Source organism: Liolophura sinensis, chromosome 3 (assembly GCF_032854445.1).
Source record: "Liolophura sinensis isolate JHLJ2023 chromosome 3, CUHK_Ljap_v2, whole genome shotgun sequence".
NCBI lineage: Eukaryota > Metazoa > Mollusca > Polyplacophora > Chitonida > Chitonidae > Liolophura > Liolophura sinensis.
In genome coordinates, this window is record NC_088297.1 from 4,139,820 (window position 1) to 4,283,998 (window position 144,179).

General features: G+C 40.4%; 5 protein-coding genes across 6 annotated transcripts; 1 reads left to right on the top strand and 4 right to left on the bottom strand.

Annotated features, from left to right (window-relative positions):
* Positions 1-11,156: 11,156 nt before the first annotated feature.
* On the bottom strand, positions 11,157-15,354 carry LOC135464120 (uncharacterized). 2 transcript variants are annotated; one of them, XM_064741612.1, is made up of 3 exons: positions 15,219-15,354; positions 13,385-13,523; positions 11,157-12,717 (listed from the first exon to the last, which is right to left on the bottom strand). In XM_064741612.1, the coding sequence occupies exon 3, from the start codon at positions 12,662-12,664 to the stop codon at positions 11,864-11,866; it is 801 nt and encodes a 266-aa protein (XP_064597682.1). In that variant the 5' UTR covers positions 12,665-12,717; positions 13,385-13,523; positions 15,219-15,354; the 3' UTR covers positions 11,157-11,863. The 2 variants fall into 2 exon arrangements, with proteins under 2 accessions (XP_064597682.1, XP_064597683.1); XM_064741613.1 differs by lacking the exon at positions 15,219-15,354 and having other exon boundaries at positions 13,362-13,417.
* A 350-nt stretch (positions 15,355-15,704) lies between these two features.
* Positions 15,705-66,526, top strand: LOC135463999 (gamma-tubulin complex component 5-like). The gene is given in 23 exon segments (XM_064741472.1): positions 15,705-15,773; positions 17,684-17,790; positions 17,993-18,101; positions 27,010-27,106; positions 28,226-28,305; positions 30,463-30,746; positions 31,473-31,562; positions 33,886-33,979; positions 35,580-35,808; positions 36,533-36,735; positions 38,394-38,509; positions 39,423-39,784; positions 40,272-40,521; positions 43,505-43,667; positions 45,918-45,980; positions 46,801-46,892; positions 52,785-52,872; positions 53,771-53,891; positions 54,679-54,890; positions 55,844-55,931; positions 55,934-56,057; positions 63,429-63,529; positions 66,288-66,526. Coding segments are annotated over 23 exon segments (3,189 nt in total). The 3' UTR covers positions 66,335-66,526.
* A 9,076-nt stretch (positions 66,527-75,602) lies between these two features.
* LOC135463753 (uncharacterized) lies at positions 75,603-102,236 on the bottom strand. The gene is made up of 12 exons (XM_064741175.1): positions 102,099-102,236; positions 90,271-91,855; positions 88,658-88,819; positions 88,070-88,246; positions 86,647-86,748; positions 86,173-86,283; positions 84,676-84,857; positions 84,080-84,225; positions 82,794-82,836; positions 80,543-80,729; positions 78,033-78,168; positions 75,603-77,167 (listed from the first exon to the last, which is right to left on the bottom strand). The coding sequence occupies exons 2-12, from the start codon at positions 91,769-91,771 to the stop codon at positions 77,107-77,109; spliced, it is 2,808 nt and encodes a 935-aa protein (XP_064597245.1). The 5' UTR covers positions 91,772-91,855; positions 102,099-102,236; the 3' UTR covers positions 75,603-77,106.
* LOC135464001 (octapeptide-repeat protein T2-like) lies at positions 97,499-98,179 on the bottom strand. The gene has a single exon (XM_064741473.1). It carries the CDS (start codon positions 98,177-98,179, stop codon positions 97,499-97,501), a length of 681 nt encoding a protein of 226 aa, XP_064597543.1.
* A 14,324-nt stretch (positions 102,237-116,560) lies between the features above and the next one.
* Positions 116,561-133,465, bottom strand: LOC135464002 (glutathione hydrolase 1 proenzyme-like). Its single transcript, XM_064741474.1, has 16 exons — positions 133,320-133,465; positions 131,597-131,690; positions 130,849-130,954; positions 129,883-130,034; positions 129,052-129,181; positions 128,394-128,461; positions 125,276-125,365; positions 124,092-124,281; positions 122,583-122,714; positions 122,268-122,399; positions 121,262-121,350; positions 120,173-120,328; positions 119,105-119,225; positions 118,586-118,712; positions 117,988-118,098; positions 116,561-117,207 (listed from the first exon to the last, which is right to left on the bottom strand). The coding sequence occupies exons 1-16, from the start codon at positions 133,396-133,398 to the stop codon at positions 117,035-117,037; spliced, it is 1,950 nt and encodes a 649-aa protein (XP_064597544.1). The 5' UTR covers positions 133,399-133,465; the 3' UTR covers positions 116,561-117,034.
* Between the last annotated feature and the right edge of the window lie 10,714 nt (positions 133,466-144,179).

Consider the following 144,179-nt stretch of genomic DNA (forward strand, 5'->3'; position numbering starts at 1 on the left):
GAGGTCGTATTAGACAAGAGGTCAAACTCGTGTGTATAGTCGCTTGTCTCTCGTACAAACAAGACCCAAGTCAGCGAAATTGACCTCGTCACGTCTCACTTCGCAGCCGACGTCTTTACGACAGTTCCGCATGCACTTTGAAAAAAAAAAATAATAGCAGCTTACGAGAATGCTTTAACTGAGCACTCGGCTTTCAGGAGAAGTTCATTTATTTTAAACAGTGGGTAAGATATTTGTGTTATATAGCCGTGTATGTGAACTGCTATATAACTTAGCCTCGAGGCGAGTGGGTTACATTTGCCAAAGCTAAAAGCTAGACGTGTCAAACGCCTGTCTTTGTACAAATCTGGATTCAGTTGAAACTTTATTACAACCAGAAGGGTTCTTTTAAAAACAGACAGCGTTACATTTGTTGAGCTCAGCCGTACTTCTGCAAGCACGTGTATGTATTTATTTATAATGTTTACCCTACATCATGGACTGTGGTTAATTTTAAGGGTCGTGGAAACCGGGGTATCCCGATGAAAACACCGTCATTTCCCAAGTCAATAACAAACCTCCAGACTTCAAACCGCTATTGAACCAACCAGAGCTGGATTTGAACACGCGACCTTCACTGGTCAAGTTAGGGCGGGGAAATACAGTTTTTCAGTAAGTCAATTAGTCAGTAAGTCAGCCGTTAATTTACCCGCTAAAATGATTTGCCAGTAAAATAACTAACCGGTGGAGAGGTCACAGCCGTTGGTAGGAAGAACAGAGGCCTGTGTTTGTTTAATTTCCCTGACTATGTTTACCCTCTAGGCTCGTCCTGCATTAATCAGAGATTAGTCAACAGCTAAGGATGGCTTCGATCAGGATCGCGTTATAAATCCACATATGGTTTCAGTTTCCCTTTGAAACAAGTGTTTGTACACGTGCATGGTTGGGAAAACTTAACTTCGTAAATCTGTGACGTGAGATAATTACAGCCTTCCGTTTCGTAGTGCATTCGGTCTAGTCCGAATCCATTATTTAGAGAGAATGTGAGACGTCAGTTCAGTAGGCTTGCACCATTTTAATTTTCAATTACTTTTCATTAAGATTTGCCTTGCTTTCATTATTCTAGAGGCCATATAATGTTAGCTGCATGGTGTAGGTGTAATACAAAAAAATCGCTTCAAATATGACGTATGATATGTCATACGTGGAAATGTTCACCAGTATATTGCCAAACGTCATTGGTTTACTCCGTGCTCCTGTAAGGGGAATATACTTATTCCCCTGTAACCACGATCACCATAATTGTAACCACGATCACCATCATATCAGTGAAACATTCTGGGCGGCATGGCATTAAACAACAATCAAACATAAATAAATAAATAAATAAATAAATAAATAAATAAATAAATAAATAAATAAATAAATAAATAAATGAATAAATAAATAAATAAATAAATAAATTAGCGAAACATTCTGGACGGCATGGCATTAAACAACAATCAAACATAAATAAATAAATAAATAAATGAATAAATAAATAAACAAATAAATAAATAAATGAATAAATAATGTAGTGGCGTGTCTTTCAGTTACAAAAAATACAGTGAAAATTTTTTAAATCCCAAAACTTTATGTTAAAGGCGGTTAGCCGTTGGGCTTTTTCTGTATGTAGGAGTCGACCAGTATACCCCAAATCCCATGTAAGTAAAACATGCACCGTGGATTAACTGGCAGCCACTAAACTGTGATATATCTATTTATTGGACTGAAGATTGACTCTTTTCGCTTTCTCTGACAGGGGTCAGATACATGATGAATCGGTTTGCGAACGCCCGCGTTGCTGTAAACTATACCTATACTGCACGCCTGGGTGAAGGTTTATACCGAGAGGTTAATACAAGCGAATATAAGCCCCTGTCCCCTCCGCCACACAAAGCACTCGTCTCAGTTCCAGCTCATTTCGATTTCTCTCGCCAAATGAGTTGGAAATTTTATATCCACCAGCGTGTCAAAGGCTAGAGGGAATTGATTGTATCCGTGTCACGCATATCCGGAATTCCGGTTTATATGACAGCTATAGTACATAGAATTGAAACGTATACAGACTACCAAAGACTTTAAAAATGGTACACTGCTGCTGCATTGCTTGGCGCTCAGCAATGAGAGGATAGAGCAAAGAAACAGGACTGATTGGCCCGGTTTCAGTATAATGTAACCTGGTCGGCTGTCATGTCTGGTGTTTTTCGCATGATACTTTCAGTGGCGGCAGCACTTTAGCGGCGCGATCTCGCCCTGCCACAAGAAGACACTCTACATGGGCACACACCTAAGGGTTCCTCGTCGTCGTATGATTGAAAAATTGTGAAGTACGACGTTAAACCCCAAGTATCTACAGACATTCAGTTGTTGACAAATTTCATTGTTATGTAATTATTGTTTTTCAAACGGGAAGTGTACTAAAAAAAATTACGTGTTATGTAGTAACAGGGGCTTTCGTGGCCAAACTGTTTAACGAACCCTGCTCAAAGTTCATTTTTAATCTGCAGTGACCGTACGGATTTACATCCAGCTACACGGACAAGATCGACAATCATGTGTTATTACACTCATGAAAACCACGTTTTATTCTATTCAAGTCTGCAATTTTCCTCACCATTTAGGTCATGGATTCGAATCCTGCTGAGTCTATCAATCAATTAATCAATTAGATCTCAATCGGTAACGAACACACTTAGCTATCTAGTCGATATAGTTAATCTGCGCAGTATAGCGGATCGAGGGTAGATCCATGTAGATAAATATAACATACGTGGAAGACGTCTGACCATCATACAACTTAGGCCATTGTTCAGGGCTCGTATTAATCAAGCGTCTTAATTCTTAAGTCGGATGCTGTAAAGGATTAATTAATTTGATTTTATTTATTTATTTGATTTGTGTTTTACGCCGTACTCAAGAATATTTCACTTATACGACGGCGGTCAGCATTATGGTAAGAGGAAACCGGACAGAGCCCGGGGGAAACCTCCGACCTTCCCACTTACGCCCGGGGAGGAAGCCCTGTAAGTGATTAAAAAGCCAAACTAAGAACAGGAAAGAACTCAAATTGCGACTGGCACATTATTCTGCTGTTAAGAATCAGCGCAGACATATTAAACTTTCTGGGGTGAAGCATTATAATTGTAAGTGAGTGCGTGCTTGGGGTTTAACGTCGTACTCAACAATTTTTCAGTCATATGACGACGAAGGAATCCTTAGGGTGCATGTACGTGTAATGTGCCTCCTTGTAGCAGGACGGATTTCCACCGCTCTTTTATCTAGTGCTGCTTCACTGAGACGACTTACCAAAGGCAAGTAAGCTGCCCCGCCCCAGCCATTATACTGATACGGGTCAACCAGTCGTTGCACTATCCCCTTCATGCTGAACGCCAAGCGAGGAAGTTACAACTTCCTCTTTTAAAGTCTTAGGTGTGACTCGATCAAGGATTGATCCTGGATTTACCGGTCCCGAAGCGGACATTATAATTGTAGCTGTGTTCGAAGTTTTGACACACCGAGAAACAAACAAATGCCTGATGATATTATGTGAGCCATGTGATCTCTTTGTATTCGGTAATATGACTTAAGTAAAGTTGAAATCCACTACGTATAAGTACGCATTGACCCATGTGCGTTTCATTGTTCAAAAAATCTTACTGAAGGACTGGGTTTTCCATCGGGAACTGCCCCGTTTCCGGTTCGAAACAAATTTTAGGCGCGACACAAACTCGACAAGTTCTTGGATAAGCATATCGTATGTATTTATTTACTTATTTGATTACTTTTTAACACCAATTTCAGATGTAGTTGTCAATGCATATATAGAACTGGTCTGAATTGCTTGTTCTCGAATTTCCACGAAGAATGAAGTGGAACAGTTTATTTTGTATAATTACCCAGCTTTTTGTACACCGTTACCCTAATTCATCTTGAACTTGGGTCAGATATTAGTAGTGTTGAAAGAAGAATATTACATTTCTTTTACCAGCCTTTTGGAAAAGTAAAGATATGATTATGTTGTCCATTATGTGGCCTAACCACGTGAGAAAAAAGAAACCCAACATTCCTGCTAAAATTACATACATACTGGTTAAAATGAACAGACCAGGTGTCCCAAAATTTAGAAGGAATAGGCAATGTTCCGGTTCGAATAAAGTTTCTTTGTGAGCTAATATGAGCATGTATGAGCACGAACAGGCGAATCTTACATCAAACATCTGTTTGCGGGGTTACCCATGTGCTTCCACGGGCGACCAATCACTTGATCAGACAGTTTTGAATTCCAAATCCCTCAGGACCCCGCAACACCACGTGTAGCCAGAAAGAATAATACCCATCTGCGTGAGAACGTTGAGAAAACGCGGTCAGTGTTTATACGATCCGCATGGATGTTTCATGGACAATCAAATGGATGCCAGGAGTTGGAAACAAATACTCTATACATGGTGTCATTACAAATAGGCCTAATCTATAAGCTTATACACGTGTAAAGCTTTGAAAGCCTGGGACCTCACGGCTGTGTCCAACTCTGGACAGCATAAGGCTATAATTTAAGCGATCTAGTTGCAAACATGTAAATCTGATTCGGGCGGGGCAGCAATGAGCCCGAGGATAGTTTCCTTTTGTCTCTGCCCATGGTACTTCGCTTAAGAATAACTCTTCATGGTAGCTGTGCAGAAGATTCTGAGATAAAAAGAAAAGAGAAAGAGCGTGAAATTGCTTAGAAGAAAGCTAGCATGTCTGTGAAATATCTGTTGAAGGTATAAGCACATGGTCGGATACAGTGTACAACTATCAACGATAGCTGTGGATGCAAGCGTTGTTGTTGTTTGAAGAAATGGCGCGAAAGTAGGCTTCTTTAGATTCGACGAAACATAAGAAAGCATTTCGTATTGTAACTCGCGTTGCCGCGCCTCGTTAACGTTGCAACAGCATAGGAAACATGCGAAACAAGGCAAATTTTACGGACCCAGGGCCACATTCACGACTGATTTATTGATTTACTGATTGATTCCTTTCATCGCCATAGGCCTATACTCAAGACGAATACTCTTCTGAGAAGGCGGGAAGGAAACCGTTATGGCCGCCAGGGAAAAACCATCTATATTTGGGAAGTGGCCTAACTGATGAACTTTCGCGAGATCCCCCTGCAGACAATGACATCCTGTGTATTTACGGAAAAGAGTTTCACGCGAATCACCCCAAACGCAACGTGGTTTCACTGTTTAGGACTATAATCACGCACAGAATCGCGAGGCTATCTCTTACTTTCAAACTAATAACAGGAAACCCATGACTATCCACACGTTGCCGGCATTACCTTCCCACGTACGACCGGAGAGGAAGCCAGTATGAGCTGGACTGAACTCACAGCGACCGCAGCGGTGCAACATAAATACTGTACTAGACTATTATTTATTCCATTGGTGTTTTACGCTGTATTTAAGAATATTTGAATTATATGACGGTGGCCAGTATTATGATGGAAGGAAACGGGGCAGATCCCGGGGGAAACCCACGACCATGTCCTAGACTATAAAAGAATGCTATAAATATAGTGTCCGTCACGAAACTATCCTTTTGAATTAAAATTCCTTATAGGGCCGACATAGTTTCACCAAGACACGTTGCAAACTTAAGTTTCAGTTTCACGCTGTTTCTTCAATTTCCTACCAAACTATAAATTTTTTGTACAATTTGGGACAGTTTTCTGGACGCTGAATGAAACTCGTCGTCATAAATTGAAACTCGTTACATTACATCACAATGGCGAGTTACCTATCAACGTTGCAGGTCATCGAGTCTATTTTTGACAAAAAGGGCTATTTTGTTCCGTTGTGGACTTTCACAAAGTTAGAGTGTATTACTCTGACCGTCACGTTTTTAATTGGTAGGTAAGTTATTTCACTTATAAAACGGCCGTCCCATAATTCTGCCCTTCGTCTTATATGTTAAATATTATTGAAAACGGCGTAAAATATCAATCAATCAAATAAATAAACGGCCGTCTGATTTATGGGTATTGGATAGGAAACTTGCAGCTCACGGTATAAACGCGAGTTTTATGTCTTTGCATATTCTTGTTAGAGTTATCCCCCCCTTGCAAGTCAGCTCGATAACCTGTACCACTGCATGGAGAAAACATAATTTGATGTTTTTATCTAACTAATGTTTTAAACCTGGATTTTCATAGTATTTATAGTTTTCAAATATACATAAATATTATCATAATTAAGATTAAACGCATGTGTATGGAATTGAACAAACAAATTTACATTCAAATAATTTTTTAGACATGCATCACATCCTTATTTAGAACATTATCATGCAACAACGATAAATACCAAAATTGTGGTCCCACCATAACAAAAAAAATCGAAAATAAGATTAAAACCCATATTTGCAAATAAGCTCAGGCTCTTTCATCTGAATTTGCTTCATCATTTTTATGTTTTCCTCTCCTTTCACGGATTCATTATACACGGGGTCAATGCCTCATACACTGACAAATTTATCGTCCAGGTAAATATACAATCAGCATGATCCCTACATCATTTATTTCTTTATTTATTTATTTGACTGGTGTTTTATGCCGCACTCAAGAATATTTCACTTATACGACGATAGTGGGAAGAAGCCAGGCGGAAATTCACGACCATCTGCAAGTTGGTGCCAGACCTTCCCACGTACAGCCATATGACTTGCTAGTAAAGTCCAAACACAATTAACACAGTAACCAGTAAATAAACACACTACATTTCTTTAACATCACACACATTTAATTTCTGCCATTACATGTCATTTTGTGTGAAAATCGAATAACAAAACAGTAATTCATTGGGAGAGGGGTAGGGGTGGGGGATGGGAGGTGGTGTGGGGCAGTTCATCATCATCGTCAATAAAAGAATAAATTTATCTCTAAATTCCTTTTCCTCACCTAATCAAAAATCAAATTCATCCACTATCTCCATACCTGGCACATCATTTCACATTTGTTATAGAAGCTCACATACAATATTAACAATGTCGCAGCACCTTTCTTTAACGGAATAAAATTTATCCATATTTACTCTCATGTTCAAAAAAACTTTCATTTAAAACCTGCAAGTACTAACATCGTAAACAGTTAGTTCACGAACAGTAAAGTCTGAAATTTCTTAAGAAACCTTTACGTTTGTCTTAGACCGTGCTATCACACTACGCATGGTTCCACTCATAAGCTCCAAGCTTTTCAAGACCCATTTCAAGAATTTTACAGCAATAGTGTTGCTTGAAACCTCTAAGATTTTCATAAAAAACTTCCATAACATTGTGTATAATTCTATCAGAAGCATGATATTTGAAACCTCTAAGATTTTCAAGAACAATTCAATGATGTCTGCAATTCTACCAAAAGCACGGTGCAATTCTACCAGAAGCACGGCGCAATTCTACCAGAGGCATGTTATTTGAAACCTTCAAAATTTTCAAGAACAATTCAATGACATGTGCAATTCTACCTGAAGCATGGTGCAATTCTACCTGAAGCATGGTGCAATTCTACCTGAAGCATGGTGCAATTCTACCAGAAGCACGGTGCAATTACACCAGAAGCATGTTTTATAAGACTTACTAGAGCTTTAAGAACCGTGGCATGGTGTTGTGTATGGCTTTACAAGAACAAAATTATTATTTGAAACCTCCGAGATACCACTGTGTACAATTCCACCAGATCCCTGTCATTTGAAACCCCACAAGACCTTTAGAAACCATGCCATAACACTGTGTACAATTCCACCATAGCCCTGTCATTTGAAACCCCACAAGACTTTTAGAAACCATGCCATAACACTGTGTGTACAATTCCACCAGAACTCATTTGAAACCCCCATGAGTTGAAATTCTCTAAAATAGAGTCATGATGAGGGTTGTGCTAACCTTGGCTTGGGAAAGTGTTGTTAAATTCAATACCAAATATTTCAGAGCCCACTGTTGAAACTCTAGAACCTCCCAAATTTTACCCCTCCCCCCACCAGATTTAAATTCAGTATTTAAAGAATGGGGGGAGGGGGATAAAAACATCAATTTCATTTCCAACATGTAACATAATGTCAAAAGACCTATTTTTACTTACATGTATGTTTAAACTGTGGCATGAAAACTTCAAATTTCCAATGGTACAATTCAAATTTTCATGACACATTTATTTCAACTGGACAACCTATTCTCACAACTCCAGTGTCAAAATCATGAGTACCTTCTACCTATTTATAGACATTTGTCTATGCCAGTACATGTGTATTCATGGAAAGTTGTCTATACCAGTATTTATATATTGACAAAAGTTCATATTCACTGCACTTGTCTTGATCGACATCTAAAAACAAGGCAATAAATTAACAATTTTACATATTCGAAATTAATTGTATGCATCCAGCTGATTTATCATCACATGATATGTTCTACTGTAGAACTTCATTCTTCCTGGGGGTCTTACTATATACAAGGCCATACTAAAACAATTCTTTGTTGTGTATAACCTGAAAACTATGAAAATAAAACACAGAAAAAAAAAGGCGGTATGGTAGTAATGCATTCTTTCCTTTTTACATTCCAGACATCGTTAAAGACAGTGATTGTAAAAAAAATTGCCTTTTTTCAAAATTTCAATAAAAACTTTGGAATCAGTCGGGTTAAGCCTTTCTCTCTGTAAAGACAGATTCAGATGTCACAGTTCTGGCTTTGTCTGCAAGGCTAATTCACAAGTATACACCTTAGCTAAACAACACGTTCGGTGTTGATATGTAAACAAAGAAAAAATGCTTGTATTTGTCATAGATTTCTCTCCTGCACATTTGTATAAACCAAATGGAACAGACTTACATAAGAATTAGTTCATATTCCATGTACTGCTACATCATTATTTTGGGGGTAATGCACAAAACTAAAGACTGGCTTCAAAACTTCAAAATGTGGTATTTAAGTCTTGACACAGTTTTGAACAACCAGACCCCAAAGTGCTAAACGAATTCACAAACTTTCTCTTCAGTCAAAACTTTGGCAAGCTCTAAATTCCTAAATCATGAAATAGTCTTGATTTATACCTAAAAAATCTAACAGCACTGAATCATATTTGATCTACCTGTACTTCATTTTCTTCCTTGATTCAGTTTAGATTTTTGAACTGTTTTGAACAATGATTTACTGTCAGCATAACTTTTATACTCAACAAGAATCAGTGATGAAACAATTTTGTCCCTTTCATCACTTTTTCAAACTTAAACCCAAATCGGAGAAATAAAATGTTTCAGACAGAAGTCATATTTCTGAAGGCAGAGCTACACAGAGGTCCATGTTTGTGTGACAGCTGTACACCTTGCTTAACTACAAATGTCAAAAAATCCTCTTACAAAACTAGGATATATGTGTACATTTTCATTCTACTAAGAAGACATCTAAAAATCAAAGGCGGTATCACTTAACAGACCACTTAAAACTAGGCCTTAATACACTTTTATTTATTTTCTTAGATTTGTGTGAAAAGAGTTAAAGGCATTCACACATTTCAAATTCTAAGGTGGGCTTATGGACCGTACTATCAGAGGTTAGGAACTCTGACGTCAAAGGAAGTTTATCCAACTCTAATCACAACAATGAATGATGGAATAGCTTTTTCTTACCTATGAGTGAAAGATTACTGAAATAATGTTCCAAAATTCCTTCACCTTTTTTCAAAAAGGTGACATGAGGTCAGAGTTCCTTGATACCGTCAATATGGCTCATGAAGCCCACCATAGTTTTCAAATATCTGACTGCCTTTTAACACTCTTAAAAAAGATCTGGAAACAGTAGTTTTAGGCCTATTTTCCAGTTGTCTGTATTATGAATCCTACTTCATATTTTAGCTTCTTTTTACTTTAAGTTGACGGATAACAAAGACCAACAGAGTATATACTAACAGGTTACCCTACTTAATACATGTTCAAAAGGTCAGACGCAAAATTGCATTTTTATCATAGATAGGAGTTGTTCAAAGCAACAAAATCTAAAAACAGCGTAACAAAATGGACAGACAAGGGCCTATTTGATGTATATATCTATATATATATATATATATATAATGCCAATAAAACAGAAAGTGAAAGCAAAAGACAAACGGCGTTGAATGGACGTTGGAGCAGCACCTGAGGTCTACGTAACAAAAGAACAAGGCGACTTCAATATGGCACCAGAGATCAATGAAAAGAAAAATACATTCATGCGAAGTGCCTTTTAAACCAGCATACATGCAATATGGAAATCTATAGCCAGTACTACCACTTGATGCTCTGCATATGCTAATTACAGGTACCTGCAAAACTCGAGAAGTGTCACAAGAAGTGTACAGGAAACCCGGTCCAATCCTTGCTGACAACAACTGGCCCCAGGATCATAATGCTGTCTAAGACTTGGGGTCAGACCTAGTCTTGATTTCTAAACGGTTTATTGTGCCAAAATTTTTATCCTAGTACGTAACATGTAGATCTGTCTTGGACTTTCATGAAAATCTTTAAAAAATAATGATAAGCTGTCAATATAAGTTTTGCATTAATTAATTTGTGGCCTGAACGCCTGTGACAACCGCCTTCTTTGAAATGCTGCTGCGTCATGGAGTTTTGTGATGCGACTTGTGAAGCCGATATGTTCCGAAGTGTGTGTCTCTGATTTTAGTAGTAGGAAAATCCAAACTATAATAGAATTATACTTATTGTGAAGCTCTGAAACTGACCAATCCAATCAATGTAGTCTTGTCTCCAATATTAAATTAAAAAAAAAAGTGCTTAAATTGCACTGCACTTTGCTCTTTCACATGCGAATAGGTTGAGGAAGTAGGGTAACTTTAAAGGCAGCTTTATGACCTATCCTGGGGACAGTTGTCAATTACAATCAATTTAATCTATGACAGCTTGGTGGTACAAGGTCAAGGTCATATATAGGTATGGATTTGAAGATTTTGATGTACTGTATACATCAGATCAAGGTCAAGTACATTGGGATACCTTTGCAGGCGCCCATATTACAGCGTACTCTAGTTCAAAAAAGGCCAAATTGCCTGGGGAACATTGCCTGACAAATGTAACTTGAATTTGTGAAAAAAAATTCCTTATATTCAAAGATTCATACGTAATTTTGATACTATAACTTGATACATACGGCACTGATTTCAGCTTTCTTAAGATCTGAGAGTATTTTAATTTAATAGCCCAAGTTAGCCTTCTACAGTGGTGCCCTCATTAGAAAGTTGTATGGGGATGTGAGAGTGGTGGCAGGTCAATAATGCATATTCAGTGAAATAAACCCTGAACATCAACAATAAATGTTCAGGTATTTATTTCTTTTTCTGACTGTGTGGGCGTCTTTTTTGGTTTCGACCAGGCAATGAAATTTGGTATCATTACAGGCGATTTTTTCCCACCAGACAAGTCTAAACCTAACCTGTTGCTGCTTGATAGTGGCTGTTGTAAAGTCCGCGGGCACAACATAGCACCCTCTGTGGCGTGTCCAGCTAATGCCATGCAACATCTAGTCTAATCTACGAGTTTGTGTTCACACTGAACATCGTGAAAACAATGTCATACCGTGAAAGCAAATAAACATGACCAAATATCAGTCACATCTAAAATTTCATATTAAGTACATTAATTTTCATTTAATTTAGTTCAGATTTAAATTTACCATGGATGTTTTGTCTCCCATTCATACTCTGCTTAGTAGAGGTATTAAAACAATGACGCACAAATTAACTTATACAAATATCCAAATTACCAGAGCACTGAAACCACGAATCGTAAATACAACATATTCTAAACCAACGCCTTCTCAACTACTCTTTCATTTGTAAATCTTTTAAGTCTTGGGACATCTGGTCTATTTCCTGCCGCTGTGAAACAAAGTTCTGGTCCTGAGAAAATTCGGTGATTTTCAATTTGGCTAGGTCAAGGTCGTCCAAAGATTTGGATCGATGGATGACCAGACTGGATATCTTGACTGGGGACGAGTTATTGGACTTAGAGGGGGTGACAGTCTTTGGCGAAGACGGAGCTTCGATCTTGACTTCTCCTGAGTCCGGCGGCCTATGGTCTCGTGGCGAGATGGGCGGCTGAATCTCGGGGAGGGGCAGGGAGTGATGTAACCTCCATGGCACCTCATACGGCTTACGGAAACGTCTCTGCCTTCCTAGTTTGATCCTCGCGAGACGATGCATTCGCACCTCAGACTCTAAGGAGTCCGGGTCCTGTCTGTAACTACCCCCTAGAGCGCACGGCATATACCCACTGCTGCATGCACCCCTGTAGGCTGATGTGCCTTTGGGGGAGGAGCTACTAGGCATGACCCTTTCCTTACAGGGTGTCACCAGCTCGGACATAAATCCTGTCACAAAAGTTGGATTAATCTGAATAATGTCATAGCCATTTGACGACGATCCGGATGACTCTGCGACGTCTTTTCTGGAAACAGCACTGGGGCCGCTTTCACTCTTTGACCGGTTTCTTTCGGCGAGAAACTGTCTGCGGCTCTCTGTTGAGGTACTGAGCATGTCCAATTCGTGAAGCGCGGCGTCCAGGTCCATGTCTTTAGCGCTGGAAGGTCGGGCGCAGCAGTAACACGAGGACTCCTGGTTCATGATTGGCTGGAATTGGCACCAATTCACTGTCACAATGCCCAGGCGTTACACAACTGGAGAATGAAAAATTTAAAAAGTCATAACAGTTTGGAAAACTTTGTCAACACGGTGGGTTGCTAAGGACAATCTAATTTCCCCATCCATAAAAGTGCCCACCAATAATAAGCGAAACCCCAATTACACCCCAAGCCTGGAAATAAGCAGTAGGACATAGACAATCTACTTCACCAAACAGTATTTTGACATGGGCTAAGTTTTTGGTACAGGACAAAAATCACATGTGAACAACATTGTAAGTTTTTCATAATGTGGTCTACTTCACCAAACAGTATTTTGACATGGGCTAAGTTTTTGGTACAGGACAAAAATCACATGTGAACAACATTGTAAGTTTTTCATACTGTGAATAGCTAAAAGATTTACTAAATGCTATGTCCCTGTAACACCTGAAAATTATTTTTAGGTTTAGCATAAGTACATAAAGCCCAAGCTACTCTACTTATTCAACCTTTACAACCGCCTTTGTGACAAGTATCTTGAAACGTTTCAAGTAAACATTGGGGTGTAGAGAAATAATTTGCTGGGTTTTATGAAGCGTGCATCTTTAGTGACAAACGAATCATTTTTAGCATCATTTTCATAATAATTGTACGCATAAATTTCACTGAAGAAAGTGATTTCAAGGTCAAAAACTTACAGATTTAACAGTACCTGTCTTACCATGATGAGGAAGACTGGAGTCTGAGCTCTCATAAACCTGAGTGTTTCCAGTGTGAGGAGAGTGACAGCTGCCAACTGCTGCAATCTTCACTCATTGCTACTGTTTACAGACTGACAATTAGCAGCGTGCCACGTCATTCTGAAAAATACGACGTATACAGTTAGTCTTTCTCTTCATGTATCTCACAATGTGTATGCACAGATTACCTAAAGCTATCTGTTGTCATCCATCAACACCACCACTGTGGGATCAAACTGGCAGTTTTAAGGACAGATGTTCTCAGTTTTTTCAGATGTTCTGTATGAAAAGCAAATTTTTCAATCAATTTACTTATTTATTTATTTATTTGATTAGTGTTTTACACTGAACACCGATATTCTCAAGAATATTTTGTTTACACGGCAGAGGCTAGCAGTACTCAGGTGGAAGGAAACTGGGCAAAGCTAGTAGCAGGGTGAGGTAACTCGCATATTTAAGCAACAGGAGAGTGTTGCGAGAGTTACTGCGGGAAACAAAAGCGAATGTGCCGGATTGACACTAAGTAACATTTACAGCATCTTTACATGGGCATTAAAACTTCCCTAGAATAAATCAATGTCAACCAAGTGTTCCCCATAACCAAAAATGATCCATGACAAGCGCACAAATTCACAAAAAAAAGTACTTTTCAGACACTACTTCCACCGTGACCCTTAGCCATCTTTCACGTCTCTGATCGCTTGCAAAAACATACGAGACTGGCCTAAATGCTGTCAGCTCATGACCTGTGCCAGCCTCAATCTGATGGGAGACAAAACTTGCAGAGTGTTACAACAATAATTGCTATAGTGATTATCTCCCTTGAAACACCTAATTTTTTTTTTGTGCTCACACTCACCAAGTGAGTTGCATGCAAGACTATCAGAACAAGATGGCGGCCACAGTGGTGTTTTTTTCTGAAAAATATACTTGCTTTGTGAATAAGCCGACATTTCAGGAGTCCCGTGAGTTCACACAGATATGGACTAGACAGGGTGCAAACTAACTCAGCTAAAAGGTGAGATTTTACGGAACTTGCTAGACTGAATATACATCTTTCATAGTCGGTACTTGAAAAGATCTGTAGGCCCAATGGCCCACTAGCAGCTACCGTAAAATCATGCCTTTTAGCCATGACAGTTCACGAGAGCCCCCACCCTAGTCTCAAACAAACCTGTGTGAACTCGCCAGACTCCTGCAATGCCAATTGGTACAGTTGTAATGGGTCATGGTTCCGCAAGACTCAGAACAGGTTAGCTGATTATGGGGACCACTCGGTTGACATCGATTTACACTAGGGAAGTTTTAATTCACGTTTGAATATGCAGTAAATTTTTCTTACCGACCCTCTTGTGTTGCTCGATCTGAGAGTTACCCCATCAACTACAAGAACAGCCTGTCATCAAATTGACACAACTTTACCTTGTGTCTGCAGCCTCAGCTTTACAAATCCCATCAAATAAAACAACTAGAGGACAAAACAACAGCTGAAGATATAACTCTACCAACAACAACATACCAAGTCACTGATATCACCATATCACCACTTTCACAAGTTCTATTTTTCTTCTTCCTCTCAAGATTAGTTAGAAAAAATAAATGAAATGATGCTCTACATCTTGCCAAGGTGATTATTCGTATCTTATTCTGACGGGAACGTACACGATAAAGACTGACTTAATACGATTTATAAACAAACAAATCCCGCCAACCAACAGGTCGTAGTCGTGAAAATGTGGCACAGGCCGTGAGTGTTGTCTTCATGTTTTGAAAACCAAAACAAACATGCCGGTAAAAAAATATATCCATTCTTACAAACAAAACTTGACGCAATCGTCCTGATTTCGAATCTGGTGACATCAAAGCATCGTTTGAACAACGATATGACGGCTGGCACTTACTAAATTTTCTCCTTTTCCCTTTCTTTTTCCTGTCACCCTGTCAAATTTCTGATTCATTTCACAATGAAAATTAAACAGAACGCGCAAGTTCTTGTGAGATTTCACGTTACTTCCGGTTCTAGCACCTCTGTATGTACTCCACGGCAGTGTTTATGCTCGCTTTAACGCGGCTGTCATTAGGAGAAATTCATGGACAGATATCTTGTACAAAGCTTAGGAGACGAGGCCCAAAATGATATCAGAGAAAATAAAATTCTATTTCCCAATTTTGAATACTTCATACGTAAGAACTGCGTTTTATTTCTTTAGTGATAAGGCTAGAACACGTGTCTAGCGACGGCAGGGATTTAAAGCGGTCATTGTATTCGGAGCGTGCGCTGTGGGGAGTATGAGCGCGGCCATGGCGCGCAGGAGAAGCGAGTTTGAACCAGACCTGAAGAAATTAATCTCTAAGCTCTCTGGATTCGACGTAAGACTCTATATAACCTCTTCCACGAAAGAATGAATCATTTGTGCTTGAAATTTTGCTCTGAAGAGAGCAGTCCAGTGTGCCGTTTCACCTGACGACGAGGAAAAGTTTCACTTTGGGAGTGACAACAAACGTCAATGTTGTTGTTGTACAAGCGAACAACTTGGAGACACCTTGACGAAGTTGAAAATAAAATTAATACTGACACATCACATGCAGAGTTCATGCCCTCCGCGTTCTTTGCATTATGTGCGTTATAACCTGATCACTATTAATATTTTTGGTTGTTATAAGGACTAGGCAGCTGTACGCTGTAGGGTGAGGTCTATTCATTGAAGAATCTGTAGTTGTAGGGAAACAGCCCCAAATGTGTCGGATTGACGATACATCTACTACACGTGTGCATAGCCATTAAATCTTCCCTATAGCATAAATTGATATCAATTGCATATTCCTACAAATAAACTAACCTGTTCTTAGGTCGGCCTAATAAAAAATAGTCCACGGCAATAACACAAAGTTACAGAAAACTTAAAAAGGACATTTTCGGGGTCAGTAACTCACAAACTGCTCTGGCATAGGCTTGGAAAATGTGATTATTTTTCATGAACATGATTACCATGGACCTTTTGGTGCGGCGAGTCTCATAACAGGTTATCTAATTGAAGAGACGAAATGTTGTCGTTGATCGTTGATGTTGATTTATGCAGGGGATGATTTAATGTGCGTGTGAACAGTGGTTAATGGTCCTTACCGTCCATCCGACACATCTGGGGCTGTTTCTCTCCTCGGCTGTGTTGCTTGATGATAATTACCCCACAAAAGAATCTCCTTGTCATAATGAATATCTGAGTGGGTCAGCAACCAACAAAAGCATCCATCTAGTCTTTACAACACCCATATTTTTGGTCCAAAAGCCTGGCTTTTGCAATAATTTAAATCTTAGTGAAATTGCTTCAGTGGATCATGCCATGCTTGCAGTTGTTACCCAGTTCCAAGTTGTCTCTCCCTCCTTCTAGTCTGCAACCCTTAGGTCTATTAGGTAATTGCTTAGCAAGTGTATAAGTGCGATCAAACACCTCAAGCTCAGGTAATAACACCCACATAACTGAGCATGATACAGAAAGTCTGTGTTTGAGGTGGATGCCAAAAAAAAAAAACAGCTTTTGTATAGAACACAAGTGATGCCCTCCTTCACCCAAAAAGGTTGTCTTGGCATCTTATTTTCAAGCTAGATCCTAGACAGTACTACATTTTTCTGTTTGTGTTAATTTTATTTTTATTACTCTGGTATTTATAGTATAAAAACAGGTGGATTTGGTCAACAGAAGAGGAATATTTAGGTCAGTCAGCAGCTTACCATAGTAGTCTGTCTCTTTTACCACTTTGATATGCTATTGCTAAACTGAAGCTTACGGTAAATTACCAACATTTTCGCCCCTGATTAATCTACATATTTTACTTGATTTTGAGAGTTTGATTGATCTTAGAAAGGTGTATTAAAGTTTGTTTACAAGATAGGATTATGTCTTACTGGGAAAGTGTAGGTTTCAACATCAAAAGTGATATTTATGACATTTATTTGCCTTTGGAAATGTATTTTTTGGGGGGAAAATTTAGGCCATTCATCGTAATTATTTTTACATATTGTCTATCGGAGGCATGGATGACACCCCAATGATACTTTAAAATGGCCACAAAGTTTGTTTTTACTTCTCCACTCCAGTTATCTAGGCTATAACAGAGCCCAGGGGAAACCCACAACCATCTGCAGGTTGCTGCAGACCTTCCCACATTCATCCAAAGAGGAAGCCAGTGTGAGCTGGACTTGAACTCACAGCAAACGCATTAGAGGATCCTGGGTCATTGCGCCACTCTGAAAAAAGTTTATAATATTGTTGTATTTTCAGGAGTCAGATGAAAACTTCCACCTCTGTCTACATTTTGCACGCTCTAATATCAGCTACCACAGGTTCCTGGATGTGGACAGCCATAGACTCACTCGTGAACTGGAAGGGTAAGTGCGACAGGAACCTCAATTTTTAATTCATTGCATTTTCTTGAGCGTCTAACTGTGGTTGGTGTATCCTTGGGTGCATATGGTGGTTTAAAGTGATTGATAGCACTTAAAACATTTTACAGCATTACATGTACATCTATGAGCCTTGGAAGTAGAAAGTTAGACAACTGGCATTTTTTTACTCTATTTTTGTTGTCAGATTGGTGACAAAGTTCCAGGTCAACTGCCAGTATGACAAAGCTGAACTGTTAAAGTCACTGATTGCAGAATTCCTAGAGAATCCAATTAGCAAGGAGAATGCTGCAAAGGTTAGTTTGGCAAAATTGGATGTGATATTATTCATTTTGACTGGTGTTTTACACCTTGCTTAAAAATATTTCACTTATACGACAAGAAAAATTATGGTGTGAGAAAACTGAGTAGAGACCGGCAGCCTCCTGTACTTGTGTCTCTGATGACATGAGGATGTACTTTGTGATCTCGGTCAGATTGCCAGTACTCCATCCTCCTGTACTTGTGTCTCTGATAACATGAGGATGTACTTTGTGATCTCAGTCAGATTGCCACTACTCCATCCTCCTGTACTTGTGTCTGTGGTAACATGAGGATGTACTTTGTGATCTCAGTCAGATTGCCAGTACTCCACCCTCCTGTACTTCTGTCTCTGATAACATGAGGATGTACTTTGTGATCTCAGTCAGATTGCCAGTACTCCATCCTCCTGTACTTGTGTCTGTGGTAACATGAGGATGTACTTTGTGATCTCAGTCAGATTGCCACTACTCCACCCTCCTGTACTTGTGTCTCTGATAACATGAGGATGTACTTTGTGATCTCAGTCAGATTGCCAGTACTCCACGCTCCTGTACTTGTGTCTCTGATAACATGAGGATGTACTTTGTGATCTCAGTCAGATTGCCACTACTCCACGCTCCTGTACTTGTGTCTCTGATAACATGAGGATGTACTTTGTGATCTCAGTCAGATTGCCAGTACTCCATCCTCCTGTACTTGTGTCTGTGGTAACATGAGGATGTACTTTGTGATCTCAGTCAGATTGCCACTACTCCACCCTCCTGTACTTGTGTCTCTGATAACATGAGGATGTACTTTGTGATCTCAGTCAGATTGCCAGTACTCCATCCTCCTGTACTTGTGTCTCTGATAACATGAGGATGTACTTTGTGATCTCAGTCAGATTGCCACTACTCCACACTCCTGTACTTGTGTCTCTGATAACATGAGGATGTACTTTGTGATCTCAGTCAGATTGCCAGTACTCCATCCTCCTGTACTTGTGTCTCTGATAACATGAGGATGTACTTTGTGATCTCAGTCAGATTGCCACTACTCCACACTCCTGTACTTGTGTCTCTGATAACATGAGGATGTACTTTGTGATCTCAGTCAGATTGCCACTACTCCAACCTCCTGTACTTGTGTCTCTGATAACATGAGGATGTACTTTGTGATCTCGGTCAGATTGCCACTACTCCATCCTACTGTACTTGTGTCTGTGGTAACATGAGGATGTACTTTGTGATCTCAGTCAGATTGCCAGTACTCCACGCTCCTGTACTTGTGTCTCTGATAACATGAGGATGTACTTTGTGATCTCAGTCAGATTGCCACTACTCCATCCTACTGTACTTGTGTCTGTGGTAACATGAGGATGTACTTTGTGATCTCAGTCAGATTGCCACTACTCCACCCTCCTGTACTTGTGTCTCTGATAACATGAGGATTGACTTTGTGATCTCAGTCAGATTGCCACTACTCCACGCTCCTGTACTTGTGTCTCTGATAACATGAGGATGTACTTTGTGATCTCAGTCAGATTGCCACTACTCCACTCTCCTGTACTTGTGTCTCTGATAACATGAGGATGTACTTTGTGATCTCAGTCAGATTGCCAGTACTCCACACTCCTGTACTTGTGTCTCTGATAACATGAGGATGTACTTTGTGATCTCAGTCAGATTGCCACTACTCCATCCTACTGTACTTGTGTCTGTGGTAACATGAGGATGTACTTTGTGATCTCAGTCAGATTGCCACTACTCCACCCTCCTGTACTTGTGTCTCTGATAACATGAGGATTGACTTTGTGATCTCAGTCAGATTGCCACTACTCCACGCTCCTGTACTTGTGTCTCTGATAACATGAGGATGTACTTTGTGATCTCAGTCAGATTGCCAGTACTCTATCCTCCTGTACTTGTGTCTGTGGTAACATGAGGATGTACTTTGTGATCTCAGTCAGATTGCCAGTACTCTATCCTCCTGTACTTGTGTCTGTGGTAACATGAGGATGTACTTTGTGATCTCAGTCAGATTGCCAGTACTCCACCCTCCTGTACTTGTGTCTCTGATAACATGAGGATGTACTTTGTGATCTCAGTCAGATTGCCACTACTCCACCCTCCTGTACTTGTGTCTCTGATAACATGAGGATGTACTTTGTGATCTCAGTCAGATTGCCAGTACTCCATCCTCCTGTACTTGTGTCTGTGGTAACATGAGGATGTACTTTGTGATCTCAGTCAGATTGCCAGTACTCCATCCTCCTGTACTTGTGTCTGTGGTAACATGAGGATGTACTTTGTGATCTCAGTCAGATTGCCACTACTCCACCCTCCTGTACTTGTGTCTCTGATAACATGAGGATGTACTTTGTGATCTCAGTCAGATTGCCAGTACTCCACCCTCCTGTACTTGTGTCTCTGATAACATGAGGATGTACTTTGTGATCTCAGTCAGATTGCCAGTACTCCATCCTCCTGTACTTGTGTCTGTGGTAACATGAGGATGTACTTTGTGATCTCAGTCAGATTGCCAGTACTCCATCCTCCTGTACTTGTGTCTGTGGTAACATGAGGATGTACTTTGTGATCTCAGTCAGATTGCCACTACTCCACCCTCCTGTACTTGTGTCTCTGATAACATGAGGATGTACTTTGTGATCTCAGTCAGATTGCCAGTACTCCACGCTCCTGTACTTCTGTCTCTGATAACATGAGAATGTACTTTATGATCTCAGTCAGATTGCCAGTACTCCATCCTCCTGTACTTGTGTCTGTGGTAACATGAGGATGTACTTTGTGATCTCAGTCAGATTACCAGTACTCCACCCTCCTGTACTTGTGTCTCTGATAACATGAGAATGTACTTTGTGATCTCAGTCAGATTGCCACTACTCCACACTCCTGTACTTGTGTCTCTGATAACATGAGGATGTACTTTGTGATCTCAGTCAGATTGCCACTACTCCATCCTCCTGTACTTGTGTCTCTGATAACATGAGGATTGACTTTGTGATCTCAGTCAGATTGCCAGTACTCCACGCTCCTGTACTTCTGTCTCTGATAACATGAGAATGTACTTTATGATCTCAGTCAGATTGCCAGTACTCCATCCTCCTGTACTTGTGTCTGTGGTAACATGAGGATGTACTTTGTGATCTCAGTCAGATTACCAGTACTCCACCCTCCTGTACTTGTGTCTCTGATAACATGAGAATGTACTTTGTGATCTCAGTCAGATTGCCAGTGCTCCACACTCCTGTACTTGTGTCTCTGATAACATGAGGATGTACTTTGTGATCTCAGTCAGATTGCCACTACTCCATCCTACTGTACTTGTGTCTCTGATAACTTGAGGATTGACTTTGTGATCTCAGTCAGATTGCCAGTACTCCACGCTCCTGTACTTGTGTCTCTGATAACATGAGGATGTACTTTGTGATCTCAGTCAGATTGCCCCTACTCCACACTCCTGTACTTGTGTCTCTGATAACATGAGGATGTACTTTGTGATCTCAGTCAGATTGCCAGTACTCCATCCTCCTGTACTTGTGTCTGTGGTAACATGAGGATGTACTTTGTGATCTCAGTCAGATTGCCAGTACTCCACCCTCCTGTACTTGTGTCTCTGATAACATGAGGATGTACTTTGTGATCTCAGTCAGATTGCCAGTACTCCATCCTCCTGTACTTGTGTCTCTGATAACATGAGGATGTACTTTGTGATCTCAGTCAGATTGCCACTACTCCACCCTCCTGTACTTGTGTCTCTGATAACATGAGGATGTACTTTGTGATCTCAGTCAGATTGCCAGTACTCCATCCTCCTGTACTTGTGTCTGTGGTAACATGAGGATGTACTTTGTGATCTCAGTCAGATTGCCACTACTCCACCCTCCTGTACTTGTGTCTCTGATAACATGAGGATGTACTTTGTGATCTCAGTCAGATTGCCACTACTCCACCCTCCTGTACTTGTGTCTCTGATAACATGAGGATGTACTTTGTGATCTCAGTCAGATTGCCAGTACTCCATCCTCCTGTACTTGTGTCTGTGGTAACATGAGGATGTACTTTGTGATCTCAGTCAGATTGCCACTACTCCACGCTCCTGTACTTGTGTCTCTGATAACATGAGGATGTACTTTGTGATCTCAGTCAGATTACCACTACTCCACACTCCTGTACTTGTGTCTCTGTTAACATGAGGATTGACTTTGTGATCTCAGTCAGATTGCCACTACTCCACCCTCCTGTACTTGTGTCTCTGATAACATGAGGATGTACTTTGTGATCTCAGTCAGATTGCCACTACTCCGTCCTCCTGTAGTTGTGTCTCAGATAACATGAGGATGTACTTTGTGATCTCAGTCAGATTACCACTACTCCATCCTCCTGTACTTGTGTCTGTGGTAACATGAGAATGTACTTTGTGATCTCAGTCAGATTACCACTACTCCATCCTCCTGTACTTGTGTCTCTGTTAACATGAGGATTGACTTTGTGATCTCAGTCAGATTGCCAGTACTCCACGCTCCTGTACTTGTGTCTCTGATAACATGAGGATGTACTTTGTGATCTCAGTCAGATTGCCACTACTCCGTCCTCCTGTACTTGTGTCTCTGATAACATGAGGATGTACTTTGTGATCTCAGTCAGATTGCCACTACTCCACACTCCTGTACTTGAGTCTTTGATAACATGAGGATGTACTTTGTGATCTCAGTCAGATTGCCCCTACTCCACCTTCCTGTACTTGTGTCTCTGATAACATGAGGATGTACTTTGTGATCTCAGTCAGATTGCCAGTACTCCATCCTCCTGTACTTGTGTCTGTGGTAACATGAGGATGTACTTTGTGATCTCAGTCAGATTGCCACTACTCCACCCTCCTGTACTTGTGTCTCTGATAACATGAGGATGTACTTTGTGATCTCAGTCAGATTGCCACTACTCCACCCTCCTGTACTTGTGTCTCTGATAACATGAGGATGTACTTTGTGATCTCAGTCAGATTGCCAGTACTCCATCCTCCTGTACTTGTGTCTGTGGTAACATGAGGATGTACTTTGTGATCTCAGTCAGATTGCCACTACTCCACGCTCCTGTACTTGTGTCTCTGATAACATGAGGATGTACTTTGTGATCTCAGTCAGATTACCACTACTCCACACTCCTGTACTTGTGTCTCTGTTAACATGAGGATTGACTTTGTGATCTCAGTCAGATTGCCACTACTCCACCCTCCTGTACTTGTGTCTCTGATAACATGAGGATGTACTTTGTGATCTCAGTCAGATTGCCACTACTCCGTCCTCCTGTAGTTGTGTCTCAGATAACATGAGGATGTACTTTGTGATCTCAGTCAGATTACCACTACTCCATCCTCCTGTACTTGTGTCTGTGGTAACATGAGAATGTACTTTGTGATCTCAGTCAGATTACCACTACTCCATCCTCCTGTACTTGTGTCTCTGTTAACATGAGGATTGACTTTGTGATCTCAGTCAGATTGCCAGTACTCCACGCTCCTGTACTTGTGTCTCTGATAACATGAGGATGTACTTTGTGATCTCAGTCAGATTGCCACTACTCCGTCCTCCTGTACTTGTGTCTCTGATAACATGAGGATGTACTTTGTGATCTCAGTCAGATTGCCACTACTCCACACTCCTGTACTTGAGTCTTTGATAACATGAGGATGTACTTTGTGATCTCAGTCAGATTGCCCCTACTCCACCTTCCTGTACTTGTGTCTCTGATAACATGAGGATGTACTTTGTGATCTCAGTCAGATTGCCACTACTCCACACTCCTGTACTTGTGTCTCTGATAACATGAGGATGTACTTTGTGATCTCAGTCAGATTGCCCTACTCCACCTTCCTGTACTTGTGTCTCTGATAACATGAGGATGTACTTTGTGATCTCAGTCAGATTGCCACTACTCCATCCTCCTGTACTTGTGTCTCTGATAACCTGAGGATTGACTTTGTGATCTCAGTCAGATTGCCACTACTCCATCCTCCTGTACTTGTGTCTCTGATAACATGAGGATTGACTTTGTGATCTCAGTCAGATTGCCACTACTCCATCCTCCTGTACTTGTGTCTCTGTTAACATGAGGATTGACTTTGTGATCTCAGTCAGATTGCCAGTACTCCACCCTCCTGTACTTGTGTCTCTGATAACATGAGGATGTACTTTGTGATCTCAGTCAGATTGCCACTACTCCATCCTCCTGTACTTGTGTCTCTGATAACATGAGGATGTACTTTGTGATTTCAGTCAGATTGCGACTACTCCGTCCTCCTGTACTTGTGTCTCTGATAACATGAGGATGTACTTTGTGATCTCAGTCAGATTGCCCCTACTCCACCTTCCTGTACTTGTGTCTCTGATAACATGAGGATGTACTTTGTAATCTCAGTCAGATTGCCACTACTCCACTCTCCTGTACTTGTGTCTCTGATAACATGAGGATGTACTTTGTGATCTCAGTCAGAATGCCACTACTCCACCTTCCTGTACTTGTGTCTCTGATAACATGAGGATGTACTTTGTGATCTCAGTCAGATTGCCAGTACTCCACCTTCCTGTACTTGTGTCTCTGATAACATGAAGATGTACTTTGTGATCTCAGTCAGATTGCCCCTACTCCACCCTCCTGTACTTGTGTCTCTGATAACATGATGATGTGCTTTGTGATCTCAGTCAGATTGCCACTACTCCACCCTCCTGTACTTGTGTCTCTGATAACATGAGGATGTACTTTGTGATCTCAGTCAGATTGCCAGTACTCCACCCTCCTGTACTTGTGTCTCTGATAACATGAGGATGTACTTTGTGATCTCAGTCAGATTGCCACTACTCCACACTCCTGTACTTGTGTCTCTGATAACATGAGGATGTACTTTGTGATCTCAGTCAGATTGCCCCTACTCCACCTTCCTGTACTTGTGTCTCTGATAACATGAGGATGTACTTTGTGATCTCAGTCAGATTGCCACTACTCCACACTCCTGTACTTGTGTCTCTGATAACATGAGGATGTACTTTGTGATCTCAGTCAGATTGCCCCTACTCCACCTTCCTGTACTTGTGTCTCTGATAACATGAGGATGTACTTTGTGATCTCAGTCAGATTGCCACTACTCCATCCTCCTGTACTTGTGTCTCTGATAACCTGAGGATTGACTTTGTGATCTCAGTCAGATTGCCACTACTCCATCCTCCTGTACTTGTGTCTCTGATAACATGAGGATTGACTTTGTGATCTCAGTCAGATTGCCAGTACTCCACGCTCCTGTACTTGTGTCTCTGATAACATGAGGATGTACTTTGTGATCTCAGTCAGATTGCCACTACTCCGTCCTCCTGTACTTGTGTCTCTGATAACATGAGGATGTACTTTGTGATCTCAGTCAGATTGCCCCTACTCCATCCTCCTGTACTTGTGTCTCTGATAACATGAGGATTGACTTTGTAATCTCAGTCAGATTGCCAGTACTCCATCCTCCTGTACTTGTGTCTCTGATAACATGAGGATGTACTTTGTGATCTCAGTCAGATTGCCACTACTCCACCCTCCTGTACTTGTGTCTCTGATAACATGAGGATGTACTTTGTGATCTCAGTCAGATTGCGACTACTCCGTCCTCCTGTACTTGTGTCTCTGATAACATGAGGATGTACTTTGTGATCTCAGTCAGATTGCCCCTACTCCACCTTCCTGTACTTGTGTCTCTGATAACATGAGGATGTACTTTGTGATCTCAGTCAGATTGCGACTACTCCATCCTCCTGTACTTGTGTCTCTGATAACATGAGGATGTACTTTGTGATCTCAGTCAGATTGCCCCTACTCCACCTTCCTGTACTTGTGTCTCTGATAACATGAGGATGTACTTTGTGATCTCAGTCAGATTGCCACTACTCCACCCTCCTGTACTTGTGTCTCTGATAACATGAGGATTGACTTTGTGATTTCAGTCAGATTGCCACTACTCCACCCTCCTGTACTTGTGTCTCTGGTAACATGAGGATGTACTTTGTGATCTCAGTCAGATTGCCACTACTCCACCCTCCTGTACTTGTGTCTCTGATAACATGAGGATGTACTTTGTGATCTCAGTCAGATTGCCACTACTCCGTCCTCCTGTACTTGTGTCTCTGATAACATGAGGATGTACTTTGTGATCTCAGTCAGATTGCCACTACTCCGTCCTCCTGTACTTGTGTCTCTGATAACATGAGGATGTACTTTGTGATCTCAGTCAGATTGCCACTACTCCGTCCTCCTGTACTTGTGTCTCTGATAACATGAGGATGTACTTTGTGATCTCAGTCAGATTGCCACTACTCCACCCTCCTGTACTTGTGTCTCTGATAACATGAGGATTGACTTTGTGATTTCAGTCAGATTGCCACTACTCCATCCTCCTGTACTTGTGTCTCTGATAACATGAGGATGTACTTTGTGATCTCAGTCAGATTGCCACTACTCCACCGTCCTGTACTTGTGTCTCTGATAACATGAGGATGTACTTTGTGATCTCAGTCAGATTGCCACTACTCCGTCCTCCTGTACTTGTGTCTCTGATAACATGAGAATGTACTTTGTGATCTCAGTCAGATTGCCACTACTCCATCCTCCTGTACTTGTGTCTCTGATAACATGAGGATGTACTTTGTGATCTCAGTCAGATTGCCACTACTCCACCCTCCTGTACTTGTGTCTCTGATAACATGAGGATTGACTTTGTGATTTCAGTCAGATTGCCACTACTCCATCCTCCTGTACTTGTGTGTCTGATAACATGAGGATGTACTTTGTGATCTCAGTCAGATTGCCACTACTCCACCCTCCTGTACTTGTGTCTCTGATAACATGAGGATTGACTTTGTGATTTCAGTCAGATTGCCACTACTCCATCCTCCAGCTTCTGCTGAACTTGTCTGACTCACCCACAAATGCTGATTACATCAAGCCTGACCCTCAACCAGAGAAAGGTGACTCAGTTATTTATGTTTGCATTAATGTGTAATAATAATCATATAAACAAATGTTTTATATATTTGTTTTGCAACAAAGCAGAAGTTTGTTTTGTAAAAGCATGCTGTTTCAAATGCACGTAAACGTTATAAAATCACACTTTTGATGTCAACTCTTGACTTTTCCTGATCAGAAATATATCCAGCTTCCCAAATAAAGATCTTTATAACGGTCATGAAATTCATGATTAAATGAATCAAGCAAAATGTAGCATTTGAAAAACTAAGACCTGTGTAAAATATATAGAGGATATTGCTCAATGAAGATTGAATGTGAGAAATATTTTTTGAATGGGACTCACGTCCTATTTGACTCGCGTCATATTTTTACGAGGAAAATATTTATCACATTCAACCTTCACTGTGCAGTATTCTATTTATTGCGTATAGTTTGTGTATCTGAACAAGTTTAAGCAATGGCTTTAGCTTTAGACCTTCACAGACTTGTGTATATAGCATGACGCTGCACATGATGTCTTGTGTGACGTGGTGTCTTGTTGCGTGACGTGGTGTCTTGTTGCGTGACCTGGTGTCTTGATGCGTGACCTGGTGTCTTGTTGCGATCTCAGTTGACTGAAATTGTATTATGACGTCATTCTGCTAAGCTCGGATTGGAACATCATGAAACAAAATGTTTCTTTTTGACGTCATGGTCTTGGGGTGTATAGTAACAAAGTGATATCTGACTCCAGCCAGTGAGATATCACTTTTATCAGTGAAAGAAATGCTGATGTTACACCTTTATATGAATAATAGAGTAGTTGATTTAACACTGTACTCAGAGGAACCCAGAGTGTCCTTGATCAATCAATCAATCAGTAATCAATCATGGGGTGGTTTTATGTTTTTAAGCATGGCTTGAAACGGCTTTGGCCTTTCTATCAAACATGTAATCTTGGGTATTAAGTTAAATGGAAGTCAATCAGTCAGTCATGTTATGATTTTTCGATCTTTGAATATGGTATTAAACATCAGTCAATCAATTAGTCAATCATTCAGGTGACATGTTTGTACCCTTGAGTAGACACCAGGCAGTCAGTGTGATCATGTGACCGTCATGTGATGGTTTTGTTACAGAAGCGGAGGAGGTGTTTGACTGGAGGGGCTATCTCCTGGAGGGTGAGGAGACAACCCAGGAGCTTTACCCAGAATCATCCGTGAGTTTGAGAACTTCCAACATTCAAGCACAACACTACCTTAATTATTCTAATTTTTGGGACACCTGGTCTGCTCTTTCCTCTCAAAATACATGTAATTTTAGCAGGAATACTTAGTTTCTTTGTTTTTTTTGCACATGGTAATCCCTTTAATGAACGACATATTCATATCTTTACGTTTCCAAAAAAAAAACTGGGAGAGAAATGTAATTCTATGCTTTCAGCCCTACTGAATTAGGGTATCACTGTCCCACTCAAGTCACATATAGCTTTACCCAGAGTCATCAGTGAGTTTGATGATCTCCAGCCTTCAAACACACCAGCATCATTGTCCCACTCAAGTCACATATAGCTTTACCCAGAGTCATCAGTGAGTTTGATGATCTCCAGCCTTCAAACACACCAGCATCATTGTCCCACTCAAGTCACATATAGCTTTACCCAGAGTCATCAGGGAGTTTGAGGATCTCCACGAGCCTTCAAACACAACACCATCACTGCCCCACTCATGTCACAGATAGCTTTACCAAGAGTCATCAGTGAGTTTGAGGATCTCCACCAGCCTTCAAACACAACACCTTCACTGCCCCACTCAAGTCACAGATAGCTTTACCCAGAGTCATCAGTGAGTGTGAGGATCTCCTCCAGTCTTCAAACACAACACCTTCACTGTCCCACTCAAGTCACAGATAGCTTTACCCAGAGTCATCAGTGAGTTTGAGACTCTCCTCCAGCCCTCAAACACAACACCTTCACTGTCCCACTCTATCACAGATAGCTTTACCCAGAGTCATCAGTGAGTTTGAGAATCTCCACCAGCCTTCAAACACACCACTTTCACTTTCCCACTCAAGTCACATAGTCATTAGGGAGTTTGAGGATCTCCACCAGTCTTAAAACACAACACCATCACTGCCCCACACAAGTCACAGCTATCTTTACCCAGAGTCATTGGTGAGTTTGAGGATCTCTTCCAGCCTTCAAACACAACACCATCACTGTACCACTCAAGTCACATATAGCTTTACCCAGAGTCATCAGTGAGTTTGAGGATCTCCTGCAGCCTTCAGACACAACACCATCACTGTCCCACTGAAGTCACATATAGCTTTACCCAGAGTCATCAGTGAGTTTGAGGCTCTCCCCCAGCTTTCAAACACAACACCATCACTGCCCTACTCAAGTCACATATAGCTTTACCCAGAGTCATCAGTGAGTTTGAGGCTCTCCACCAGCCTTCAAACACAACACCATCATTGTCCCACACAAGTCACAGCTATCTTTACCCAGAGTCATCAGTGAGTTTGAGGCTCTCCTCCAGCCTTCAAACACACCACCATCATTGTCCCACTCAAGTCACATATAGCTTTACCCAGAGTCATCAGTGAGTTTGAGGCTCTCCTGCAGCCTTCAAACACACCACCATCACTGTCCCACTCAAGTCACATATAGCTTTACCCAGAGTCATCAGTGAGTTTGAGGCTCTCCTCCAGCTTTCAAACACACCACCATCACTGTCCCACTCAAGTCACATATAGCTTTACCCAGAGTCATCAGTGAGTTTGAGGCTCTCCTCCAGCCTTCAAACACACCACCATCACTGTCCCACTCAAGTCACATATAGCTTTACCCAGAGTCATCAGTGAGTTTGAGGCTCTCCTCCAGCCTTCAAACACACCACCATCATTGTCCCACTCAAGTCACATATAACTTTAGCCAGAGTCATTAGTGAGTTTGAGGCTCTCCTCCAGCCTTCAAACACACCACCATCACTGTCCCACACAAATCGCATATATTTTCTGGTGTCAGCACTGGTTTATTCTAGAAAAGTCATCTTTATTTTTGTTTGATGAACTACACTACACCGAGTTTCTGAACTTTAACAGTTACATTTATTAGAGTTTCAAGTTCAGCTGTAATGTATCTATTTGCCAGAGTTGTGTGGTTCACCACTTGTGCTAGGAGTGATTTTGTGAGCTTGTTGCCCTGAACAGCATTTCTGAATTTGAATTTTGTTGTTTGGTTATTTAAGAGTCAAGATGAAGTTAAAGCTATACAAGACCTTATCCATACAGATTGATGTCAGTATTGTGGTATTGACCACTAATTTTTTGGAGCATTGTTTGAATCTCTTTCTGCTAACTTGTGATTGGCCAGGACTCATATGGTGATGATGATGACGAGGAAGAGGACTTCGATTCAGCCAATCAGAGCACAGGAAAGGTTGTCAGGTTTGATGGGGAGGAGGAACCTCAGAAGGAAGCTGACGATGACATACAGGGAGATAACTCTGAGTCTGACCTTACTCCCCCTAAGCTGAAGAGTGTGCTTGACAAGGGAGACAACTGGCTGGAAGGGAATGTAATGGTGCAATACTGGCAGGGCATGGTGGAGACTGGAGCCTGGGCAGATGGACACTGTTCTAATCTCTACACTGATTGGTATGTCTGCACACAATTGTTTTGGGTTCTGAACCTCAGGGCCAGTTTCTCAAAACATATGTAATGTGGCATTCTTGTACATGTAACTACCATCTTAAAAAAACATCTTAAAGGTGAATTACCAAGCTCTTAATTTTTTCAAAACTTGTTTTCGACAGTGTTCTCCTGTTATTGCGTATTGTAGCATTATCCAATGTAGCATTGTATGGAAAATGTCCATTGCTTTTCTCTCTCTTTTTCAAATGTCAATGATGTCATTGGCGGTCTGCTGTATGAAGCAGGTTCTCTTTGACGTCACGACGTTCCGAAATCTAAGGAGAGCAAGACATTGCGTTTTGAGTAGAGTACATACCGTCGAAACTTGCGCGGTTTATTTCTGTTAAAAATTAGCTACAAATTACAGACATGAGTATAAAACAATAGGAATATCTGACATGACCATTAATACCATGAACTGTGGAACATGGTTCGTTTTCATATCAAAAACCTTTGCAAGTCACCTTTAACTTTCTTCCCACTCTGACAAACGTACCTTTGTGAGCCCAGTGCTTGGTTTCAGGTGAGATTGAGGTATCGCTGGGCTTGTTCTGTTTTTGATGGCCGCCTTGGTGAGATTTTCCACACATTTGTGGTTGTAGGAATTTCCATACCCCAAGACCTGTATAAATATTTTTCTTTTTGAACTATAAGCCACAAATTTAAAAAAAAAAACACTTTGTTTGACAGGGATTGTTACCAGTTGAGGACAAACCCGCTGTACTCCATGCAGTATGACGTGAAAATCACAGAGTATCAGATGATGAGGGAGTTAATCTGGTGAGCATGTAAGACCACATCAATTTAAACTTAACCGTTTTAACAGGTAGGATGGTAAGGACTCGTACACGTCGTATTTATGAACCGATATTTGCTTTGCAAAATTAAACTTAAAACTCAGTTTTGTGGTTGAAAACTGAATATTTTTGGTAAAAAACTATTATAAGTTTTTTTAACAGAATTATAACTATTCTCAATTTGGGTGCTAAACCGAAATCTTCAAAAAGTGTAGCACATTATTTTCTCTCTTTGCCTTTCACAAAATCAATTTATTTCAAAGAGCAGTACGTGAATCATAGCTGTCACTCTTCTGTCGTTATTGTTTTGAAAATAGGAAGTCCTGCATTTTGCCTTATTTTGAGGAAACAGATGGCAGTAACTTTTGGCAAAGGTGTCCTTGACTTGGGTAAATCAGACGTTGAAGTAAACTAAGTATTCACCATAGTCATCTTAACAACTTAGTAGGAAATGGTGACAAAAGAAAGTTAATGTTCAACACACTTGGCCCGATTGACATGTAGGTTGTTAAAACAGAGGTGGTAACAAAGGTCCAGTTATTGGTCTGTGCTCAACAAGGGAGGTAACTCACGTTAGATTTTTACTCAAAGTTGATGTGGGGTATATTTAAATAAATGGAGACATAACTACAGAACAGTTTCATTTAATTAATCCTTTCACTCAAAGCCACTTGTAAATGTAATGTATGTGGGACTTTTTTGGGGGGGGATTCAAGGTCTACTGTTAGGTTCTTGTTTATTCTTGCCCAATCTGTAAATGTAATTTGCATGCCATCAGTTTTTATTAGAAAAAGTTGAATTTCTGTTCTCCTTAAGATCATGACAGTTAACTAGCGAAACTGTGAGGTGGATATTTACAGAAATTCATAAATAATTACAAAATACAACATAGAATTTGCCTTGGTTTGGAAAAAAAATAAAAAAAGTTTGGCTGAATTCAGATTCCTCATTGGTCGGTAAAAGTTTTAAAACTCAATTTAGCCCTGCCCTAAGAGTAATACAGAAAATTCATCTATTTTGAGGGAAACGTGGACTGTTTTACATGTAGTAATTTTTCCCTTTTAAGATTTATGTGATCCAAAAGCCTTGAAAAACCAGAAAAGCATAAAACATCAAAATCAGATAAAATAAAAGTGCAGGTTCACAATTTTATGTTTTGCACTTTTTGAGATATTTAGCGTCAGGTGACCTATAAAACACGAAATAAGATTGGTGTCACCCGATGGTGGAGAAAACAGAAAAATGATGCAAACTTAATATTGAAGACTGTGAAGAATATAAACCTCAGATGTTTTTGGAAAGATACACTGGATATTTATTTATTTATTTATTTGATTGGTGTTTTACGTCGTACTCAAGAATATTTCACTTATACGGCGACGGCCATCGGTATGGTGAGAATAAAACGGGCAGTGCCGGGAGAAACTCACATCACCATCGGCAGGTTTCACTGGATGTTTAATAAAGAGATAGCCAGTCAGGTGTTCCCACATTATAAACCTGCCTGTCACAAAATATTTTCGAATGGCCTTTTCTCCATAGTAAAATAGTATAGTATTTAAAAGTGAAATTTACATGGTACATTTATTCATGTGTAACCAAGTCTGCAGTATTTAACCCAGGAAGCACTATCTTCACTGTCAGCCAATCAGCGTTGATTCCGTGTCCGTGTACAGGTGAACATCCCCTCATTTATGTCTTATACCTGTAGATACAGGCACCTGATTGGTGGAAGACAAGCTGTCTTCGAGTGAGTGAGTGAGTGCTTGGGGTTTAACGTCGTACTCAACTATTTTTCAGTCATATGACGACGAAGGAATCATTAGGGTGCATGTACGTGTAATGTGCCTCCTTGTTGCAGGACGGATTTCCACCGCTCTTTTATTTAGTGCTGCTTCACTGAGACGACTTACCGAAGGCAAGTAAGCCGCCCCGCCCGAGCCATTATACTGATACGGGTGAACCAGTCGTTGCACTATCCCCTTCAACTTCCTCTTTTAAAGTCTTAGGTGTGACTCGATCAAGGATTGATCCTGGATCTACCGGTCCTGAAGCGGACGCTCTACCAACTGTGCTATCCGGGCCGGTAGCTGTCTTCGACGAACAGGTATTAAATTATGCAACTGTGGACACAGGTGTCACTTCCTGACTGCTTATTGTCACCCGAGGAACTGAGAGCTGGGGAATGTACTCGCGCCTCATGTTTTTCTAAGGATTGAAAGACGGCCATCTTAACCGCTGTGCACTGTCGAGCTGAGAAAAACTGATCAGACAATTGAGGTGATTGTTATCGTTGTTGTTGGCAGGTTGTTATCTGGAGTTAGGGAGCTCTTCATCTGCCACTATCAGGATGGACGCTTCTTTCTCAGGCATGACCTCGCTATGTCACATCTTACAAAGGTTAGAAGACATTCACATCATTATTTATTTGTTCATTTATTTACTTACTTCATAGTTTAATCATTTAATTCATAGTTCAGTAATTAATGTATTTAGAACACGTAATTTAATGATTTTTTTGGGATATTTCAGTTATTTATTTACTTCATAGCTTTATCATTTATTTCATAGATCAGTGATGTGTTTAGTAGTTTAATCCTTTACTTAATGGTTTTTATTTCATTTGTTGATTTATTTATTTACTTCACAGTTTAATCATATATTTGATAGTTTAGTAGTATTTAATATTTCAGTCATATTAGTTTAGTAATTTGTTTAGTAGTTATTTTAAGTTGTTTGTGTTTGAACTTTATAACAAAGAATTCTTCACTTTACGTGATGACAGCAAATTTAATGGGAAGATTAAGTAGAAACCCTTGTCAGGTGTCTTGCACAAACCAGCATCGTGTTTGATGAAAGAGATACTAGTAATTGGCATTTGGTGAGAATGGCCTATATCGTTATAGTTTTTTTTATTATAGATACAGACACAAATTTAATATGCAAGATTGCCAAAATTAAAGATTATAAAAGTTGTTTTGGTTTTTGAGTTTTAACTAAAGTTGAGGTTTTTTTAACATGTTTGAAACATTGTTTTAAACATGTTTGTCTTCCTTGTTTTGATTTTGATGTTCATTATATCGAAAGCTGTCCTGGTTTACACGTCTTCACTCTGATATGGCCGAAATATTGCCAATGTGGTATTAAGCCATAATCAGTCATTCAATCATTTGGTGAGAACAAATCAATACATTTTATTATTTACATATACCAGTATGTAAAATGTCCAGATTGTAAAAATGCACTTTCAAAAGGATATAAAGGCCGTAAAGTGATAATTTTGGAGCCAACACTTAAAGGAGAAGGAAATTTTAATATCATTCAAATACCATTGAAAAGAGTACACATTTTCTCGCAGGTGCATGCCATACAAAACTTCTAATATGTGCTTCAAGTTGATAAAGTATAAATAAAGTCAGCACCATAATCTGCTGTGGGCGACTCCATTTTGCCTTAGAACTAGTTCTGAAGTTTTTATGTGTTTTGAGGAGAATTGCCGTCGGAAACTGCCGAAGTGCCCTTCGTACATTTCCGATAAACTTTTCTTCCCAGAAGGTAGCGAACATTGCAGTTCGTTTTCTGCTTGACGATCGGGAAACCGGAATGGGTTCCGAGTTTACACGAACCAGCCGGCAGTTTTAACAACTCTCTTTGGCTCAGAGGCAGCACACCCCCAGCATAAATTACAGGGTGTTAAAGATGGAGGATGCGATGGACTCCGCAATTTATACCAGCTTTGCCCTTTTCAGGCTTTACGTGTATGGCGAGGAAAAATCGCAAAATTATGCAGCAGGCACCACCAGATAGAAAAAAAAACGTGCTTTTTTCAGCCTGTAGTGTCATGTTTAAGTTCTCTTCTGCTTTAAGTTTTTGTAAAAAGGAATCAGATGTGGCCTTGTAAATGTTGTTAAAACAATGAGAAATGTGTGGTTTGAAAACTGTCAAATTTCAGGTGAAATAAACTGAGTAAAAAAATTCATTTTTTTCTGTGCGTTTTCAGGAGAGTTTGATGGAGAGACTAGATGTCTATTTCAAACACGGCTCTCAAGTACACCAGCTACAAGATTTCATCACCCGTATAACCAACAGCAAGTCCTGTTACAACATCAACAGTGCGTCACATGACCAGGTGTCCTTGACCTTCCAGGCGTTTGCTCAGTGCTTAGCTCAGTTCTTGCAGACATTTAGAAAGTTCCTCAGCCAGTTGGAATTGAGCGTTACGAAACAAGGTGTGATAAAACTCCTTCCCACGTTTGAGGCCATGGTATACTTCATGTTAGAGACGCTGGAAACAGCTAAAAGGCAAAACTGAGTTAGTGTGATGTCAGCAGAAATGGCTGCTTTTCTCAGGTTATAGAAATAATTTGTACCTGATTGGTTAAAATTGATATGTGTGCAATTAGGCATACTCTGAACTGCTATATGCTACACAACATCCCCAAAATATAAAGGTTGTCTTTTTTGACTTTGGGACTTGTTGATGCATGCGTAGATTTGGTCTGGGGTTGTCTTTCCTTTAATAGCAGCCCCAGTGGCTCATTTGGTAGAGTGTCTGCTTCGGGGGGGTGGGGGTGGGGTTGGGGTTGGGTTTCGGGGGGGGGGGGGGTAGATCCAGGGTCATTCCTGCATCGGGTCTCACTTGAGACCTTAAAACAGGAAGTTGTAGCTTCCTCGGTTGGCGTTCAGCATTAAGGGCAGTGCAGCGACTGGTTGAACAATATCAGTATAATGGTGTGGCTTACTAGCTTTAGGTAAGTCGTCTCCATAAAGCACTAGATAAAAGAGTGGTGCTTAAACCAAGGAGGCACATTACATGCACTGTAAGTGCGACAGTAAACCCCAAGTAATCACTCTCTGACTCTTTTCTACAAAAAAACAAAAGTATTGCTAACCCCCCAAACGTGCCCCAAAAACCACTTTATCTGTAATTGTTGAATTGTGTGTCTGTTCCAGAAGAAATCTTCTCTCTTCAAACCCTGAGCCTCATCCTTCAGCCATGGTTCATCAAACTAGGTGTGGTCTACGATGTGTTTTACCACGGGACAGAAGAGGGCAGAGCCAAGGGAGATAACACTTTTCTCGCTGCCAAGTTGTTGTCACGACTCTACAACACCGTTCTAAAATATGATGGCTTCAGCGAAGAATCCACTGATCTGGTAAATGACTGGAGAGAAACTTTGTGACAGACCTATAGCTGTATACTGCCCTAATTCCTCAACCTTTTCCCATATAAAAGAGCAACTTCCGTTGCAGTTTATGCACATTTTTAATTTGATTTTGGAGACAAAACTACATTGGTTGGATGGGCCAGTTTCAGGACTTCACAAAAAGTATAATATATCAGTCTACATAGAATAATGCCTTCAAAAAATACCTGAATAAACACCTTGCAAACATGTAAAAAGGTTGAAGAGGTATTTGACTTCTACACAAGTCTTGTGAGACCCACATGCTGGGCTAACAGATGTGTCCAGGGAAAGCCTGTCACTTTACTCTGGATTTTTGAGTTTGAAACAAGTAGAGCTGCCAGTTATGAACTAATGTTGGAGGGTAAATCATGCCTTCCTTCTGTATGTATCTGCTGAGTGCCCAGTGGATTCATGTTTGAAAGCATTGACAGACAGGTGTTTGAATGCATTGATAGACAGGTGTTTGAATGCATTGAGAGACAAGTGTTTGAATGCATTGACAGACGGGTGTTTGAATGCATTGAGAGACAAGTGTTTGAATGCATTGATAGATGGGTATTTGAATGCATTGGACAGACAGGTGTTGGAATGCATTGACAGACAGGTGTTTGAATGCATTTACAGACAGGTGTCTGAATGCATTGATAGATGGGTGTTTGAATGCATTGATAGATGGGTGTTTGAATGCAGTGACAGACAGGTGTTTGAATGCATTGAGAGACAAGTGTTTGAATGCATTGACAGACGGATGTCTGAATGCATTGACAGACGGGTGTCTGAATGCATTGACAGACAGGTGTTTGAATGCATTGATAGACAGGTGTTTGAATGCATTGAGAGACAAGTGTTTGAATGCATTGACAGACGGGTGTCTGAATGCATTGATAGACGGGTGTTTGAATGCATTGACAGACAGGTGTTTGAATGCATTGACAGACAGGTGTTTGAATGCATTGACAGACAGGCGTTAAATAGTAATCCAACATTGTAACTGCCATCCACTGAAATCCAATATGGGAAGACTTCCTGAAGTCTGTTACCTCTAGTCCATAAGTCCTTTGGCTCTTGTAATGTCAGTTACTACTAACTGAAATAAGAAATCTTGATTGAAATGTATTTATTTATTTATTTTACTTACTTGATTGGTGTTTTCATCATTCACACGGCTGTTTCACTTGAGCAACATGTGAAATAACCCCAGCCAATCATAATGTATGGATTCCAGTGCTTGCAGTTTGTTGTCAGCCATTAGTGGTCTGATATATTTATTTATTTGATTGGTGTTTTGGGATCTTACTCAAGAATATTTCTCTTATTTGACGATTGGTAGCATTGTGGTGGGAGGAAACTGGGCAGAGCCCGGGGCAAACCCAAGACCATCCCGCAGGTTGCTGACAGACCTTTCCATGTATGGCTGGAGAGGAAGCCAGCATGAGTTGGATTTGAACTCACAGCAGCCATATTGGAGGGAGGTTCATGGGTCAGTGTGCTAACCCTCTCAGCCACTGAGGCCCGAAGTGGTCTGATGTGTGATCAGTGTGTAGCACTGAAATCTTAAGCTTTCAGAGTAAGTGTTCAACTTCATGTATCAGTAAGAAGACATTTTCATTTGTTTTGGTTGCTAGGCGATGTTGTTGTTAACGATGTTGATACAGACCAGTCGGCCCTACTTAGACATCATAGATGAGTGGATCACAAAGGGCACTCTGACAGACCCCAGGAAAGAATTCCTCGTTCAAAGGTTTGGGTAATTTAGTGCAGAGTAATGTTTTTTGTTTGTTGATTAATGTTGGGGAACTTCTGACTCTTGGCCATTTGCCGAGAAAAAGGAAATACTTTCTCCACATGTTGGAGGTGTTGGATGAAGGATGAAGGATGAAATTCACCAAATGAAGCAACATTCCAGTACGCTTCATTTAATGGTTGAAAACTCCCAAGACTATCACATTCGGGGGAATTTTGAGCACAGGGCTCCTGCATTTAAGCATTTTAAGGGAAAAAAAGACTTTTTGCAAGCAATGGCATTCGGGGGCAGCTGTCAGTGGCTTTGTGGTGCCAGGAGTAACATCGGACTCAAGGGAGGTAATTCACGGTATCCGTAGCAGTTACTACTCACGTTGTTCACATTGTTATCATCGAACGTCACTTTATTATGAGCGATAATAAATATAAGGGAAAGACCCTTGGTGATGATGAATTAGATGATTATTTAGCGAGAAGCGTTCGACTGTATGCAGTGGTGAAAGGCATTGAAAATCGAAGTGGTCACCAAGTCCGATGCATCATCTCCTCTGCCTGGATTACCATCACAGCGATTCAGCTCCTCTCGGGGAACACTTAAAGCCTGATGTACATGTTTAGACAGAACGTGTCTGGTTGAGGACTTAAGCATAATACTTTCATCACAAGTTAATTTATAATCTGTCTGAAGGTCCTTGAATGTCAGAAGTTCCCCCTAACTACAACAGATTACCCAGACAGCAGGGCTTTCCTATTTTCCTACTTTTGAGTTTGGCTGCATCAAATTCGCTCACATAGGAACCAGATATAGAAAGCAGATATAGACAACGATTTTGAAGTTACAAGTAATCTTTACTTACGTTGCAGAGACGAAAATGTGGAATTACCATTATATGTTTTCTCTTGTTCAACAGAAATGAATCTGTGAAGTCTTTAGATGAAAACTTTTGGGAAACAGCCTTCTCCCTGCGCTGCCCATCCACAGATCACTCTTCAGAGGTTACCTCCCCTGGCAAGGAGCATGCTGGGGTTACCTCCCCTGGCAAGGAACATGTCAGTGTTGCCTCCCCTGGCAAGGAACAGGTCAGGGTTACTTCGCCTGGCAAGGAACACCCCAGTGTGGAGGAAGACAAGGAACTAGGGAAGCAGGGGTCGTACTGGGCACCCAGGTTTCTCCTGCCTGTGATGAGAGAGGTGGTGTTAGCGGGCAAGTCCATGGAGCTCCTGCAGACCCTGGGAAGATTGGGAAAGGTGTTAAGGGAACATGATAACACAGGTACGGGGCAAATGTTGTGTCCAGATCACACAGATCATGCAGATCAAGAATTAGAGAACGTTGGTTTAAAAAAGTAAAAAAAGAGTTCAGACTTGAGTCAAGTCATAGGAACAGCAAAGCATACAAACAGGACACACAATTGTGATTTTTTTTTTCACTGAAATGCCATGTCCAGAAGCATACCAGAGTTTCTGTATTCTGTTGGTTAGCGTGCTGATGCAGCACAGTGACCCAGGAGTTTCCAGCCCAGCTCATGTTTTCACCAGTCGTATATTGGAATGCCCTCATCAACCTGCAGATGGTTGTGGGTTTCCCATGGACTCTGGCCTCTTTCCTCCCATCATAACGCCCTCGTATAAGTGAAATATTATTGAATATTTCATCATTTAACTCCAGACAAATAGATCAACAACATGCTGAGAAATTTGGGGTTTACATTTGCAACAACAACGTTGTATTTACCTCATGCATCTTCTTAATCTCTCAGATGTTGAGTGTAAATCCTGGTACACCACCTTCATAGAGTCCCTGGAGGAAACATTGGGTAAGACACCACGCCCTGGATCAGAAGCGCCATCTGGTGGGAGAGATGACACAAAGGGAGTAAATCTACCACCAATAGTAGAAGATTCAAGAAACAGTTATGATCCCCTTTTACAGATCAACTTTTCAGCCATAATTGATCTGGACTGCAGTGGAAAAAATGCAGACACAACTAAAGCTGAAGAACTGGAGCAGTAAGTAGTATTTTTGTTTGTTTACCTGTTTTGGAAGACTTTTTCTTCTTAGTAATTTTCCTTGAAATTGCTCTCACCCCAGTGTTGTTTATTTTTAGTGTTATTTATTTCATTAGTGTTTTATGCCATACGCATAGAAGGGAAATTTTGTAACTGAGAAGTATACAACATTGCCACTCCCTGAGAATAAATTTTTATCAACAGCATCCGGAGGGGGCTCCATGGCTGAGGGGATGAAAACACCAACACCGTGCATTGACCCGGGAGTCAGCCCCCAATGCCGTCACTGTGAGTTCTAGTCCAGCTCATGCTGACTTTCTCTCCAGCCGTACCTAGGAAGGTCTGTCAGCAACCTGCCGACGGTCGTGGGTTTCCCCCCGGCTCTTCTCGGTTTCCTCCCACCATAATGCTGGCCGCCATCGTATAAGTGAAATATTTTTGAGTATCGCGTAAAACACCAATCAAACAAATAAATAAATTTAAGAGGCGTCTTATCTGGTAACTGATTTTGCTGATGAAGGGGAGTGTGACTGTAATAGGTGATGGGGATTCTTAGCTGGCAGTTTCTCTGGGCAAGATGGTCTGATGATGTGAGAAATTATCTTGTTTGTAAGAGCTGGAGCTGGTTGTTGAAGTGGTCTAGAAGCTGTTTTGGGTCCTGGTCTGGTTGTTGAGGTGGTCTAGAAGGTGTTGTGGGTCCTGGTCTATTTGTTGAGGTGGTCTAGAAGCTGTTTTGGGTCCTGGTCTGGTTGTTGAGGTGGTCTAGAAGTTGTTTTGGGTCCTGTTCAGGTTGTTGAGGTGGTCTAGAAGCTGTTTTGGGTCCTGGTCTAGTTGTTGAGGTGGTCTAGAAGCTGTTTTGGGTCCTGGTCTGGTTGTTGAGGTGGTCTAGAAGTTGTTTTGGGTCCTGTTCAGGTTGTTGAGGTGGTTTTGAAGCTATTTTGGGTCCTTGCCTGGATGTTGAGGTGGTCTAGAAGCTGTTTTGGTCCCTGGTCTGGTTGTTGAGGTGGTCTAGAAGCTGTTTTGGGTCCTGTTCAGGTTGTTGAGGTGGTCTAGAAGCCGTTTTGGGTCATGGTTTGGTTGTTGAGGTGGTCTAGAAGTTGTTTGGGTCCTGATCTGGTTGTTTGAGGTGGTCTAGAAGCTGTTTTGGGTCCTGGTCTAGTTGTTGAGGTGGTCTAGAAGCTGTTTGGGTCCTGGTCTAGTTGTTGAGGTGGTCTAGAAGCTGTTTTGTGTCCTGGTCTGGTTGTTGAGGTGGTTTTGAAGCTGTTTTGGGTCCTGGTCTGGCTGTTGATGTGGTTTTGAAGCTGTTTTGGGTCCTGGTCTGGATGTTGAGGTGGTCTAGAAGCTGTTTTGGGTCCTGGTCTGGTTGTTGAGGTGGTTTTGAAGCTTTTTTGGGTCCTGGTCTGGATGTTGAGGTGGTTTTGAAGCTTTTTTGGGTCCTGGTCTGGTTGTTGAGGTGGTGTAGAAGCTGTTTTGGGTCCTGGTCTGGTTGTTGTGGTGGTTTTTGAAGCTGTTTTGGGCCCTGGTTTGGTTCTTGATATGGTCTAGAAGCTGTTTTGGGTCCTGATCTGGTTGTTGAGGTGGTGTAGAAGCTGTTTTGGGTCCTGGTCTGGTTGTTGAGGTGGTGTAGAAGCTGTTTTGGGTCCTGGTCTGGTTGTTGAGGTGGTCTAGAAGTTGTTTTGGGTCCTGTTCAGGTTGTTGAGGTGGTCTAGAAGCTGTTTTGGGTCCTGGTCTAGAAGTTGTTTGGGCCCTGGTCTGGTTGTTGAGGTGGTTTTGAAGCTTTTTTGGGCCCTGGTCTAGTTGCTGAGGTGGTCTAGAAGCTGTTTTTGGGCCCTGGTCTAGTTGTTGAGGTGGTTTTGAAGCTGTTTTGGGTCCTGGTCTTGTTTGTTGAGGTGGTTTTGAAGCTGTTTTGGGCCCTGGTTTGGTTGTTGAGGTGGTCTAGAAGTTGTTTTGGGCACTGGTCTAGTTGTTGAGGTGGTCTAGAAACTGTTTTGGGTCCTGATGTGGTTGTTGAGGTGGTCTAGAAGCTGTTTTGGGTCCTGATGTGGTTGTTGAGGTGGTGTAGAAGCTGTTTTGGGTCCTGGTCTAGTTGTTGAGGTGGTCTAGAAACTGTTTTGGGTCCTGGTCTGGTTGTTGAGGTGGTGTAGAAGCTGTTTGGGTCCTGGTCTAGTTGTTGAGGTGGTCTAGAAGCTGTTTGGGTCCTGGTCTAGTTGTTGAGGTGGTTTTGAAGCTTTTTTGGGTCCTGGTCTGGTTGTTGAGTCGGTCTAGAAGCTGCTTTGGGTCTTGGTGTGGTCCTTATGTTACAAAGGTGTCATCGGGTGTCCTGATCCAACACAAGGGGGAAAAGTGGGCATGTTTTCAGTGCAGTGTCTTCCAAATAGATCAGGAAGATTTCTGTTGTTATTGGTGATAATGGGGAAACCCATGGGTACTCCATGCATTTGTTCATAGAACTTGGTACGTAGAACTCACGTGACATAGGTAGAGGTCATACGCGCTGGGGTTAGGGCGAAGGTGCTGTCAGGCGACATGGTGCTGTTCAGTGTTGTCTCACAGTTGAGTATTCGTTGGTGGGTAATCTTGAGAGAATCTAAGACTGGGATATTTATTTGTTTATTTGATTGATATTTTACGCCGTCACTTACGCCGACGGTGACCAGCATTATGGTGGGTGGAAACCGGGCAGCGCCTGGGGGAAACCCATGACCAACCGCAGGTTGCTGGCAGACCTTATCACATACAGTCGGAGAGGAAGCCAGCATGGGCTGGACTTCAACTCACAGCGACCGCATTGACGAAAGACTCCTGCATCAGACTGGGATATTGGTGAAGAGGCCCACTTTGTGGTAACGTAGTGGTAAAACCGTACTGATTTTCACCGACCTTCTCCTGTTTTTTTTCTGTCCGTCCAACCCTTCATCCATTTCCCTTTTTAAACATACTTACTTATGGTTTTAAGTGAATTTTATACCATTTGGTTCAACAGGAGTGTGTCTGAGCTGAATCTGAGTGGTCTGGGTAGGATATCCGTGTTACTGGAGCACTGTCTGTACCCGTATGTCCACAAGCGCTATCAGCGAGTATCTACGAAGCTGGTAGAGATCCTCACTAAGGAACATCATCTGCTAGATTACCTGGACTCTATAAGGGTGAGTCTGTCTGTCACATTTTTTAGCGAAATTGTCAACTCTTAAATGGTCTATTTATTTATTTATTTATTTTTTTTATTGTTGATTAATTCCTCAATGTCACAAGGATGAACCAGTGACCTTTGGCAAGTTATTGATGAACTTTACCTGTGTGAAGATGTATGTACTGTCAACTGCCTCGCTGACTCAGGTGGTTAATACATTTCTTTTTGATCGGTGGTTTACTTATGTCACTTACACAACGACAACCAGCATTATGTCGGGAAACTGAGCAGAGCCTAGGAGAATCCCACAAGCATTCGAAAAATTGCTGGCAGACCTTCTCACAACAGACCGAAACGGTGAAAGCAATGCGCCTATCCTACCTTTGACAAGATAGGTCACGGGTTCAATTCCAAGTGTGTCTGCTTCAGCTGATGCTTTATGTCAGGAGGTTTGTCGGCTTCCTTTTGAAGGTGGGTGGTTACCTCTGTGCGCTCTGATTTCTCCACCCTTAAAGCTGACTACATGTACCTGCTCCCTCAAATTTACCGCATAATCAGAATTAAGGCAATGGTGTGGTGTCCCCTATATTTTTTTTTTTTTTTTTTTTTTTACCAGTATCAAAATATTCAGGGTAAAAAAGGGCATAATTGTTGTCACAAGTACGCCTTCAGGCATCACATTTGGCCAGATTTGAGTGTAAATCAGGTTTTTATTAATGTAAATTTGTAATTTGATCAGTAAAAGCTGTGCTGACGTTCGTAAGCCTACCGTACCTGGATAAATAAAGAGACATGCTCGAGCGGAAGTCCAGGAACAAATGTGATAAAAGTTGACATGCTTCCCGTCACGGTTGTTGGATGATATTAAAACCCTCCAAATATGATGCTGCTGTTTATGTTTATTTTCTAAAGCGTAAAGTCCCAATGTGTTCTGCGCATTCTGCGCATAATTATGATTTCTCCCGGTATGTGGCACTCTCCGTTTGGGGCATTTAGTTTACAGTACATTTACTAAATCACCAAATGGTGGGGAGTTAGTCAGCACCTTAAAAAACTGCGAATCTCCTCACAAGCGATGTTTCTTTCAAATCGCCATGAGGCTTGCCTTTCTGAGGGGTGGGAATTTGGTTGAAAAACATTATCAATCTGTTCAGCTGTTATGAAAATGAAAAGGAAATATACTGAAAAATGGACCTAAGATGACTTGGCAAGAATCCTCCTGTGTGTTTATTTTCGGTGACAGATTTTGTTGTCACAAGTCTATTGATGTAACAATGTAACATCTTTGTTTTCTTACACATTCTCTTGGTGAATTAAGGTTTGTTCTCTTAAAAATACATTTTTCCATAAAAAAATAAAGTACTCTTGATATACTGTTGTTATGCAGGTCTAAGTTTCATGTTTTTGGAAGATAACAGATTTGATACATGGATAGAGCAGTCCATACAGTGATGCAGGGCGTGGTACATTACTTTACACCTGATAATGTTCACTTATTTCAAGACTATTGCGAGACATGACAGAATTTTTATAATTGTAACTCAATCAACACAAGTACCTGAAATTCTTGTGTACGTTTTGTATTGTACAATCGTTGTTAGGCTTATTGAGATTTCTGCTTATTGTAGCCATGTACATGGGAAGGTCTGTCAGCAACCTGCGGATGGTTGTGGCTTTCTCCCTGGGCTGTGCCCGGTTTCCTCCCACCACAATACTGGCCACCATCGTATAAGTGATATATTCTTGAGTACGGCGTAAAACACCAATGGAATAAATAAATAAATAAATATTGCAGCCTTTACTAATTGTCTTCTTTAGCAGGATTTGATTTTGCGCAGATTTGATTCTAACAGGGTATGAATCTTTTGGGTCGGAATGAGCATGTTATTTTGAGGGAGCAGCATACCATCAAATACTATATTGTACTTAAAGTTTGGTAGGTAGAAATGCGCTTTCATAACCACAAACGAAGATTGAAGTAAGACTTTTGATGCCAACGCTTAAGTTTTCTTGATAAGAAATTAGTTTAGCTGCACAAAAAAAGCTTTTAAGTGGCTTTACACAGCGGATGAATCTGTCGCAATCAAGCAAAAAGTATCGGTTGAAAAATGCTAAATGTTTGTTCAAATTATTCTAGGGTTTCTGATTTTCTCCTTAATCTTACAATTAAATTTACTGTCGTCAAGTAAGTGAAAAATTTTTGAGCACAGCATTAAGCAACAGTCAAATGTATTGTAAATAAAAAAATTGGCTTTTTGATTTTCAGAGGTTTTACCTGATGGAGGCTGGGGACACACTGTTTGACTTCTACACAGAGCTTTTCCAGAAGGTACGTCCTTATTTAAATTATGAAATCATGTAAGCTTTTGTTGTTTTTTAGACGGAAAATTTGAAACAGTTTTGCACTGGACTGATTCTGCCTTTTTTCTTTTTCAGTATACTCTAATTCCTCAACCTTTTCGCATATGAGTGAGCAACTTTCAGTGAAATTTGTGCAAATTTTTAAATAGGTTTTGGAGGCAAAACTACATTTTTTTGGATTGGCCAATTTCCGGGCTTCACAAAAAGTATAACTTTATCAGTGTACACAGAAAAATGCCTTCAGAATATGCTTGAATAAACAGCTTGCAGGTTGGAGAATTACGACACATGTATGTATTTTTCTCAATGTTACTTTAAGTAATAATTGACAAGATGGTAATAAGATCTGTGCCAACATTATTTATTTATTTATTTATTTGATTGAAGTTTTACGCCGTACTCAAGAATATTTCACTTATACGACGGCGGCCAGCATTATGGTGGGTGGAAACCGGGTAGAGCCCAGGGGAAACCCACGACCATCCGCAGGTTGCTGGAAGATCTTCCATGTACGGCCGGAGAGGAAGCCAGCATGAGCTGGACTTGAACTCACAGCGAGTGGGATAAAGTTTCTCTGACATCAGAGTACCAAAAGAAGATGCTGTACGGTTCATAAAGCCCACCATGAAATTCAAATATTTGCATGCATTTAACTGTGTCAGACCTTCTAAAAAACTTTCTATCTACTAGCTGATATTAAAGTTTTAAACTGTCCACTGCTAATCATTACATTTTTTTCGTATTACATTTGCTTTAAAGAAGCCCCCCTCTTGTTGTTGTTGTTCCAGGTACAGTGTCATGAGATGTGGCGTGATGTGCACCTGTTGAACTTGGTGCTGGGGGCCAGCCAACAGGTGTATTACCCTCAAGATGTCAGCAGGTAACCTGCTCAGTGCTCGTTTTTATACAGAATTTAGGCCTTTGCTTTTTTCAGTCATTCATGCCATTAACATGGTATGTATGATGCGTCTTTAAACTTCAGTTTTCACAAGATCTCAGCAGCCGGAAACGTCAATGGTGGTAGATGTCAAAACTTCTCTGTATGAGAGAGCCCGAATTGGAGGCGCTAAGACAGTCGGGCGTTCCCAGTACAGTGTGTTAAATACCTAACTTCCCTCATCAGTCACGTATTCATGGCACATCGACCCGGGATTGTGCACAGGGAAATCGTGCTCTAACTGCGGCCGATTCTTAACTTGTTCACAATTTTTCTTCTCATACCTCGTAGCAAAGTCATGGTTCGTCCAGGGATTGTTCCACGTTATGAAATCCTTTGAGGAAATGGTTTTCGGGATTGGTGCTGTTTTATTACAGATTTGCTAAAGATAAAGAAGATTTTAACTCAAGCTGCCGTTTTCTGACCTTCACTTGTGTGAGAACGTCAAAAACAAAAACTGAATAATTTTTTTGAGAAGCCACTGAAAGTCTACCATTTCATGTTCTCTCTTCATGTGAAACAAAAAAAGAAGTATATAGTGGAACACAGTGTAAAATAAAATATAATAGGGAAAACAGTCATACAAAAACTATGCATTCATTGCCAAACAAATAAATTACCCATAAAGAAAAAAAGAAAAAATATAGATGAAAAATCAGACTTATCAAACTTGTCCGTGATTTTTCCCATTTATAAATGCACATTGGTAGTTAGGTCATGGTGACTTGTCACTGTTCTACTATCTAACTTAGATTTTTTAATGTGAACTCTTTTCTTGGGCCTAGTTGTGACTTGTGCATCCACAGGGGAGCGGGAAAAGGTGTCAAAATGTCGCCCTGCCATTGTCCATTTGACTAAACTTGAAAACTATGAAGGCTTGAAGTGTGATAAAAAAGACTGTAAAACTTATTCAAAATAAATACAGAAAGACCACAGGGAAAATTTGTTCATCCAGGTAAGCCGAGAGCCGATGAGAGGCCGGCGAGGAAACGTAGTTGAACGTCCTTCTCCCTTGTCTGTAGCTGTTTCTACAGGTAGTTTTCATTGTCTTTAAACGATACACGAAACGCTTTGGCTTTTTGTCTTAGCGTGAAGTTTAGCACGTGTAATAACATATAACAGTGAAAAAAAAAAACATTTCAACCTTCATTTCCGGGGATAAAAATGGTTTCTTCGGGCCGTGGTGGTCAGCCCAGAAATTAATCACCTGACATGAATGATGATCCGTGTTAAAAAGTACTCAGTGGGGGAGCAGACCGAATTTGGGTGGGAAACAGATGGGCGAGAGGACAGGGGCGCGGAGGGGGCGCTAAGCTGGCTCGGTGAACTTAAGCAGTGTCTGGGTATGTCAGCTTGCCTCCACTCAGGGCTTTACTTTTTGATGGGAATCTGACTTTCACCCTGACTCCCGTAATGCAAGTTTCCAGCTGTCTAAGAAAGCCACAAAAATAATTTTCAAAATGACCAATTGTTCTCAAATTTCCAGTTCATAACTATGCCTCCTCTCATTATGTGGACGTACGACCATAAACATCACCATAATGCGCGTTTTGTTCGACGTTTCACACATTATTTCGACATTGTTGTTTGCCATGATAACTTTCAAAACATAAAAACACTTAGCCCTTAGTATAACGGCCCTGATGCCAACAATGCTACCTGTGATATAGCCGTACCTGCTTTCCGTGCTGTCCGTCACACATCGATGTAGGGGCGGATAAAAAGTGTCTGTCCGTGCTCGTAGTTGACTTAAATGCTCATCTCGGCCAAGTGTTCCGCTCGCTAGTACACCCAACAGAGCCGAAAACTGCATGGCCATCGCTGCTAGGCACATAACACAACTGCCATGTAGCTCTCCCAAGTTCTCCATAACCCACATTACCGCACGAGAAAATCTCCCTTTGTCAGCTAAATCCAACGCATGAAACATTGGCTCTTTACATCAGAAGGACCCAGGAGCAACCTGATTCTGCTTAAGCCTTCTTGCTAGGGGGTGAATAATTTGCTACTATTTTATACACTTTCACATGAACAGCTGGAATCAAACCCTAACTGCAGTAAACTGACAAAAGATCGTATTTCAGTTGTTATGTAAGACCATTTGCCAACTATCACACTGTGGTCACTGCTCTGGTTGTACTCTCTATGCTGTACGTCTATCACACTGTTGTCGCTGCTCTGGTTTTACTCTGTGCTGTACGTCTATCACACTGCCGTTGGTGCTCTGGTTGTATTTTCTATGCTGTACGTCTGTCACACTGTCGTCGCTGCTCTGGTTTTGCTCTCTATGCTGTACGTCTATCACACTGTCGTTGCTGCTCTGGTTTTACTCTCTATGCTGTACATCTATCACACAGTCGTGCTGCTCTGGTTTTACTCTCTGTGCTGTACATCTATCACACTGTCGTTACTGCTCTGATTTTACTTTCTGTGCTGTACATCTATCACACTGTCGTTACTGCTCTGGTTTTGCTCTCTGTGCTGTACATCTATCACACTGACGTCACTGCTCTGGTTTTACTCTCTATGCTGTACATCTATTACACTGTCGTCACTGCTCTGGTTTTACTCTCTGTGCTGTACGTCTATCACACTGTCATCACTGCTCTGGTTTTACTCTCTGTGCTGTACGTCTATCACACTGACGTCACTGCTCTGGTTTTACTTTCTATGCTGTACATCTATCACACTGTCGTTACTGCTCTGGTTTTACTCTCTGTGCTGTACATCTATCACACTGTCGTTACTGCTCTGGTTTTACTCTCTATGATGTACGTCTATCACACTGTCGTTACTGCTCTGGTTTTACTCTCTGTGCTGTACATCTATCACACTGACGTCACTGCTCTGGTTTTACTTTCTATGCTGTACGTCTGTCACACTGTTGTCGCTGCTCTGGTTTTACTCTCTGTGCTGTACGTCTATCACATTGTTGTCGCTGCTCTGGTTTTACTCTCCATGCTGTACATCTGTCACACTGTGGTCTCTACTCTGGCTTTACTCTCTGTGCTGTATGTCTATCACACTGTTGTTACTGCTCTGATTTTACTTTCTATGTTGTACGTCTGTCACACTGTTGTCGCTGCTCTGGTTTTACTCTCTGTGCTGTACATCTATCACACTGACGTCACTGCTCTGATTTTACTTTCTATGCTGTATGTCTATCACACTGTCGTTACTGCTCTGGTTTTACTTTCTATGCTGTACGTCTGTCACCCTGTTGTCGCTGCTCTGGCTTTACTTTCTATGCTGTACGTCTGTCACACTGTTGTCGCTGCTCTGGTTTTACTCTCTGTGCTGTACGTCTATCACATTGTTGTCGCTGCTCTGGTTTTACTCTCCATGCTGTACATCTGTCACACTGTGGTCTCTACTCTGGCTTTACTCTCTGTGCTGTACGTCTGTCACACTGTCGTTACTGCTCTGATTTTACTTTCTATGCTGTACGTCTATCACATTGTTGTCGCTGCTCTGGTTTTACTCTCCGTGCTGTACATCTGTCACACTGTGGTCTCTACTCTGGCTTTACTCTCTATGCTGTACGTCTGTCACACTGTCGTTACTGCTCTGATTTTACTCTCTATGCTGTATGTCTATCACATTGTTGTCGCTGCTCTGGTTTTACTCTCCGTGCTGTACATCTGTCACACTGTGGTCTCTACTCTGGCTTTACTCTCTGTGCTGTACGTCTATCACATTGTTGTCGCTGCTCTGGTTTTACTCTCTATGCTGTACGTCTATCACACTGTCGTCACTGCTCTGGTTTTACTCTCTGTGCTGTACATCTATCACACTGTCGTCGCTGCTCTGATTTTACTTTCTATGCTGTATGTCTATCACATTGTTGTCGCTGCTCTGGTTTTACTCTCTATGCTGTACGTCTATCACACTGTCGTCGCTGCTCTGGTTTTACTCTCTGTGCTGTACATCTATCACACTGACGTCACTGCTCTGGTTTTACTTTCTATGCTGTACATCTATCACACTGTCGTTACTGCTCTGGTTTTACTCTCTGTGCTGTACGTCTATCACACTGTCGTCGCTGCTCTGGTTTTACTCTCTATGCTGTACGTCTATCACACTGTCGTCACTGCTCTGGTTTTACTCTCTGTGCTGTACATCTATCACACTGTCGTTACTGCTCTACTTTTACTCTCTGTGCTGTACGTCTATCACACTGTCATCACTGCTCTGGTTTTACTCTCTGTGCTGTACATCTATCACACTGTCGTTACTGCTCTGATTTTACTTTCTATGCTGTACGTCTGTCACACTGTTGTTACTGCTCTGATTTTACTTTCTATGTTGTACGTCTGTCACACTGTTGTCGCTGCTCTGGTTTTATTTTCTATGCTGTATGTCTATCACACTGTCGTTACTGCTCTGGTTTTACTTTCTATTCTGTACGTCTGTCACACTGTTGTCGCTGCTCTGGTTTTACTCTCTGTGCTGTATGTCTATCACATTGTTGTCGCTGCTCTGGTTTTACTCTCCATGCTGTACATCTGTCACACTGTGGTCTCTACTCTGGCTTTACTCTCTGTGCTGTATGTCTATCACACTGTCGTTACTGCTCTGATTTTACTTTCTATGCTGTATGTCTGTCACACTGTTGGTGCTACTCTGGTTTTACTTTCTATGCTGTACGTCTGTCACCCTGTTGTCGCTGCTCTGGCTTTACTCTCTGTGCTGTACGTCTATCACATTGTTGTCGCTGCTCTGGTTTTACTCTCCGTGCTGTACATCTGTCACACTGTGGTCTCTACTCTGGCTTTACTCTCTGTGCTGTACGTCTGTCACACTGTCGTTACTGCTCTGATTTTACTCTCTATGCTGTATGTCTATCACATTGTTGTCGCTGCTCTGGTTTTACTCTTCGTGCTGTACATCTGACACAGTGTGGTCTCTACTCTGGCTTTACTCTCTGTGCTGTATGTCTATCACATTGTTGTCGCTGCTCTGGTTTTACTCTCTATGCTGTACGTCTATCACATTGTGGTTGCTGCTCTGGTTTTACTCTCTGTGCTGTACATCTATCACACTGTGGTCGCTACACTGGCTTTACTCTCTGTGCTGTACGTCTATCACACTGTTGTCGCTGCTCTGGTTTTACTCTCTATGCTATTTCTCTATCACACTGTGGTCGCTACTCTGGCTTTACTCTCCATGCTGTAACCGTATTTCACAGGTTGTTTAGTAAATCTTTTACTATATGGAAAACTACGAAAAGTGTAACTTTGCCATGCCTTGAAAAATACTGAAAAATCAGTGAGAAAGCAGCTATAACTTTTCATGTGAGCTAGTGTATAAACACATTACAAAACCTTGTTGTGACCAGTGTGAGCTGGGGAAATTTGGGGAAAAAACAGAGAAATTTCCTGTCAAAGGTCAGTGTGTGAACTCTCACCTCATGTGACCTAGTGATTGATTGATTTAACTCATTGGTGTTTTACAGTTATGTTTAACTTTTACAATGGCTGCTGTTACTATGGTGGCTTGAAACCTACAAACATTCACAGATTCCTGGGAGACCCTTCTGTGTACAACGTCCGAGAGGAAGACAGCACAAGCTGGACTTGAACTCACAGCAGTGGTGCTCTCGGGCCTTTGTGTTGTGCTGGCACACTAACCACTAGTCCACAGAGCAGGTTAAGCATTGACATTGCTCAGCCAAGTTGTAATGTTTTAATTTCAGGCTAAGCATTGACATTGCTCAGCCAAGTTGTAATGTTTTAATTTCAGGCTAAGCATTGACATTGCTCAGCCAAGTTGTAATGTTTTAATTTCAGGTTAAGCATTGACATTGCCCAATAAGTTGTAATGTTTTAATTTCAGGTTAAGCATTGACATTGCTCAGCCAAGTTTTAAAGCCAAGGATTCTAATCCAATCAACGCTTTTGATGGCCTCCAGCTTCATTATGAGGTAAGATACATATTCAGTCGAAGACATTTAACTGTGAACCTTTGTGGAACTTTGCTGACTCAGATGGTTCAAGTACTAACATGCTGCAACTATCAAGGACAGGTGTCATAAAGTGTACTTAGTGTTAAATAGCCCTAACCTGTGTGCACTTCATATCTCTACAACATAATACATCTCTGTATATTCAGAGCTTGCGTTCACACAAAGCGACTCCTTTTTTCACTTTGTGCTTTATTTATTTATTTGATTGGTATTTTATGCTGTGCTCAAGAATATTTCACTTATACGACAGTGGCCACCACTATGGTGGGAGGAAACCGGGCAGAGCACGGGGGAAACCCACAACCATCTGCAGGTAGCTGGCAAAACTTCCCACTTATTGCCAGAGAGGAAGCCAGCATGAACTGGACTTGAACTCACAGTGACCGCACTATACTATTTATGTTTTTTTGTTTTTTTTGACCATAAATCTTACAACTACAGGGTGAATGTTTCTGTGAGTGAGAGGGCTTGAAGGAAAATCAACCACTGCATATAACCCTCTGTAAATTAAGTTTATTATTACTATTATTGTTATTATTATTATTATAAATTGTGTACAATTGCTCTGAATCGGTTTAGCGCAGCGTAATGACCCAGAAGCCTCTCACCAATGCGGTCGCTATGAGTTCAAGTCCAGCTCATGCTGGCTTCCTCTCCGGCCTTATACGTGGGAAGGTCTGTCAGCAACCTGCGGATGGTTGTGGGTTTCCCCGGGCTATGCCCGGTTTCCTCCCACCATAATGCTGGCTGCCGTTGTATAAGTGAAATATTCTTGAGTACGGCGTAAAACACCAATCAAATAAATAAATAAATAAACAATTGCTCTGAATTTGCTTGCTTTTTTTTTTGTTATTAGGTTCCCTGGCCTCTAGATATAATCATTAGCACCAAAACTCGAGAGGTTTACAACCAGGTGTTTATATTTCTGCTGCAAATCAAATATGCTAAATACTCGCTGGATAAGCTGCTGTTTTCAGGTAAGTGGCCAGATCCAGTTTTTGGTTTTTTTTTTTTTGAATATGCAGATGACTCTCTGTGTAAGGGGTTGGGTTTTCCCCTAGTACACTTGTTACTGATTCATTTAACTGATGCATCACTTCATGGAAGGTTGTATTTCCAGATTAAAATTTCCTGCAGTAAATTCTATATGCTTGAGACATATGTTCATGTAAATTAGATTAATGACTTGGTTAAAATCCAGGGTATTAAAAGTTGAATATGCTTAATAAATCCGTTGAATACATGCGAGATAAATTTTCTGACTAAATTAGTTAATAATTATTGAACATAAATTATTGTTTTATGGACGGAAATCAGACTTGAAGATCATGTATTTTACGGGAAATGTGGCAATTTTTCCTGTTCAAGACATTTTTACATGATCGGAAAGCCGTGAAAAACTTGAAAACAGGATAATTGTGGATACATTAAGATGGGACGGAAGAAAAAGGTGCATTATTAGTTCTGTATTTATTCCATTGTGGATTATTAGTGTTGGCCCACCTCTAAAGCATGAACTATAATTGGTACCCTCATGCTGGCTCCCTCTCCGGCCGTAAGTGGGAAGGTCTGCCAGCAACCTGCGGATGGTCGTGGGTTTCCCTTGGGCTGTGCCCAGTTTCCTCCCACCATAATGCTGGCCGCCGTCGTATAAGTGAAATATTCTTGAGTACGGCGTAAAACACCAATCAAATAAATAAATATATAATTGGTACCCGCTATTATGCCAGTAGTTGTATCTGTCACAGAACTCTGTGGTTACAGTTTTGGAGCGCGAGAACCTTTTGAGAACCATTGTTCAGCCGGAGGATGCTTTCAGTCGCTATGGTAACGAGGATGAGGTAGAGGAGGAGAGGATGGAGGAGCAGCTTCCTCGCAGTCATCGAGTGCACCGAATGCAGCTCCTGAGGATGAAACTGATCAACTTTGTCAACAGTCTCCACACCTACATCATGACTAGGGGTATTAACTGCATTGTCAAAAAAATATGTTTGTTACAAGTAATCCTCCAAAAAGGGGGACCGGCCCGGATAGCACAGTTGGTAGAGCGTCCGCTTTGGGACCGGTAGATCCAGGATCAATCCTTGGTCGAGTCACACCTAAGACTTTAAAAGAGGAAGTTGTAACTTCCTCGCTTGACGTTCAGCATGAAGGGGATAGTGCAATGACTGGTTGACCCGTATCAGTATAATGGCTCGGGCGGGGCAGCTTACTTGCCTTTGGTAAGTCGTCTCAGTGAAGCAGCACTAAATAAAAGAACGGTGGAAATCCGTCCTGCAACAAGGAGGCACATTACACGTACATGCACCCTAATGATTCCTTCGTCGTCATATGACTGAAAAATTGTTGAGTACGACGTTTAAACCCCAAGCACTCACTCACTCACTCCAAAAAGGGATGCAGATGTTAACATTGGAATTTTGCACATAGCTCCGTTTTTTGCTCTAAATGTTAATTTCTTTAGAATCTGTTTTTCTCTCCTTCATTTTTTCTTGTTTGTATAGCTTCTAGTTTTGCTACTTTAGTGTGTGTAATCTGTAACGTTTTGTTCTTAGTATTTTCCTGGCAATGGCAATATAGTGCGATTAAGTATAGGATATCCAGTAATTGACTTCAATACATGGGGGGGGGGGGCCTCTGTGGCATAGTGGTTAGTGTGCTAGCGCAGCACAATGACCCAGGAACCTATCACTGTGAGTTCAGGTTCAACTCATGCTGGCTTACTCTCTGATCTCATGTGGTGGATTTACTGTAGGCTCTTTTCCATTTCTTCTACTGTGACGTTTACTGCTGTCATCTAAGTGAGACTTCCTCAGTATGGCATAAAACTCTAATGAAGTAAATAAATAAATAAATAAATAATCCAGATTTGGGAGTTTTGTTATTTTGGAAAATTTAGATTTTTTTAACTCTTTATTTACCCTGGCAGATTTTGCACAGCACGGGGTTAGAGTTCATGGCTGAAATCAGGCAGGCTGGAGACTTGGATCAGATTATGACGCTGCACGGAGGATACGTCCTCAAATCCACAGTCGCTGCCTTCAACATAAAGACGTCGACTTCCTCAAGGATGCCATTCTCAAAGTCCTCAACTTGTGTGTGATATTTTCTGCACGGTGGCAGTATGGAGTGGATGAAATCAGGTTAGTGTTCAATGTACGTATTTATTTTTGGATGAAATCAGGTCAGTGTTCATTGTACTTATTTATTATTGGATGAAATCAGGTCAGTGTTGAATGTACTTATTTATTATTGGATGAAATCAGGTCAGTGTTCATTGTACTTATTTGTTACTGGATGAAATCAGGTCAGTGTTCAGTGTACTTAGTTATTGCCATTCTCAAAGTCCTCAACTTGTGTTGTGCAGGGTTCGCACAGTCCTGGAATGTCCTGGAAAGTCCTGGAAAATTAAAAATGTATTTTCCAGTACTTGAATGTCCTGGATAATCAGCCATTGTCCTGGAATGTCCTAGAATTCGTTATTCTTGGTGCTAAAAAAATTTCTAATGCTTTGTCCACGAGCCAATGGAAGGAATAGGCTGTTGTTTGTGTCAACACTCGCAGTATATAGGTCACTTCATTCATAAAATCAGTGGAGTAAAAGCGTAGTAAAACACCCACCAATCAAATCTCTACACAAGCCGCATCCGTCAGGCGGAAATTGACGGAAACTATCGACCTAGAAGGAAGTTGACTTTTGTATGCGCACGCGCAGCCCTCATGTGGCATGTTTTGTGAATTTGGCGGGAGGCGAAAGAATGTCACGTCTTTGTTATTTTAATCTATCCTGGCTCAGCCAACCAGGTTATCAGGATTGGCTGGAGAAAGACTCCGCTCACAGAGCACGGTGTTCGCTTTGCAGAAAAGCTTTGACATTGGAAATATGGGTGAAAGTGCGGTTAAGAGCACTCAAAGGGAACCAAGCACATGCAGTTTGCTCCAAGCGCTGAAGGAACGTCACCGTTCGAACACCAATATTACCGAGTATTTGGAGGGTCCCTCGTCATCGACGACAGGTAGGCTATTTCCACTCCCTATGAACCCCACGTATGCGTGTATTAATGTGACTGTGTACTTTCTATTTAGTGATAGCACATGGGCAGTGTTACTGCAGTGTTTTTTAGAGAAACAAATTACAAATCAAATCAAATCAAATACATGTACTTTTATTGCATAACTATGCCAGTATTGGCTAAAGGTCCCTATGACTTATTAACCGTCCGATAGGGACCTGCGGTGTAGGCTTATTATTATTAATTTTTTTTGGATTCACTGAAATCATGAAAAGGTGAATTTCAGAATATAGTAGTGTGTGAAACGGACCATGGCCGTTTTGGAATGTCCTGGAATGTTTTAAGTGTAGGCCCTACTGCCGTAATACGGAGGCTGATTGTAAGGGGAGATAACTTTGACAAGTTCTGCTCTATAGGCCTAAGCATAGTGTGAAAATTATCTTGAAAAGACAGTAAGTTTTTGCGCACACTTAACATTTTGAAAGACTTCTATTATTCATAGGTCTACCTATAGCATAAATATTAGATATTTTTTTTTTTTGATTTAATTATTTATTTGATTTTGACGAGTATTGTTAATACCGGGATCTATTTTTGATTTTAGAACTGGTGCTATTTTCCAGGGGAAAAAATAAGGGATTCAGTTCCAGGAGCCATTTGTCCTTAAAACATACAATATAGGCCTAGTATAAAAATCAAGGGGTAAAGTGTGATTATTTTAGGCGCCAGTGGCAGAAATAGGGTCGCCATTGGCCCCTAATATACCCTTATTTTTACCCCTGAATTCTCAGTGTAAAAGCATTTATGATGAATTTACATGCATACATTGTGATCCATCATTCATGGTCAAGAAAAGAATCCATAGCCAACCACATTCTTTTGGGAGTTTGATTGTTATGGTAGAAATCTGAGCAGTTGATTAGTAATTTTTATTGTTGTTGTTTATTTCAGACACACTTGATCTTGGGCAATGGGCTGCACCTACAGCGACTGTATCTAGACCATCAACCATTCCCGAGTTTGTCACAAAGGAGGAAGTTTTGAAAGCTGAGATACTGTGGGCGTTAAACATCATAGAATGTCACCATTCCTATAAATCCTGTGAGGGAATTGGGGGACTTTTCTGTAAAATGTTTCCTGACAGCAGCATCGCAGCGCAATTCATGTGTGGAGAGAAAAAATCAGCATATCTTACTGTGTTTGGACTAGCTCCGCATTTCCAGACTCTCTTGAAGCAGAAGATTGATAGCAAGTTTGTTCTCCTCTTCGATGAATCCCTGAACAAAAAGAACCAAAAGAAACAAATGGATTTCTATGCGCGTGTGTGGGAAAACGATGAAGTGAAGTCCAGGTACCTTGATTCCAAATTTGTTGGGCACTGTACAGCTACAGACATGATGGCACATGATGGCAGAATTTCAGTCAGTTTTTGGAGACTTGAACCCTCGTAATCTGATACAAGTCAGTATGGATGGCCCCAGCGTAAACTGGAAGTTTTACCACAGCTTACAAGTAGATTTAGAAACTAAGTATGGGAGGACACTTTTAGACGTGGGCTCATGTGGGCTGCACATCTGCCATGGTGCATTCCAAACTGGAGTGGAGAAGTCTGAAATGGGTGTAGCTAACATTTTACGTTCTCTTTACTCATTGTTCCGGGACTCTCCTGCTAGACGAGAAGATTACACAAAAGTAACTGATGGGGCTAAAATCCCTCTCAAATTCTGTAAGACTAGGTGGCTGGACAATGCCCCATGTGCCTCAAGGGCCATTGAAATATGGGACAGTATTTGTAAATATGTGTCAGCTGTGAAAAGGAAAACTGTCACTAAACCAGACAATCAGTCTTACTTGACAGTCCAAAAAGCTGTGGAGGATCCATTGACACTGGCACGACTTAAGTTTTTCTTGGCAGTTGCACAAGAAATTACACCATTCTTGACCAAGTATCAAAGTGACCAACCACTACTGCCCTATATCACTCATGATCTATTGGTCCTGATACAAGGTTTGCTGGAGAGATTTGTTGACCACAAGGTAACAGACTCATTAACGGCTGCAAAGATAGCTTTGTTTGATGTCAGAGACAAGAAAAACTTTGTTGAAATTTCAAAGATTGATGTTGGGTTAGCTGCAGACAAGACATTGAAGGAGGCTTATCGATCAAAGAAGATATCGGATAGAGCCGTGTTAACGTTTAGAATGGAGTGCAGAACGCTTTTAATTGAACTTGTAGCTAAACTTATTGAAAAGTGCCCTGTTAAATACCCTCTAGCCAGAAGTGTTGCATGTCTGGATCCTAGGCATTTTAACCAGAAAGAGGTGGCCATAAAGTTCATGAGGAAGACTCTATTAATATTGACAGATGCTCATTGGATTACACCTGAATTTGGTGATGAGGCTCTTCGTCAGTTTTCTAGGTACTTGGATGATGCAGCAATAAAGCATATGCACTTTGATCCCAAAGTCACCCGATTAGACAGACTTTGGCACATGGATATTTCGAACAAAGTCGAATTCCGTGAGCTCTGGGGAGTGGTGAGCCTACTGCTGCTGATGTCCCATGGTCAGGCCACTGTAGAGCGTGGCTTTTCCATTAATAAAGAGGTCGAGGTTGAGAACTTGAGGGAGGATTCAATTATTGCCCAGAGGATTATATGTGATCATTTACACAACATTGGTGGTGTTCAGAATGTTGTATTGGACAAAAAACTTCTGATGTCTGCCAGTGCTGCTCGTCGAAGATATCAGGACTATTTAGATGAACAGAAACGGTTGAAGGAGAAGTTGCCAGCCATGGCCCGAAAGCGGAAAATGGAAGAGGAAGTGGCGGAGTTAAAAACACAACAGAAGAGATTGAGGGGTGACATTGATTCTCTAAGATTGTCTGCTGATGAATTTTCAGTCAGAGCAGAAAAGGAAAGAGACTTGTCTCACATAAGCAAATCGAACAGCTTGCGCGAATCAGCACAGCGCAAAGAAATGGACCTGAAACAGTTAGAAGAGACACTTGCTCAGAAATCACAACAGTTGAAGAACATGTGAAAATCTCATTTGAAAATCATGTCTGTGTATATCTCATGACATTTGAAAAAAAAAAAAACATGTGAATTATTAACTCATTAAAGTTCATTATATGTATGAGAGAAAAGTTTTATATTGTGTTTAAATTTGTCCTGGAAAATAATGTATTTGTCCTGGAAAAGTCCTGGAAAAGTCCTGGAATTTTACAAGTCACAGACTGTACGAACCCTGGTGTGATATTTTCTGCACGGTGGCAGTATGGAGTGGATGAAATCAGGTCAGTCTTGAATGTACTTATTTATTATTGGATGAAATCAGGTCAGTGTTCATTGTACTTATTTATTTTTGGATGAAATCAGGTCGGTGTTGAATGTACTTATTTATTATTGGACGAAATCAGGTCAGTGTTTAATGTACTTATTTATTATTGGATGAAATCAGGTCGGTGTTGAATGTACTTATTTATTGCCATTCTCAAAGTCCTCAACTTGTGTGTGATATTTTCTGCACGGTGGCAGTATGGAGTGGATGAAATCAGGTTAGTGTTCAATGTACTAATTTATTATTGGATGAAATCAGGTCAGTGTTCATTGTCCTTACTTATTATTGGACGAAATCAGGTCAGTGTTTAATGTACATATTTATTACTGGATGAAATCAGGTCAGTGTTCAATGTACTTATTTATTATTGGATGAAATCAGGTCAGTGTTGAATGTATTTATTTATTTATTATTGGATAAAATCAGGTCAGTGGTCATTGCACTTATTTATTACTGGATGAAATCAGGTCAGTGTTCATTATACTTTATTATTGGATAAAATCAGGTCAGTGTTTAATGTACTTATTTATTACTGGATGAAATCAGATGAAATCAGGTCAGTGTTTAATGTACTTATTTATTACTGGATGAAATCAGGTCAGTGTTTAATGTACTTATTTATTATTGGATGAAATCAGGTCAGTGTTCAATGTACTTATTTATTTTTGGATGAAATCAGGCCAGTGTTCATTGTCCTTACTTATTATTGGATGAAATCAGGTCAGTGTTTAATGTACTTATTTATTATTGGATGAAATCAGGTCAGTGTTCAATGTACTTATTTATTATTGGATGAAATCAGGTCAGTATTGAATGTACTTATTTATTATTGGATGAAATCAGGTCAGTGTTTAATGTACTTATTTATTTTTGGATGAAATCAGGTCAGTGTTGAATGTACTTATTTATTACTGGATGAAATCAGGTCAGTGTTCAGTGTACTTATTTATTACTGGATGAAATCAGGTCAGTGTTGCATTCACAAATATATTAACGATATTGTTCAATGTAGCTTGCAGGTCACTGGATATAGTATATATAATATAAAATTCTGATGAGCTCTTTGTTGTGGCATTTGTTTTCTGAACACCGGATCAGCTGTCATCAGGAATTTGGGATAGAGCAAGCTCTCTGGGACTTTATTCCCACCAACATTGGCGAATGAATAAATGAAAATGAAAAATGAAATCTGCCACTATTGTGGCAGTCGTTTCATGACTGGGCATTTTGAACAGACAGGTCTTGATCCTGTTTGCACACTTTGAACAGACAGGTCTTGATCCTGTTAGCACACTTTGAACAGACAGGTCTTGATCCTGTTTGCACACTTTGAATCAGACAGGTCTTGATCCTGTTTGCACACTTTGAACAGACAGGTCTTGATCCTGTTTGCACACTTTGAATCAGACACGTCTTGATCCTGTTTGCACACTTTGAATCAGACACGTCTTGATCCTGTTTGCACACTTTGAACAGACAGGTCTTGATCCTTTTTGCACACTTTGAACAGACAGGTCTTGATCCTGTTTGCACACTTTGAACAGACAGGTCTTGATCCTGTTCGCATCACTGATCGAAATTGCGTTGCTGTTGATCGCGGTGGATAGTTGAGAGAATGAACGTAGCCTACATGTTCATATCCAGTGTGCTGCAGAGTGACATCAATGTGTAAGTTTCGTGATTCCAGAGGGCACACAAAGTGTGGGTTCAAATCCAACCTTGGACAGTTAATTCATACATTTCCCTGATTGGCTGTTCATGAAGCCTTGGTGTTTGCAGAATCGTTTGTGTGTTGAAGACCGCTTTTTATCCCATAAAAGTTAATTTTTCCCGATAATAAAGTCATGACATATCGTTTTGATATGCACCATGTGTAATATAAATTCCAACATTTTGATTGCTTCTTGTATCTTTGCATTCATCTCAAAGATTCATTGCATACAACTCGGCTGTACAGGCACTACTTTTTCTGCGAATGTCAACATGGCCGACTTTCGACCAGGAGATATCGTAAAAAAATGACAGAAAAGGATGCACCAGAGTTATAAATTTGACGAGATAATGGAGTCAGTGTGGAAATCCTCGGCAATTGACTACGACATAGAGCTATCACCTCGGAGGCTAAGTAATAGCGCCGATATCTGGCGTTCTCACGTCGGGTTGGTGTCTTTCACGTGCATGTTCATTACAATCATGAAGCACCCAAACGTCAACGTGTTTGTGTTATTGAATCGTCATCCGAATCTTCACACAAACACTAGCTGATGTCTAAACTCCAATTAGCCATGACAACTCCACAGACTGTTGCGCTTGTTCAACCTTTGTTAAGTTAAACTGTCAGCTGTTTCTTGAAAGGTGCATTTTCTTCCAGTATGGCTCTCATAAAGATTATTATCATTTGATTGGTGTTTTACAGCGTACTCAAGAATATTTCACTTATCAGCCAGCGGCCAGCATTATGGTGGGAGGAAGCTGGGCAGAGCGCAGGGGGAAACCCACAAACATGCGCAGGTTGCTGCCAGACCTTCCCACGTATGGCATGAGCTGGACTTGAACTCACAGCGACCGCATTGGGCTTTGATAACGATGACGATGTTGAACATTACACATGGGAAAGTTTGCCAGCAAATTGCCAATGTCGGTTGAGCGCTCAAGTTTCCTTCACTGTTAAAACTGACCCCCATCGTACATGTTGTATAAGATCCGATCGGAAGTTTAAGCTATGCACAATGATCATACCAATAAATAAGTAAATTTATATGTGTTATATATATATATATATATATATATATATATATATATATATATATATTTTTACACTCGTGTCCTCATGGCATTACCAGACACAGTGCTTGAAGACAGCGCATCTCCTTAACAAGGGGGACAACTTTTACCCTGGCATGTACTGTAGCAGCGTGGATATGATTAGCAAACACTGGGGCTTTTTGACCTTTGTTAAAGGGCATATCCTTTGTGAGACAGAGTACTAATGCCAGGAGTTTCCTACCACTTAACCAATGAAATAGTGATCAAATCTGATTGGTCGGCTGCAGGTTTTTATGTACAGCAGTTTTGGAAGAGAGAGCGTAGTAAAATCATCCGTCAGCCATATGAGTGCCAAATAAGTTTATACTTTAATTTCCTTGTATGTTTCAGCTCTGAGTCTATAGAAACTTTAGAAAGAGAATTTGGCAAATACATGCAGTTTTTATCGTCCTTCCTTAACAACATTGTGAAGAGGGGCTCTTTTTCTCACTGTGAGTACTGCAGAATTTCTGATCAAGAAAGTGTGTATGTGGGTAGCTTGAGTGATGGGGTGCGGGACTGGATGATGGTAGTTGGTGCAGACGGAGCGAGGTGATTGTAGGTGATAAGGAGATGAGGGCAAATTGATTTGGGGTGATCAAACGGGTGGGGGTTGGGCATGGTTGAGGGTATGATGGTGTGAGGATAAGTTTGGGAGTGGATGAGAGAACTCAAGATGTACAGATAGTAGAATATAGGTGTGGATGGGTAGGGTGTGGATGGGTAGGGTATGGGTGGGGCTGGGTGGTGGCTGGTTCAGGGTTCATACTATCAGGGGTTTTGCCATTATGACTTGTTACTGGAGCATTGCCCATTGAACAAAATTTATATACAGATATTGCTACAGCGGCCCGTTCCGTTTCGTTGGGCTCGACCGCCGAGTCGGAAAGAAGAACAAATGCCAACGTTTCTGCTACAGAAGCCTTTAATATCGTTGCTCCGTAAAACTACAACAGAAAGACATTACACTGAACAAAGTACCACGTGGACACGTGACCATAACAATTGTTTTGAGTATTTTCTCTAAATTAATAGGACATGAAACATGCACAAAAACTACCACCATACAAAAACAAAGAACAGATACGCACCACTTTGGCTTTGTTGCGCAGAATCGCACGACGGGATAACGTGCAAGCATAGCACGACCTGTGCCGGTCAGTGACCACACCCGATTCTCCCTGGCCACACCTGAATGCCGTATAGTAGTCAAACAAGCCCTCTATGAGGGGAGACAAGATGGAATTGCTGCAAACTACAGCTTTCACAGATATGCCACACAGTGGGATGAGTGAGTGGGATTCCTCAACACTGAGTGAGTGAGTGAGTGCTTGAGGTTTAATGTCATACTTAACAATTTTTCAGTCATATGACGGCAAAGGCCTTGGGGTGTATTTAATGTGCCTCCTTGTTGCAGGACGTATTTCCACCACCCTTTTACCTAGTGCTGTTTCACTGAGACGCCTTACTGAAGGCAAGTAAGCCGGCCTGCCCGAGCCATTATACTGATACGGGTCAACCAGTTGTTGCACTATCCCCTTCATGCTGAACGCCAAGCGAGGAAGTTACAACTTCCTCTTTTAAGGTCTTAGGTGTGACCTGACCCAGGATTGATCCTGGATCTATGAATGCGAATGCTATACCAACTGTGCTATCGGGGCCGGTTACCCTTTACAATGAATAATTTGGATAGTGTTTATTCCACAGTTAAGGAAAGTATGCATTTCAAAGTGAACTAATCATTGCCTAATTTGCAAGTAGAGTACCAGAAGTAAATTACCTGGAAGTATGCAACTTCCCCCCAGCTAATCTCCATGACACAGTACACATGTTACGTCATCTGGTGGGAATTGTCAACTGAATCATGGGAAATCTAATTGTAAATATCCGCTACAAGAACTAGCCACACCTTGAATCCAAAACTCCATATTTAATAACTACAATTTTGCTGATCATTGAAACCCATTGACTATTTTCCAAGCAACTATAAAACAGTTACTATCAAGGACATTGTTGTCCTTTTACCAAACTTTCGGTTGTCGTAATTTTTTTAAGTCTTATTTCAACACAACCGCATTTGAAACCCTTAATGCATCAGCTGTTTCTCAAATATTGAGACGCTGTTTCTCAAACATTGAAATGCTGTTTCTCAAACGTTGAGACGCTGTTTCTCAAACGTTGAGATGCTCTTTCTCAAACGTTGAGACGCTGTTTCTCAAACGTTGAGATGCTGTTTCTCAAACATTGAAATGCTATTTCTCAAACATTGAGACACTGTTTCTCAAACATTGAAATGCTGTTTCTCAAACATTGAAATGCTGTTTTTCAAACATTGAAATGCTGTTTATCAAACATTGAAATGCTGTTTCTCAAACGTTGAGATGCTGTTTCTCAGATGTTGAGACGCTGTTTCTCAACGTTTCTGTCTAACGCTGGGCAATAGAGAGAAAGAAAAACTCATGGCTGTGCAGATACGTCACATAATGTGTTAGAGATCGAAGAAAATTGTGAAGTGCCCTGGAGACTACCTATAGGGAAGCTGCATACTTTTAGGTAATAGATTTCTGAGCGCACTCAATTTTTTGCACAGTTGGTAGAGCGTCCGCTTCGGGACCGGTAGATCCAGGATCAATCCTTGATCAAGTCACACCTAAGACTTTAAAAGAGGAAGTTGTAACTTCCTGGCTTGGCGTTCAGAATGAAGGGGATAGTGCAACGACTGGTTGACCCGTATCAGTATATTGGCTGGGGCGGGGCCGCTTACTTGCCTTCGGTAAGTCGTCTCAGTGAAGCAGCACTAAATAAAAGAGCGGTGGAAATCCATCCTGCAACAAGAAGGCACATTACACGTATATGCACCCTAATGATTCCTTCGTCGTCATATGACTAAAAAATTGTTGAGTACGACGTTAAACCCCAAGCACTCACTCACTCACTCAATTTTTTGAATACTCAACACTGCGGTTTCTTTGGGCCTCAACAATACACACAGCAAATAGTTCGATTGGATCAACAGTTTTGAAGAAATTTGAAGGACATAGATACATACATCTATTCTTTTCTTTATGGTTAGATATGGTATCTAATCACTCATTATACATTAAAATGTTTCAACATGACACCATAATCATCAAACAGTCCAAGATTCTGATTTTCATAAAGGAGCTGAAGAATTTTGCTAATAGCAGTTTCTTTTTTTTATTCTTTCAGTGGAACCTTTGGCCTTTGCCTTGTTTAATGCAATCGAACAGAAGTAGAGCAGAATCCGACCAATCTTCAACTGAGTGGTCTCCCCTGGCTAATGAGGCCAGATTTCACCGCCAGGAAACATCACCTGCCTGTGTCTGTGTCAGAAGCTGTGTGAAAACATGTCATTGGCACTCACGTGTACAGCAACCTCTGTGGAATATTTCCAACAGGAACAGAAGGCTGTATGTCTGGGAAAAGCTTGCCATGGTCACTGTATTCCATTATGCAAGTGTGGCTTCCACCATGCCACAATACTTTTCAACAAAATTTCTGGAAACTTAAATTACTAAACGGAATGCAGAGAAACTTGATGTATTTATTGTTTTGCCTTTTGTAAATTTTACATGCTGGACCATGATGTGTTTCTTGTGACGTACAAAGATTGTCGTGATAGTTTCCTCTGTGGGTGCTGGGCGGGAATTGCTCTTCGGTTCAACTGTGTCTTTAAGTTAGAACGTTTGTTCTGGAATGTAAAGGGCACTGGTTTTATCAAAAGTTTGGCCACAGGAAGCCCAATTTATCCTATCCTGACCCAAGACAACCAATTTTTTCCTCTCCTTGCTACAGTCAGCCAGATTTATACAATCTTGGCCACAGGAAGCTAGATTAATTTTATCCTGTCTTGGCCACAGGAAACCAGATTTATCCCATCCTGGCCACAGGAAGCCAGATGTGTCCCATCTTGGCCACAGGAAGCCAGATTTATCTTGTCTTGGCCACAGGAAGCCGGATTTATCCCATCCTGGCCACAGGAAGCCAGATGTGTCCCATCTTGGCCACAGGAAGCCAGATTTATCTCGTCTTGGCCACAGGAAGCCAGATTTATCTTGTCTTGGCCACAGGAAGCCAGATGTGTCCCATCTTGGCCACAGGAAGCCAGATTTATCCCATCCTGGCCACAGGAAGCCAGCTTTATCTTGTCTTGGCCACAGGAAGCCAGATGTGTCCCATCTTGGCCACAGAAAGCCAGATTTATCCCATCTTGGCCACAGGAAGCCACATTTATCCCAGCTTGGCCACAGGAAGCCAGATTTATTCTATTTTGGCCACAGAAAGCCCGATTATCCTTCTTGGCCACAGGAAGCCAGATTTATCTTGTCTTGGCCACAGGAAGCCAGATTTATCTTGTCTTGGCCACAGGAAGCCAGATGTATCCTATCTTGGCCATAGGAAGCCAGATTTATTTTGTTTTGGCCATAGGAAGCCAGATTTATGTTGTCTTGGCCACAGGAAGCCAGATGTTTTTTTGTCTTGGCCACAGGAAGCCAGATGTATCCTATCTTGGCCATAGGAAGCCAGATTTATCTTATCCTGGCATAAAACAGCCAGATTTTTTCGTCATGTATCCTTGCTAGAGGCAGCCAGATGTGTCCTACCCTGGCCATATGCTGGGACCATTTTGATTGACTGAGACCGATGAGGTTGTTGGATCAAATCCAGCTCTTGCTGAGGCTTGGCAAAGTCACCTTTGCCAGGTACCTGTCTCCCTGATCCATAAACCTGGCTTCCATTTTATTTATTGAATTGTGTTTATGCCATACTTAAGAATATTTGACTTCTGCGGCTTCGGCCAGCATTATGGTGGGAGAAAACCAGGACTTCCATTATTAAATGCAAAAGTTGTCATGCAAGGTTTCCAACTAATCTAACAAATTAACACAAATTTTCTCACAAATCAAGCCTTCTTATGAAATTTTGACTTTTCATAAATTTCTTCAAAAAATGTTGCAAGCCAAGAAAAAATTACGAAACAAAAGAACTGGTGTTTGTAACATAAAACGTTTCACTTTATTTCACAACATAGCCACAAAAAGCTGTAGAGCGTGATGTCACCTGTTCTTTTACAATAAAACACGACTGTTCAAGCATTTCTTCCTGTTCACATCAGCACTATTTATACAACCAGCAAAAGCTAAGGAACATTTCTAACTGACGAGACTGCAGTTGATGGTTGTAAATTTTCACCGTTACATACGAGGCATTAAAATGGCGTCTCATTTAAAGCAGTAATACATGTATCACAGGAACACCATGCATCACAAATGGGCACTTTGCTTTTCATTTCAAGCAGACCAGCAAAATTTTAAATTATTTCTCCACAAGCTTTGATCTGCGTTCACAACATTTGCTGGGAGATTTACAAATTAATTAGCCCGAGTTTATTTAACTTTTTCTTAACGTAGACATCAGAAAAAGTTGTTTAATGAATCTGATTATATATTAACAATAATACAATGGAAAAAAACAATATGACAGTGGCAAAAATACTAGCTGTCTGTGTAGATAACTGTACGAGAGCAGCTCTACTTGCATTCAAAATTTAAAAAGCATTCTATTTTGAGACAGATGGTACGACTTGTTCAACTATTTGCTTAATAATAACAGATTTTAGCAATGCAATGCTTGATACGAGTAGAGAAGAGTAATGAATGCGATGTCAAGTTACTTACATACTTATAAAATAAATATTAAACACACAGTCTTGTTAACCTTTCGAGAACTTGAAATCACTATTTCAGTTCAAATATAACGGAGATACAAATGGATTTGAATCGTGATACTTGAACGCTGGGTGTTGGTTTTATGTGATCCCTGACAACCAAACAAAATTTGAATCTTCCTCACGAGCAGTTGCAGCCTGCAAAATGCTCTCTAGTGGTTGAGGTTCAAAACTGTTTTTTCCAACTGCCTTATCGTGGTTTGAGACGATTCGTGAAATCATGAACTTTGAAAAATCCCTTGCACTTTCAAAAGATGCCTTAGGAATGAATTGTCCTCTGGAAAGCCCAGTAAAACCTTGGAATTTTCACAAACTACACATAGATTTTGGGCTCCCATGGCAACAGACTGGTCTGAAAACAGACCAAACAAGTCCACTTCATCGCTGAACCAATCAGGTCCATGATTACGAGTACAGGTGAACTGGAGCTAACAGCACTGATACTAATACTTTCACCAGGACATCCCTGTGTCGAGTTGCTTAATGGCTAATACATTGTGTTTTACTCATCTAACAAACTACAACGTATCTGAGGTCCACATACAAGCAGATCTCAAGCTACAACCTCTACAAGCACCTGGTGGGTTGGATACAGACAACTTCTAAGCAAAATTTTAAATTATTTCTCCACAAACTTTGATCTGTGTTCACAATATCTGCTGGGAGATTTACAAATTAATTAGCCCGAGTTTATTTAACTTTTTCTTAACGTAGACACCAGAAAAAGTTGTTTAATGAATCTGATTATATATTAACAATAATACAATGAAAAAAACAATACGACAGTGGCAAAAATACTAGCTGTCTGTGTAGATAACTGTACGAGTGCAGCTCTACTTGCATTCAAAATTTAAAAAGCATTCTCTATTTTGAGACAGATGGTACGACTTGTTCAACTATTTGCTGAGTAATAACAGATTTTAGCAATGCAATATTGTACTTCATACTGTAAATTAAGTCCTTGTACTCGATACCAGTATGTGGGACCATAACACACACGCAGGCAAATTCTGCTGGCCTGGGGACCGAGTTGTTGTGAACTGCCACTTGTGTAACTTCCATTGCAACACACAGTGATACCTCTGATACAGTGATACTAACACTGTCTACAGATGTGTACAACAGCAGTACTGACAGATGTGTACAATAGCAGTACTAACGGATCTGTACAACTGTCTACAGGTGTGTACAACAGCAGTATTGATGGATCTGCACAACTGTCTACAGATATGTATAACAGCAGTACTGACAGATCTGTACAACTGTCTACAGATGTGTACAACAGCAGTACTGACGGATCTGTACAACTGTCTACAGGTGTGTACAACAGCAGTACTAACGGATCTGTACAACTGTCTACAGGTGTGTACAACAGCAGTATTGATGGATCTGTACAACTGTCTACAGGTGTGTACAACAGCAGTATTGATGGATCTGCACAACTGTCTACAGATATGTATAACAGCAGTACTGACAGATCTGTACAACTGTCTACAGATGTGTACAACAGCAGTACTGACGGATGTGTATAACAGCAGTACTAACAGATCTGTACAACTGTCTACAGGTGTGTACAACAGCAGTACTGACGGATGTGTACAACAGCAGTACTAACGGATCTGTACAACTGTCTACAGATGTGTACAACAGCAGTACTGACGGATGTGTACAACAGCAGTACTAACGGATCTGTACAACTGTCTACAGATGTGTACAACAGCAGTACTAACGGATCTGTACAACTGTCTACAGATGTGTACAACAGCAGTACTGATGGATGTGTACAACAGCAGTACTAACGGATCTGTACAACTGTCTACAGATGTGTACAACAGCAGTACTGACGGATGTGTATAACAGCAGTACTAACAGATCTGTACAACTGTCTACAGGTGTGTACAACAGCAGTACTGACGGATGTGTACAACAGCAGTACTAACGGATCTGTACAACTGTCTACAGATGTGTACAACAGCAGTACTGACGGATGTGTACAACAGCAGTACTAACGGATCTGTACAACTGTCTACAGATGTGTACAACAGCAGTACTAACGGATCTGTACAACTGTCTACAGATGTGTACAACAGCAGTACTAACGGATCTGTACAACTGTCTACAGATGTGTACAACAGCAGTACTGACGGATGTGTACAACAGCAGTACTAACGGATCTGTACAACTGTCTACAGATGTGTACAACAGCAGTACTAACGGATCTGTACAAACTGTCTACAGATGTGTACAACAGCAGTACTAACAGATCTGTACAACTGTATATATACACAAAAAAAAAAAAAAGATTTAAATTTATGTACATGTAATAATACAAAGCTGAATTTAAATTTAACTGCCTCTTATTTTCCTGTCATCAACACAATTACCCCTGACAAAACACCTGCCTTAATTTTTATTTCTTATCATTGTTGCATATTACTTTGTGAAAATTTGTACACCTGTCGGACATCCCAACGCTGATGTTTGGAGACAAATCTGCGATCATGTGTGGTGAGGGAAAGGTGATCTAACCTTGATGGCAGGGCTACAGATTACATCAGTCACATCCGGTGCGTGTACAAGCACAATACACATGCACATGTGTGTACTTCAGTGTTCAGTTTGAGTTGAAGTTCTCTGTGTAAAACTGATGACATGATGGACCTGACCTTATTGAGAGTTCCTTTTCTATGGTTCCCAGTTGGGATTTTGCACAAAAATGTTTTCTCTATGGTTCCCAATTGGGAGTTTGCCTAAAAGTTTCTTTTTCTATGGTTCCTAATTAGAAGTTTGCCTAAAAGGTTCCTTTTCTATGGTTCCCAGTTGGGATTTTGCACAAAATGTTTTCTCTATGTTCCCAATTGGGAGTTTGCCTAAAAGTTTCTTTTTCTATGGTTCCTAATTAGAAGTTTGCCTAAAAGGTTCCTTTTCTATGGTTCCCAACTGGGAGTTTGCCTAAAAGGTTTCTTTTCTATGGTATCCAACAAGGGAGTTGAATGAAATGGCATCCATGCTGCAATCCAACGAGCAAATTGCCCCAGATGTCATCACCGATTTTGTGGTTCCAAGATTTGCATGGGTAGTTTTAACCACTAATTCTGAGATCCCAAAATTTGCAGGAAAAGTTATCACCCATTCTATGGTCATTAAAACAGGAGATATGCATTGGAAGTCATCCATTCTACAGTACGAATGGGTGATTTGCAGAAGACGCCGTCATCCATTATATGGTCCCAATAGAGGATTTGCAGGGGAAGTTATCACCCATTCTATGGTCCTAACAGGGGTTTTGCATGATAAGTCATGCATTCTATGGTCCCAATAGAGGATTTGCAGAGGATGCCATAACCCATTTTAAGGTCCCAATAGAGGATTTGCAGAGGACACTTGCACCCATTCCATGGTCACAATAGAGGATTTACAGGGAAGTCTCACCCATTCTATGGTCCCAACAGGGGTTTTGCATGATAAGTCATCAGTTCTATGGTCCCAATAGAGGATTTGCAGAGGATGCCATCCCCCATTTTAAGGTCCCAATAGAGGATTTGCAGAGGACACTTGCACCCATTCTATGGTCCCAACAGGGGTTTTGCATGATAAGTCATCAGTTCTATGGTCCCCAATAGAGGATTTGCAGAGGACACTTGCGCCCATTCTATGGTCCCAACAGGGGTTTTGCATGATAAGTCATTCATGCATTCTATAGTCCCAATAGAGAATTTACAGAGGATACCATCACCCATTTTAAAGTCCTCATCCAATCTATGGCTCCAATAAATGAGTTGCCGAGGATGCCATTATCCATACAATAGTCCCTTTAATTTTAAAAGCGCGAGTTTAAAGCTTGGCCGTAGAGTTAAGCTAACCCTCATTCTAACACTAAATCAACAGGCCTTGGTCTGGAGTGTTTTGGTATCCTCCGGTACAATCAAAACGATAACCATGCTGCCAATATAAAACCTAACCATCACATTATCTTTGACACCTGGAAGAATCAATAATAGGGCCAGAGTTTAGAGTTTGAACTCTTTAGTCGTTAAAGGTAAAAACCAGTCCTAATCCATCATGAGACTTGTGAAAAATGTTAGGCAACCTAAATTTACTGATAATTATGGTGTTCCTTTAGAAACTTCTCAAGTTCCCCAATGTTTAACTCCTCAATTTTCTCCCACCATTCCCTCTAATCTAAACAGCTGTTTGTAAAACTTTTTTCAGATGCTCATGTTGTAATAAATGTGATCAGTATTAGTGACTTAACAGTTTTGAAAAGTCATATGATCAAGTAGGATATTTTCACCTTTATTGATAGAAGAGTTCTAACTCCAAAACTACCCTATTGGCCAAGAGAGGGACACCTAGGTCCTCGTTTACTTCAAATCGCAGTTATAAATTGCATAAAGGAACCAGGTAGAAACAAATCTGGTAGCGTATATATCACCATGCTGTACACTGATCAATAGTAAAGCAATTAAAAACACCTGTAAGATAATTAACAGTCACAAAAACACCTGTAAGATAATTAACCAGTCACAAAAGTTTCGGACAATATATGGACAAATTGCCACACATGATTATTCATGTATGCATGTCATTAGTACAATGTGTGAAAAAAACTTGTGGGCCAACAAAAACTATGAGTCCTTTTCCGGCATGTATCAATGAAGACAGACCAAACAGTAAAAGATAAATCAACTGGCTTGCATGCAAAATACAGGTGTTTAGATACTCGGCCTTCATCAAAGACTTAAATATTGCAGACCATGTTTTTGTATTTCACTTGCTTGTCAAATGTTCAATTAAAATTTACATAAAGCTGAAAATAATTTCTGACTCAAAAATAATTGTTATTACTTTACATCTATTTAGCACAGAATCATTTTCTGACCGTTTGATTTTGGAACACTAGTATATATATAAGCCACAGGTTTTTTCATATTATTTTGAATGCTTAACAATCCATTACAACTTATTAAAACCATACCAAGTCAGTTTATCAGAGATGATATTACAGAAATTAGTAATTTGCAAACTGTTCCTTTGAAAATTCTAACGAAAAAAGTGACATAACCTTGCTTAGACGTGGTTTGAAAGGGCCATTATAGTTTAATCCAGATGAAATGCCTTGTACACGTACAGCGCAGCAGAGATTCTAGAAATATACATGAAAATAGTCGTTTAACCTAGCACTTTGAGTGGCACTGCCGCCTCCCGGTTTATACTCACTCTAAGTGTACAGGCCTACCCTGGACATGTACGTGTACACATGTTTTGTTCACAACCTCATCACGTTTCGTTTTATTCGGAGAAAGCACCGCACAGTTGTAAAAGATCAGGAAGACACATCGTCCAAGAGGTTTTTACAGCTCTTTAAGTCGCAAACCTAAAATATGAGACCACTGTCTTTTGTAGTAGTAAATAAGCACACTTCTGTTCTGATTCAATGTATGTGCTCGCTGGATACAGGGCTCTTCACTGATTGGCTGACAGTGGAGATACGGTTTCTTAGGTTAAATCTTGCAGCCTTGGTCACGCTAAAATAAATAAATATACCACACCACGGTCAAAGACCTTGAGCACCTTAAATTTCTGCAAGTATTAAAATCCTCTGCTAATAAAAAATATCATTTAAACACGTCACAACCAAGTGGTAAAACCAAATTTCCAGCTTTTCAAAAAATATGAATAAAATTTACGTATTTGGTCTACACGTGCAATGCTAAATTTGTGCGATTCCACATCACTGGTATTAGTATGTATGCTTGTAATGCATTTCGTTTATTTATTTATTTGACTCGTGTTTCTACACCTTACCTAAGAACACACTTGTTTTTATAAAGCTGACATTAACAACAACACATTCAAATAAATAAACTGTTAAACATTCAAGTTTAGCTTTAATGACCTAACACGGCAATTTCTGGAGACTACCTGCATACATATAAATGAAACGAAAGCTTACACAAACTACACGCAGCAATCAAGCTTAGAGATGCTCTCCAAGAATACAGTTAGATAAATAGTTATAAAATTTGACGGACATCTGAAAAACGGTAACATTAGTTATTACCAAATATTAATAAATGTAAACAACTAGCACAATGCAGCACTTAAAGGTAAGCTGAAAACACAAGCACAAATTCAGGATCCATAAAATTAAAGGAAGACAAAAGTAGGACTAAAAATATAACTTAAGTAATAGAGGTAATAGAAAAAAACATGGGTCCATTTTTACAAAGCTTCCTTCAATCAATTTTTGATTCTCTTCTAAATCAAGAAATCCTAAATGAAGAAATAAAGACATCTACATGTAAATGTTAAATGTTCACACAAGCTTTCAATTCTTATGTTCGAGAGCTTTATCAAATAAATATCAACTTTTATTTCAAATGAAATAAATAATGTTTAATACTAATACATTTCATTTTATAGTATTTGTTATTAAAATAATGTTCTTCACTTGATAAAAGTCTCGGTGTGAGGATCACGAGCTTCTGTAAACATTTAAAATTCACTTGGAGACGCCCTTACTTCTTCATTATTATTTCTGAAAGAGAAATCAGATTTCATTACACTCAAAAAATAGGAAAGTAGATCAGTTTGAAAGTCCAACAGTATATCCTTCAATGCCCACTTCTTTCCACCTGTCACATTTGTTGAACAGTTCACAACCAGAATCAAATGTCACAACACAAATATAAATGTCATTTCTTTCTAAAGAAAAAAAAAATGTAAAATAACATGAATCTTTTTTTTTTCCTTATAAAAACCAAAAAGCTGCCTGATAATGTCAAATATGTCAGAAAATATTACATATTTTGGCAAAATGTAAAGAAGAAAAAAATTGATGTTGGAATAAAATCAAGACAACATCACGTTTCAAAGCTGAAAAGCATGGATAACTTGAAATGTTTAGACATGCATAGTCTGAGTTAATGAGGTTGTTCGTAAACACTATGTCAAAAAAATACAATACATGCTCATACATATATATAGTACATAGAACAATCTAAAAGACGTCAAATCTACATCCATACATAAAACTAAGATAAACACTTCTAAATGTACACAACAGATCATTGTTCTATGAAAATAACACATAATAAAATTTGAAAATACAACCTTGAAACATATGTATATTTTCTTTGTTTTTTTTGTTTTTTTTAAGTCAAATGACAGATGAAAAATAATGTTACTACAGCAATAGCCACTTCAGCCAACCATTAACATTGAGTTGTCAAAATATGCACTAATCTTCAGTTGGATTTCAAATTAGAAAAAAAAAAAAAAACGTCATTTCTCTATAGGTAAAAGCATAGAAACATGCATATGTAAAGCTGCATCCTTTATCAACCAAATTAAATTTCAGTTCATTTTGGTGTGTTCAAATCTGGTTCAAAATCTTTTTGGTTACTGGACAAATACCACAAAAAAAACGCTACAAATATATGGTCAATTTAGCCAATAGTTTGCATTAAAACAATTGGATAGAATGTGTAACCAGATAGGAAAAAAAAAGATGTCACTGATATGTATTTTATATATTTCAGGCATACTGAAAAGATTGCCTGTAAAGATTAGTGAGAAGTGCAAGTACATAATCCATCAACCAATTAAGTCCAATAAAATATTTGAGCACAAATTAGCTATTCATGACAGATGGGAATCAACCAATAGGTATGGTTGATCTATCTATTACCCAATACTGATCAACCAATGAGCATCCACAATAGGTCACTGTTTCAACCAATGGAATTAGGACACACATGAATCAGCCAATGACACGAATGAAGACAAGTATGCCAGTCAAGAAGGATGCTGAAATACATATCTAATAACTTTGAAGGTAAAACAAATACTGAGCTTTAAAATACAATTGCAGATAAATATTTAGAACCTTTCACTCAACTCATTTACACAAAAATGAAACATCAACCAGTGGTGGGCCAAAAATCCAGTGGTGGGCCAAGAATCCAGTGGTGGGTCAAAACTGAATCGAAGTGGAGTTGAATTTTTGCGTCAAAGATAAACAGTTACAAGCCATGTGATGACAATGTAATAGTTATGACTAACACATCTACCTTCAATAAATGAGGCCCTGTCAGAATTTCACCAATACAGAGAACACCCTTAACATTGGCTGAATGAGCACTAAATGGTTGAAAACATTGAAAGACTGAGGAACTGGATCATAAGCTACAGTAATAACAGTGACATATCTTAACTCATTGGATTATATGGCTTATATATGATACTGTAGAGATGGAATAATTAAGGGGAGATAACTCAACTGGAAGCACTGATTCTCTTCCAACGGCCAATGGATTTAATCATTGATTCCATCCACCTGCATGAGTGAGAAGAAAAATCAATAAGTAATATTAATAATAATAATAATAATAATATGTTACATTACAATCCAATAAAGTTATCAGGTTTTAGTGTGTCCAGTAAAAATAGGTTGCTTACCATCTGCACTGAATTTGAGAAGGAACGAATGGCTACATTGCCACCATCAGGAACAAAACTACATTACAGGTGGACGCACCTGCAGATGGTTGCTGGTTTTCCCCACGGGCTTTGCCCTGTTTCCTCCTGCCATAATGCTGGCCGCCGTCACATAAGTGAAATATTCTTGAATACGCGTAAAAAAACAATCAAATAAATAAATAACTGTAAAATAAATAATATAAACTGTACTTTTTGTCAAGCCCTGAAATTGGGCAACCAATGAAGTGTTGTCTCCAAAATCAAATCAAAAGGTTTTATTTATTTATTTATTTTGATTGTACGTTTTACGCAGTACTCAAGAATATTTCACTTATACAACGGCGGCCAGCATTATGGTGGGTTGAAACCGGGCAAAGCCTGGGGGAAACCCACGACCATCCGCAGGTTGCTGCAAGACCTTCCCACTTATGGCCGGAGAGGAAGCCAGCATGAGCTGGACTTGAACTCACTGCGACTGCATTGGTGAGAGACTCCTGGGTCATTACGCTGCGCTAGCACGCTAACCAACTGAGCCACGGAGGCCCCTCAAATCAAAAGGTGCATAAATCGCACTGAAAGTCGTTCTTCCATCTGCAAAAAGATTTTGAGGAATTACGGTAGTTGCCATTCACGCTAAGCTTGCCTACAAGTCTGGGGTCCTATTATTTTGACACCAGAGACGCCCACAGGAGCACAAAATTAATTTGACAACAGCTACTGACCTTTCTCTGTCGGTGGCATTCTCTGTGGCAAACAAGAACGTCCTCATGTTGGGCTCCGGGGGTACTAGTTTGAATGCATGCTTCTTACTGCAGTTAACATCTCTCTCTAGCTGGTAACCATGGAGATGGGCCACGCCTACAACGGGAAGTTCATGGAATAACAACTTGACGCAGGTTGCTGGCAGACCTTCCCACGTACCGCAGGAGAGGAAGCCAGCGTAAGCCAGACTTGAACTTACAGCGACCGCATTGGTGAGAGGCTCCTGGATAATTGCACCATGCTGGCACGCCAATACCCTTGGCCACGGAGGCCTCGCACTGAACAATTCCAAAACAGAATAAATGTATATGTATGCTATGATTTTTACACTGTGCCTTAACAACTGTTCAGTCGTGTGAAGATGAGGCATCTTTAAGTGTGTGTATATAAAATGTGGCAGGGCAAGTCCACGACCCCAAAGTGCTGATGCCACTAAAGTATCATGTCAAAGACACCAGACATGACACCCAACCTTCACATTATAGAGACACCAGACACGACACCCAACCCCTTCACATTATACTTACACCAGGTCAACCAGTCTTGTTTCCTTGCTCTAACCTCTCAGTGCTGAGTGCCAAGGGAGACAACAACATGTACTGTTTTTAAAGTCTTTGGTTTGACCCGGCCCGGGTTTGCATATTTGTGGAAGACGAGTGATCTTCAGCGAATGATAGACTGCGCAAACTGTCGTACGAGGATATAGTTATATGTCAAAGGCTGAAAGCGCATCTCGTGTGCTCTGGCCAACCAGTTCTTGCACTGACTTCGCGGTCCTGAGTGCTAAGCAAAGCAGCAGCACAATTTTTAAAGTATTTGTATCATTATGTGTAATAATAAAAAAAAAAGACAAAATATGGTGCAGTGCACTCCAAACCTCTCTGGTTTAACAAAGTTCAACTGTCCAGTGTTTACTGAAAATGACCAGATGGATGAGTCAATGGCCAGGTCCACTGATGAATGGTCATGGAACATTAAAATTACAGAGGGTTCAACTGTGTGCCTAGGTTTACGTGTTATGCATGTTTAGTAAATTTTGAAACATTCCTGACTATGGTGTAAAACATCAATCGAATAAACTTTCACATTTTCACAAGCTTTTCATAAAATGTCACTTCAATAACCCTAATGACCTTGAAAAAATACGTCAAAATCGCTCATAGTCAATTTTGGTTCTGTTTAATGACAAAGTGAAAGTGAGGCTTAAGTTTGATGAACTTGGGATAAACCGTTCTGGAAACAGTGTTAACACAAGAAAACTGACAAAGGGTTGAAGGGCTGGATGCACGCATGCCAACCACTATGAACCAATACTGGACAATATGACTAAGCCAGGCGTATGGGACTCGCCCTGAGCGCTGTAGGAACCTGTCCCCTTGTAGTAGTACATACAGGCATAAGCCAGGTGTATCGGACTCGCCCTGGGCGCTGTAGGAACCTGTCCCCTTGTAGTAGTACATACAGGCATAAGCCAGGCGTACGGGACTCGCCCTGAGCGCCGCAGGAACCTGTCCCCTTGTAGCAGTAGATACAGGCATAAGCCAGGCGTATGGGACTCGCCCTGAGCGCTGCAGGAACCTGTCCCCTTGAAGTAGTAGATACAGGCATAAGCCAGGCGTACAGGGCTCGCCCTGAGCGCTGCAGGAACCTGTCCCTTTGGAGTAGTAGATACAGGCATAAGTCAGGCGTATGGGACTCGCCCTGAGCGCTGCAGGAACCTGTCCCCTTGTAGTAGTAGATACAGGCATAAGCCAGGCGTACAGGGCTCGCCCTGAGCGCTGCAGGAACCTGTCCCCTTGTAGTAGTAGATACAGGCATAAGCCAGGCGTACAGGACTCGCCCTGAGCGCTGCAGGAACCTGTCCCCTTGGAGTAGTAGATACAGGCATAAGACAGGCGCACGGGACTCGCCCTGAGCGTTGTAGGAACCTGTCCCCTTGTAGTAGCAGATACAGGCATAAGCCAGGCGTATGGGACTCGCCCTGAGCGCTTCAGGAACCTGTCCCCTTGTAGTCGCAGATACAGGCATAAGCCAGGCGTATGGGACTCACCCTGAGCGTTGTAGGAACCTATCCCCTTGTAGTAGTAGATACAGGCATAAGCCAACCGCACGGGACTCGCCCTGAGCACTGCAGGAACCTGTTCCCTTGTAGTAGTAGATACAGAAATAAGCCAGGTGTACGGGACTCGCCCTGAGCGCTGCAGGAACCTGTCCCCTTGTAGTAGTAGATACAGGTATAAGCCAGGTGTACGGGATTCGCCCTGAGCGCTGCAGGAACCTGTCCCCTTGTAGTAGTAGATACAGGCATAAGCCAGGCGTACGGGACTCGCCCTGAGCGCTACAGGAACCTGTTCCCTTGTAGTAGTAGATACAGGCATAAGCCAGGCGCACGGGACTCGCCCTGAGCGCTGCAGGAACCTGTCCCCTTGTAGTAGCAGATACAGGCATAAGCCAGGCGTATGGGACTCACCCTGAGCGTTGTAGGAACCTATCCCCTTGTAGTAGTATATACAGGCATCCTTCAGCACACAATACCGCTTCCTCCATGCTTTTCGAGCCTCGCCCATTTTGCTGAGGTAGCCCGTGCACTCAGGGTTTCGCAAGGACAGGGCAGGGATTCCCACGTTGTGACTGGTCACATCTAGCCACGTCTCAGTCTGTAAAATAGATCCTGATTAGTCAGTCTGGAGAAACTGGGTTGAGGTTTACTGAGGTGAGTGGAACTGGTTTCAGCAAAAGGGAATACCCTGGCGTTACCTGGTTATCTGACCATCTTCTTGAAATAAAGTTATCATCCAGCCCAAGGGAGCAAGTAGCAGGATTTTTCTTTTTTCACAGGTGGTGAAAATTGCATTAAAGAAATTGTCAATTTACACATGAAAGAGGTCAGAGTTATCAGAGAACGTGCTTTGTCAAGTGCCTAACCAATCTCAGGAACTCACTAAAGAGCTGTGACAAGAACGAGGCTTAACTGACTGGGTGAGTGATGGCCCCACAGATATTTGTATTTACTAACTGGATTGTTATTTAATGCCATACTCAAAAAATCTCGGCAAGTTATCGGTGAAGGAGGACACATGTATCTTAAACAAACACTAGACAGCATGAACAGTCACAAACTCATCATCCACCGCTTACTGTCACAAAGGCCCCGATAACTGTGATACTGTAATTCTTCAACCTTACTGTCATAAAGGCCCCGATAACTGTGATACTGTAATTCTTCAACCTTTCCGCATGTTTAGACAGCATGAACAGTCACAAACACATCATCCACCACTTACTGTCATAAAGGCCCCAATAACTGTGATACTGTAATTCTTCAACCTTACTGTCATAAAGGCCCCGATAACTGTGATACTGTAATTCTTCAACCTTTCCGCATGTTTAGACCGCATCAACAGTCACAAACACATCATCCACCACTTACTGTCATAAAGGTCCCAATAACTGTGATACTGTAATTCTTCAACCTTACTGTCATAAAGGCCCCGATAACTGTGATACTGTAATTCTTCAACCTTACTGTCATAAAGGCCCCGATAACTGTGATACTGTAATTCTTCAACCTTTTTGCATGTTTAGACCGCATCAACAGTCACAAACTCATCATCAGCCGCTTACTGTCATAAAGGCCCCAATAACTGTGATACTGTAATTCTTCAACCTTTTCGCATGTTTAGACCGCATCAACAGTCACAAACTCATCATCCACCGCTTACTGTCATAAAGGCGCCAATAACTGTGATACTGTAATTCTTCAACCTTACTGCCATAAAGGCCCCAGTAACTGTGATACTGTAATTCTTCAACCTTACTGTCATAAAGGCCCCAAAAACTGTGATACTGTAATTCTTCAACCTTACTGTCATTAAGGCCCCAATAACTGTGATACTGTAATTCTTCAACCTTACTGTCATAAAGGCCCCAAAAACTGTGATACTGTAATTCTTCAACCTTACTGTCATTAAGGCCCCAATAACTGTGATACTGTAATTCTTCAACCTTACTGTCATAAAGGCCCCAAAAACTGTGATACTGTAATTCTTCAACCTTACTGTCATTAAGGCCCCAATAACTGTGATACTGTAATTCTTCAACCTTACTGTCATAAAGGCCCCAAAAACTGTGATACTGTAATTCTTCAACCTTACTGTCATTAAGGCCCCAATAACTGTGATACTGTAATTCTTCAACCTTACTGTCATAAAGGCCCCAATAACTGTGATACTGTAATTCTTCAACCTTACTGTCATAAAGGCCCCAATAACTGTGATACTGTAATTCTTCAACCTTTCCGCATGTTTAGACAGCATCAACGGTCACAAACAAATCACACACTGCTTACTCTTATAAAGGCCCTGATAATTGTGATACCGTAATTCTTTAACCTTTTCGCATGTTTGCTCAGTTTATTTAAGTATATTCTGAATGCATTATTCTGTGTTCACTGATAAAATTATACTTTTCGTTAAGCCCTGAAACTGACGCATCCAAAATCAAATTAAAAGTGTACACAAATTGCACTGACAGTTGTTATTTTGTATGCAAACAGGTTGAGGAATTAAGGTAGGGGAAATCCACACATTCCCTGAACAAGGACGGTTTTGACCCAGTACCATCTATATGCTGGCAATTAAAAGACGACAGCTTCCGCCAGTACTTCCGCATCTTCCATTTGAGGTACATACATTAAGACGACCAAATGTAGCTTCACCTACCTTCATAGTGGAACGTGCAGCAAGCGTCATGGCATTTGCCCACCTGAAAGTAACACAGGATTTCAGGATTATTTTACTTTATATTTTCTTTGGGCAACACCGATTTTATTTGGCGTTTTTAGGAATGGAATAAAAATAGAACTTAACAATCCACTTCTTTGTCTGTTCTGTTTTACATATTTTTATTATTTTTCCTGATTTTCAAGGCTTTTTTAACAGGATAAAACTGCTGAGACAGTCTACATTTCCAACAATACCCTCTTCAGACAATGGAAAAAAACACATATTCAGCCTGTAAAACTACAATTAATGCGGTTGCTGTGAGTTCAAGTCCAGCCCATGCTGGCTTCCTCTCCAGCCCTATGTGGGAAGGTCTGCCACCAACCTGTGGATGGTCGTGGGTTTTCCCCGGGCTATGCCCGGTTTCCTCCCGCCATCTTATAAGTGAAATATTCTTGAGTACGGCGTAAAACACCAATCAAATAAATTATGAAAATAAAACAACAATTTATATCGACGTGGCCTTAATACTGAACTTCACAATATTTCATTCACTTTCACGCACCAGAACATGTATATTACAATGGTTATACCAAAGGCCGTAGGAAATCAGGCAGAGCTTGGTCTTTTGCATAAACATTTCCATGCATTTCAGATTACTGAAGGTATTTATTTATTTATCTGTTTGACTTGTGTTTTCCGCCGTACTCATGAATATTTGACTTATACGACGGCAGCGGCCAGTGTTATGATCAGTGAATGTACATATGATACTCATTTACACAAGTATAAGCAGGCTTAAAAAGGCTTAAACTCTACAGTACTGTGTAAAGCCATCTACACACTACATGGATTTTTACGGTCGTACATGCGTATGTTGTGAACCTGAAAAAATCTGCCTAGTATGCCGGCGACGGTGTATTTTGATGGCCGCCCTGAAATTCGCTTGCATCAAACATGTCAGATACTAGCGACATGTCCGCTCCTGTGAATTTCGGTGATCAAGGAGATGATCAAGCTGACCAATCAAACAATGCGGAATTGTGTTGACCTGTGACACTTTGTCTGTGTCACATGACATCACCCTCTGACGCCGATCAACAGAAAAATCCGCCTAGTATGTCTGTAACCATGCTGCTAATATCGTCAGTGTATTTAGACGGCGATTAAGTTCGTCCCTACAAGCGAAAATATTTGCCTTGGGTATCCCCGGCTTAAAGGGAATGATCCATGCAAAAGTAACCTAACATAAAATATGCTTCACTGAAAAACACTTTTTGTCTCACTTTTTGCGGCTTTCGTCTGAATCTGAGGCGAAGTAGTAAGTCCTGGCGCCATATTTCTCCAGCTTGAAGGCAAAGTCTCGTGTGACCTCCAGGGCCTTGGCGACCATGTAGTCTGTGAGAGGAACGGCACCCAGAGGGTCCTTGTCCTGTGGGATACCGGGAACATATGTGAGGATCATGAGAAATACATGTGAGGATCATGAGAAATACATGTGAGAATCATGAGAAATACATGTGAGGATCATTAGAAATAGGTGAGCTTCATGATAAATATGTGTAAGGTTCACGACAAATATTGGTGAGGTTCATGATAAATATGTGTGATATTTATGACAAATATAGGTGAGGTTCACGAGAAAATACACCTAAGGTTCACGAGAAATACATTTAAGGTTCACGACAAATATTGGTGAGGTTCATGATAAATACAAGTGAGGTACAAGATCACAATAAATACAGGCTAATGGACGGAGAAAATCAGAGTGCCTGCAGTAAAATGTTACCTTTCACCAGGTCTTAATTCTTGCACCTGCGTGAATGACTGTGTGACTGAATAACAAAGGTTTACGCCACATAATGGGAGGGAGGTAACTCACATTTTCTGTCTTGTAGTAATATAAGCAGTTGTCTTGACGCAGGACGAACCAGCGTTTACGCCAGAGTTTGATCAGACCGGAGCCGGCCAGTTTGGCGAGATAACCAGCTAGAACCGGAGTCTGCAGGTCGCGACTGTGCATCACATCACTCTGTCCTACAGCTATCGTCAATGACTCCGGGTCTGCAACATAGAATCAATGCTTTCAGAATAACCGGGTTTCAAGTTTGAACTCTTTTATTGCTAAAAGAAAAAAATGTTCGACTGTATCATGTGACAAATCAAAAATGTTAGGCAAATATTATTGATAACATTTACTCTAACATAGGTGTGGGAAAGAAATTTTCCCGCAAAAAGTAATTTTGAGTAGACAAATGATAAGAGAAAACTGAGGAGTTTGTGAACTTGAGAAGTTTCTAGAGGAAAGAGTTGCTCCTTTTGCCCCATTCAGTGGCACTATACTGACACCGAACCAACTAGTCCTTAGTCTATCCCTCTTATGCTGGGCGTCAAGCAAGGTAGTGCCAAGAAGTTACCAAGTTAAAGTCTTGGGCATGACGAGGTTTGGTGTTGAGCCTTAGTTTTACTGTTAATGACGCAGACGCTCTAACCTCCTACCCTACAACAGTCATCGGGTCATTGATATAAAACCAGTCCCTTGTTTAACATTGTGAGTGAACTCGTACTCTGTTGCATGAGCCGGATTAGGCCTATCTTAGGTGTAACTCGGTTTGGTGTTGAGCCTTAGTTTTACTGTTAATGACGCAGACGCTCTAACCTCCTACCCCACAACAGTCATTGATATAAAACCAGTCCCTTGTTTAACATTGTGAGTGAACTCGTACTCTGTTTGCATGAGCCGGATTAGGCCTATCTTAGGTGTAACTCGGTTTGGTGTTGAGCCTTAGTTTTACTGTTAATGACGCAGACGCTCTAACCTCCTACCCCACAACAGTCATTGGGTCATTGATATAAAACCAGTCCCTTGTTTAACATTGTGAGTGAACTCGTACTCTGATTAGGCCTATCTTAGGTGTAACTCGGTTTGGTGTTGAGCCTTAGTTTTACTGTTCATGACGCAGACGCTCTAACCTCCTACCCCACAACAGTCCTTGGGTCACTGATATAAAACCAGTCCCTTGTTTAACATTGTGAGTGAACTCGTACTCTGTTTGCATGAGCCGGATTAGGCCTATCTTAGGTGTAACTCGGATTGGTGTTGAGCCTTAGTTTTACTGTTAATGACGCAGACGCTCTAACCGCCTACCCCACAACGGTCATTGGGTCATTAATATAAAACCAGTCCCTTGTTTAACATTGTGAGTGAACTCGTACTCTGATTAGGCCTATCTTAGGTGTAACTCGGTTTGGTTTTGAACCCTGGACCTACTGTTCATAAGCCTAATGCTCTTTCTACTACGCCACTGTAGTCATTGGGTCATTTACTGTACTTTATATAAAACCAGTTCCTAGTTTAACATTGTGACTGAACACATACTCTGTTGTATGAGCTGGATTATCTCCCCATGGTTTGCCGCCAGTACATTCACCGTGTTCACAGACACCAGGATTTGTCCTGCCATCACACCTGCCTTCTCCGCAGTGCTTCCTGTGTAAACAACAGGCCATTGTTAAAATACACCACCTGAGCTGGCACATCAAAACAAAAATTTATGTATTTTCAGGACAACATCTCACAATTCTTGAAATGGTACAAATAAAAGCAAAATACTGAATCCTGTACCACCTTGTGTCATATGTTGGAGTTGCCACGTTACTGTGGGCAACCTGCAGATGTTCAAGGGCTTCTCACAGGCTTCTCGCAGGCTCTGTCCGGTTTCCTCCCACCATAATGGTGGTTTTAGAAAGTGAAATATTCATCAGTATGTTGTACAACATCACTCAAATAAAATTAATATATTCAATCCCCTCTACGCTTGCTCTCATCTGCTGACCACAAAGTAGCACCGACCTGGTATAACAGCTGAGATGACAGCAGGGTGACTATCCAGGATGTGAAGTCCAAAGTCATCATGGCCGACATCCTTCTCCATAGTGATCGTCATTTCATCAGCTGTAATACACATGCACAACGGTGAGAGACATTTACAGATATCTGATCACCTAACGACCTCACCTGACTCGAACTGTGGAAGGTATAAATTCAGTTTCAGAGGCACATACAGGGAATTATATAAATTATACTTTTGTAGCCAAAACTAGTTTCTCAGCCACAAGTATGGAATACAGCCATTGCTTTTATCATATTCACCCAAAGACACCTCTCATCTACAATCTGTCACTTTCATTTATTTATTTGATTGGTGTTTTATGCCGCACTCAAAATTATTTCACTTATACAACGGCGACCAGTATTATGGTGGGTGGAAACTGGGTAGAGCCCGGGGGACACCCACAACCATCTGCAGGTTGCTGAAAGACCTTCCCACCTACGGCCAGAGAGGAAGCCTGCATGAGCTGGAATTGAACTCACGGCTACCGTATTGGTGAGAGGCTTCTGGGTCAACATGCAGCACTAGCGTGCTAACCAACTGAGCCACGTAGGCCCCCTGTCACTTTCAATCACGACTGGACGCCATTTCCTGAACAGACAACTCATATCGCAAGTGCTTCTAAATGCGATATCAGGTCTGTCCACCGCTGGGAAGGCCAAAATTCACATGAAGTCACAATAAGTTCAATTTTGGTTTTACGACCAAAATGAAATTGTTTTCAATGTTAGATGGGTATTTATTTATGTATTTATTTGATAGGCGTTTTATTCTGTGCAGAAGAATATTTCAGTTTTTTGTTTTTAATTTTTGTTTTACGGCCAGAATGAATTTGTTTTCAATGTTGGAGGCGACTATAAAAAGCTCTCTATTTTATGGGTGATATGGACTTTCCCACAAATTGTCTGCGTGAAAGACATGTTATCAGGCAACCATAAAAACAGTAAAATCTGAAAAAAACCTCAATAAAAATCAGATTTTCAGTTTTATTTTTATTTTTGGAATTTGTAGTGTCAGCTTGCCCATAAAACAAAAAAACAAAACTGGTGTTGCCTTAGGTTATCAGGAAACACCGCAGACCTGGTACCTTTAGACCTCTGAAGAGGCCTCTGTGGCTCAGTTGGTTAGCGTTAGTTGGTTAGTGCAGCGTGATGACCCAGGAGTCTCTCACCAATGCGGTCGGTGTGAGTTCAAGTCCAGCTCATGCTGGCTTCCTCTCCGGCCGTACGTGGGAAGGTCTACCAGCAACCTGCGGATGGTCGTGGGTTTCCCTCGGGTTTTGCCCGGTTTCCACCCACCATAATGCTGGCCACCGTCGTGAAATATTCTTGAGCACGGCGTAAAACACCAATCAAATAAAAATTCAGACCTCTGTATACTAACCATAGTACTTTGTGGACATCCTGTAGAACTGTTGGTGACTATTATGACGCTGAACCGACCGTTTACGCAGGTATCGAAACTTGTTGCGAAATTCCGTTTCCGATGCGGTCGTCGTCACTGAATCGGTCCTCTTGTGAGACTTCTGGGCGTCGGCAAATGCCTCAGAGAAAACATCGTCTGAAATGATCGAGAAATGATGACAACTAACATCCATATTTCTGTATCCTTTTACCGCAGTAATCGCTTAATAAACAAAGGGAGATAACCTAGTCAACTGATGCATATGGCATTAGGGTAAAGCTATGAGAACAATCAATACATTACGGAGTATTACAGGGTGTCATACAGGGTAATTTTCTAAATTTTATGCAAATGAGTAAAAATGTAGCTAGTAATGCTAGCCAACTATTTTTAGGCCGTTACAATGAATCTAAATTATTTTGCAACAAAAATGGTCGAACAAAAATAAGCATATTAGGGCATTTTTAATTTTGTAAAGTCTACAAGGGGATTTTGAAATCTTCATACACGTAAATTTTCAACCAGTGGTAATGTGCACCTTGAATGATGAACAATCGAAGTATTTACCGTCTTTTGACACCCCTGCGGATAAATCTGGGGATATGCCCAGGTCACTGTCTAATTGGTCCACGTCCTCTGATATTGTGTAAGGCATGCTGGGTAATGTCAAGGTTCCATCATCCTCCACCTTAATCCAGTGAGAGTTCCTGTGACTTTCGGCATACACACCTGCAAACGAGCAAATCTACCTGTCATTTCAAGAGGTGCATGTATATTTTGATTTAGAGTGAATGAGTGAGTGCTTGGGGTTTAACGTTGTACTCAACAATTTTTCAGTCATATGACGACGAAGGAATCCTTAGGGTGCATGTACGTGTGATGTGCCTCCTTGTTGCAGGACGGATTTCCACCGCGCTCTTATTTAGTGCTGCTTCACTGAGACGACTTACCGAAGGCAAGTAAGCCGACCCGCCTGAGCCATTATACTGATACGGGTCAACCAGTCGTTGCATTATCCCCTTCATGCTGAACGTCAAGCGAGGAAGTTACAACTTCCAGTTTTAAAGTCTTAGGTGTGACTCGATCAAGGATTGATCCTGGATCTACCGGTCCCGAAGCGGTTTTGATTTAGAAGAACAGGAGTGAAGAGCCATAAATACATGTACACCATCCAGCTATATCATGCCACAGATTATCTACACCACGGCCACTTTGATTCTGGAAAAACGTTTGGGCTCCTAAACTACTGGCCGCCCAAAATAAACAAAGCTGTATTAAAACTACCAAGTAAATTCAACTACAATATGATGGTTTACCTGTAAAAAGTTGACTTTTCACACAAATTTCTTTCATTTTTACAAACTTAAAAAGCTCTTAGAAAGCATCATTTTGAGTTGTGTAATTAAATGTCACCGTTAAAGTTTGGGATCAGAATATGGCCCTGTACATGTACTTTGTAAGATTTACAGCCTGATCAAGCCATAAACAAAGTATTAAGTCTTCACAGTGAAGTCACACCACTAAAATAGACATGGCCCTGTACATGTACTTTGTGAGATTTACAGCCTGATCAAGCCATAAACAAAGTATTAAGTCATCACAGTGAAGTCACACCACTAAAATAGGACAAGCAATGTTGGAAGAATTCCACAAATCAGATTAGAATCTGAAACTGCAGACTGTAATAGATTAGTTAAATCTGGGGAGTTGACTCAACAAATTGCACTTTGTGAACTTTACAAAGCACATATCATGTACCAGTGCTTGTAATATTTACTGAGGATTTTTTTTTTTTTAATTTCGGTTTCGTGACCTACTCTGAAGGAAGAACAATATTATCAGCTTTTGAGTATTTTGCACACAACATTCCCTGTCATCTTCTATTGTAGATCCTTCTCTGGCTAACCATGACAATTTTCATTTGTTTTTTCTGTATTTATTTTCTCCTTTTCGTTCATTTATCTGAAAGGTAAAAGAATTAAATGCAATGACGGCAGTGGGATTAATGGGTGAAGGAATCTCGAGAGTCGGGAATAAAGCAGCTGGCGATTCTGTTTTTCTGGACAGAGCATGTCATACGATGAAGGATGACTTTATTCCTGCCAATTCGTTTCACTTTGCCTGAATCTTTAAAAACTATGATGTTATGATTATTGTGAATAAATAAATTTAAAAAATACCTGAATCTTCGTCCGATGAATCGTCACTGTCACCCTCGCACGAGTCTTCTGTCTTCAAACTTTGATCTCGTCGTCTGGAACTCCGCTTTCTCATCACCGGGGTGTCAGTGTTCTCCATGGCAGGGCTGGCATCTCCCTGCTTCATTCCTTCACATGGCATGTGCGCAGAAAACTGGCCCTCGTCACCACCTGCTGTTGTTGTTGTTGTTTCTTGTTCTGCATGATTAACACTTGAGCCCGATAAAGTTTCTAATACTGTTTTCTCTGAAGATTGCTTGTTCTCATCAGTTGCATGCTGGGAAATGGAAGACGAAATACACCTATCTGAATTTTCTAATGATGTGTCTGGTACCTTGTCAGAAGTTAAACAACAGCCAATGGAACTGTCTACATTTGTCACATTCTCTGGTACCTTGCCTCCCTCAGTACTGCATGCTTCTACCTTCTTTGGCTCATTTTGTGAACAGCCAATCACAGTGTGCGTATCAACTGCGTTTGGCGTATCAGACGTATAACTGGTTTCCGACAACGAACTTAAATTGCTGACGACGCTTGCGCTAGAGTCTCTGTGTGACTCCGCTGACACTCCCTTTGGTACTCTAGTTGCTGATGTGCGCTTTGCAACAGATTCTTCTGTGATTTCTTCATCTGGTGCTTCTTGTATAACATTGATAGAGTTCCGATCATGGTATTTGGCGCACGATTGTGGTCTTGACCCTTCGTCTTGTTCACTACCTCCTGTTACCCCTTCGTTCTTCAGGAAATTAAATGCCCCACTAACATAGCGTGTGTAGCTTTGCGACAGATGACCAACAAGATTTTCTCGGCCACTGGAGCTCCTTAGTCGCACAATGCTGTCCTCTGAATGGCTACATTTCCCCTCTAAGCTATCGCTCACAAACACACCTTCATTAGAGGAGAGCTCCTCTCCTGGAAGGGTCGTTAAGGACTTGGAAATGGCAGCGTTTCTTGCATGACAGTTACATTCATCTCGAACTGACTGATTTCCGTTCAAGACAAAGTCAGCTGGCAGCGAAACACAAGTATCAGGATTGAAGTCACAGTTGGCTGGTGTCAAATCTGGTATCTCATCAAGGGAGCTAACCCTTTTACAGCATACATCAGAATGTTGCTTGAGCACAGAGTTATGACTTTTGCTGTCTGTCGCCCGTGACTGCCTTAGGCATGTTTTGGTTGGATCTTGGCTCTCTACACTCCCCACTTGAGCATTGTTGTTTTTGTTTGCCGAGTCACATTCTCCATTTTCACATACATGTATAGCATTGTTTATCTTAAATTCCTGTTCGTAATTCAACTTGCTGTTCATTTTGCCAGTCTCTGAAACTTTGGTACATTTACAGGTATTCGTGTTACCCCCACGGTCTTGTGGTCTCTCCCTGATGTCATCTAGACTGTTTTGTTGTGCTGAAGAGTTCCCATACTCCTTCAAACCTGAGCAGTCAGAAGAGGGCACCCTTGTTACCGTCACAGATGCAGACATCTTACAGCGGGATATCAAGGGTGTTTGTCTGGGATCTCAGAATCAAATCCAAAAAGAACTTTTGGCTTCTCATTCCTTGGATCACTGTAAATAAAACCATGACAGTATTTGACTTTAATTGATTGACTGGAGCATTATATACAACATAAATTTCTTCTAATTTTTATGACACCTAGTCTGCTCTTTTTAGCCAGTATACATATAACTACAGCAGGAATATTCAGTTTCATTTTCCTCACATGGTTAGTTCAAGTAATGAAAAACATATTCATATTCATATCTTACATTTTCCAAAAAGCTGGGAAAGAAATGTAATGTTCTGCTTTCAGCACTACTGATATCTGTCCCAAAAATTAGAAATGTAATGTTCTGCTTTCAGCACTACTGATATCTGTCCCAATAATTAGAAATGTAATGTTCTGCTTTCAGCACTACTGATATCTGTCCCAAAAATTAGAAATGTAATGTTCTGCTTTCAGCACGACTGATATCTGTCCCAAAAATTAGAAATGTAATGTTCTGCTTTCAGCATGACTGATATCTGTCCCAAAAATCCCAAGAATTAGGGTTCTCAGAAATATTTCACTTCAACAAAGCCAGTGAGTGTTATATGTGGAGGAAAACAAAATACCTGAGAGTAAATGACAAACTTTCTCAAAGATTTTCACACATAGAGCATGGCCAATACATCTATCAATCCACACTGGTGGAAATACATGCACTTGTATGCAAAACCAGCTTTATCACGTTTACAGCAATATGAGTCACTTAGAGCCACTCAGGCAGGCACTGGTGGGAGGAAACTGGGCAGAGCCCGTGGGGAAACTCACAACCATCCGCAGGTTGTTGACAGACCCCACGCGGGAGAAAAGAGGATTCAACTGATGTTAGACTGCAAAAATGGCCCCTGGGGCATGGCCTCTCACACATACGGAGAGCGCAGGCCCCAAGATCACGAAGCGAACTTACACTTAACTCAAAATTTCAAACATTAAACTTGGTATGTTCATTTCTGTTATTTTAGCTGAAATTTGTTTTACAATAACTTACCCAGAATTTACATTGTCAAGCAATATTTTGACCTTCAGAAATGCCAATTTTAAAGTGATTTGAAAGTTTGACTTAAGTGTAAGATTACTTTGTGATCCTGGGCAAGTGGACATAAAAATTTTCTGCTTAGACGCCAGGTTAGGATACAGGGGTTGCGAGCACCATGGCTGACCTTATATTTTTGATTAAGTGGATGCAAGTGAATAAGGCCAGAAGTATGATTTGCACAATGAAATTCATTCTCCTTTCACTTTCCCTTTTTGTCAGGTGTGTCTTCCTAGCACATCCAGACATTGTTTCAGGAGTGGGTTGGGCATGGGAGCGTGATAGCATGCCTCTAATTCATAGGCCTGCAAACCTTGCATTATTGGAGGGTTGGGGAGCAAGGGGGAGGAGCAAGGCGGAAGGATAGTGGAGGCAGACGGGCTTCAATAACAACAAACTCCGCCTTACAAACAAATATTAGGTGCCCCATAAATCTGACCCACTATACCTGTACAAACAGGATCAATGGTATCACCTGATTCTGTATATCAGACTCTTCAACATATATCAAAGACCAAGATTTTAAAAACATCTTGCTGATTGTCAGCTCATATGTACATGTCAATCTGCATCAATGAGCACAGAATTTTTGCTGGCTTCTCAAAGGCGTCTCACAACATTCGTGACTAAGCGGTTCAACCAGTACTTGTATGCCCTATATATGTACAGCAGTTACGTCAAAGCTTTTCTTTTCTCTGTGGTTACAGTAAAACCCCTACTTTTCTGTGTGGTTACAGTACAACTCCTACTTTACTGTGTGGTTACAGTACAACCCCTACTTTACTGTGCGGTTACAGTAAAACCCCTACTTTACTGTGCGGTTACAGTAAAACACCTACCTTTCTGTATAATGAGTAAATGAAATTCTCCGCACATTCCTAGCTCAGATCACCTAGAAGTGTTCATATTGTACCAGTCCTGGCTGATATTCATAAAAAAAACAAGAATAAATGACAAAGCCAGGAGAGCTGTAAGGGTGAGTTTTCGCATAATTTAACTCAATACTTCCGTGACAAACATCAAACTCTTACTGCCATTGTTTGGTCTCTAGGGGTATAACATCTACTACATGACATCGTGGTAAGTTTTGTGTAACTGACCTCCGACCTGTGAAGTAACAAACTGTACACACCACTTGATCTAAGAGATATCATGTACATGTAGGCCCAAGTAATGCACAAATCCACAAGTGATGCATACATCCACAAGTGATGCATACTTCCACAAGTGATGCGTACTTCCACAAGTGATGCATACTTCCACAAGTGATGCATACTTCCACAAGTGATGCGTACTTCCACAAGTGATGCGTACTTCCACAAGTGATGCGTACTTCCACAAGTGATGCATACATCCACAAGTAATGCATAGATCCATAAGTAATGCATAGATCCACATGCAAGACATACAATAACATTTTTATGGTCAAATACAAGATCACAGATTTTGGCACCTCTTACTATCATGGCCAATAAAATTTATTTATTTATTTATTTGACTGGTGTTCTACATCGTGCTCAGGATATGATCAGTTCACTTTAATACACGACAGTGGCCAGCAGTACACATATGGAGAGAAGAAAACGGGGAGAGCCAGCTGTAATCTTGCTTGCAGACCTTTCCACGTTTGCCCGCAGTGGAATCCAGCATGGGCTGGACTTGAACTCACAGCAACCGCATTGGTAAGAGGATCGTGAGTCATTAAACTGTGCTGGGCTGAGCTGGCATGCTCACCACCTGGTCACTACAGTCCCTCATTTGAGTCAGTGAATGCTTGGGGTTTAACATCGTACTCAACAATTTTTCAGTCATATGACGACGAAGGAATCCTTAGGGTGCATGTACGTGTAATGTGCCTCCTTGTAGCAGGACGGATTTCCACCGCTCTTTTATCTAGTGTTGCTTCACTGAGACGACTTACCGAAGGCAAGTAAGCCGCCCTGCCAGAGCCATTATACTGATCCGGTCAACCAGTTGTTGCACTTTCCCCTTCATGCTGAACGCCAAAGACTTAAGTGTGACTTGACCCAGGATTGACCTTGTATCTGCTGTTCCTGAAGCGGACGCTCTACCAACTGTGCTATCAGGGCTGGTCCCCCTCATTTGAAATACAGCACATACATCCACATAGTATGCAAATTCATCAAAATTATGTGTACGGTAAACAAGCTTAAAAATGTCATTCCTGACTATGGTGCTCCTGTTGTCTGATTCTGTGAGTACAGTACTGCTCCATCCTAACACTATATCTGGTACGGATGTTGGTGGGAACATCTGTGTAGGAAGGGTGTAAAATCGCAGCAAGATGTTCACTTAATACGCCGATCATAAAGCCAAGATGGGTGTACCTTCCACGTATGATGGGCGTAGGATCCGTGTATGATGGGCATAGGATCCGCGTATGATGGGCGTAGGATCCGTGTATGATGGGCATAGGATCCGCGTATGATGGGCGTAGGATCCGTGTATGATGGGCATAGGATCCATGTATGATGGGCGTAGGTTTTGACCATCATCCATGTAAGGTTTACAACATACACTAACATTCACACATAAACTCCTCTAACTTACGACAAATGCCACGTTGTTCGACACCAAGCTTGTTACAGAACATCCTATATACCCTCTATTTGAAAAGAAACTTACATTTCACTGTTATACAAGTGTTAAGTCTTCCCATACCTTGAAAAACATCAAAAGCTTTATACATGTACATGTAGGTAATCATCAGTACTACAACCACACAAGTACGTTTCACAGGTACGACTCACATTCTCACAGAGAATGAACACCGATGTAAATACACTTACTTTGATACCCTAAGACCTCAACCTTTTCGCATATGAAAGAGCATCTTTTAGTACTATTTATGAACATTTTTAATCTGATTATGGAGACAAAACTACACCGATTGGATTAGCCAATATGAAAGCTTCACAGGATGTACACTATTATCAGTCTACACAGAATAATGCCTTCATGATATGTTTGAATGAACACCTTGCAAACGCGTTCAGAGTCTGAAGGATTACAATAGCCTGTATTTTCTTTTGTATTGACACGAATCTAAACTTTCGTTTTCTGGCTTACACCGGAAATCCCCATCACCTGGGGTTTCACATCATGATTCATTAGTTAATTGCTTTCTCGGGATAAAAACAGACCATGATTATAGGGTTCGCCAGGTGCCAATCCAAGAGGACAGGTCAATTAGTGGCAATGTTATTCGGACTTCTCGTTTTGAGCGCTTTTAACACAGGAAAAAAAAAAAATCTGGACGCCCCAGTCAAACAACCTGGCCCCAAAAAACTTCCTCTTTGACATTTGTGGCAAACTCATGTGGTGACAACCTGTGCACTAATTCATCTGTCTTCTAGACATTCTGTGCCCAGGGCTTCATCTTACGTATATTAGTGAATATTTATTTATTTATCTGATTTGTGTTTCACACCGTACTCAGGAATATTTCACTTATGCGACTGTGTTATGGTGGAAGGAAAACGGGTAGAGCCCGGGGAAAACCCACGAACATCCGCAGGTTGCTGAAATACTCATTACTATAAAGTGTATTTCACCTAATGTTCGGTGGGTAAAAACGCCTTTTCAGAAGCACACAAACACCTCTAAATGATACTTTTAATGTCAACATTTTACTTTTTCTGATAAGAAAGTAATCAGGTCTCACAGAATTCCTAAAAGCTAGATGGATCAAGCAGAGTCTATAGATTGAAGAATGATGAAGGAGGGTGTCACTTATATTTATAGTTCATTAACAGGAAGTGATGTCATAGCAGTACTGAGCCAATCATCAGCCCTCTCTGTGGTCACATGAGCAGACAACTGGAAACAAGGTGAATAGAACTCAGGTGAAATACAGACAGTGACTGAGTGCTTGGGGTATACCATGGTACTTTCAGTCATCTGACTGCAAATGAGCCCTTAAAGAGCATGTAATGTACCTCCTTGTTGCAGGACGGATTTCCACCACTCTTTTATCTAGTGCTGTTTCGCTGAGATGACTTACCGAAGCCAAGTAAGCCGCCCCACCTGAACCATTATACTGATAAGGGTCAACCAGTCATTGTTCTATGCCCTTAATGCTGAACGCGAAGCAAGGAAGTTCAGGTGACATACATGTGGGCCTCGAATAACATTTTACCCCGACAAATGAAAAAACAAATACCCAAAAAACAAAAAACTTTTTTTTTTCTGGGAAACCAGTCAGTATCTGTGACAGTATCTACCCTTTAGTACCTTGAAAAGGAGATTTCTCCTGACGAAAAAAAAAAAAAATTTTTAAATCTTTCAGAAGACTTCCTGGAACTATGTCGACAAAAGACGTTAGGTGCAGGTGCACATAACATGTGATAAATTAGAAACTTGAGAACACAAAGCTGAGAGTCTGCAGGACTTGGGGGTAAACCACAATACAGTACGTGAGAACCATGTGCAGTGAAGGAAACATTATACAGTGAACCTCATGACACATTGGGGTAGCAATGGTAATACACAAAAGAGCCCATGCAATCGTAAAAGTTAAATATCTATATCATCTGGTACAAACCAAGCGGTGCCTGACAAAGTTTACATACACGCCAAAATACTAACATTAATCAGAGATCATCTGGTAGATTAGTTGGAGTGAACAGGGTTTTGACATCTGAATGGAGGGAGTTTTTTTGGGCCATGGTTCGGTTGCTTGGCCTTATGTCTCCCTGTCTGTCTCTCTGTATGTGTGTCTCTGTCTGTCTCTCTGTCTCTCTCCCTGTGTCTGACTCTCTGTCTCTTTGTGTCTGTCTGTCTCTCTGTCTGTCTCTCTGTCTGTCTCTCTGTCTCTCTCTCTGACTCTCTGTCTCTCTCTCTCTGTCTGTCTCTCTGTATGTTTCCCTGAATGTGTGTCTCTGTCTGACTCTCTGTGTCTGTCTCTCTCCCTGTGTCTGTCTCTCTCCCTGTGTCTGTCTCTCTGTCTCTCTCTGTCTTGTCTCTCTCTGTCTGTCTCTCTGTCTGTCTCTCTGTCTGACTCTGTCTGTCTCCCTGTCTCTCTGTCTCTCTGTCTGTCTCTGTCTCTCTGTTCTGTCTCTCTGTCTGTCTCTCTGTCTGACTCTCTGTCTCTCTCTCTGTCTCTCTCTCTCTGCCTCTCTCTGTCTGACTCTGTCTGACTCTGTCTGTCTCTGTCTCTTTCTCTGTCTCTCTCTCTGTATGTCTCTCTGTCTCTCTCTCTGTCTCTCTCCCTATGTCTGACTCTCTGTCTGTCCTCTCTGTCTCTCTCTCTGTCTCTGTCTCTCTGTCTCTTCTCACTACAGCAATGTTCATATTAGGGATTTTAGACGAAACTTTGAGTACGGGTTAGTCTCAGGACTGTTCAGGAGTAACTCATTAAAGTTTGTTGTTTATCTGCATCTGGATCCAGAAACTTTCTTCAACAATGCTTTAAACAGGACAGCTTATCTTTTGATAATTGTCTGAACTATGGTCTCAGCAATAACAGACTTTGGAGAGTCAACATCACGTAATGCTGATTGAGGGCTACTCACTGCAGTTTAACATGGGTGGATACGCATAATTCAAATTATCTGCAAAAGATCACTTTAATTTATTAAAATAACATTAAAAATCCACTGATCTAAATATTTTAGGGAAAGAGTCATTGATGACGGATAATATTAATTACTTAAATTCTCCCAACCTTTTCGCACGTTCGCAAGGTGTTTATTCACACATATTCTGAAGGCATTATTCTGTGTTGACTGCTAAAATTATACTTTTTGTGAAACCCTGAAATTGGCCAATCCAACCTATGTAGTTTTGTTTCCAAAATTAAAACTAAAAACGTCCATAAATTGCACTGAAAGTTGATCTTAAATATGCGAACAGTTTGAAGAATTAAACTAATTTACACATATATGCCTTCCCATGTTAAAATGCACCGATTAGCCCTTGAGTGCTGTAAGGGTTGTCGCCATAACCACATAACATCAAATGTCAAAACACATTTATGACATGGTCAGCAAGATTTATGGGTTTAGAAACATTTGGTGTTCAGAGATACAGAATTTATTCTGACTGGCTGGTGTGACAGATAGGCAAGTCCAGAAAATGCCTAACCTAAGTGGATTTTTAGGTATGGTAGATTTATCCAGCATCTGTTGTATTGTGAATGTTAGCAGGCCTTACACATAATCTGTTTTAATCTGGTCTTGCAGGTGGAACTGTAGGCTTGGTGACCACCTACTGTTTTAATCCCACCACAACGCTGCATATCAGGACCAGTCATGTACGTTATTGTTAGAATTGTATGTCTGTAAACCTTGTTAAAACTTGTTTGTTACTATGCTGTATGTTTCTGTATAAAAATGTACTGTCACTTGTGAAGTGTACCCAGAGCCCCGGAACCACCGACTCTGCGATACAATTGTGCCATAGTGAAGTTACACCAGCTAGTGTGAATCTGTCTAATTTATAGGTGCGTGTTTTCCTATCGTTCATAAAGTGTTCAGTAGATAAGTAAATCCTGCCTTGAGTGTTCCTGATTACAAATTGTGACCGGCATCACAATACATCACCAATGCTCACGGTTTAAACCCTGAAAGTCCTATCTCAATTGTCAGCCAATCAGGATTGATTCTGTATCCCTGTATTCTCTGTATCTCTGTATTTAATAAACTAGAACTCTGTCGAGCTCAAATAGAAAACTATGCAAAATAAACCTATATGTACATGTACATGTAAGTAACTTTTCTGTTATAATATACGTATACATGCATACATATATATATATGTACATATACATGTACTAAAATTTAGATTAAAAGAAAAACTTCTGATGATGAAGCAGACCTTCACTGAAAATGGAAGTTTTAGAAAAAACGGTATAATATTTGGTATAACTTGGTACAATAAAACATAAGTACGTACACGAGGTAGGTCAGTCAATAACGGTTTTCAAATACATCTCGTGTGTGTATTTCCCACACAAATCACATCATTGTGCATTGACTGTTGAATGTTAAACTTCACAGGGTCAGCTCAAATTACAGGTACAGTGTACTGATGCTACGAAACAGGAAACACTGATGCATGCTACTACATTAACCCGTCACGGAAATATGGACTTTACACCAACGAATATTTACAAGTAAGCCTAACAAGGCTTTCAGAGAACACCTGTAGCTTGCCTGATTGAGCAGTTCGTAGAGCTCCGCAACATCAAGCCGGGTGATATGTTCACATACTGTCATCTAAACCGCAATAATATAGAATGACATCGTAATGCACATTATGGTCAGATATTATTATCACATATTCAAAGATTCATAGATAATATTCACAGATATTATCTGTGTGAAATATAAAACTTTGAGTACAATATTATGATAATGAAACGTCTTCACTTGACATGATCAGTGGTTTATGCCGTACTAAAGAATATTTCACTTTTCCCTGAAATGTGGCTTCAGTCTGCCCATTTAGCCGTATGCATGTATACTGTATGCACTCATAATTTTCCATATTACATCATGTTCATATAACTTGGACTATATTGCTGGGTCCCTAACTTGTCTTTATATAAATTATGCCTTGAAAACACATACTGTACATAATTTGGTATTACATATTTCTATTGAACTTTTAGAGTGTATCGGAGTAGTTCTGATAAAACTGACACAAAGCGTAGTTAAACTGAGCAACTTAGATTTTTATCTATTTTATTATCTATTAGTAACACTTGGGGAGTTTTTCTCTGTGTAAGTTGCTTAAAACTCTCAAACAAATTCATAATCAATTTTGCACAAAGACATTCATCACAGATTTAGACGTTAACGTGAGCTTTATCAGAGGTTTGTGACACAATTCAGTGAAGTGGCTTGTTCTAGTATGTAATCGGCAGAAAAGATAAAACCCTGTAAATGGCTGCCAGTTATCTTGAGAGTTCATCAGAGCCTCTCCACATGAAACTATCAAACTTGTAATGTCATTGGTTTATACAAGTAGGACATGCAGCAATGACATAAGATTTATTTGATTGGTGTTTTACGCCATATTCAAGACAGTGACATAAGATGTTTTGTCTTTAAGATTCAGGTATGAATTACATGGGCTGTGAAAACAACTAGCCTAGTAAATGACTTAAAATTTCACCCAAAAATGTGAATGTTTAGAAGCAAATAAATGTAACAAAATATTATTTTTGGTGCTGAACTTAAAATTTTCTGGTAGAATATCATCCCACGTTCAATGTAAACCTCAAAACACCTTTCTAAACTCAACAGAACTCTCAGAATCCAGCAAAAATAGGCAAGTTAGTCATGGACATTTAGGGTAATTCAGAGGCCAATTTACTGTGGATGCTAAGTTAAGACGTCATCACATGGGGAGTCTAGAACATACAAATGTAATTCTTTAATCTTTTCCCAGGATTGCTACGCGTTCGTTCAAGCATGTTCTATAGGCATTCTTCTTTGCAGACTGTTAAAATTACAATAAAATTACAGAGAATGGCCAATCCATACTATCTAGTTTTGTCTCCAAAATCAAAATACAAATGTGTATAACTAAACTGCACTGAAAGTTGCTCTTTCACATGCGAAAAGGTTGAGGAATTAGAGAAACTTAGTAGTTTAGACATGGATTCTTGGCCACACATTAACACAGAGAAAATGGGGAACAGGACCTGTTTTCAAAAAAGTCATCTCTTGCATTGTCTTTCAAGATATACGAGTTACCCATTGCCGCTTAAATATGCTGCTATAAACATTGATGATACCCTCCAATTTTCACTGAAATCTCCCACTCATGTCTTGCTTGGGTTGTGGCTTCTGTGTTGTGTGTTTATCTAATTAACCTTGTATCAGATTTTGACAGTTTAACAGAGATTAACATCTAATATAATGAAAAACACTTATATAATATAAAAATATTGGCCTACAGGTACATTTATAGTGTTAGTTTTGCAAGCATTCACAATAAATACATTTCTCCATTAAAATCGACTTAAAATCATTTGTTAAACAAAACGATTATGATTATGTATGATTGGGGTTCTTGCAAAAATCCTCAGGCCAAAAGAAATAAACTTATCAACATTCCGTCCGTTTTCTCGCAAGAATTTCCAGCGGGCGTTTAAAATTGTGCAGTATGTAAACATTTTTACCCAATGGTGATCTGAGCAACCTCAAAAAGTCAGACGATGTTGAGACGTACTAGACATTTGACAAGACACGCTAATTCTTACCCTCAGACTGAAAGACCGCCGGTAGTTTTAAAACCCAAGCACTCATAAACTACTGGAATTCGGCTGTTCCCACGCTGTATGTGACCGTCCCTGATAGGAATCCTTATTTTAAGTGATCAGGTGGTGTAATTTAATCGCTGACCCCAGATAACTCCCACCGTCTCCTCGAGCAGCTTTCTACTTCCGGGATGAAAACGAGGCTGAGCCAGAAATCGCCGCTGTAGAGAACTAACTTTGCAATACCGGGTCATCTATTTGGAACTGTGTACCACGCAACAAATAAAGCACAGGATGCCAGGCTTTTCCAGTGTTGACTTTGATTTTCGCGTAAAGAAACTCTCTTTCATTTATTACTTTATTACATTAAGGTTCACATTTTTATTCTTTATCCTCCTCGCCGATCCACAGGTAGGTTATCAGATTGGATGAGGGTCCACGAAATATGATTAAGTGAAGTTGTTATTGGACGAGCTAATTGATACAAAACAGCCTATCATGACTTGTAGGTTCGGTGGAAAGATCATAACAAAATCCCTGCATATATATTTTTTTTTTGGTTTCTGTGAACTTGTTTTATCTCCTTTATGATTACTCTTCTCCTATACAGAGGATATGTAGGCCCTATATTTTAGGCCTATAATAGGCCTATGCACTTTTGGGGCCGATTCCACACCTTGAAAGCCATTTCTCACTTTAATCAAAATGTGAAATCATAAACCTTAGTTTTTTCAGGTTTAGAAATTAAAATCTTGTCCACCTCATCAGTATTAGCTAAAGACAAAAACTGAGAGAATAAAAAAACTAGTCCTTGTAAAGACAGCTGGACTATTATTAAACTCGTGCACCAAGTGACACCTGGAGACAGTGATCTCACGTTTGAAAATTTCCAAGCTGACCCGGTATGGAATTGAACCCACGCCCATCGATCTCATACTGTGACCTGCAACACGAGCGATCATTATCCGATAGTCATTAACTTTGGTTTGTTACCGCATTGCAGCTCCGGAGTAGGCCTCCCTAAATGGAAACGGAAGGAGGCAGACTGGTACAAATATTGTAAGGAATGTGAGATGATCTTTTCTGAAATTACTTTTGACAATGATGTTGATACTTTTAATTCAAACGTTATTAATGCCATCAACTTTGCAACTGAGAAGTCTATTCTTCAGTTGAAGCCTAGTCTATGAAAGACACCAGTCCCATGGCGGAACGAGGAATGCAGCTCAGCAATAAGGGAGAGGAAACGGACAAAGACTAGGGCATGTCGTACGCGTCTCTGTGAAGACATCATTGAATATAAACGTTGCAAGGCTGTTGCACAGCGTGTTATTAAGCAAACGCAGAAAGCCCATTGGCGTAAACATTGCTCAAATCTCACCAATCGAACTTGTCTTAAGACCACGTGGTCCCAGGTGAAAGCAGTCAGAGGAAATCGTAAGCACTCAACTAACTATACTGAGTACTGATATGACATGCTCCTTTACAAACAAAGAAAAATGCAATGTTTTAGCAGATAACTTTGCATATGTATCAAGTCCGGATAACTACGATCCGGAATTTCTGGAACACAAGCAAAACATGGAAAACTCGATGATTATTATTCATTATTCAATCATTATTCGATGATTTGGCAATAAATGAAGAGTTTTCACACCCTGAGTTAAAACAAGCTCTTTCAGCTAAGAAGGACTCTTCTCCCGGAGAAGACAATATAAGTTACTCAATGATTAAGAACTTGCCAGATAAATGTTTGAACGTTTTCTTAGTTCTGCACAATTCTGTGTGGAATAAAATGTATCTCCCTTAGCATGGAAGAGTACAGTAGTTCCAATTGCCAAACTTGGAAAAAACGCATCGCTTCCGTCATCACACCGACCAATTGCACTGACGTCTTGTCTTGTCTTTAAAGTCATGGAGACTATGGTAAATTCCAGGTTGGTTTGGTTTCTGGCTAAAAACAACATTTATTCGCCCACCCAACAGAAGCACCACTGATCATACTGTAACATTTGAGTAAACCATTCTTAGATCCCTGGCCAACAAAGAGTCCGTCTTTGCAGTTTTCTTGGACATCGAGGGAGCTTATGATATGCTATGGAAACACGTCCTGTTGATGAAGATGAGAGACCATGGTATTGGTGGTAACTTATTTGGTTGGGTTAAAGTTTTGTGTCTGACCGGCTAATTCAGGTACTTATTAACAAAACCTATTCACATCCTGTTCTTGTTGAAAACGGGGTGCCCCAGGGAAGCGTAATATCGCCGACTCTCTTCAACATCGCCATAAATGACCTCCCCGAAGTGTTGAATCCTAATTTAAGCCGTTCGCTATTTGCAGACGATAAAGTCATATGGTATGGTACAAGAAATCTTCTGCTTGTTTGAAAGTGCATGCAAGAAGGTTTGGATGCTATCTCAGCCTGGAGTAAAGCATGGGAGTTCAAGTTTTTAACAGTTAAGACAGAAGCCGTAATTTTCACAAACAAGAGATTACTACCTTCCATGTCGGTATATGTGAATGGTAGTGAGGTTAAGATTGTACAATTATTTCGTTATTTGGCTGTTTTGTTTGACTCTAAACTTACTTGGAATGCTCATGTAAATTCCATTGTAGCAAAATGTCAGAAAGCTCTCAATTTGATGAGGGCTGTATCTGGGAAATGTTGGGGCGCTGACACTTCTTGTCTGTTGTTAATGTATCGAGCGTTTATTCGTTCACGGTTAGATTATGGATGTGGAGTCTACGATTCTGCCTGTGATTCAGTTAAATCTAAGCTTGACAGTATTCATTGTTCAGCGCTCCGTATTGTAACAGGTACGCTTAAAACAACTCCTTTAAATGTACTTTAATATATATACATATATGTAATGAATGGCCTCTTTTTGTTCGATGGCAGTTTCGATCACTGCAGTTTGGAGTGAAGTTCATGGTTTCAAATGGGAACTCAGCAACTGACATTTTCAGAAATGTATGTACGACACAATGCATATCGCCGGCATTCAAATTTGGTACAAATTTATTCCTGCGTTTCCTCCATGGAAGTTACTGTCTACCGAATATTTCACAAGCGTTACAGAGAGAAGTGAAAAAGTCAGATAACTCAGAATTTGTCTAACTTTCCACTAGGGATTATACTGCCAGAACGTGGAGCCACAGATGTTTTTACAGATGCCTTAAAGTGCCCGGATGCTGACAAAACCGGCTGTGCATTTTGTGTCTCAGAAATTCATCATAGTAAGGCGTCTAGACTTACGGATGCAGTATCGGTATTTACTGCTGAATTGACTCGGATTCTGTGTGCGTTGCATTTTTTAAAGCAGATTTTGAGCCAGCAAGAGCCGATATCCGATATATTTTACGCCAAGGAAAGGCTCTCCAAGCATTTTTGATATATTTCATTTATGTACCTGTTTATTCTACCAAGGTGTGGAAATCTGTTTTGAGTGAGTCATTCTAGTATTGCAGGTAATGAATGGGCGGACAAGCTAGCGAAACAAGCGCTGTCTCATTTACATATTGCTCAACATGTGTCTGTGTCTGTTTCAGAAGCAATGTATATATTTAAGCGGAATTTTATTTCTATTTGGCAGGAAGACTGGGGCACCTCCACTAAAGGGAGATGTTTTTATAATTTTAATAACAGTAATTCTAATTCTCCCCTTGTTAGCCTTTCTTCCAGGCGAGCAGAAATCCTATGCAACAGATTAAAACCGGGCACATTCAAACGAATTCTTATTTAAACAGATTTCATTTACATGATACAGGTGTTTGTGATCATTGCCAGGTTGAGGAAACAACTGAGCATATGTTGCTCCGATGCCCACAATGTACTCTCCAGAGACATCACTATCTTGCAGAACTACTCTGTACTGGCATTACAGAGCGTCGCCCAGACAATGTTTTAAGGCCTGGCAGTAAGGTTCCTGCTTCCATGTGCTAGAAGGAAATTTAGAGTATAGTTCATTCTCATCTCTGTGTTATAATGCATTAATGTGAGCACTACTTGGTTTCAGCACTGATCGTGGCGTGCATCATTCGTTAGAATGGAAACGCCATTCAACAAACTACCACCACCAACACCACTCTCTTATCCATTCATTCACAACCAGCTTTTTGTTTAAAATAAATTCTTCTTTCTCTCATATCCGGTAGCTTTAAATTCCAGTGTTATCATGGTTACTATAAATCGGCCATATACACACTTCCCAATACCATAATAAGATGTAGGCCTACAGCATAAAGAGTATAACCAGAGAAGCGCAAACAATGTGATAGCTGACAAATGGTCACAGGTAACCGGTAACATACGGCCTCTTGTCAACTTAGTTAAGGTAGGGGTTTTTATTCTAACTGTTCATGTTTACATGCTTATTAATTGGAGCAAATAACACGCCTTCTAACATCATGCCGTAAGCTGAAATACTAATACTGGTAGCTGAAAAAAATGCTGAGATGTTAATTTCAGTATATTAGACATTTAACCTAGAATAACATTTAAACAATGCAAAGGGACTAGGACGCGGGGATGCTTAGTCCACCAGCAGAATCGTGGTTTATACAAGAATACAATATATTAACAGACTTACAGCATAGAGAGTGAAACGACTGTGTGAAGGTTTGCAAATGCTCACACGTAATCAGTGATAAACGGCCTCTTGTCAGTTTACCTCAGTAAGGGTTTTATTCTAACTGTTCATGTTCAGCTCATGGTGACTTCCTCCCCTGGGTCGTACGTGGGAAAGTCTACCAGTAACGTGCGGATGGTCGTGGGTTTCCCCCGCTCTATGCCCAGTTTCCTCTCACCATAATGCTGTCCCCAGTCGTCCACGTGCATACAATAGTCTTGAGTACGACGTGAAACACCAATTAAACAGCGTTAATTTTCTTTGGGTGCAAGAGGCTTTGTTTTGGGGTGTTTGGTTGTGTAGAATGAATCCATGCCAAATGCCCATTGCTTCATTCCCAATCTGCCCGATGCCTAATGAGTAAATTTATTTATTTATTTGTTCGTTAAAGCCCTACTCAACAAATTGTTCACTTATATGATGATTTAATATTGGAAGTTTTCCAGATAGTTTCCATGTTCGGATTAATACATGGATATATATTCAGTTGAAATAAACTTGAAAATTAAGTGAGTATAATTTACGGACATGGCGCTAATCGCTTAGGTCGAAGGTTGAATTCAAGATACCCAGAATACCAGGGTACCAGATGAGCCATACTGGTGGTAGGCACGTGGTCTTCAACAAACGTCAGACTGTATATAAATAGCCACATGAGCGTCGTGGACCGATTATTGTCTCCAAGGTTACACAAACAGCGAGGGCTGCTATATGGCCCAGGGCTTGTAGATGGTGTATTGTGTAACATAACGATACAATTGTATACAAGCTGTTAGCTGGAAGCTCCGCACTACATGTAGGTCTAAGTCTTATGTAAACACTTTCCTAGACCGTCGCTAAGGAATTCGCTGTTGTCTTAATGATTTATTAATCTCTCGGGTTAAATCTACGCCCGGAGATCCGGGAATTTAAGCACACATTGTATTGTAACCACTGATCGCAGGAAAAGTTTTCAGAAAACATGTGATGATGTGATTTTCTACTCATACATGAACATTTATTCATGAGCAGTCAGAACCCTGAATCTCAACGAAGCGAACTGGTCTTTGAACAGTGAGGACAGAGGTCGAATCCAGCTCAAATATCTCAAGGACAGGGGTTTACTCCCGCTTATATCTTATATCTCCCGCCTAAAAATAAAGTACGCTTCCGAAGTCCCATTCATGCGGATTCGAATGTGGTTTTTAACATTTTTAATACGCTTTTTTTATTTACAGTGAATAAAATGAAAAGAAGGTTGGGGTTTTACACGGTTAGCCCAAAGCCAAACTGCTACATTACTAAAGCAGCTAAGTAGGTGTCTCACCTAGCATTGTGCTATATATGGTGGACTTTTTGGGGCGTTTATAGCAGATTCTTTTCAATCTTTAAACATGCTCTTACTGTTATGTTTCTGCATTAATACAGCTATTGCCGTAATATTACATATATACCCACGCTGAACACAGAAATATAGCAATCAGAGCATGATCGATACCTAAAAGAATAGGTGACGTCACTATGTTTCTGTTCGTTGAATATGGTTCAAAATGTCCACCGTAGATCCTCAATCTTTATTTGCATTTCGTTGGCTGTAAAACAAAATGTAAACAATCACGACAGCCGTATTCGGAATCAGCACGAAATAGCCTTTTAGAAGATGTGCACTTTATTTAAAGAAGTCTGTTCTTTAAAAATATACTTTCGTCACGGCGAAGAAGTTATTTATTTATTTATTTATTTATTTGATTGCTGTTTTACGCTGTAGTCAAGAATATTTCACTTATATGACGGCGGCCAGCATTAATGGTAGGAGGAAACCGGACAGAACCCGGGGGAAACCCACGAGCATCCGCACGTTACTGACAGACCTTCTCACGTACGGCATGAGCTGGACTGGTACTCACAGCGACCGCATTGGTGAGAGGTTCTTGGGTCATTACGTCGTACTAGCGTGTTAACCACCTCGACAACGGAGGGCCCATGACAAGTTTATGGGTGTGAGAAACTACACATAGCCCAGTTGAAACCACCTCGTCTTAACAAGCACTTGACAACCTCCTACACGAGGTAAATCCACAGATAAGAGAGTTGAAGTTGGATTCGAACCCGCGACCTCTTTCATCGAACATTAGCCTGAGCAGTTAATGAATGTCCGTATGTTCATGCACGACAGTGTTTAACCTCATTTTGGTATAATTCATTTGCAAAGTTCTACTTTACATATTACATGCTTGTAGATATTTATTTGTTCATTTGATTGATGTTAAACGTCGTACACAAAACTGACTCGCATACACGACGATGGTTTATGGGTGAATGGAGGAAATTACAGTTCGTTGCGTAAAAACCAGCAACTTTGTAGGTTATCAGACAACCCAGTTGCATTCAGCCAGAGCTGGTTTCGAGCTTTTTATAACGAAATCAGCTATTCAGCGAGGGAGTTATACAATGTGGCTTAAAGGCAAAGAGAACACTAAAATCAAGTGTATATCAGATAAAAACCAATGAAACTCTATCCAGAGTAATGAGTCTATATCTGCACGTTGAATGACGTAAGCTACTAGTCTGTGAGTGTCTTAAGTGCAAAACCCCTCATGCGACATCACTGGTCCAAAAATAGTCAGAAATTGCCACCGCAGTATCCAAAGTTTCGACTACATTTTATCAGGTTGAAAAATAAAATGTAAAAAAACAATACTGTCGACTTAATGATCTGTTATCTGACTTACTTCATGTTATCGGTACCCTATTTGTTCAACGTTTTCCCACGTTTACGGGCAATTCCGAATGCACTTAATCCTCCTTAATCTTTTGACTATAGCGATAATTTTTGTCTGGTGATTTTAGCAACAACAAGTTTATAAGCTTCATGAAAAAAAGATATTTTTCAGCCTAGGCAGCTAAATGCTGTTAAAATAAACTTAAAGAGCTTACCGGTGATTTTGGCGCAAAATCCATGGTCGCCAATCAAATCGGGTACATAGTCTTTTTAAACCAACACCAGTTGAACATGTGAAAAGGTCGACAATTAAAAATACTTTTTATATAACACACGCTCAAAACCCCGGTATATACACTTCATATGCGATAAAACTTAATGCTGTAATGCACAGTAAATGCCAAAAGGTGAGATTCCACATTTCTTTTCATGGTAAAAGGAGCTGAAAGAATTAAAATTTACTATGAAAAACAATACAAAAAATGTACTCTAGCCGCATCAATCTTTTTTGAAAATTTCTTCGACGTCAAGTTGGTCATCGTTGCCCGATCGACTCCGGAGATACCGACAACGTCTCAACTCGGCAAAAGGATCCCTGTCAGCATTGTCCGCCATACTGGCCATGTCCACGATCTCCTGAAATCGTCGCTTTTCGAAAGAAGTCATTGGATTCAGTTTTAATTGGTAAAAACTCTTTGGCAAACGATGCTTGAGGTTTTCCAAGGAATGCTCTCTGGATGAAGACAGTTGTGTGTTTGAATACAAAGATATCAAAGACCGGTTTTCGGAAAATGCACTAGCTGGGAGAGAACTCCGTCGTTGACTTGTCGGTCGTTTGGGCTCCCTTTTGCTTGTTTCCTGACCATCGATAATCCGATTAATATGTTCTGAGGAATTTTTTGAACGAAGCTGATCGTGATTTTCCTCAGTTTTCCGACAGGCACTTCTGGGCGACACAAGTCCTTCTGATTGGGTTGGAGATTCCATTATTTTTGTCAAGACGCCATGTGGCACTAACGTATTTCAAAAACGTCTGTGTTTATATTCCAACTGCATGCATGTCGTTGACCTATATTCATGAAATAAAAAGAGGTTGCAATTCAAGGACGTTTCAAGATACAACTTTTGTAGATATTAATTCATATATGCTGATTTATATATCTGCCTTTTTGATTTAACAGGGGGCCTCCGTGACTCAGTCGGTTAGCCCGCTAAGGTAATGACCCAGGAGCCTCTCACCAATGCGGTCGCTGTGAGCTCAAGTCCAGCTTATGCTGGCTTCCTCTCCGGCTGTAAGTGGGAAGGTCTGGCAGCAGCCTGCGGATGGTCGTGGGTTTCCCCCGAGCTGTGCCCGGTTTCCTCCCACCATAATGCTGGTCGCCGTCGTATAAGTGAAATATTCTTGAGTACGGCGTAAAACACCAGTCAAATAAATAAATAAATAGTCATTGTATTCATCTTCTTTATTCACCCCACTGATGTTTAATCCCATACTCAAGAGTTTTTATGGGTGCATGCATGTGGTCAGCGTAAACCACCGACCTATGACTAGTTACTGACGAACTTTCTCACGCGTGTGGCTTGTAGAGCTATATGCACGCCATATTGCATGGTGGAAGGCAAGCGCATGGTCTTCAACTAACATTAGATTATCCGAGTAATTCTACGAGCGTCGTCCACAGTCCAAAACCAACAAGAGCTCCACAAATGGTGTGACCGTGAAAATATGCAAAATTTCTGCCCAAGACCAGGTTTGATCTCGTGTGTTTACAGCAACAGAAAATCAAGCACCAGCCGACAACGGTCGCCTTTCTTCAGTGCTATATGCACACCATGGGCATTTTTACAGGCGCCTTAAGAGAAACGAAGTGTCTCTAATATCAAAGTTCCTACATTTTAACTTAGGAATATTGTTTCTCCCCTCACCGCACTCTATTTTAGGATATGATTAACTTTTCTGTATAATATGTACTCTCTTAATTATTTGTACATGACAGGAAAACTTACCCTCTGAAGAGAACACATGCTGGCTATGACATCATTTCCACAGCAATAGATGGCACCGGACGGTTTATGGAGGTCTGTCATGTACTCGGTCAGTTGAAATCTGTCGGCAAATACCCTGCATGCAACGGCGTTCATAAAATATTCGAGTATCCTATACCACAATGCGGAAACTGTGTGTATGTATATATACGGCGTACACCATCATCAACAAGGCTGGCGTATTTTTTGGAGTCCACCACACGTATACCTACTGCTCAGGAACAGCTATCAATGCACAGCGTCAGGGAAAAGCTGCGCCGGAATATACGGCCACACACAATGGACATGAATTGTTCCATTTCTGTCAAGTTGAGATTAATTAATCCCTACATAATTAGGCCATCACAGGAGATATTAACAGTTGTGCTAGTTTTGGTGTGATTTATTTTTATGCTTTAACAAACAGACATTAATTGATCACCTATCGGTACTTAAAAGGGGAACAGAAACCACCCAGGCCAGATTTGCTTTCAGCCCAATCGATGCTCTCTGTCAGGTCCGCTATTTTCTCCAGCCACAAGGAGGTTATATGTGTTTACCGAGGCAGCGTATGATGCTTTTCGTTTGGTTTTCCGACACTCAGCTATGACATGAGAACTGTAGAGACGTATTGACTGTATTGATTATAAGTCAAAGTTGTTTTAGGTATTTATAGTCACAACAGACCAATCTCTGGTTCTACACCACTACTGGTCATACAATCTCACACATGAAAGGTAATAAAATTAGCAATATGTAAAAACAAGCACTTTATTAACGAAAAATATTATCCTTTCCATTATAGTGAGAAGATTGTCAATACGATTGGCAGAATGTCTCTTCAACAAAAGGCTTGGTCTTGTATTGTAAAAGGCTTGCATGGTTTATGTCTATGAAAAGGCTTGTTTCAAGTCTGTACATGTAAATTACAACGCTTCCTTTCTACATATGAAGGCTGTGTTTATGGCTGTGGGGTTGGATATTCTGTCTAAAAGGCTTAGTTTCGGAGTTTGTTACATAGATCTAAAGTTGCTATATGTAAATGGCATGGAATTTCGTTCGTATAAAGGCTTTGTTTATTTTTTTTGTTTGATTGGTGTATTACGCCGTAAGAATATTTCTCTTGACTGGTAATTTATAACCCATATTTTCGTATAGTTTCACATGTTTTCCCCTCGAAAATTCGTGGCTAAAAGGCCTAGTCCCTTCCATAAAAGGCTTGTTCCCCTCTAAATGGTTCTGTCTGAAAAGGCTTGGTTTATGTGTGTATGAAAGGCACTAAATCAGACTAAATATATGACTGATCACTTGATCCGTGTTACTAATTATTGTATGATGTATGTAATATAACTACTTGGAAATATGTGACGCATGCAGTTATTTGTCGATGGGAGAATTCAAATTCCAAATCCTGTACAACAGCGAGCTGAACATATATTAATCACTTTCAATGTGTTCGATATTTATAATTAAAATAATTCGTCTTCCATCAATTACTTTCGGGGACCGCTTTGGTGGCTTAGTGGTCAGAGCGTTCGCCTCAGGACAGCCGGGATCAATCCCGGGTCGGAACATACCAAAGACTTTAAAAATGGTATTTAATTGTTGCTCTCACGCTTGGCGCTCAGCACTGAGAGGTTAGAACAAGGAAACAGGACTGGTTGGCGCATTGTCAGTATAATGTAACTGAATGAGGTGTCATGTCTGGTGTCTTCGGCGTGATACTTCAGTGGCGGCAGCACTTTCAAGGCATTAACTCACCCTGTCACAAGATGACAATATACGTACACACACATAATGACTCTTCTTCGTCGTATAACTGAAAAAAATGTTAGGTACGACGTAATACTCACAGCATTCATTCATTACCTTCGGGATTCACTTGGCTTTCAAATACAGTATCCCAATTACCCTAAAAGAAACCCTCTGTTAAATTAGCTCGCCCCTCCCCCCAAACCGAGTTTAGACGGATTGTATATTCGTTGATTTCTATAAAGGACTAATACCTTCCTGAATACGTATCAATCCGTTATCAGGAACGGATAAATCCATAAGACGGACGAAATTGCCTTCACTCGCAAAGGGAACAGCTTTTCTTTTTTTGAAGGGGCGTTACTATATGTGTACACTCGTACATTGATACAACACGGAATACACTGCGCTACGTGGTAGAGTATATTTTGTAAGCACATTGAGTGCAGAACATAATTCTGTTACAGTAGTACATGTCTGAAAGACAAAATGTAAGGCAAGAATAAAGGGAACTGAGTATTCATAGTTTTCGCAGAGAGAGAGAGAGAAATTGTAAATTTATTGCCAACATTTAAGCTACAGGATTTTATTTGAATTTTACAAATTAATCTGTGTTCCGCTTCATCGAAAAGGATGAAAACATGATTCCCCCCCCCCCCCCCCCCCCCCCCCAAAAAAACGGGTGTCTTATCGTAGATGCTATTTGACGTTACCTATGCTTATAGTACATGATCTAAAAAATTCAACTATATATATATATATATATATATATATATATATATATATATATATATATATATATATATATGCACATGCATACAAAATAAACAAATGTACATGGTCATAAAATTAGAGTAAAAATTCAAAAAAACAAGCTCTCACCGATATTAATATAGGAAGAAATAAAAGAAAAAAAAATCAAATATAGCTTCAACAAGACAACTTATTTATATAAAACCAGTATCTACTGAAGTTCACACATCTCACAATCCAACGCTCAGCGTCTCAAATATCAGTTTCATTACAGAAACTAGCATCATAACTCTTAAATAATTCATAATTAATCTGAAACGATAGGTCATTGTAATGTACGAACAATGAAAGTCATATAGTTTTAATGGCATCAAATCAATTGCACCAAGTTCAGCGTTTATGCTTCTTCCATTTTCATATCCTACTGCTAGACACCAAAACTATCTGTCTTCCATACTCGTCTAGTTCTATGCATTAAACAAATATGTATACACCATGTTTAAACATCTAGTATCAAGAAGGTCAGTTTGTCTGTCTGTTTGTTTGTCAACAAAAACTTGATATGAAATCCACAAACCCCATTTCTGACAAGTCGAAATTTAAAAACTTTTTAAAAAAAAAAATGCTGTACTTTTTGGTACAGGGACTGTAGAACAATTTCTGACACAAAAACTCATATTCCTCAGATCCCTAAAAGCGTTTAGTAACACTGCGAAAATTTCAGACATAAAACCAATAATTTCAGGTCTCCAAAGTGTTAGTGACAGTAGAGCATTTTTTTTATATTCATTTCATCATTATGAATGAAATAATTGCTGTATAATTTGAAAACTTTTTAACGGCCCTTCACTTATACAATACAGATAAAAAGGTTAAAAAAAAGTTCAAAAGGTGCAATAAACAAAAACTTTACCTCAGAAAAAAATAAGCCATTATTATTTTCAGTGAAAAATACAAAAGAAATACACACAAACAAGAGCATGAGATATAAAATGATTCAGCTGCTCCAGAAAGAATAAAGTAGCCTTCGCGATGAAAAAATACAGGAACCATGTACAGGAACCATGCAAAAATACAGGAACCATGTAAAAATACAGGAACCCTGTACAGGAACCATATACAGGAACCATGTAAAAATACAGGAACTATGTAAAAATACAGGAACTGTGTACAGAAACCATGTACAAGAACCATGCAAAAATACAGGAACCATGTACAGGAACCATGCAAAAATACAGGAACCATGTAAAAATACAGGAACCGTGTACAGGAACCATGCAAAAATACAGGAACTGTGTACAGGAAACACGTACAGGAACCATGTAGAAATACAGGAACCATGTAAAAATACAGGAACCATGTAAAAAAGAATATTGCAAAAGTTTTAGCATGAAGCCTTGAGAATAATGCCTTTCATAATATTTATATTCACTACGACTCTGACTTCCAAAATTCAAGACAGAAAATGTATTAAGGAATACCCATTTATATTTACATCGCACAATTAAATACATGTATGTATAAAATATCAGAATGTTACATTTACAGGAAGGAAAAATATGTAAATTCAGTGGACAAGTTTAAAAAAAAAAAAAACATTCCTGAATAGTTCTTACAATACAAGTGGTAACAAAGAACTTTACAATATGTTTTACGGAGGAAAGTGCAAAAAGGTAAAGTCTACAATGGAATACACAAGTTTCAATTTGTAAAACACAATTTTCCTCAATATTTTTGAAAATTGCTGACTGATTCATTAGTCAGACTTCCTTGAAGAGAAAAGTGGAGAATATCTACCCATATAAAGATTAAAGCAAACAACAAAAAGTTAGAATTGGACCATAAATTCAAAATACACATATAATGTTTATAAATCTACCAGTCTGATATGCTGTACCAATTTATCTTGAGCAAAGAAAGGGTTGTCAATTTTTTCCTTCTTAAAAACTATATACTTGTTTTTATTTATTTATTTCATAGAAATAATAGTATAAGATGGTCCCTAAACCAGATAGAAGAAATACATCCCCCTCCCTCCCCCCCCCCCTTCCCAGTCAAAACACAAAATGAAATGGACATCTTAAACAAATGTAACAAATCACATCATTATATAATAATGATAATATTCTCATAATATTGCAAAGTTTTACCGACTTGTGCAATTGGTCAAAATTGAGCAAAAGTTTTTAAACAAAACAGGAAATCTTTATTCTTTTTTGACAAAATAAATCTCTGTCAGTTCTGAAGCTGAAAAAATGACATGAGCTGAGATTACAACCAATTGGTGTGTGAACAAGGGGCCTGTTTTGAAGCTGTCAAATGTCAAGCTCCCTGCTCACTTCTGGTGAAGTCTAAAATGTGACATTTTACCCTCTAATGGAAAGGCTGAAAAGCCACACATATTACAACATGACATACCGGTACATGTAACCAAAGAGTCGCAGATGTTATGTTTCATGACTTCTTTAAAAAACACAAAGAAACACTAAAACATTGAAATTATTCCAGTCTATCATTATGCACAAGATTTAAAAAAAAAAGTTAGATATACATCATTATTGTCAAAACAATCTAATGTGGAATGTAAACATAAATAATCGGTTTTGTGTACTCATACGACAGGGGGTTTAGTTTTGTGTACTCAAATCTGTGCTGTAAATTACAGAAACACAAAACTAGCAATGGCTATCCTGGAATGATTAACATTGTATTCATACCTCACTTCTTTTGAACTTAGTATCTTTGTCATAAACATCGATATCATCATAAACATCAATATCATCATAAACATCGATATCATCATAAACATCGATATCATCATAAACATCAATATCATTGATATCATCATAAACATCGATATCATCATAAACATCAATATCACCATAAACATCGATATCACCATAAACATCGATATCACCATAAACTGGTCTGAACAAAAATACATGTAATGAACAAGAAATGAACGTAATAATACTTCACCACATAAGGGAATTAAAATCCTCAAAAAATCACTTCCGATATTAAGTTACTAAATTTGTGACTATGTAACGAGTGGATTAAATAGCCTAGCTGTATGTGATCACTGTGTATTCTGTAGGACGGCTGCTCTGCCCCACTTACGTCCGTCTGACTGTGCATCCGTCGTGTCGTTGTTCTTCATAACGGCTTGTACACAGTTGAGTCCCTCTGTGACTTTTACCAGATTGTAACCTTGACCTCTGAGGTATTTCACCACTTCTTCAGGAAGGCCTTCTGCACAGATCAAATATCGAAAAAATGAGTCCCACATGTGTGCAGTTTAATTAATTTAATACACGTATTTTAATTTTAATAATCTTCATTAAACTTCTTGAATAATGTAATCCAATCTGAGTTAAATATACAATCAATGTTTTGGACTGAAGTTTGAGCTTAAACTGAAGTTTGATTTATTTATTTATTTGATTGGTGTTTTACGCCATACTCTAGAATATTTCACTTTCACAATGGCAGGTAGCATTATGAGACCAACCACAGGTTGCTGGCAGACTTTCCTACGTACCTGTACACACTAAAGTTTGAGCTTGGAACTGAAGTTTAAACTTGGATCTGAAAATCTGACATAGGCCTGATGTTTAAGCTTACCCCATATCTTTGCTTGGGGGTTTACGTTATACCTAAGAATTAAGAGTTATACTTAAGATCACGAGGAGCGTGTAAATATACTGCATCTTTTTGTGGCAGGACAAGCCCATGCCGCCAAAGTGCTGCTGCCACGGAAGTATCATGCCAAAGACACCAGAGATGACACCCCAGCCTGTCACATTATATTGACACCGGGCCAACCAGTTCTATTTCCTTGCTCTAACTTCTCAGTGCTGAATGCCAAACGAGGCAGCAACAAGTACCATTTTCAAAGTTTTTGGCATGGCTCGACCGAGGTTTGATCTCGGGCCTCTCAGCTTTGAGGCAGACCTTCTAACCATTAGGCAACCGAAGTGGTCCAGTTTAATTGAAGTCTGAAGTCCAAAAGCAATCACTGTATAAACTTACCTTCATAGTCTGTCTCATTCTCAAAAAGCTGGTCATGGACTCGGGGTCTAGAAATGGCTTCCTCCAGGGTCATGCCAAATGACAGCAGGTTAACAAGAGTCTCTGCCACACCTGAGAATGACAGGTAAGATAAGTGTAAGGATTTAAAAAAGATTACTTTCACTTTTTCAGTGATGATGGTCATGTCAGGGGAACCAATCAAAACAAGCTTGAAAAAAAACCCCCCAAAATAAAACCTTTTTGTTGACACAAATCCTCATATAAACCAGTAAAGACTGATTTATCTGATTATCTGTGTTTGCAATATCAAAATGTAATAACATAAATGATATCTTCGTGGCCAAGTTGTCAGCATGCCAGCGCAACGTAATAACTCAAAAACCTCTCAACAATGTGGTTGCTGTTAGTTCAAGTTCAGCTCATGCTGGTTTTCAGTACCCAAAGCTCCCCCACCCCTCCACAGTTTGCCCACTTTCCTCCCACCAAAATGCTTGCCATCATACAGATGAAATATTTTGGAGTACAGCATAAAACGCCCATCAAAATAAATAATACTAAATAAACACTGACATTTTATTTACGAATAACTAATGGATACCTGAGATAATCCTGGTTCCGTTGGATGCCCCCACCGCCATTCTTAGGGCACACGGCTTCTTAATGGTGTACACCACCGTGGGTGTCATGGCTGACAGCGGACGCTTACCTGCCTTAGGTAAATTCAGCTGAAACATCAACACATATATTTGATGTTAACACAAAAAAAGTGCCAACCACAGCTCCGTTTTGGAGAGTTTGAATTTGATATTATTTATCTTTTCAGCTCATGCTGGCTTCCTCTCCGGCCGTAAGTGGGAAGGTCTGCCAGCAACCTGCGGATGGTCGTGGGTTTCCCCCGGGCTGTGCCCGGTTTCCACCCACCATAATGCTGGCTGCCGTCATATAAGTGAAATATTCGGCGTAAAACACCAATCAAAAAAAAAAAAAAAAAAAAAAAAAATCAATCAATACTTTTTTGAAATGGAAAAATCAGATTTATTTGTTGCACAGAAATACTTGTGTTGTACATGTATCAAATTTGTTATTCCCCCCCCCCCCCCACCCAGTGGCATCTTACGGTGTTAGGGGGTAGTCCCATTTTGTTGGTCACCCCTGGGGTATCAAAGTCGTCCATGTGGTTATTCAGCTGGATCCCTGTAGATGTCATTAGTCTCGCTCCGAACCAGTAATTAGTTGACCTGTTAACGAGGTGATTATAGTTAAATCAGTTTAAATATATCAACCGATAAAAGGAAATCAATTTGCAAAAAACAAAAGATTAAGTTAGCTTGACGCAGTTTAAATTTATTGTTTCTGCACTAATTTTTGCACACTAGTGCAACATAATGACCTAGGACCCTCTCACCAATGCGGTCGCTGTGAATTCAAGTCCAGCTCATGCTGGCTTCCTCTCCGGCCGTACATGGGAAGGTCTGTCAGCAACCTGCGGATGGTCCTGGGTTTCCTCCCACCATAATGCTGGCTGCCGTCGAGTAGGTGAAATATTCTTGAGTACGACGTAAAACACCAATCAGATAAATATATAAATAAATAAATTTTTGCGTATCGTAATTTGCCTGATTACATCTATGCCGTATGCGCTCTGCTCGCTGCGACGTCACGCTGCTGACTAAAATGGGCAAATATGTTCAATTCCACAGGTGTATCATTACTCCGATGCAAAGGTAATTTGCACTCATGTTAGTTTGGTGACCCCCACTTTTTTATTTGATATTACCATCATCATTCCCACAGTGACTTTTAAAAAAAATGTCAAGAAAATTTAAATTTGCTCTTCTTTTAAGAAAAATCTTGTTCCTCTCAATTAACAAAGCAACTTAAGATTTGCCAATTTACAAGTAATTAAAACTACAGCTTTTACCTTTGTGTTTAGTCACCTCCCATTCTGTTCCAAATGTTATGACATTAATGACTAAAATTACATCATTTATTTATTTATTTGTTCGTTTGATTGAAGTTTTATGCTATACATAGGAATATTTCACTTATACAACAGCAGCCAGGATTATGGTGAAAGGAAACTGGGCAGAGCCACTGGGAAAACACACGGCTGCATACAGAGAAGAAATTGTGAGAAAAAAAATTTATTTTAACTGTGAACTTTTACAAAACCCTGTACACTTACGCAGTCACAGACACATACAGCTCATTGGAATCAGCTGCTGACAAATGAGTTGTCCCCCCTGAGGACTTCTTGTATGATGGAGGTAAGTAAAACTCAAGTGGCTTGGTTCCATTGTAGGTCATTATTTTTTTCCGCATTTCAGCAGCAGTTTCTTTCCTGAAAAAAAAAAAAATGAAAAAGATATAACATAACACCACGGCCTTCACTGATAAAAAAAAAGGATATTTCACAAAGTTAGATATCCCTTTTGTGCTTCAATATTTGGTATTTCACAGCCATGAAGATGTCATTCTGTCAGGCCAATCAGAAGCTAGAGACCATGTGACCTGCTTAGAAACAAACGACATTATTTCATAGGAAAAGGCCTACTTTTAAATCTCTGTTAGCGATCTTGTATCCGTTGGATGTGTATAATTTTCAGCTTTCCACGAAGTCTGAGTATTTCCGCAGAGCTTTCATAACGTTACTTTATACAACTAGGCATTACTGGTCGCTAGCGAAGTGGCAAAAAGTGACCTTTTCCCCAATGCTTTAACACTGGGCGGTCATTTTATTTTAGACACAAAAGGGTGGTCACAAGACCTCCAACTTCTGACCCATCTCAGGAAATATGACATTGAAAATCACAACCATTGATCAAGGCACAAGTGACACTAAGAGCCCATCTGTCACATCACATCTGGTAGGTTCTCAATTCCTCCTTCATAATATATTATTACTATTTACTATGCATTTTTTCTTCTCTCCAATACTGCTCTTTATTTCTAATTAATATCAATAAAAACAATATTTATTTATTTGATCAGAGTTTTACACCAAACTCAAGAATATTTCGCTTATACAATGGTGGACAGGAAATGGGCAGTGGTTGGGGAAAACCCCATGGTCAATCGAAAGTAACAAAATTGACTGTTATTTAATACAGTGGTCAAGATTAGAACAAAACCAGTAAGATTAGAGAATAACTGTCCTATAGTCTTATATAACAAACACCTCTCTTCATACAGTCTTCATAAATGTATGATGAAGTCTACATTACTAAGGTCACCGCCCCCCCCCCCCCCCCACATAAAACAGATCTGTACTTACATAATCATGTACATAGAAGAGTTGTCTACACTTGAAGAAAAGTCTGGATCTGCCAGCAGGGGGCGTTGTGCATAAGCAAATCGGAATGTCTGCCAAAATTAAAAAGGATTATTTGTGTGAAACATCAGCAATGCTCGAATTTTAAAAGAAACACGGGTAAAATAATACTGTTTATAATGCAAACATTTAGACAGTCTTGGGATGTCTCGATTAAAGTGATCCCTGTTATCAGCTGTCACATGTTTACTCCTGAGATGTTTACCTGTGACATGTTTACCTGTGACATGTTTACCTGTAACATGTTTACCTGTGACATGTTTACCTGTGACATGTTTATCTGTAAAATGTTTACTTGTGACATGTTCATTTGTAATATGTTTACCTGTGACATGTTTACTAGTCACTTGTTCAAATTTTATTGTAACTTTGTGCAGATTTAGTTGAAACTATGTGTCAGAACATTTGTCAGCTACAATACCGGGCAATGAGCAGTTGTTTCCTTAAGTTTGTGCTGCATTTTTTTAGCCCAAAATCTGGTTTACTCATTTATTTGATGGTTGTTTAACACCACACTTACTGTATGATTTCTCACTCATACGATGGAATCAGTTTTATGGGCGGAGGAAACTGACCTGGGATAAATGCCTGCACTCTGGCCTCTTACTGATGCACTTTCTCACCTGTGAGGTGTAGATGCCCTTTCTCACCTGTGAGGTGTAGATGCCCTTTCTCACCTGTGAGGTGTAGAAGCACTTTCTCACCTGTGAGGTGTAGATGCACTTTCTCACCTGTGAGGTGTAGATGCCCTTTCTCACCTGTGAGGTTTAGATGCACTTTCTCACCTATGAGGTGTAGATATTTTGGTGGAAGACAGGTGATTTTTAACAAACGCTAGTTTGAGCAAATGGCCGTGCATGCACCCTCAGCCACTTAATGTCACCAATGCCCACAAACAGTGAGAGTGCCCAAATCTAGTGATAACTGTTTACATTCCTCACATACCTACCTCAATCATCCTGTGGTACATCAGTGAGCTGTTCTTGTCTGCAGCTGTCCAGTTAAAGCCCTCCATGATGTTGAGCATCATCATTAGGGTAGGGCCTCCCCCTGGGGGCTGGCATGGCCAGAATGCCCTTATCTGAAGGAGACACAGAGAAGGTGCAAGGGTGATACAGATTCCAAAATATTTCTATTTTACAAGCAGTGGTTTTCAACGAGCCTTATACTGCGCAAATCCCCACACAAGCGTCCTGCATGGATTGCTGTCAGCTGTTGCTGTCAGCTGGACAAACGCTCACAAGAGCGACCTGCAGGGAATTACCGTCAGCTGGGCAAACGCCCACATGAGTGCCCTGCACGGATTACCGTCAGCTGGGCAAAGGCAAGTGGTTATACTATGGCAGTCCAGTAATTCCCGGTCCATGGCCAGGTTTGAGCCCTCACCATATAGCTCCTAGAGAGACAAAGACAAGCCCCTGATTTGACTCACGAAGTTAGATACTTACCCCCATATGTAGAATGGACAGCCTTTCTTTCAACTGCCTTGTAATCCTGCAAATCCTGAAGAGTTATGCCCCTTTTGTCTGCGAATTGTAAGAAAAATATTTTACTTATTTATTTGATACAGTAAACAAATCAATGGTAGTCATGCTTAAGACTGTCTGAAACTTGTCTGAAATTTAAAATCCATAAAAAATTGTACTGCAGGTGCGTTGTAATGTTCTCCAATAGATCTGTCATTTGGTCTCCTCTAAATTACCTCCCTTGTCATACGGCAGCAGTTAAAATGTGAATGAGGGATTAGTCCTTTAGGTGTAAAACTATGAGCTCACCTATCGAAGTATGCAGTATGTAGGTCATAAGACAACAGTAACAAACTATTTTATAGGTAATATAATGTAGAAAAACGTAACATTAGTTGAGAGTCAAAGAAATCTTGAGATTTGGGTAGACAGGGTCAACAGTTCAACAGGGTCGCTCAGACTGTGTGTGGTATACAATCATGTACGGGTAATTCATTAAGAGGTTTCAAAAATTTTCCTCGAATAACGTACAAAAGTATGGGCATACCCTCCAAGTTCACATTCCAATTAGATAATGTAATCAGGCATTTTCAATTTCCCATCAAAATTTGCTCTCTTTACATGAAACACATCATGTAAATATCATTATATCAGCAAATTAAATCAGCAATAATTTACTGCTTGTTTAACCTTACAATTCAAATGACTAAACATTCTGATGTCCTTTCTTTTGTCATTTGGATTCGCTTATTTTGCATACCACAGCGTAATAACCCAGAAGCTTCTCACCCTATGCGGTTTGCTGTGAGTTCAAGTCCAGCTCATGCTGGCTTCCTCTCTGGCCGTAAGTGGGAAGGACTGTCAGCAACATGCAGATGGTCGTGGGTTTCCCCCCAGGCTCTGCCCGGTTTCCTCCCACCATAATACTGTTTGCCAACGTATAAGTGAAAATATTCTTGATTACGGTGTAAAACACCAATCAAATAAATAAATAAATTTTGCACACCCATGGAAAAACTATTTCATAATTTAAAGCCTGACCTCAACATTTTTCTGATGATGCTGGGTCATTCAGTAACCTTCCAATGACATTAATTTCCCCTAAACTTATAGCACATACAAAAGTTATAATTTAAAATAGAAGATTACAGCTGGGGGAACAATTCTCATAGCAACAATGATAGTTTGGTAGCTGGCAAATAGTACCATGTAAACTAGTCACACTCACCGCATCAACAATGGAACTGGCAATTTCCCCCTCATAAAATGCCCCGGGTCCATTCTCTGCATAATGGCCAGTGGTCAGCCAGCTTTGGCTGGACAATCTGGTCCCCAAGCCCAACAAACTGGCCATTGCGGACATAGATGTCTCTAAGTGGACCTTTGAAATCATCGATAGAGACTTTTGTGAGGGCCAATACTGAAATATAAAACAAAACATTATCAGCAAACACGATGAGCATAAGGTCATTAGAGAATCTTTTTCTACGTGTAGTTCTGGGGAAATCTTGAAAAAGCAACAGGATATTTTGAGACCAGGGGCAGCCTATAGTGTGAAGGCCTATCACTCTTCATACAGAGCATTTGCATGGACAACAGTTGTACTGCTTAATCATTATATATTTTGATATTTATATACCAACGAATCCTAACATAAAATCTCGTTAGTTTTATTTTTTAGACGATTTCTGCTCGGTTCCTAATCACGAGGATTACATGGATAGTTTTCTTGTAAGATTTTACGTAATCCCCACGTAAATTTGCCAAAGATTTCCGTGTGAAACTTGAGTTTTAATTAAAAAAGATGAATTTTGGAAAAACAACGATTATCTGCTAATCTAAAACATTTTCAAAGTCTCCATATAAAGCTGGGGCTAAAGTCATCATTAAAAAGCTAACAGTAGAAAATAAGAAATTCTAAAAAAAAAAAATCATTTAATACAAGAAAACACATACAGCTGTATGCTTCAAATAAAAGGTACAATTTGCAATTAAATTACAAATAAAAAAAGATGTGAAATATGACAGAAATATTGAGTTGTTAGCACAAACATACAAGTAATTAACTGATAATCGATGGCAGAAAAGACAAAAATTGTCATTCAAATAGAAAAAAAAATTGATTATTGTTGGACGCCATACTCATGAAACAAATGAATTCATTTAGTTTATTTGATTGGTGTTTTATGCTGTAGTCAAGAATATTTCACTTATACAACGGCAGCTAGCATTATGGTGGGACGAAACCCATGACCATCCACAGGTTGCTGACAGACCATCCCATACTGGACAGAAAGCAAAACTTCAGCTGGACTTGAACTCACCATTGATCGCATTGGTGAGAGACTTCGGTCACAGCACGGTACTGGTACCTGAACCAAATTGAAGAAAAAATTGTACTGGTTCTAAAACCATTTTATTTCTCCCTCTAGGAATCATGACTCATGAAAATGTCTCTGTTTCACGTCATGACTGAACAAACAGCATTCACTGTATCTTATGTAACCTATTTCTTTTTGTCACGTTGAATCCATTCCGTGCGATCTCAACAGACGGTATCACCAAGTCCTTCCACGGCAACCTGCAAAACAACACTGCACTGTCAGATTATTTTTGTTATTGAAAATGAAAATAAAACATGAATTCTGGAAGGATAGCTTTACTGTAATCCTTCAACCTTTTTGCATGATTGCAAAGTGTTTATTTAAGCATATTCTGAAAGCATTATTTTATGTACACTATTAAAATAATTTATTTATCTGACTGGTGTTTTACACCATACTCAAGAATATTTCACTTATATAATGGTGGTGAGCATTATCGTGGGAGGAAACCGGGCAGAGCCCACGGGAAATCCACGACCAACCTTACCTGTCATACAACAATCATTTACACCTAACCTGTCATACAGACAATCACTACACCTTACCTGTCATGCAGCAATCACTACACCTTACCTGTCATACAGCAATCACTACACCTTACCTGTCATACAGCAATCACTACACCTTACCTATCATACAGCAATCACTACACCTTACCTGTCATACAGCAATCACTACACCTTACCTGTCATACAGCAATCATTACACCTTACCTGTCATACAGCAATCAGTACACCTAGCCTGTCATACAGACAATCACTACACCTTACCTGTCATACAGCAATCACTACACCTTACCTGTCATACAGCAATCACTACACCTTACCTGTCATACAGCAATCACTACACCTTACCTGTCATACAGCAATCACTACACCTAGCCTGTCATACAGCAATCACTACACCTTACCTGTCATACAGCAATCACTACACCTAGCCTGTCATACAGACAATCACTACACCTAACCTGTCATACAGCAATCAATACACCCTAACTGTCATACAGCAATCACTACACCTAACCTGTCATACAGCAATCACTACACCTTACCTGTCATACAACAATCACTACACCTTACCTGTCATACAGACAATCACTACACCTTACCTGTCATACAGCAATCACTACACCTTACTTGTCATACAGACAATCACTACACTAGCCTGTCATACAGCAATCACTACACCTTACCTGTCATACAACAATCACTACACCTTACCTGTCATACAGACAATCACCGCACCTAACCTGTCATACAGCAATCACTACAACTTACTTGTCATACAGCAATCACTACACCTTGCCTGTCATACAGCAATCACTACACCTTACCTGTCATACAGCAATCAGTACACCTAGCCTGTCATACAGCAATCACTACACCTTACCTGTCATACAGCAATCACTACACCTTACCTGTCATAAAGCAATCACTACACCTTACCTGTCATACAGCAATCACTACACCTTACCTGTCATACAGCAATCACTACACCTTGCCTGTCATACAGACAATCACTACACCTAACCTGTCATACAGCAATCAGTACACCTTACCTGTCATACAGACAATCACTACACCTTACCTGTCATACAGCAATCACTACACCTTACCTGTCATACAACAATCACTACACCTAACCTGTCATACAGCAATCACTACACCTTACCTGTCATACAGCAATCACTACACCTTGCCTGTCATACAGACAATCACTACACCTTACCTGTCATACACCAATCACTACACCAAGCCTGTCATACAGACAATCACTACACCTTACCTGTCATACAGCAATCACTACACCTTACCTGTCATACAGCAATCACTACACCTTACCTGTCATACAGCAATCACTACACCTTACCTGTCATACAGCAATCACTACACCTTGCCTGTCATACAGACAATCACTACACCTAACCTGTCATACAGCAATCACTAAACCTTGCCTGTCATACAGCAATCACTACACCTAGCCTGTCATACAGCAATCACTACACCTTATCTGTCATACAGCAATCACTACACCTTACCTGTCATACAGCAATCAGTACACCTAGCCTGTCATACAGCAATCACTACACCTAGCCTGTCATACAGCAATCACTACACCTTATCTGTCATACAGCAATCACTACACCTTACCTGTCATACAGACAATCATTACACCTTGCCTGTCATACAGACAATCACTACACCTAACCTGTCATACAGCAATCACTACACCTTACCTGTCATACAACAATCACTACACCTAGCCTGTCATACAGACAATCACTACACCTTATCTGTCATACAGCAATCACTGCACCTTACCTGTCATACAACAATCACTACACCTTACCTGTCATACAGACAATCACTGCACCTTACCTGTCATACAGCAATCACTACACCTTACCTGTCAAACAGCAATCAGTACACCTAGCCTGTCATACAGACAATCACTACACCTTACCTGTCATACAGCAATCACTACACCTTACCTGTCATACAGCAATCACTACACCTAACCTGTCATACAGCAATCACTACACCTTACCTGTCATACAGCAATCACTACACCTTGCCTGTCATACAGACAATCACTACACCTAACCTGTCATACAGCAATCACTACACCTTACCTGTCATACAACAATCACTACACCTAACCTGTCATACAGACAATCACTACACCTTATCTGTCATACAGCCATCACTACACATTACCTGTCATACAGACAATCACTGCACCTGTATACCTGATGTACAATAATCAGTACACATTACCCATCATACAGCAATCACTGCACCTTTATACCTGATGTACAACAATCAGTACACCTTACTTGTCATCCAGCAAATTACTGCACCTTTATACCTGATGTACAACAATCAGTACACCTTACTTGTCATCCAGCAAATTACTGCACCTTTATACCTGATGTACAAAAATCAGTACATCTTACTTGTCATCCAGCAAATTACTGCACCTGTATACCTGATGTACAAAAATCAGTACACCTTACTTGTCATCCAGCAAATTACTGCACCTTTATACCTGATGCACAAAAATCAGTATATCTTACTTGTCATCCAGCAAATTACTGCACCTTTATACCTGATGTACAAAAATCAGTACACCTTACTTGTCATCCAGCAAATCACTACACCTTTATACCTGATGTACAAAAATCAGTACACCAATACCTGCCATACACCAATCAGTACACATTACCTGCCATACAGATTGTGCGCCATCTCCATGCCTCTTAACTGACCGGGGACACCCACTGACCGAGGACCCTGGGAACAGAGAAAGTAAAACACATACACGTACAAATATAAGAGTCCTTCATGTTCACCTGAAACACACAGACCCTGAGCTCTTTAGTGTCTCGTGGTAATATTGTGTAGCCTCATGGCATGGATCTCCCTGTTTACCTCCCTTTTTGTGTCTACTGCCACATGTCAACTACCAGAGGGAGCTGTGTATATTGTGTGCACAACCAAACCAGTGATGCAAAAAGGATAACAGAAATTCTGCCTTCTCATTGGCTAATGGACCACAAGCCTAAGAAAAATGTAGATTCAGAATATGGCTACACAAATAATCTAGAGGTATATCTTGTTTTTCTATCTTTGAATTTTGTAGCTTCTCAACAAAAAAAATCACAAAAAATCAAAACTTACTCCTATGTGGACATTCACAATGGACTTTCATTTTCACTGTAATCAACTGAATGCTTTTCTTTTTTTTTAACTAAGCTGAGTGTGTTAAGTGAGAAAAACCTGATGTGACAACTACTTTACCGTAATATAGTCAGAAAATGTCACTGAAAACTTCGACATTTCAAAATGGTTCTTTTGTTGAGAAGTTTTTCCATAGAACGAACCTTTCTGCTGCCGTCTTTGTCATCTTTGAACATGTCAGGATAGGCGGAGCTCGGGGCGGTCTCTCGGAAGTCAATTGCTCGGGTTAGGTGAGTATTTGTTTTGTGATCGTAGATTAACATAAAACCACCGCTGAAAATGCATACAGTAAGACTACATTATATACCAGCCAGATTCATACAAAAACACAATTCACACAACTTTAAATACAATTCATACAAAATTCATATTTATTTATTTGATTGGTGTTTTACGGCGTACTCAAGAATACTTCACTTATATGATGGCGGCCAGCATTATGGTGGAAGGAAATCAGGCAGAGCCCAGGAGAAACCCACAACCATCTGAAGGTTGCTGGAAGACCTGGCAGAGGAAGCCAGTAAGAGCTGGACTTGAACTCACAGCGACTGCATTGGTGAGACGCTCCTGGGTCAATGCGATGCGCTGGCGTGCTAACCTAACTAATTTCATTCAAGGCAGATTCACACATTAACACAATACACCAGGTTTACGCCAGTTCTGGTCTATTGCTAAATGCCACGTGCTACTGACCAAATAAACAAATACATGTGCTATTTTGAAAATTTTTTTTGCAAAGCTATCCTTTGTTAATGGGGAATATTTGGTACCTAAAGAAATCAGTTTAAGCTGTGCCAACCGCATAGTGCTTGCAAACTACCTCTTTACCTTACGAGTACAACTACACAAAAACACAGTACAGAAACATGAGAGTGTACCACGAGTGGACTCACATGTTTCAGGGGAGCAATATTCCCCATTGCCATACAAACAGAGGGAGACAAGATGTGTCAAGAGGAGACAACTCTACTCACCCTCCAATTCCAGAGTTGTGGGCATTGATGACACTGACACAGAAGAGTGATGCAATGGCCGCATCTACGGCGCTTCCTCCCTTAGCCAGGATGTCGACGCCCAGCTGAGAGCACTGGGGGACATCAGCTGCCACGCCCCCGTATTCACCCACCTGATCAGAACAGCAACAACATCAGTGTTCTTATCACATATTGAGTAACTGACTGATTGTTATTTGGCTCAGAAGAAATTAACGATTTTTTAAAGATTTATTTATTTATTAATTTCCTTATTTATTTGATTCTGAAAATTTACTTATATCATTGGTGTTTAAAGCCACACAGATACATTATCACGTTAACAATGGCAAAAAAAAAAATTTATGGGTGCGTTAAAACGAGGTACGTGGAGTAAACCACTGACCTTTGGCTAGTTAATGACAAACTTTCCTACACGTGTAATACTGTTATGTACACACCATAGTGGTCTCTAGCAAATGTAGAACTGCGTAAACAATCCCATGTGAGAAGAAAACATTAAAATGATGCCAAAATCCAATGAAAGAGCACCAAAACTTATTTGCAAATATGATCTTTAATATTTTGCGGGATTTTTTTTTCAAGAGAAAAGGATACTTGAAAACATTTTTATATGGTGGGTATTTGGGACCAACTTTTGATATTTATCGTTCTTGCATGATAATGTTCTAAAAAAGAATGTGATGCTTGTCTAATACATTTATTTGAATGTAAATTTGTTGTTACATCGAAACATATGTATTTAACCTACATAATATTAGGATAATATTTATGAACATATTAAAATATAAATATGATCCAAATTGAGGTTTAATACATTTGTTAGCTGAAAAGAACAAATTCTAGTGCAAAAATATTTATTAAATCTGTGTTACATCCTCATTTATGACATTATTAAACAAGGACTATAGATACCAAAATAGAAATTTAACCCAACGATAAACTTACATAAGGTCCAGCGTAGATCTGTATGATGAGAGCAACAGTGACGGCCAATGAAAACACCAGCGTAGCTGAAATCAGGATGGCCAACCCTCCCGTTGGACGATTGCACCTGTAAGAAAAGATTCTGAACCTCAAGTTGCGCCCTTAATGCCGAAAAGTTAACAAGCATTTTTCCAAGTACTAAATTTCACCTGAAGTTGAGCAGTTTTAAAGTGATACAATTTGCTTAAATTTATCCACTGCATATGAAATTTGATTGACTTCATATCAGAAAATGTTTTAAACGAGTTTGCATCAGAGTGTCTCAGAACTTAAATAAAGATTTGTGACATGCCTCAATGGAGTCCACAAAACAATTTTTGACGGTTCAAAAACAAGACACATGATTTGCCTCAAAGTAATAACATATGACCTTAACAGATAAAACATGTCAGGGTATAGATGCTCGACACTGATAATCTATAACAGCTGAACAATGCATTCAAAGGAAAATGTATGACAACTAACATACATGTATGTTGTATAGGTTTCAGTATTTTATTAGTTATATATTTATTTGATTGGTCTTTTATGCTTTACTCAATAATACTTCACCTATATGATGAGGGTCAGCATTATGGTGGGAGGAAACCGGGCAGAGACCGGCGGAAACCCCTGACCATCTGCAGGTTGCTGGCAAAACCTCCTACGACCAGCCATATAGGACAGTATACAGGTTTTAATGCTACAATGTCAAAATTCCAAGTCTTACCCTTTTTTTCCAAAGCCCGCTCCCAAACCATGACTGCCTTCATCTTGACCAGCATCAGGGGAGTGAACTCCATCTGCCACAAGTTGCTGATCATCTGAGCAGAAATATTACCAGATAAAAAAGTATATATAATATGATATTCACAGAATGTTTCTTAAAGATAACCTCTAGAGGCTGAAATTAATAAATCATCAATTTGGTGCTGGAGTACAACCAATTAGCAAAGGTGTCGATCGCTAACAGTCATTTCTTGATGCCCTACTGTTTCAAGCTGATGTTTTGAAACCCTGTAATCAAAGAAGTAAATGAATGAAAGTTCAATTCATACAAGCAATCCTCCATGTAGGTGCATCTTTCATCGCCTTGGCAACAAGGATTGACTGACAGTCACAGTTTTCCAGTAAATGGCATGTTGGCAACTTTCACACTGGCTGAGTCAGGGGTGACATGACAGAAGAGGATGAGTGCAAGTATGAGATTAGGTCATTTCAAAATACTGGCTTGAAACAGCATGGCTTGGGTCTTACAGGGGAAATGACTAATGGAGACTGATTCCTTCACAAATTTACAAGTTTCTGGGTAATATCCTGGGCCCATGCTTCTGAAAAGTAGGCAGTTTTCACCCAGGTACAAATGACCTAGAGACATGACCCGGTGTAAAGTCAGAACTATCATGATTATAAAACACAGATATTGCCTGAAAGACTTGGCCCTACAGGTATTTTCTGTTAAGGTACAGGTATGTTCTGCTAAGGTACAGGTATGTTCTGTTAAGGTACAGGTATGTTTTGTTAAGGTACAGGTACGTTCTGTTAAGATACAGGTATGTTTTGTTAAGGTACAGGTATGTTTTGTTATGGTACAGGTATGTTGTTTTGGTAAGGTACCGTTATGTTCTGTTAAGGTACAGGTATGTTTTGATAACGTACAGGTATATTGTTTTGTTAAGGTACAGGTATGTTTGTGCAGGTACAGGTATGTTTTGCTAAGGTACAGGTATGTTCTGTTAAGGTACAGGTATATTCTGTTAAGGTACAGGTATATTGTTTTGTTAAGGTACAGGTATGTTCTGTTAAGATACAGGTATGTTTTGATACGGTACAGGTATATTGTTTTGTTAAGGTACAGGTATATTGTTTTGTTAAGGTACAGGTATATTGTTTTGTTAAGGTACAGGTATGTTCTGTTAAGGTACAGGTATGTTTTGATAAGGTACAGGTATGTTGTCTTGTTAAGGTACAGGTATGTTCTGTTAAGATACAGGTATGTTTTATTAAGGTATCGTACAAAGTTACCTGATGCCTGATTACAGGCCTATGACATAGTCTTATTGTATGTGGAATAATCAGGTAATAGCTTTACTATGTCTAATTTGAGTTGAGTCATATTAATTAATACTACCACAGCCTTACATAGCCTAGGACTACGTGGGACCTGGAACTCCCTGGTTGGACCTAAATGTATAGACTAATTAATTAACATATTCAAATATATGTTACTTGTGTCATTAATACTATATAAATAGTGATAACTAATACGTTATTTCCAGTCTACACAAACTGGCACATTAAGTCTTCTTCATGAAGGTTTGTTGTCACATTCCCACCTCCAACTAGGTGTGACATTTACTTCATATTTTGACGTTGTGCGATTTACAACAACAACAATATAATATTAAAACTGATACGGCGACCGCGACATATTGAAAATATCAGTTATCTACCAGACAATGGGTGGTCCATCTCTGCGGTTGTCATGACAATCGCACCTTCGGTCGTCGTTCCGTTTGGAGTAATTTCCATTGCGTTGGTCAGAAACTGTCCTAAAAGACCTTCAAAAATGCTTATCGCTATCTACCCAATATCTGATGACCTGTCAGCCGGAAAACCGCGAGCACCTGCTGCTCAAGGGGGAGGCCACTCTACATCGTCAATACAAATGTACCATTAGAGTTACCTCCTCTTTGCCTGCTCTTGGAACGCGACCTGCAGCACTGTTGCTCGTATCAGCGACAACTGAAATATTTCTGATTCTTCTCAAGGAGCAGGAGGTGATACACAACATGGAGCTAAATGGGAGAGATGGTGATTTTTGCCATTCCTAAAGTTTAAAGTTCTACAGGACAACGAAACTATCATACTCGAAGGCTAGGCACATTCTGATTACTTTCTAGAAAGACTTTCTTACCCAATAGCTATATTTTTCATTTTTTAGGCAAAAATCTTCTTCAATGCCCATCTCACCTGGGTAAAATAACCTTTGTTTTCACCTCCAGTTCTCAAGTCACGTGACGAAAAAGTCTGCTGATGATTGGCTCATAGCAGCTATATGGTATCACTGCAAAAGTATGAATAAGTCGCTATGTCTGTTTATCGGTTGACATTTTGACACTCTCCTATTTTCTAACATTTATTTATTTATTTGATTGGTGTTTTACGTCGTACTCATGAATACTGGTATTTGACGTATACGACAGCAGACAGTATAATGTTGGTAGGACTATCTTCTAACGCGCGTCATTCACTTAACGCCCGACTGAGTACAAAACCGATATATACTTTCTTTCACAGCTTTAATGTAGGTGCTATTGTGAATTTAATACGCTTTTTTTATACTTGGATTTAAAATGTTTTATCTTGCTTTGTATAATTTCACATTCCTTTGTTCTTGCTTTCCTTGAAATTTGACCGTTTTCATTTCACCTTTTGATTTTCCGTTTTCATATCTTTCCTCTCACCTTAGGATGAAAACCAACTTCAAAATACCTGGAATTAGACAAAAGGGATAATATGTTGTGAACCAAGCAACCTGTGTTTTCTTAGTTCTCCTTGATTGGGATTATCTCACTGCATGGGGGCTTCAAGAGGATTACTTGGATTAATTTACGCTTTCAAGGAGCAGAAAAATGCCCCTTTCCATTTCTCCTTGAATATAATTATGTATATACGCTAACTGCTTGAATTTCTACTCCGATCCACACGATAGCCAGCCTGCGCTTCTACGCCTAAGCTTTAGACCCTCGCCGTGGATCGTCAGCTCAATCCCGAATCGAGTGATATCTCAGACTTTGATATCGGCAATCTTGCTACTATCTCCACTGGTGCTCAGCATGAGAGGAATAGGCCAGGTGCCAGTGCCTCGTGTCTTCAGCATGACGTTCCAGTGAGGCAGCACTTCAAATACACGTATGTCGGCCTTGGGTTCGGTCTCCTACAAGGAGTCACTGTTGTGTATCACTGGAATAGTGTTGAAAGCGACGTTACATCCCAAACAAACAAACGACTTATGTTCAACCGATTGCTGTAATCAGCTAAGACCCTTTAACAGTGAGAGTATGGAATTTATAATTTCGCTGTCTAAGACCCGGATTGGACTCACTCTACGATCTTGTAGGCAATACCAGCAATTATGAGTTGCACGTCCAACCTTAAAATTTTCATCGAATAATTTAAACGAACTAGGACCAGCTGTAGATGTTATAATCCTAGATTTTCTTCATTTACAATAAAACATATACACCCAAAACAACTGTGACTGGTTTAACGACAGTTGTTGTTGTTGTTGTTTTAACAGAGAATAATGTATACGTGGTTAACGAAAACAGCTTTATTAATTCCAATTTTCAGGTCGGTGTTAAAGAATGATGATTGACAAAATCAATCGAACAAACACCACATAAATGTAGTGCCTCACTGTACCATTTGTCCATGAAATGTAACCAACCCGTATTGATTTAAATAAAAAGCCATAAACTCTTCAAAAAATCGGCGGTAGAATCTGTGCATCATGCTTTACTTAGATATAATAAATTCAAACAATCTCGATATAAGTTGTAACAGCTGGTTGTCCAACTTGGTGTGCACGTCACAATACACTGTTTGCATTGTGAGTGTCCCCCAGGCTCTGCGCGGTGCTAGCCGCCGTCGTAAAAGTGAAATGAGTACGGCGTAAAACATCAATGAAATCAAATAAATAAATACATGATTTTCGTGCTCCAAAGAAGAACAGAACCAGAATTCTTTAGGCAGTTACCGACGTCGTTGTGTCTTTCGGAAAACTAATTCCTCTGTGATATTTGAGTGTACGAGGGTCACGTATACAAGATTACAGAAGAATTAACCGAAGCGGATGTTAGTTTATGAGTATACGTCACATGTGGGAAAGCTCGTCAGAAAATTGCCAAATGTCGCTGGTTTATATCGGGCGCTCCGATTTCCTCCACCGTTAAAACTGATAACCCTCGTTTACGTGAAGCCACGATACAGGAGCTTGCTGAGCCGTACAAAGGACAGAAGATCTCGGGCTCCGAGATAATAAGCCAGTCGTATTATGTTTTGCTTCGCGATTTTGTTGAAACACTCATCTATGTGACACAGTCATTGGATCATTATTCAATTAGTTGTAATCCGATTGGCTAACTATCTCAGGGCCCGAGATTTTTTTCTGGAAGGTTTTTCAAACTTGAAAGAAAAGAAAAACGCCAACTCCCATTTACGACTCCGTAGTTACCGGGCGAACTTGGCGAATCATTTAAGACCTCTCCCCCTTTGATCTAAATCGTCAAGAGATCCCATTTTCAGCGAAAGACTCTTCTATCACTTTCGACAAAGTGATCTTTAAGACGGGAGCTTGTTTGATGTTGTCATGTCGTAGAAGGATCCAGATGGATTCCGTGTCGGACACTAAAGCCAATTCCACACATGATGGATTATTTTGAGCTCCTGTTAATTTAATTCTTACATGCACTTAAATTATCAGATTACCTTCATAAAAACTAAAACTCACAGTCATGGCGTCAGTACTTGAGGGATTATATCGGACTACCATGCGGATGAACTAGACGGGCGTTGATTGGCCAGACGTTGCGCTCACGCTATGATCGCGTGTACACCTGTACACATCTTCGGCTGTGATGATTCAGTCATCTAATATATATATCTTTAACTCATTGCCCCCTGCCGAGCGACGTTATTGTATACGTCTTCCATAATAACCTCGCATTCACTCAGGTTAGGTACACATCATAAATTAATATGATCCCGGAAAATCAAACACAGGTGCCGAGGTAATAAAACTGACATGGTTAGGTGACAGTCTTGTCGTCTCCGCAATGGAATGACCCCCTTCGGCTAGGGAATGGAACACAACAATTCGCGAAATAAATTAGGAGAGGAAACGGCCAAAAATTTGTTCCCGAGATGTTATCTCCGAGTGATTATTTCATGTCATTTCAATGAGACGGCCTGGCATATTATTTATTTATTTATATATTTATTTGACTGGTGTTTTACGCCGTACTGTATACTCAAGAATATTTCACTTATGACGGCGACCAGCATTATGGTGGAAGGAAACCGTGTAGAGACATCGGAAACTTCACTACCATCCGCAGGCCGCTGGCATTTCCTTCCCACCTACGGCCCGAGAGGAAGGTGGCATGAGCTGGACTTGAACTCACAGCGACCGCAATGGGGAAAGGCTCCTGGGCGCCTGTGTTTTAGTACAACACAGCGAAAGCACTTACTGACATATTCACCAATCCTAAGGCTGGTTTACACTACTTTTAACAAGTTATAAATTAGGCCCATGTACTCTTATATGGCTCATAGATTCCATAAAGCCATTCTTACCACCATTGTTTTCAAGTGAGTGAGTGCTTGGGGTTTAGCGTCGTACTTAACAATTTTTTCATTCATATGACGATGAAGGAACCCTTAGAGTGCATGTAATGAGCCTCCTTGTTGCAGGACGAATTTCCACTGCTGTTTTATCTAGTGCTGCTTCGCTGAGACGACTTACCGAAGGCAAGTAAGTCACCCCGCCCGAGCCATTATACTGATACGGGTCAACCAGTCGTTGCACCATCCCCTTCATGCTGAACGTTGTCTTCAAGAAAATATTGCTTAGTACAAGTTTACCGACTTCTGTAACATTAGCAGATCCAACAGCAAAGCTGAGAAAAGTGAGAAAGTTCGTCAGTTTACCCAGCACACCCCGGTTATATCACTTATATATGCACGATAGCGGCCAACATTACAATGGGTGGAAGCTCGGGTGGGGCTAATTACTAATTACTCCGCCATTCAGCTAAGTACTGTGTGGTAGTTTATTGTCAGCACAGCACACTGGCTGCTTGGTGCGACGACATCATGCAACTTACGGAATACTGCATAGCACTCGCACTCACGTGGCGGACGCACGATACCGATGTGGCAGCCGCACAGACGTGTGGAGTGCCACAAAGTTGAAAACAGTGCTGTGAACGTGTTCAAATTGCCGTGCGGTAAATAAGCAGTAAATTTATTTATCTATTTTACTTAAATGGCGTTTGTGGCACATTCATAATGGCGGACAGGTTTATATGTGGGTGGAGGGAATTGGAGTGCCGGGACAAAACCACCGCTCATCGGCAAGTAACTGAAAAACCTGCCAGCCCTGGAGCCTCTCACCAATCTGGTCGCTATGATTTCAAGTTCAGTTCTTGCTGCGTTCCTCTCCGATCGTAAGTAGGAAGGTTTCCAGCAACCTGCGGATGGTCTTGGGTTTCCCCTGCCCGGTTTCATTCCACCACAATGATGGCCGCTGTCGTATAAGTGAAAATATTCTTGAATACGGCGTAAAACACCAATCAAATAATAAATGAAGGAAGCAATAGCTGTATTCGAACCCACGACATCTGAAGTCAAAGTTCTAGTAGCCGTAGCCAGCCAGCGGCTTAACCGTCCTAGCCAGCGAGAACCATGAACTTTATGTTGTTTATAAGATTAATATTGCTGTGTAATGAGCATTCTGCGTGTTATATGTGACAATAAATGTAACCCTTTATCAAGCTGACTGATTTGACGTTTAGATTGTACGAGCAAGCCATATGGACGTACAGAGCTGATAATTTAAGTAAAGACGTACAGCATAGGGAGTAAGACCACAGCAACGACGACAGTGCGATAGCTGGCAAATGGTCCCACGTAACCGATGAAATACGGCCTTTTGTCAGTTTTACCTTAGTCAGGGTTTTAAGACTTCCGTGTCTTTACGCTGTTTATCCGCCAGTGTGCACACAATCTAACCGACAAAGATGCTCATCTTAATAAATTATTTAACAGCTGCTAACTAACTAAGCCAAGCTACAGCTCGTTAAAAGACAGGTCCGCATGTAAACAATTCCTGCCAGAGATCTCGCAATATACAGGCAGCCCCACAAGGTTTGTCCTTCCTGTTCTCCAATCTTCGCTCATTGTCGGCATTGGTTCGTAGGTTCGTTCGTCCGTCCGTCCGTCCGTCTGAACCTCAGTCTGGTCGCCTGTTGTCCTTCCTTTTAAGCACACAATCATTTAACCAACTGGTCTTATAGCCAACAAAATTCTTTCAGGTGTTCAAGGTATTGGACATAATACAATAATCACTCATATGTATAAAAAGACGGCTTAGCCCACTGTCGTATTTATTTATTTAATTGGTATTTTACGCCAATAACTTAAGAATACTTCACTTATACGACGACTGCCAGTATTATGGTGGAAGGAAACCTGAGTCCGGGGAAACCCAAGACTATCCGCAGGTTAATGGTAGGCCTTCCCACGTACGGTCGGAGAGGCGTCACATGTGAACAAGTTAGACAGTTACCTGCCAAAGGTTTGTGGTTTACCCATCATGCTTCCGGTTGCTCTAGCAGGGCCCATCCCATGGTGTCATTACAATTTCACCCTTCTTCCTAAATAACTCGGGCTGTATAATTTATTGTGTTTTCTTCATTTATTTTTTGGGCTCCGTGGCTCAGTTGGTTAGCGCCCTAGCGCGGCGCAATGACCCAGAAGTCTCTCACCAATGCAGTCGCTGTGAGTTCAAGTCCAACTCATACTGGCTTTCTCTCCGGCCGTACGTGGGAAGGTCTGCCGCCAACCTGCGGATGGTCGTGGGTTTCCCCCGGCCTCTGCCCGGTTTCCACCCACCATAATGCTGGTCGCCGTCGTATAAGTGAAATATTCTTGAGTACGGCGTAAAACACCAATCAAATAAATAAATAAATAAATCATCTATTTATTTATTTGATTGGGGTTTTACGCCGTACTCAAGAATATTTCACTTATACAACTGAGGCCAGCACTATGGCATTAAATCCACGACCATTCACAAGTTGCTGGAAGACCTCCTGACATACAGCCGGAGAGGAGGCCGGTGTGAGTTGAACTCACAGCGACTGCATTGGTGAGAGGCTCCTGGGTCATTGCGCCGCGCTGACGCGTTAAACACCTCGGCCACGCGGAGGCCCCCTTTCTTCTTTTAGGCAGCTTATGTGACAGTTATATGTCAACCACCATAAGGATATCATATAAGCAAACTACACGTACACGCGAGTATCTAAAATTCAGCTCCCGTTTTAATGACAAACCGTGAACACTGACAGAACCTAACACGTTTCTCTATCCCGAAATGGGTTGCATATAAATACTTAACCAAGACTCGGCTCGTTTGTACCTTGGTGGTGAAAATATAGAGTTGCACGGCTTGTATTACATATACACAAGTCCATTGTCATATCACGCGTGCACATTGTCACATGTACACTTTGTCACGTGTTCACATTATTACGCGCATAAGCATGCTGTTTTGGCAGCCATGTTGGTTAATTTCTCCACACAATTTTGTTCAAATAAGATTGCGGTAGATTTCGAATTCCTTGATGACAGCAAAGGCTACGTCAGTTTCAGCTTCTTGGGATAAACTATTTTTTTTTAACATTACACGGCCTGACCAATCAAACAAAGACTCATGCGATTCAAATTTGCCTTGTGAAGCTTTGTTTTACACCAAGCCTGATCTCATGAAAGTTCACCCCGATTTGAAATTCTATGATTTGACCCAGTGAAAAAACCTCCAACAGCAGATACGAAGTGGTGTGTTGAAGCGTAAGCTTATCCATGAACGAAATTAAACTGGACAATGGAGCAAATCTTCCCGCCTTAAGGAAAGAAGCCCAACCTTTCTACCGCTACATCGTCCTTCCCTGTGACGCACCGCACGTTTGGTGCACGTGATGACCTAGTGAAGTCATTAACTTACAGGGGGAAGAAAGAATGAAAATATCTTCATTTGTTATTTTACTAATTTTCAGACTTTTTTTTTTTTACTGAATTCATTCATTTCAAATCATGGTAAGTTGGTCTTTGTAAATCATATTGCTAATACGTGTCGTTAGTGACCTCACAGTGACCTTTCTCTACAGAGGCGATTTAATATCATGTTCACCTTTCCTTGGACACATTCTTGAGATGAGTAAACCTCACAAGAATATTATTCAGGCCTAAACCTAAATGTGTAGAAAGAGCTGTGTGGCGACCATAAATTAACACACACCTTGTGTGATATACAGTCTTAGTGGTCGTGCTTATATACATGCTTGACCGCTCCGGTGGCGGAATGCTTAGTACATCCGCCTCGAGTTCCGGACAACTGAGCGCAAACCGGGTCGGGTCATGCCAAAGACTTGAAAGTGTCGCTAGGAGCTCAGTACTGAGTGTCAGTGTAACGTGACTTTTGTGGAGTGTCGTGTTTGATGTGGCATGATACTTCAGTTGCTTACCAATCACGTTTGATTGGTGTTTTACGCTGTACTCAAGAATATTTCGGCCGGCATTATAGTGGGAGAAAACCGGGCAGAGCCCGGAGAAACCCACGACCATCCGCAGGTTGTTGCCAGACCTTCCCACCTACGGCCGGAGAGGAAGCCAGCATGAGCTGGAATTGAACTCACAGCGACCGCATTGGTGAAAGGGTCATTGCGCTGCGCTAGCTTAGCCACGGAGGCCCCCTGCAGGCATTTGGAAAGCATGTTTATATGTCGATATGGAAAATCACTGACCTTAATTGTATAATTACTGACGTCATCACTGATTTTGTTTATGGTATGCGTATAATCAAAATAGGGTTTTAATATAGGGAAGATTGGTGGTCACGCAAAACAAACTCATAAACCTTACGTGTTTTTCGGCGATACCTCAAGGACTCGGTAAATACACATCAATTAATAAACATGAAACGGCATGCCGCCGAGGACACAGGCTCGCCAGACTGGGTCGTTTGTCTTCGACACATGATTAGTTATTTTTCTGTTGTTTTTTTTTTATTGACAGCTTCTTTGAACGCCTGTTTAATAATTCTATCATATGTAAACAGTGAATCACCTCTCTGGGTCTTTTATCTTTTGCACATGCCTGCAAGTCCATAGTTCAAAAGACTTGTATTTTTTGTTGTGTATTTTTTGTCGATGACAGGAGAAACTAAACGCCGATTAGACTAAACAGACCGTGCGGAGGCGCTAACAGGAAGTGTTGTTGATCACGTGATAATGACGGGCTACATTAATCTTATAAATACATACAAATAAATCCAAGAAACGGAAGAATACTGGGACAATGGTTGCTTAATACCTTCAAACAGACGTTATAGATTGTTGATATACTCCACATTTCTGCATATTTTGCAGCTTGTTAAATATATCAGTATTTAGTGTACTTTGGATAAAGCTGCAAACTTTTTGCCCAGTGTTACTACTGGTACCCCTGGAGTAAAAATGGCGGTTAATTTTTTTTATATGTTGTAGAGAAAATTTTCAAGCTACATGCACGTGATTTTATGGCATGGTACCACGCAAAACTTTTGGGATATATATCTTTTAGATTGAAGTTGAAAAAAAAAACAAAACAAACTTACTGCTGATACATAAGTAGTAAGGGAAATTTATGCACTCATGTAACCTATACAATGGCGGTCATGTTTATAGGTGGGAAAAAACTGGAATAAACCACTGATCTTTGACAAGTTACTGGCAAACATTTGTACGTGTGACATACAGATATGAACACCGAATTGTTGGAAGATAACGAGATACATTTTCCGGCGCTATGGCGACTCTGGCCTATGCTGAAATGACTATTGTTCTCTGACTATTGAGTAACGCGTTACCGGGTTGCCCACAAAACGCCATCTGACAGGTAGAAATCGACAACAGACATGCCCGAATTACTGTCGGCGGCAACGATTCCCCTTTGCATCTTCTTCAATGATCGTTGGGCTGGCCACACAAGAGTGTCATCGACTGCTTGCTAATTGTCACCAAGGCCTCACAGACAGTGAGAGCGGGGGAATCCACAAATTCCCTGTCTAAGGCCGGGGCTGAATATATATATATATATATATATATATATATTATATATATATATATATATATATATATATATATATATATCGGTGAAAAAGACATTTTGGAACGTTTGATCTTATCAGTGAGACATAAATATCGCCTTACATGGTATACTATCAACAATAATGACGTACAAACCTTGGCGACCCGTGGATTCGAACTCATACCCAAGGTGTGACGGAAAATTCCCACTGAACAAATCGCACCATTCTAAGCCTGTGTTATAGTACGTGTATAGATAAGGCACTAAGCCGTGTTTTGTAAACCACTTCAGTTGTGCTTACAAGGATTGGTTTACATGCAAGAAATCAATGCTTTTATCAACCAGAAAGCCAAATGAAATCGGATTTGGAAATCGACTATAAAATCAGATTAGTCCTGAGTCTTCCAAGTAGGAAGTGGCTAAGATCGTCATGGATCCAACGGTCTAGTGGTTTTGTATAAACCCGATGTCAAACCATGTGCAAATAGCTCGCCAGGATTGTCTAGGGCACAAAGTACCATTGCAACGGGTCAAAAGAGTTTATTGACAGTTGACAGCCAAATGGACTGGTCCGACAAAAGACGGCTTTACACGAGGATGGACAGACATGAGGCGTTTGTGTAGCCGAACAGCTGATTGTCCTGGAAAGCAGCCTGCCATCACGGCACCGTGCCAATTATTTGGCACCGATGCCTAGTCAGTGGAAGCCGTGTTTGTCACAGGTGGTCGCTTAATAATCCATTGGACGTCATCGTTTGCTGTCTGAAAATCGCACCACTCATACAACCGGAGATGTTCAGGCTTAAGACATGCATATAGCACGTGATCTTAAGGCATAAACCACGTAAGGAATTAATAAGCTAACGGAAAGCCCCCCCCCCCCCCAACCGCCTCCACCCCCAAACCTCTCCAAGCCCCGCGCGTCCGTCCGCACAAGACTATGCCCTTAATGAGCCGTTATTAAGTACCATATACTTCTATATTTAAGACGTTTAAGAACCGGAAAGTCAACAGTTCAAATCCGATAGCTGCCATTTTTTTCTTGGTCGTTGTAGCGTTATAATTATGTGTAATTCAGCCACTAAAATAACGTTACAGTTAGATAGCGTTAACACTTGCCAAATTAAATGTCTCGCGTGGAACAGTTCACCAGTTGGTCGTCAAAGGTCAGTGGTTTAATCCAGGCACCCCAGTTTCCGTAAAACCATCGCATAAATTAAACATTCTTTGCTAAGGCATAAAAACAACAATCCAATAAAGCCAAAAAAAGCACCATATTTCAGAAAACAATTAAAGAGGAAACGGATACTAGTATAAATCTGTGTCATTGTTTTTTTGTATTTTACAGATAAGCAAATAACATAAACTAAAACAGATAAATTCTGTATCACAGACTGTGC

Coding starts and splice junctions, on each gene's coding strand:
- LOC135464001 (XM_064741473.1), bottom strand. CDS start 98,179: ATGAACATTGCTGTAGTGAGAAGAGACAGAGAGACAGAGACAGAGAGA.
- LOC135464002 (XM_064741474.1), bottom strand. CDS start 133,398: ATGGAAATTACTCCAAACGGAACGACGACCGAAGGTGCGATTGTCATG. Junction 122,715..124,091: donor AGATTGTCCAGCCAAAGCTG/GCTGACCACTGG, acceptor TTGTCTCTCTAG/GAGCTATATGGTGAGGGCTC. Junction 120,329..121,261: donor TCTTCTATGTACATGATTAT/GTAAGTACAGAT, acceptor TTTTTTTTTCAG/GAAAGAAACTGCTGCTGAAA.
- LOC135463753 (XM_064741175.1), bottom strand. CDS start 91,771: ATGTCTGCATCTGTGACGGTAACAAGGGTGCCCTCTTCTGACTGCTCA. Junction 88,247..88,657: donor CGCAGGGGTGTCAAAAGACG/GTAAATACTTCG, acceptor CGATCATTTCAG/ACGATGTTTTCTCTGAGGCA. Junction 86,749..88,069: donor GATGTCCACAAAGTACTATG/GTTAGTATACAG, acceptor TGTGTATTACAG/CTGATGAAATGACGATCACT.
- LOC135464120 (XM_064741612.1), bottom strand. CDS start 12,664: ATGAACCAGGAGTCCTCGTGTTACTGCTGCGCCCGACCTTCCAGCGCT.